The 127,535-nt window shown below is 40.3% G+C and overlaps 3 protein-coding genes and 1 long non-coding RNA gene across 6 annotated transcripts; 2 read left to right on the top strand and 2 right to left on the bottom strand.

The window, feature by feature from the left end:
* Positions 1 to 7,157: 7,157 nt before the first annotated feature.
* On the bottom strand, positions 7,158 to 13,736 carry ODAPH (odontogenesis associated phosphoprotein). The gene is made up of 2 exons (XM_032332048.1): positions 13,654 to 13,736; positions 7,158 to 7,771 (listed from the first exon to the last, which is right to left on the bottom strand). Exons 1-2 carry the CDS (start codon positions 13,718 to 13,720, stop codon positions 7,374 to 7,376), a joined length of 465 nt encoding a protein of 154 aa, XP_032187939.1. The 5' UTR covers positions 13,721 to 13,736; the 3' UTR covers positions 7,158 to 7,373.
* Positions 13,737 to 32,169: 18,433 nt separating this feature from the next.
* Positions 32,170 to 50,327, bottom strand: THAP6 (THAP domain containing 6). The gene is made up of 5 exons (XM_032334592.1): positions 50,139 to 50,327; positions 49,167 to 49,269; positions 47,776 to 47,983; positions 41,402 to 41,527; positions 32,170 to 34,932 (listed from the first exon to the last, which is right to left on the bottom strand). Exons 2-5 carry the CDS (start codon positions 49,244 to 49,246, stop codon positions 34,678 to 34,680), a joined length of 669 nt encoding a protein of 222 aa, XP_032190483.1. The 5' UTR covers positions 49,247 to 49,269; positions 50,139 to 50,327; the 3' UTR covers positions 32,170 to 34,677.
* On the top strand, positions 50,324 to 68,560 carry RCHY1 (ring finger and CHY zinc finger domain containing 1). Of its 3 annotated transcripts, XM_032334589.1 has the most exons (9): positions 50,324 to 50,469; positions 55,635 to 55,754; positions 55,981 to 56,096; positions 61,247 to 61,325; positions 63,528 to 63,572; positions 65,093 to 65,151; positions 65,241 to 65,267; positions 66,293 to 66,413; positions 67,891 to 68,560. In XM_032334589.1, the coding sequence occupies exons 1-9, from the start codon at positions 50,380 to 50,382 to the stop codon at positions 68,017 to 68,019; spliced, it is 786 nt and encodes a 261-aa protein (XP_032190480.1). In that variant the 5' UTR covers positions 50,324 to 50,379; the 3' UTR covers positions 68,020 to 68,560. The 3 variants fall into 3 exon arrangements, with proteins under 3 accessions (XP_032190480.1, XP_032190482.1, XP_032190481.1); XM_032334591.1 differs by lacking the exons at positions 55,635 to 55,754; positions 55,981 to 56,096 and having other exon boundaries at positions 50,374 to 50,469; XM_032334590.1 differs by lacking the exons at positions 50,324 to 50,469; positions 55,635 to 55,754 and having other exon boundaries at positions 55,985 to 56,092.
* A 39,175-nt stretch (positions 68,561 to 107,735) lies between these two features.
* LOC116584076 lies at positions 107,736 to 108,822 on the top strand. The gene is made up of 2 exons (XR_004283053.1): positions 107,736 to 108,018; positions 108,241 to 108,822. It is a non-coding gene; the product is annotated as an uncharacterized LOC116584076 (long non-coding RNA).
* The last annotated feature ends 18,713 nt before the right edge of the window (positions 108,823 to 127,535 follow it).

Below are 127,535 nucleotides of genomic sequence, written 5' to 3'. Positions count from 1 at the left end.
AGATTTTATTTATTTATTTGACAGACAGATCACAGGTAGGCAGAGAGACAGGCAGAGAGAGAGGGGGAAGCAGGTTCCCTGCTGAGCAGAGACCCTGAGATCATGACCTGAGCTGAAGGCAGAGCCACCCAGGCGCCCAAGGAACTTATTTTCTGATGAAAGACAAAAAATAAAAAAGATAACTAGGAAGGCATTAAGAGTAATGAATGTGACACATGCTAGGGCTAGAAACAGCTGGTACGGGGTGAGGAAGAGCATCTGGGCTGCGCATTTTGCTAGGATCTCCAGGGAGTGGAGAAGTGGCATTTTACGACTGTGCCGAGAGAAGTGAGGGAAGGACCAGGGGGAGCATGTGGGTTTCTGGGGCTGCGGAAGGAGGGGGGGCAAGGGTGCTGGGAGTCCTGGGGACGGAGCGGGCCTGGTGTGTTGAGGAACAGCCAGGGATGCAGTGGGTCTGAGTGCAGTGAGAGAGGAAGACAGTAGTAGGAGATGAGGTCAGAGAGAGAGGCTGGGGATGGGGAGGGGCGAGCCACGTCACGCAGGCCGCTCGGAGGCCCTGTCGTCTGTGTCAGGAGGTTTCAGATATCCTGCTTTGTCGTGGCCCCTTCTGTACAAATCACTGAACTGCTACTGTCGTAATAAGAACCCTTATCATACATTTCCGATGTCAAAATTGTGAGAGTTTCTGTTTGAAAGGTGTGTTAATCTCTTTGTGTGGTTCTTTGGTTCACCAACTGTATGAAACATACAGGGTTATATATATATATATATTTTAAAGATTTTATTTATTTGAGAGAGATCACAAGTAGGCAGAGAAGCAGGCAGAGAGAGAGGAGGAAGCAGGCTCCCCGCTGAGCAGAGAGCCCGATGCAGGGTCTCGATCCCAGGACCCTGGGATCATGACCTGAGCCGAAGGCAGAGGCTTTAACCCACTGAGCCACCCAGGCGCCCCCATACAGGGTTATATTTAAGGCTGTTCAAACTACTCTGTTTTAAATTTGCCTTAGCTGGGAAAGACAAACGCTTGTTGGTACAGACTAAAAAACATGCGGTCTTCTGCTTACTCTTACGACGTGATGATCCAGTGAAATATTGTTCCCCACAATTTATTGAAATACAGTTGACATCTATCATTGCGTAAGTTTAAGGTGTCCCACATGGTGCTTAGACATACTTCTATATTGCGGTATGATTACCACAAAGGTGTTAGCTAAACTCTCCATCCTGTCACATAAATACCAGTTCTGTTTTCATGGTGAGAATATTTAAGATATACTCTCTTAGCAACTTTCAATTCTCTGGTCCAGTATTATTAGGTGTAACCACCAAACTGTATGTTAGATGCTCAGCACGTGTTAATCTTTTTTTAAAAAATTAATTAATTATTTAGTTTATTTGACAGAGATCACAAGTAGGCAGAAAGGTAGGCAGGGGTGGAGGGTGGAAGCAGGCTCCCCACCAAACAGAGAGCCCGATGCGGGGCTCGATCCCAGAACCCTGGGATCATGACCTGAGCGGAAGGCAGAGGCCCAACCCACTGAGCCGTACCAGGAGTACCAGAACATATTAATCTTATGATAGGGAGTTTATGTTCTTTGACCAATATTTCCCCATTTTTTTGTGTTGCCTGTCAGCCCTGGTAACGACCATTCTACTTTCTGTGTCTTGGAGTTTAGCTTTTTTAGATTCCACATATATGTGATATTATACAGTATATATATTATATAGTTTGTCTTTTTGTTTTTTTTTATGATTTTTATTTATTTATTTGACAGAGAGAGCACAAACAGGAGCAACAGAGGGAGAAGAAGAAGCAGGCTTTCCACTGAGCAGGGAGCCCAATACAGGACTCGATCCCAGAACCCCGGGATTGTGACCTGAGCAGAAGGCAGCCGCTTAACTGACCAAGCCGCTCAGGTGCCCCAGTATTTGTCCTTCTTTGTCTGACTTACCAGTGAAGTATTACTTTACACAAGCTTGCCAACTACTGATCATAGAATATTTGAGTGCTTGCTTGATAAACCTACAATTATAGTTAGCATGTATTTACATATTTCCCATACACTGCAGCACTAAAGATTTTTAATCGATAATTTCATATAGTAAGCTATATAAACCCTAAGCATACAGCTTGGTGAGTGTTTATAAATGTACAGACCTGGATTATTTCCAGCTCCCAGCAGGCTCTCTTACCTTTCCTCAGCCAACTACCCATTAAAAGTCATCGTTCTTCTGACCTCTGTCACCATAGATTAGTTTTGCTTGTTCCTGAATTTCATATAAATGAAATTTATTCTTTTCCATTTGAATTCTTTTCATCAACATTAACTCGTGGGATTGATGAAGCCGTAATCCATGGTTCTGCCTTGCTGTGCAGTATTTGGGTATATGATACAGTAACGATTCGTTCATCAGTTCTACTGTGGATGGATGGACTTGGTGTCTCCAGTTTAGAGCTGTTTCATGATGACTCAGCGGTTTTACTTGGCACTGATCCTAGGAGTTGCTGCGGTATATGGAACCAATGGTCCAAGCACATTGTTTCAGTTGTGTCTATTCTTTCTTGGATCTTCCATCCTTGTTTTCTTTGTGTCTCTTTAGAACAAGCCTGGAGGTTCTACTGGGAACCTGATAGTTACTTACATTTTATTATAAAAACAAGTCAAATATGCTCTGTGCTTAAAACAGGAAAGTGCTGATTCTCTCTTTATTTCTTTTTTTTTTTTTTTTTTTTTTTTAATTTGTCAGAGAGAGAGAGAGCGTGAACACAGGCAGACAGAATGGCAGGCAGAGGCAGAGGGAGAAGCAGACTCCCTGCCGAGCAAGGAGCCAGATGTGGGACTCGATCCCAGGACGCTGGGATCATGACCTGAGCCGAAGGCAGCTGCTTAACCAACTGAGCCACCCAGGCGTCCCCTCTCTTTATTTCTTTATGTATGAAAGTACCTGAGCATTGTAATGCTCTTTTCTTTAGAATCAAAGCCAGCTTTCTCTAGATCATTTCTGGGAGTTTAGTTGCTAACTGTTATCAAAATTGGATACTTCCTGTTAGGGGCCAAATTTATCCCCCTACATTCATATGTCCAAGTGCTAACCCCCAGGACCTCAGAATGTGACTATATTTGGAGATAGGACCTTTAGAGAGGCGATTTAAGTTAAGATGAGGATTTTAGAGTGGTCCTTAAGCCAATCTGATTGGTATCCTTACTAAGAAGGGAAAATTTAGGGGCACCTGGGTGGCTCAGTCAGTTAAGCTCTGCCTTCAACTCAGGTCATGAACCCAGGGTCCTGGGATCAAGTCCCACATCAGGCTCCCTGCTCAGTGGGGAGTCTGCTTCTCCCTTTGCCTTTGCTACTCCCCCTGCTTATGTTCTTTCTCTCTCTCTCTCTGACAAATAAAAAAATAAAATCTTAACAAAATAGAGAAGAAAAAGTTTGCATATGCAGGAAAGACACTGGGCATACATGCCCAGAGGAAAGACCATGTAAAGAGACAGGAAGAGGGAGGGCAGCCATCTGCAAGTGGAGGAGAGAGGCCTCAGAGGAAAACTATCCTCTTGACATCTTGATTCTTGACTTTCAGCCTCCAGAACTGTGAGAAAGTAAATTCGGATTGTTTAAGCCACCCAGTATGTGGCATCTGGTGATAGAAGTGCCACCAAACTTACATACCTCCTAAATTAAGTTTCCAGGTGCCATAAGGTAATATTTATAAAATAATTCCACTCTTTCTGAATTTTTCATTTTTAATCAGGAGCTTAGCAAACCCTGGTGTTTTAATGCACCACAAACCAATCATTTAGTAGCAAACCCCATGCAGCCTGTGTGTCCTTCCTCTCCTGGCTTGGCTGCCTCCTGAATAATTTGAGATTTAGTTGTAGAAATCATAGTCAAATACTTCAAATACTTCATATTTTCAAATACTTCATATTTTTATGTAAGAATGTTCTCTTACATAATCATCAAATTCAGAAAATTTAACACTGACATTAAGACCTGAAACATGGTCCACATTAAAATTTTGCCAGCTGTCCCAATAATATCTTTTCTGGCAATCTCTCCTCTCTTTCCCACTTCTAGGACTATATGTTACATTTAGTTATCTTATCTCTTTAATTTTATGTATGTATGTAGGCAAGTAAGTAAGTAACGTCAACACCCACTGTGGGGCTTGAGCTCACTACCATGAGGTCCAGAGTCACACGCTTTTCCAGTTGAGCCAGCCAGGTGCTCCTCATGCCTCTTTAATCTCCTTTAGAACTTGTCTACCATGACATCTACACTTTTAAAGAGTACGTAGCGGGTGTTTTGTCAAAGATCCTCAGTCTGGGCTTGTCTGATGATTAGGTTCAGGTCACGCCTCTTTAGTGTGACTGGAACTTTAGACTTGCACAGGCTATTCACACCACAAAACAAAGATGCAGGCAAGAGTTATCACACCCTGCCATTGCTTCAAAAGCCACAAGTATCACCTGTATACTAAGAGGATATATATTTTTCACAGTTCTTTTATTTATTTGACAGAGAGAGAGAGAGAGAGAGCAAGCTTGCCTAAGCAGGGGGAGCAGCAGAGGGAGAGGGAGAAGTAGGCTCCCGCTGAATAGGGAGCCCAACATGGGGCTTGATCCCAGGACCCTGAGATCATAACCTGAGCTGAAGGCAGAGACTTAACCAACTGAGCCATTCCAGGTGCCCCTAAGAGGAACATATTTGATAAATAAATTCACTTTGAAGTATTAGCGATGAAGACTGTTCTCCTCCTGAGTCAACACACCTGCTAGGCTTCCCTGTATTTTTTTTTTTTATTTTTTAAGATTTGTTTATTTACTGGAAGGGGGAAGGATTGGGAGGGTAAGGGGAGGGGCAGAGGGAGAAGAGGAAATCCTAAATGGACTCTGCGTGGAGGGCAGAGCCCACACCCCAGCATTACTGTATTTTTTAAAAAAGATTTTATTTATTTATTTGAGAGAAAGAAAGAATGGGAGAGCAGGAGCAGGGGGAGGGTCAGAGGAGAGGGAGAAGCAGACTCCCCGCTGGGCAGGGAGCCCGATGTGGGGCCCAGTCCCATGACTCTGGGATCATGATCTGAGCTGAACGCAGAGGCTTAACCCACTGAGCCTCTCAGGTGCCTCATCACTGTATTTTTAAAGAACAATTTATTAGGCAAAAGGATGTAGTTTTTTAAAAAAATTCACGAAAGCATGTGCTTTCAATTACAGATGTAGGCTACTTCTCATATAGGCAACTGGACGCATGGTCGAGGGTGGGGAATGATGCAGTCATACCCGGACTTATTCTGAAAACAGTCCTTGCTGTGAAACACTACAGGTGTAGGCTGCCTTCTCTAACAGATGCAGTGAGAGAAGCCCTGAAGCTGGTGAGTTTGTCTCAGTTTCCTGAGGTTTATCTATCAAACCAGCCAGGTCTTCATGGACTAGGTTTCAGAACGGTTGAGTTTGGGATTGCAAAATTCTCATGTTTGGGGAGAGAAAGCCCAGTCCAAGCAAGTTCGTTTGGGCAACTTGTGGCCCTGTGAGCACATGCTGGAATAGAGGGGGTCCAGAAAGGGAGGTGAGAGTCCAACGCAAACCTTTTCCCTGTCTTCAAGTTTGCCCAAGGCTGGCCCTTTTCTTTCTTTTTTCTTCCTTCCTCCCTTCCTTCCTTCTTCCCTCCCTCTCTCTGTCTCCCTTTCTTTCTTTTTTAAAGATTTTATTTATTTCAGAGAGTGAGAGCAAGCACACGTGCACATGAGTGGGAGGAGGGGCAGAGGGCGAGGGAAAGAATCTTAAGCAGACTCCATACCGAGTGTGGAGCCTGACCTGGGGCTCGATCCCACAACCCTGAGATCATGACCTGAGCCAAAATCGAGTTAGATGCTTAACTGACTGAGCTGCCCAGGTGTCCCTATGTTGGCCCCTTTCTGGTTATGCCCCTCTAGTCAGAAAGAAAGCAAAAGATTGAGCAAATATATTACAAAAAATAAAGAGTTTCTTAGCGAGGATTTAAATATAGGTTTTATTTAAGCCCGTAATTTTGAAGCAAATATCTGTTATAAGAAAATTAGCTATGAAGTAAATGAAGGAAATGATTTTTTTTCTTTTTATCTTTTCATATGGTAGAACAGCGTGGTGGTTTTCTCGGTCTCTCCCTTTCCCCGGCAACACTCCCAGCGTCCTCAATCTTTAGGTTCCTTTCTTCCCTCTGTCGAAACAGTGGCGGCAGCAGCAACTTTTGCACATAGTTCTTGGGAGGAACAGGTGTAAACCACTGACCTCACATGCAAAAGCCAGGTTTCCATGTTCTAGGCAAGGTGAGCGGCACAATCAGGAGACGGTGTTTTATGGAATGACTAGAGCGATACCCGGTGAATGCAGTCAGCGGGACTTACTTCTCGGGCACTCTCAGGTACCTAGAGTTGAGTGAACTTAACGTCCATGGAGCTCTAGAGTCACCAGAACATCCACGTAAACTTTTAATCAGACGGTTGGGCCTAGACCCATGTCGAAAATTTTAGGGGAACTATACAATTTAAGCTAGTATCCGGACAAGATAATGTGAGAAACAGTGAGAGAGGAGGGGGTTGCTTAAACAGTCAACATTAAAGTAACTTTAGATATTACAGTTAAAAATAGTTTTTTAAGTTAGGTAGTTTAGTTTATGATATCTTCAAGGTATTACCTTAGACTCCCCGTAATTTGTTTTGTTTTAATTTTTATAATTCTTTTGTTGTTGTTGTTGATAGGAAACTGAGTGGATCTTGAAAGTTCTCACAAGAAAAAAATTGTTACTGTGTATGGTAATGGTTGCTAACAGGACTTACGGTATATTATTTTGCAATATATACAAATATGAAATGATCACATTGCATGTCTAAAACTAATATGAATATTATGTCAATAACACCTCAATAAAAAAATAAATGAATAACCCCTATCTACACCACTGCCAAACAGAGAATAAACTAAAACTCTCAGTTTTCTGCAATTTCCTTTAAAGTTCACTTTGTAAATACACCCTGCTCTGTAAATTTTCCAGTGAGTAGAAAAGGTGTCATTAATGTTTTCATTGGTTTATATCAGTTTATTTAAATGTTTTCACTTTAATTGAGAAGAGAGAGCTGATTCTTCTGTCATCTCAGTCTGTATAAGAATTCCCGGAACCACCTGCTGGAGGATTTTATTTGCATCAATATCCTGTGATCTTAACAGTCGGGGATAAAGTAAAGTAATGCAGTTACCGCTCCCATTAGCAAACCTGAATAACCTATAAACCAGTATCTTCCCTGCTGACAAGAAGAACAACTTCTAGTCTGTGGTGTTTAAGATACTTCAAGTCCAATTGGTTTCGTTTGGAAGAAGAAAGCAGAAATCGGTTTAGAGTCTTCTCTGCGCCAGTGGCTTCTTTTGCTTCCACATATTTGGGACTTCTCTTTTCCATCTGCTTTCCTCAGATGAGCTTCCTCTCCAGAGCCTTCCCCTGGGAATATACCTATAATGAGGAGTAAGGCGACCGTATGGCCAAAAAAATGGACGAAACGGAAACCGGCGGTTGCACCTCCAAGGAAAGAAAGGTCTGTGTGGAAACCTAATGGGGACTCTAGGTCCTTGCCATGGAAAAAAATGAAAGGGACACTTTGGTGTCCTTGTGACGGGCTGGATCCTTGTCACCGGATTCCTCCTGGGGGGTGGAGGGGTGAGAGTGAAGACCTCGCAGTCCGTAGGGCCTCCGTTATCTTGCAAGCCTGCAGGAGGGGTGGCTCCCTCTTTCTGTCCTGTGGAGAGGAGTAGGCAAGTCAGGAAACAGGCTTGATCACAGAAGCAGGAAGGAGATACTTTAGGTGGTAGCAGGGTGGAAAGATTGGGAGACAGAACGAGAGAAGGCTTCAAAGATATTTGACAAAACTGCAAAGGTCCAACAGAATGAGTCATGAACACACCTCATGACCCAGCAGTCCCACACTGGAGAATGTACCCAAGAGAAATGAGTGTGTGCATCTCCAAAAGACTACCTCGGGAATGTTCGTGGCAGCCTCATTCACACCAGCTTGAGCTGGGGAACAGGGCAAGTGTCCACCAATAGGAGAATGGCTAACCAAGCTGTGTGTGCACGATGAAAAGAAGCCACCAGAAGGAAGAGATACTACCACAACAGCATGGAGGCCTCCCATGGGTGTTACGTTGGACAAAAGGAGTTGGACATAAAAGTGTACATACTTATATAACTGATCTGTGGTTAAAAAATTTTCAAAAAGTGACTAATTTACACTTAGGGTATGTGTTATTTTGTGGAAAAAGTAGAATTCTTGAGATTGATCCAGGGGGTTGTCACATGGATGTGGAGGTACACACACACACACATTTACACACATGTTTACACATATAACACACATATACGTGTATATATAAAATGTGATCAGTCTGTGCATTTAAGATTTGTCTATGTTATTGTTCATAAATTATAACTGAATAAAGGAAGTTCAGTGGAGAAAAAGAATTAACATTAAGAAAATAAAAATAACCGCCCCTCCCAAAGGCTGTTAATCCAAGAGGTCTGCTTCACTTCCCCAGCAGCGAGGAAGGGGAACCAGCACTGAGAACCAGGATGAAATTAGTTTTTGAGAAGAAATTTGGATCGGACTCTGGTGTCCAGGTCTTCTCTACTTCTCTGTATCAGCCCACTGAACTGGCTATGAAGTAGTGAGCTTTCCTTCAGAAAATCATTCCTTCCCTTTCTTGGAGGCTTACAATACAGGCCTGAAATGGGCTGAGTGTGCATGATGGAAAAATAAAGTCCCCACAGGAGGCTGAGAGTGCTGATTGCTAACAAAGAGCTGGATTCCCCTTGCCTTTAGAACAACCTAGATCAGATTTCTTGGTCGGACAGGAAATGCCTATCGCCTGCCTGTGTTGGTAGCTCCTTCTGGAGATTCTGTTTTACCCACAACCCCTGGAAATCCCTACAGGTCCTTGGCGGAGGGACACTCAGCTCATGCATTGGCTGACCAATGACCAATCAGTTTCTCATTTGAGAATTTCAACAAAGAGACTCAGTTGGTGGAAGATGGTAGTAGAAAGTGTAGGGGAAGACAAGAGTGTTAGGTTTTGGCCAGTTGTAAGTAGGGAAGCCAGTCTTTCCACAGAAGCTATAGCACGGGAAGACCCAAAAAAAGAGAGACAAGAGACTATCTGGTAACAGTTTGGTGATGAGAGTGGCCTTGGTTCTTGACTTTCCAGGGCTGATCCTTCTGAAGCCTGGCTGTGCTCAAGGCTCATGGACATAGCCGTTAGTAATCACTCCACCTCCAACTCTACTCTTTTCTTGAGCTAATTTGAATGGGCGTCTATTCCTTGAATTAAATACTGACCCTTTCTTGCATACCCACCCAGGCTACTGAGTATTGAAATCCTATGACTAAAACTAGATTAAGTTGTTTCAAACCACAGAAGATGATTAAATCCCACATCACTCATTCTTTTCTCCTACACAGAACAGTTCTGAACCTTTGTAACATGAAAACTTTTCTGAGAATCCAGTCCCTAGCGGAGAAGCTAGCTTTGTTCTTAAGTTCCATCTTGACCCTTTTGTTATTAGATCAGACTTAGGTAGGCTCGAGCTCTGCTATTCAGTATGCTTGTATTCCAGCTGTTAAACCAACCCCCTGCCTCTCGTGTTCATCTCATTTCTTAAATCGGACACTACTCACGAAATCTCCCTGCTGACTGTGGGGTATTAGAGCCAGCTAGGCAACTTTTCTCTAATTCTGGGAGATCCAGCAGTGTTCAGGGCTCTTTTCTGGGTATTTCCAAGGTCTCCAGATCAAGATACAAGCTTGTCCCAGCAACCAACCCAAGAATGTGGCAGGACCACATAAAACTACATTCTTCTGGCAAACTAGATACATGATGACTATTTCAGGTCACTGGTCGGCCGGCACAAGTGTTCTGAAATGTGGGAACCACAGGGATTGATTTGGGAAACTGTCCCAGGGTAAGGCCACACATCTGAGTGAGGAGGTTGATGCCATTCATGGTCTCCAGCTCCGGCTGAGTTGACGCTGCTCATCCATTCTTCTGTTTCTCCTTGTTCTGCTCCATCCTGCTGTCTTCTAAACCTTTGACATTCTTCTCAAAGCCTCTTCAAAATTCTCATTCTTCTTCATTCCTTTGAAGAATTCTCTTCAAAAGTCTCTCTGTCTTTCTAAGTAGACTACCTTGCTTCGTATTTCAGAAAGGAAACGTCAGTGATCTGCCATGAACTTCTTTGGTTCCTATTTCTCTCACTTTAGAGAAAAGTCTACGTAGTTCCAGCTCAATTCCCACCCCTCCCCTCATATTTAATCTACTAGAATATGACTATGCTTTTCCTACTCCACAAAAGCTATTTTGGCAAAAACATCAATGGTCCCAAGCTTTTACCACGTTGGTTCCAGAGGTCTAGGCACCATTTCCTGTCCTTTTTGCCTGGATCACTCTTAAGCAGAGTTCATGCCTCATTCTCTCGGGGAGGTCTTTCCTACCCTGAGGCTGGCTTAAGGCCCTTGGCAGTATATTTCCACACCACCCTGGGAGTCCATTTTTGGAATACTCATCAGCCAGGTTATGACTATTCAGTGGTTATATTCCTCAACCACTGAAATGCCCACATGGCCATCCTGTAGACCAGTGTCTTCTCACCCCTAGCTCAGGGCCTGCAGTGGAATGCAACCGATCGAGAGAAATCTCTGTTCTGTAATTGCAAAAGTCACCATCTTTCCACCTCTCAGGGATAATGTGATCATTATAAATAAATGTTTTTTAATATGTAACATATTGACATGCCACCAAAGGCATTGAAGGTCACACATGAGAGCCCTTCTGTGACCTTAATCAGACCAAAGTAGGCCAACTATTTCAAAGCAGATTGAAAACGCTTTGAGCAGAAGAGCATAGTATGTAAAAGCACAGACTCTAGAACCAGGTTCCCAGCGTTCTCCCGTTTAGGAACCTTGACCGTTGACAGGTTCCTTAACTTTTCTGAGTCTCTTTTCTTTATTTCTAAAAAGGAGAGAATAATACTCACTGCTTTGTTGTATTATCTGAAATAAGATATGTAAAGAGCTCAGAACATGTCTGACCCACAGTACGCATTTACTAGGTGTTTTCTACTGTTATTATTCATCTTGAACGTTATGGAAAGATTCTATCAACACAAGCCCTATTTTCTTGGGCTCATGTGATCATACTTTACAGATTTATTTATTTATTTATTTGACAGACAGAGATCACAAGCAGACAGAGAGGCAGGCAGGGGCAGGGGGAAGCAGGCTCTCTGCTGAGCAGAGAGCCCGATGTGGGGCTCGATCCCAGGACCCTGAGATCATGACCTGAGCCAAAGGCAGAGGCTGAACTCACTGAGCCACCCAGGACATAGTCAAGAAGTTGGATGAAAGGCAGGCAGGTGCTGAAGGCTCTCTGTAGGTTTTTGTGAAGCTCAGTGAGTATTTAATTCCAGTCCCAGAAAATGTTCAATAATAACTTACATTTGAATTTAGAGCATAATAAAACATCAAGCCCAAATATTGCCTGAAGTTTGGATATCAACTTTAAGTGGATTTATTTTAGTCTAGACATGAAATGCATAGCATACCAACAACTATGACTTTTTTTGTTGTTGTTTAAAGGATGAGAAGTTCCTTTTCTTTAAAACGAAAAACAAACACACAATTACCTGCAGTCTGTGGTTATTTGGGCAGACAACAGCCGGTCTGTGATGAACAGTACTGATTTTTAAGAGAAGTAAGCTTTACGCATGGAGTTCAAGTGTGCTGTTCTTCCTTTATGCGGCTCGTGGAATCGTGGGTGCTTCCGGAGGTGAGCCAGAAAGGAACACGGGTCCTGTGATGAGTTCTCACACAATAACGGGCAACTGAGTTTATTTTGCAGACCTCAGCATGACCGGCTATTTTGGCAAATCTCTAGTTTTACAGAGAAAGAGCTTGGAGGCCAGCGAGTGTCACCAAGGCCTGTTTCCATTCCGTGCTCCCAACTAGCCCCTTCCCCGGCGCACAGGCTGCTGTGCCGGGTGCTGTGGCAAACGCGGGGATGCTAAAGACACAGGCCCGGGCCTGGAGGGGAGGGCAGGTGCTGCAAAGACACGGCTCTGGGACACCGAGCGGAATGCGGCCCGAGCCACGGCTGATGACGGTTCACAGACGTCAGCGACAGAGAGAGCCTGCGCTTTCCAGCTGGGTCGTAAGAAAGCCTTTGCGGGGCAATGCTGTCCTGACGGCGAGACAGAGCTGCAGGGGGGAGGTGAGAGCAGGAAGAGGGAGCAGCTACGCAGTGGGGGGAGGCCAGGGTGAGTCCTGACACCCACTGGGCCCTCGAGCCGCCCGCTGGAGCCCTGGCTGCCCCGACGGGAGAGAGCTGCACGGGAAGGATTTCCGAGCCGCCTCAGGGACGGCGGCGAAGCGTGAGCCAGATCCACAAGTCAAATCTGGCCATTTAATTAGTGGTTTTTGGATGTGAACAAACCTGCAATCTCATTATAACTCGTTCAGTTGCATATTTACAATGATTCCCCCTGAAGAGGCTTCACTTTCTGGAAAGATGTCAGGTGGCTAGTTCTGTTTTACAATGCCTTATTTTTCTATGTATCTATTACTTTTAAAAGATATTTATTTATTTATTTACTTATTTGACAGAGAGACACAGAGAGAGAGAGCGGGAACACAAGCAGGAGGACTGGGAGAGGGAGAAGCAGGCTCCCCACTGAGCAGGGAGCCCGCCCGATGCAGGACTTGATCCCGGGACCCTGGGATCATGACCTGAGTCATAGGCAGGCGCTTAACAACTGAGCCACCCAGGCGCCCCTACAATGCCTCTTTTAGATATCACCTTCCAGGTGAGGCTTGGGAGTCTGGTCTTGGGAACGGGGCTGGTGTTATTTGTAACATCTCCTCTCTCTCTGATCGAGAGAGTTCGGGCAGAGGTTGGGCAAGGTGACCTCTGGTGGTCCTCCCCAGCCGTGAGGTCTCGGTCCCTCTCCACGCTGTGTGAGCCTTGGGGGAGGGGAGCAAAGAATGTGTTGGGGGATGAGTCGGGTTTGGCCGAGCCTCTGCAGAGCCCGCAGGGACTTGGTTTGTTCCTGGGTCTCGTCTCCCTGAACAGTATCTGGTTCTGGAACTAAGGTGAACTGTGAAATAACTAGTTGCGATTAATTAAATCTATTAACAAAGAGAGACTAAGCAGCCTCAAAATTACTGTGCTGTTGGGGATAGTGAGAGGCGGACATTGCTGTAAGGGAGGAAATTGTTAGCTCTACGGCAGTCATGACTGGTTACAGTGTTAGAAGCTGGAAGAGCTTTTCTCGGGCGATCGCTCATTCGGTCCTCATAAACCCCATCATCACTACTCTTTCTGTCACTTCACGTGCAAGGGGACTGGTACCAGAAAGGTTAAGTACGTCTGACATCATGCAGTTAGAGGGCTGAGAGTAGGACCAAGGTCTTCAGACGGTAAATTTTAGCTTCTTTCTCCTTGATGCACACAAGCTGGTGGAAGCTGGCAAAATCACTTCCGATTGATGGATATCTACAGCTACGGAACCAAATCTTGTCTTTTCACAGAACTTATTAATTAGGGACCCACAGGAGAACTAACACAAAACCCTTACCTGCTGCCACAGCTGCCGCCGCCCAGCAGACCAACAGCCAGTAGGAGAAGCGGAGCCTGTGAGCCATGGTTCCCACGCTGAGCAGTCGCGGCCTCGAAGCCAAGGTTGCTTTAAAGGGGCCTGGGTGAGTCACGCAGCCTGATTCAGGTAATTTGCATTTGCACAGCGGACCACAGGGATCAGGGCCTGCGGTGTGAGGGTAAGAAGTCAGCGAGGAAATTCCAGACAGCATTTGTCAACCAGAAGCTTCTCGTCAGGACAAACCTCATTCCTCTGTCCTGAGGGTCAGATTGTGGACAACCGCGCCCTCACTACCCTTTAAATCCCCTCAAATCTTCTCTCCTGTTAGCGTCTTCTCTAGAAGAGAAAGAATCTCTCTGGAAGTACTCATCAGTGTTTCCCTCTGTGTGGTTTACTTAAAAAAAAAAAAAAAATTCCAAACAGGATGGGGAAGACGTTATCCAAAGGCTTCCTGACCCGGGTGGTTTGAAGACGCTGTTCACAGGCCTCGGATCAGAGTTTACGACTTTTTCTTCTCATTGCTTTTGTGGAGGAACCAAGGGCAGCAGCATCAGAAAGCTATGTGTCAAGTAGCTGTCATGGTCACGGTCTACACAAACAGGAATAGTTTTGGGAGAGTAATGGAGTGAGTTGTCCTTCCGGGGCTGCTTCTGTTTCATCACACGGCCCAGGGACGCGATACGCCAGTCCCTGGTTTGCTTCTTGAGAGAAGCACTCTGTTGAGAGGGAAGGGGAGGGGGTGGCCTCAGGTAAGGTAGAGCGTGGATCTTGGAGTTGGAAACACTGGTTCCAATTCTGATGCCTTATCTTCCTGTGTGGGTGACCAAGAGTGAGCCCCTGAGCTGAGTCCCTGAGACATGAAGGTGCCTCATCTGTAAAATGGGTATTTCCCGCAGAGGATTGTTGTGCTGAATAAAAGAAGTAATTGACCTTCAGCTCCTACCACAGTGCCTGGAAGGCAGAGGTGACGGTTGTGATTAACTTACAGTGAACTCCAGTTCTTAATTCGTTCTCTGAGGAGGTTATACTTGTCCAGTTGTTCAGTGTCTCAGAAGGCCTCACACTGAACAGAACGTTTTCCTGGGCGTTGCTGGAAGAGCCAAACAGAACCCAGTCCCCGGCTTCGAAGGGCTAACGCTCTAATTTGGGAAGACTGTCCGAACCGAGGACCAAAACGAGGAAGGAAGCAGAGTCACAAACTAGAAAGTGGCAAATCCCACTGGCCTGATGATGATCCCAGGCAAAATTCTAGGACGGATGGACGGGTCGTTGGCAGTTTGGGAAGGAAGCAGGGGTCATGGAGAACGAGCTCAGCTCCTTAGGCCAAGGCACTCGTTACCCACTGACGGGGTAGCTCTCTGCGGGCCACGTGTCACAAGCCAGACACCAGCCTCGGTGCCGTGGCTCAGAGATGGGAGATGGGGTTCTGCTCTCCTGAGGCTTATGGCCTGGCGGGGACATCAAATATTAACTAGGGAGTAACAATAAAGGGCTTCGGGGGTTAAGGGAGAGGAAGTAGAGCAGATGGAGGAGGCGAAGCAGAGAAACGTCTATAGTTTTCCGTCAGTGGGTGAGTATTACATACACCGACGAGGGACAGAAGCAGAAAGATGTTCATGTTCGGCGCAGAAGGCTGACCTACAGCCTGCATCGTTCTGATAAGGATCAAATACGTGCCAGCTGTTACATTCTTAAAGGGTCTCGTGACAGCAGGTACGTCCCACCAGTACTTACCACCCAGCTGAACGATAAGCTCCAGAGAAATCTTGCGGAAGTAGTTTCAGGAGTAGAAACTCGAAGAAGACATCTATGATCTAAACTCCCTGCATGTCCTCTCGCCCTTGAGCACGAAGCATGTAAGCACCAGCTTCACACAGCAGAAGTGTACCTCTTCCTGCCCACGGGGCCTGTCTCTGTGCTATAATAAAACCACCTTTTTTGCACCAGAAACTTCTCAAGAAATCTTTCTTGACCATTTGCTTGTAGGCCCATGTCATACACTACTTTGGACCCTGCGTTGGAAACACATTGCCTTGCCAACCAAATTCCTATTGCTTAGTGGTCCATTTTATGGATTTGTTGTAAATTATTTAATCAAAATTGTATTTATTTTTGAAAAAATATTTATTTGAGAGAGAGAGAGAGTGAAAGATAGCATGAGCAGGGGTTGGGGGGCAGAGGGAGAGGGAGAAGCGGGCTCCCCACTGATCAGGGAGCTTGACACAGGGCTCGATTCCAGGGCCCTGGGATCCTGACCTGAGCCCAAGGCAGACACTTAACTGAGCCACCCAGGTGCCCCTAATCAAACTTTTAATTGTTGGAGATTTGTGTTATTTCTTCGGATCCTCTTTCTTTTCTGTATTGGATATCTGATGAGCTTTCAATTTAAATGTTCATGAAAATAAATAACAAAAATAAAATGGTGTAATTTTTTCTCCCTGTTTGGATCTATTGTGCTGAAATTTTTAAAGTTATGAAGCTTCAAAAGGAACAAATTTTTTCCAAGTATATAACAAACAAAACCTTTGTTCTGTTGATAATATAAAAAGAAATGAGAGAAGTGGTGTGAGAGAAGATGCTGACGGGTAAATTAGTACATCACGTGATCAACGGGCGTCTCAGGTAGTGCCCTACACTCTAGATTTCTCTTCTCTTTGGATGAGTTTCCTGCCCATCAGGAGCATGCTGTGGAGAGGAGGACCTAGGCTGTTGACTCTGCCATCTTCTCTTTGAGAAAATATTAATTTTGAATGCGTGGCATCTAACCACCAGACCCCAAATTTGTTCTTTACGTTTCTGGGAGACTTAAAAAGTACTCCTGCCGTTGAGGCTAAGCTCCCCTGCCAGGTGTGCCCTGGGACTGGCCGAGCAGATTCCTTTGAATGTGTAAACCCTTGTGAAGAGGAAACAGGCACAGAAGGGTGTGGAATGTTCTAGAACCTGTGGTAAATAAGACTAAAACCCAAACACACTCAAGATGTACAAAGTGAAAATACTGTGAGAAGGTGACTAGCCTGCTAGGGGAGCCGCACACGGTGATGTGGTTATGGAAACCGAAGATCAGCTCAAAGCACAGGGAAGAGGTGGGCATGATGTGTCCTTAGAGCCTCGATGTCGGGGGCGGGGGGGCTGTCACTTCCTTCCCATCTTCGAGGCTTGATTTCACATGGTTACCGTCTCAGAGTTTTGTGATAGCGATTGTCTTTTCAACCTCTCACCCCAAGATCAAGAGAACGTTCTTTATGTGAAAATCTGATGATATCACTCTCTTTCTAAAGACTTTTTTTTTTTAAAGATTTTATTTATTTGACAGAGACACAGCAAAAAGGGGAACACGAGCAAGTGGAGTGGGAGAGGGAGAAGCAAGCCTCCTCTGAGCAGGGAACCTGATGCCGGGCTCCATCCCAGGACCTGGGCCAAAGGAGGATGCTGAATGACTGAGCCACACAGGTGCCCTGATACCGCTCTCTTTCTAAAAGTCCCCTAATGATACTCTGTTGCCAAAAAACAAAATCCATATTCCTTAGGTGAATATCCAAAATTGTATTATTGGTTTTTTTTTTTAATCAATGGCTTTATTTTATCTCCCATCAATGTCTAACTTAGATCCCAACCACAACTGTATCTTCTGCTTCTGATTCTCCACCTTGTCTTGCTCTTCCAAGGAATGAATGAAGATATCTATAGAGGTCATTGCTTCTCAGCTGGAGGGGATTTTGCTCCCTCTTCTCACGGAGGACATTTGGCAGTATTTAGAGACATTTTTTGTTGTCACGGTCCCCCACGACAAAGTTATCTCTGGCCCCAAGTGCCAGGTGCTGCTGTTAAAAAAAAAACTAATATATAGAGTAAAGTCATCTGAAGGGAGTTGGTCATTTCTTTGAGCCTTTAGAAAACTGCTATGAAGGAGAACCAAGTTTCAGTTTTAAGAGAACACCACAATGGAAACAGATTTATTAAGAGAAAGACTGTGCACCTGGTGTGATGAGATCAATTGTGAAGTCCATGGTACCCTTGCCAACCTGCAAAGCCAATTCTCTCCCTTGGATCAAAGTGAGTTTGAGATGTAGGAATGAACATATTCACAAGCAGCCAGGTCACCCTCTCCGCTCAACACAAGTAAGACTGCTCTCATTTAAAACACAGGTAGCTGACATGGGGTTGGAAAGTCTCACCAGTTTAATTTTCCAAACTTCCCTGCAGCCAGTGCTAAATAGAAATGCTTCCACAGAGACTAGGAGGATGGGTCCAGCCTCCAGTCCTCTTGCTTCCAGACCAAAACTACAAGGTCAGGAGACCAGATTAAGGACCTTAAGGAGATCTCTGGTAGTGCCCAACAGCTGGAGAGCAAAAGGAAGAGAAATTTTAAAAATTTCATCGAAACTCTTATTTGACAGAATTTTTTTTAAAAAAAGATTTTATTTCTTTATCTGAGAGTGAGCAGAGGGAGGAGCAGACTTCCCGCTGAGCAGGGACACCCGCCCCCCGATGCAGCCCTTGATGTGGGACCCTGGAATCATGACCAGAGCTGAAGGCAGAGGCCGTAACCCACTGAGCCACCCAGGCGTCCCATCTAACTTACTTCTTTGTTGGTGATGTATAGAGTTACTAAGTCTCGCCATCTTATTTATTTGGTGCTATGTATTGAGTGGACCCAAGTGTTCAGCAACACATCAAGTCAGTGAAGCTGTGGTGAGGTTAGATTAATTTGCAAAACATATTTCCTTTAAAAAAGGAAATATTTCTGAAAGCGTATTTCAAATGCAGGTATTTTGGTAAAAATATTTTCAGTCATATACCTTAAAAATCCTTAAATTGCCACTTTCTCATTTGGTTGAAGGCTAATCCGTGAGATTCTAATGTCCATATCTTCAGCATCAAGGGCTCCGGGTCACTGCTGTTGGCCCACCACTCGCACTCAGGTGTGTTTTTTCACTGACACCTGTACTAGTTTCTCCCTCCACGGCAAGTTCACGCGCTGCACGTAGACGCATTCCTTGGCCACCTTGCAAGAATTATTAACCTCGTCCTTTTGTTGTTTTCTTGGAAGTAAATTAAGGGACCAGGGATGGGATACGGGTTGATAAGGTCCATCTTGCAGATCCGATAGAGGGCAGGAGGTTAACAGGTGAGGAACTAGGACCCCTGGGTGGGGCCAGGATGCTGGGGACAGTGTGTAACCTGGAGAAGTTTCAAGATCTCCTCAAGAAGTTTGGAGGCCCATTCAGTTCCTGCCCTAACCACCGCATACTTGGCTAATCATACATAAACTGTTCCCAGGCCCAGCGGGGCACGGCAGACTTGGGACTGATTTCCCGCCTCCCTGTTGGGCTGCCCTTCTGGTAATAAAGCTTTCTGTGGATCCAACCTGCTGACTCAGAGATTGGCTCACTGCGTTTTGGGAACATGAGTCTGATTTCAGCCTTCCGTAACACACTGAGTTGAGGGGAAGGGCTCCTGTAGCTGGTTTGTGTTAGGTGTTGTTATTGATGTTGTTTTTTTCTCTGGTAATTTTATGAGGAGGTGATGTAGGACTCAAGAGGAGTTACATTTTTTTCTCATTGACTCAAAAATTTTGAGTGGTAAGGTTGAGATTCAGAACTGGGACTTTTCCCGACTTCAAAATTCATACTCTTTCTTCTAATTTAGTATACTTATGTTGCTTCAAAAATTCATTCATTTGCTTACTCACTGACTCGTTAGTGGGTTTATCTTCTCTTAATGGATACTTTTACTTTATATCCTTGGTTTAACAGTCTGTGAGGAAAGAGGCTCTTCCCTGATAGCACCGCTAAGAAACAACCCAGGGAAGAACTCTGGGTGGCCCAGCCTGGGGGTCAGGTGGCTGGGGAGGAGAAGGTGGGCACAATTACTAGAAGAAGAGAGGTGGGGGTCAAGGGGCCTGGGCCACTGGAGATGTTACTACCTTCATTTGTGCCTATTACCCCTGTGGGCCACATGGCCTTTTCACCCCACAATATTCCATAGGTGTCACTTAAACAGAATGTCTGTCAATAGATAGAGGCTAGTCAATGTTCCTGTGAAAAATAAGAGAACAACTTTCTATTAGTAAATGCCTGAGACTAGGACAAAGATAGTAATATTTATAATGCTTTTTTTTTGGGTCAGGAAATGGTTGTTGATGCCTGTAGGGTTGTGTGGTTTAGCGCATCTTTACACGTGAACTTGTCCCAGCCAAATGTCAACCAAGATGGAATTACTTGCATGTTTCATTCTGTCCACCATCTGTGTCCAGGTTGCCCTGATAAAAAGTTTTCATTATGCTGTTGTGACATGGATTGTCCCAGAAGGAGCACTAGTCTAAGAAGGCTTTGTGACATTTTTAGAGGAAAGTTGTTCATGACTTCCCCCTTACTGGTTTGGAGCCCAGAGAAGCTGGGCATTTGGAACTGGGGAGTGTTGCTTTGGGAGGCGCACATTGCTCTCATCATTCACTCAGTAACTATTTACTGGGTGTCTGGTATGTGCCAGACACCATTCCAGAGGCTTGGGTACATCTGTGAGCAGAACAGACAAAAATATCTGCCCCGCTTGAGTTAACATTCTATTAGGATGGAGACAGACGTAAACAACAAACAAAACAAAGGGTAAATTAAATAACATGTTGGAATATGTTAGAATGTTAGAAGATTCTGTAATATGTGGTACAGAAAAATAGAAAGATAGTGTAAGAAATGTTAGAGGGTGTTGCATTTTTAAGTAGAAGATGATGTTTGACCAAGGGCTTGATTGACCTAGGGAAATTACCTATGTAGCTATCTGCAGAAGAGTGTATCAGGCAGAGGGTACAGCCAGTGCAAAGGCCCTGAGACAGAAGTAGGCATGGCGTGTAACCTACAACAGCAAGGAGGTCATTGTCACTGGGGCAGACTAGGAGATGGGGTCAAGGAGTAATGGAGGCCAGATCATAACTCTGGGAGAAATGGGAAGCCATTGGAAGATTACAGAGAGGCATGACACGATCTTACGTACATTGTGAAAAGATGACTCTGGCCACTCTGTAGAGAAGACTGGGGGCCAGGGCAGAACTTAAAATAGCAGTAGTGTAGGGGTCAGATAATGGTGATACAGGCTGTGGTGGCGGCAGTGGAGTTGAACAAAACAGGGAGATTCTGGACGTATTTTGAAGGTAGACCTGATAGGAGTTCCTGGTGAATTGGAAGGAGGTTACGAGCGACATGGGAGTCCTAGACAACATTACACTTTTGGTCCGAGTGGTTGACTGCTGAGATTGGGTATGATCAGGTGGTGAGAATGTCGTTGAATTTTAAGAAGTTATTATAATACTGCTTCTTCCATAAAGAAAAATTGGGGCAGCAAAAATACATGAGTATCAAGTCATTAGTCTGTGAAGTGCTACCTCGAAACTGTAGGACTGGAGAAGTGAGATTTTCATATTTAGGTGGTAAGTAGGATCTGCTTGGAGCCGGACAGGTGGTGTGGCAGGAGGTAATTAGGTCCAAGGCAGCTCCGCCCCAAGGGAAGAGATGAGCACATGGGGGAGGGGCAGTGTCTGCACCCTTGTGGGTCTGGGTTCTCTGATGCCCTCTGTCACCACGGGTAACCCCCACACTGAAACTCTGCTTTGTGTCTCTCCTTTCCCTCTCTCTCTGGACTTTGAGACCCTTGATGGCAAGGACTCAGGCTTTTTTTTTTAAATTATGATAAAACAGACAACATAAAAATGACCATTTTAACAGTCTTAAGGATACAGAAGACCTGAGCTGTGATTGCACTTGGAGCCACAGCGCCTGGTGCACAGTGAGCACTCCGTAGTCCGTTTTGGAGTAAATGACAGAAAGATGGCATGCGGAGGGAGCGGGACAAGGGTCTCTGCTGGTGTACAGGTGTTCGAGCACCTCTCTGGCTGGCAAGCTCAGGTCAGGGAAGGGCGCGAGGGCAGAAAGGTGGCTTTGCCCAGGAGCTCGGGGAGGAGGGGATTAATCTCGTTTTTCTTCCCACTTGCACCCTGTAAGACTTATTTTGTGTGTCAACCTGGCAGGGACCTGGTGCTCAGAGGTTTGGTCAAATAATGATTCTGCGAGGATGTTTTGGGCTGAGATTAATATTTAAGTTGTTGGGTGTTGAGTAAAGCGGGTTGCCAGACCTACTGGTTGGGGGCCTCGTCCTATCAGCTGAACCCTGGAATAGCACAAGAGACAGACGTCCCCTGAACCGGAACAAGAGGGAGTCCTGCGGCACGTGGCCTGGGGACGTGAGCGCCGAGAGCATTGGCTCCTCCCTGGGGAGGTCTGGCCTGCCCCCGCCCCCCATCCACCAGCGGCAGATTCTGGTCTTGTGAGCCGGTTCCTCAAAACAAGTCCCCCTCTCTTTCTTCAGAGAACCCTGATGAATACACACCTGTAGTCTGTCTGTCTGTCTGTCTGTCTCTCTGTCTCACGTTCACATGTATTCCTGCTGCCCTGAAGGCTGAGGGCACACGTACAGGTGAAGAGACTTAAATCAAATGCTTCTAAAGGAGGACCTTGGTGTTGGTGGACAATGAAGGGCACAGCCAAGTGCTCCGTGACCAGAGATGTGGGGAGGACATGAGGAATTTCCGGCTGGTCTGTGAGCATCGCATGGCTTTTACCGTGTGTCCTTCAGAAAGGTGCCGGTGAGCAGAGCAGCCCCTCCCTGGCTCATGGCCTACTGTCTTTTGCCTGCAGGGGGACCTCTTTATTTTGGGGGAGAATCTCACAGGGGAGACCTCCCTGCTTTGCTCCCCTTCTGCGGTCTTCTTGGCTCTCCTACTTGGTGCTTTAAAAATGTGTTCAGAATTTCAAGGAGCTCCAACTCTGCAGATACTGGGTTTGGATACAATGAAAAAGGTTGTTGGTTTTAGAGTTTGGATGGAGACACCGTAAACCGGCCTTCTCTGTTCACTGGGATGGAAGCCTGAGGGGGACACACACGAACACACGCAACCCCCTCAGCAGCAGTGGGGGCCAGCGATGGCCAGAAGGCTGGATCGGTCCAGTCCATCTGCGTGTGGCTCTCCGGGCCACTCGATGGAGCCGCCGTTCACACCGCCGGGGGCCCAGCAGGATGTCCGCCTGAGGAGCGGGTCAGCAGCCTCTGCTCTCCCTGGTCTTTGCAGTCCCATTGGGCTGAAGGCCCTGCTTTGGGGCACAGACTCAGAAAAGCGAAGCCAAGTGGCAGTTGCGTCCCCCGAGGCTCATCTACGCTGCTGGAGGGGAGGCAGATGGAGAGGCGGAGAGAGTCCGAACAGATTCCATGCCCAGCACGGAACCTGATGCAGGGCTTGATCTCATGACCCTGAGATCATGTCCTGAGCTGAAATCAAGAATCAGACACTTAACTGACTGAGACACCCAGACACCCCGCACCCCCATCTTCAAGATGAGAAAACCGAGCCTCAGAGAGGTGGTCTTGTGGCTATTAAGTGACAGAGCCGTCCTAGAAACCCAGGCAGTTCAGCCGCAGAACTCTTGTTCTGATCACTGGGCCAGGTGTGCCCTGAGACCCTGGTTGTCAGCTTACTGACGGGAAAGCTCTGTGGCGGGATCCTTAAAATTCACCCAGGTAGTGTAAGACTAAAGACTTGATGAAACAATTGTTTTGTCTTTTTCCAGTTTTTGTTTAAACTCCATTTAGTTGACATCTAGTGTAATCTTAGTTTCAGGTGTAGAATTTTGCGATTCATCACGTCCCTACAACTCCTGGCGCTGGTCACAAGGGCCTTCCTTCATCCCTGTCACCGTTGGACCCACGCCCCCTTGGTAGCCACCGATTTGTTCTCTGTAGTTATGAGTCTGATTTCTGGTTCATCCCTCTTTAAAACAACTGTTTTCCAAAATAAATAAATAAAGAGGAAGAGGAGAATCTACGGGTTAAAAGATTTAAGTCAATTATAGTCTTTGGATTTTATTTCAAATAAATTAAAAGAACACAATTAGGGAAATGTGGACTGCATTTTTTAAAAAATTATTTTATTTATTTATTTGACAGAGATCGCAAGTAGGCAGAGAGACAGGCAGAGAGAGAGAGGAGGAAGCAGGCTCCCCGCTGAGCAGAGAGCCTGATTCAGGGCTCTATCCCAGGACCCTGGGATCATGACCTGACTGAGCCGAAGGCAGAGGCTTCAACCCACTGAGCCACCGAGGCGCCCCGTGAACTGCAATTCTGATGATATTAAAGGGTTATTGTAGGTGTAATAGTGATACATGGCTTTGTCCAAAAGAGAAAAAATAGAAGGCTTACCTTTTAGAGAGATAGATATTAAATTATTTACCAATTATATGCTGTCTGAGATTTGCTTCAAAATAATCAAGAGGATGGGAAGTGAGCGGGGATATAGATAGAACAAAATCACCCATGTTTGATAGTAGTTGCAGCTGGAGGACGAGTACATTTGAATTCATTACACTCTCAACTTCTGTTTGGAACTTTCCTTTATAGAAAGTTCAAACAATCACCCTGTTTGAGTTTTTGTTGTATTCTCTCAGAAGTGTTGAAAGTGCAGTGGACCTACTTCACGGGACTAGTGGGAAGAATGGCAGTCCCCAGGGAAAGAAGGGGCGGACCGCTGCTTTAGAAGAGTGTCGTTTATTTGAGGATGATCCCCGATGCTGTCCACGTGGCAGACACTTGGTAGGGTCTTCTGGACTGTGTGAATGCAGGAGCTTATGACTGAATGTGAGCGACTGGTGTCCAGTGAGTTAGAGAACGATTCTGTCCTGAGATCAGGAAGAGAATCTAGTTTTGGGGCCAAATAAAATGATAAAATGATTCTGTATGCTTCCTATTTAATGAAATTGTGTATTTAAGGGCAGCTTTATCTACCACAATCATAATCAGGACTAAAAATACTCCTCCACCAACCCCCTTTATCCTGGTAGGCAAATGCACATGGAGAGATTTATTTATTATTTATTTATTTATTTATTTATTTATTTATTTATTTATTGGACAGAGAGGGAGAGAGAGTGAGTACAGGTAAGCAGAGAGGCAGGCAGAGGAAGAGAGAGAAGCAGACTCTGCTGAGCAGAGAGCCCGATTCAGGGCTTGATCCCAGGACCCTGGAATCATGACCCGAGCCAAAGGCAGAAGCTTTAACCCACTGAGCTACCCAGGCACCCCATGGAGAGATTTATTAACACAAAAATCTTTATGTGGAAAAAAAAATCTTCATGTGGAGCAACGTCTCCATCAGCACACCCGTCAGAACTCATGCTCCGCTCTGAGCTCTGCTGCCGTGTCTCCCTTGCTCGTCCCAGAATCATCCCAGTTCTTCTGATTATCTAACCCTGAGTTCCCTCTGAGGAGCCGACGTTATTACTCTCCTGGCTCCGGGATTATCTGTAACCTGTGCCTGCCAATCCTAATGTAGCATTCCTACGGGCACAGCAATTGTTTCAGGATGGGCATTTGACTGACGCCAGGTCAACCAGTCCCAGTAAAAACGAATCCTGGGGCTTTCATATGAGTGACTGGAAAAGAGGCACACATCTTGCCTTTGAACTTGAAATTGGAAAGAGATATGCTGACCCGAAGGAAGGGCCTTTCTGATTAAGCAGAGTCGAGAGATATCAGATTATGACAATATCAGTTTGAACCCCTGGGTCCAGCTGTACCTGAAGCCATACAGTGGACTGCTTGAGCTTTGCTAAAACTCTGAAATATAACCAACACAATCTCATGGCAGCAAAGCACATATGGAATGAAGATTCTATGTTAGGCCTAGTGATGCTGGGAAAGAAGAAGCGTTAGCTTTTATTCTCTTATATTTATTTACAAACAATAGATGTGGACAGAATAGAAAATTGTCTCTGTTCCAGTGGTTGGGTAAGGCACTGCCAGAGATGAGGATCCATGTATTTATCATTCCACAGATTCTTCCCAAGCACTGAGAGCAACCAGGTGACCGGACAGACTCCCGAGCAGGTGAAACCCGTGGATACTTGAATGTCTTGCCCCTGTATGTGGTGAGGTGACCTCACCCTCAGTGCTCAGCTGCCTGATTTATGCTTGGTCGTAGCATCAGACAGATCCAGATTGTGGTGATGAGTAACTTTGAGCTTTCCCCAGCTTCAGACACAGGATGAGGTCACATTTTATCCTTCAGCCTCTAAACTCTCCAACTGGAGCATCTAAACGGAATGACTGAAGGCTAGGGTGTGGGTTCTATGAATGTTCAGTAGTAATTCAACATTTAGTGAATCCAAACCTTGGGGCTTGGTGTTACAGATTAGGGTTGACAATGTGTCTCTTTGTAAAATGATGAGAATATGTATCATTATGCCAGCTGTGAGACCTTGGACAAGTTACTGAACTTTTCTGTTTAATTTCCTCACCCTTTAAAAAATGAGAATAATAATAGTACCTACCTCATAGGGTTGTCGCGAGGTTGAATAAGTTAATAGCTTTTAAGAACTTTGAATAGACATTGGCACCTTGAAAAAACGAAACAAGATGGGATTGGGAGGGAGACAAACCGTAAGAGACTCTTAATCTCACAAAACAAACTGAGGGTTGCCAGGGGTAGGGGGTTAGGGAGAGGGTGGTGGGGTTATGGACATTGGGGAGGGTATGTGCTATGGTGAGTGCTGTGAAGTGTGTAAACCTGGCAATTCATAGACATGTACCCCTGGGGATAAAAATACATTATATGTTAATAAAAAAAAGAAATATAAATATTAAATATCATTATTCCTGAAAAATAATTCTTTTTTGCCTCAGACGGATATTTTCTCTTGAACCTGAAACAAGAAAAGAAAAGGCAAAAATATGGGGATTTATGAAAATTGTGAAATTCTCTGTGAGAGTTTGCAGCACTTCTCAGGTACTAGACTTTGAAGTCATGTGTTTTAGTTTTTTTGAGGTATTGAATCAGTTAGAAAGCTTGGCTGGAAGTTTCTTTCTTTCTTTCTTTTTTAATATTTTATTTATTTGAGAGAGAGAGAGAGAGAGAGCAGATTCCCCACTGAGCAGAGAGCCTGATGTGGGGCTTGATCCTAAGATTATGACCTGAGTCAAAGGCAGCGACTTAACCAACTGAGCCACCCAGGCGCCTCTTGTCTGGAAGTTTCTTAACACGGGATGAAGGTATTGGGTTTTTTTTTTTTTTTTTTTCTTTCCTGGGGTTCTGCTAGATGACCAATCACAGGCAAACTAACTACAATCTTTTAACCACACCTACCCAGACGGTGGTTTCTGTACATCCCAAGAGTTAAGCTGGTAGGGGTTTGAGATAGTGCTTTGAAATATCCAGGTGGCACAGGAAGTGGTAGTAATTCTAGACTTGGGTCCAACTTTAGCCAATGTCTCAAGGAGATGATGAGGGCTGCCTCTCTGCCTCCCTCTCTCCCTAAGGGGATAGCAAGCAACCCTTAGGTTTTCAGAGATGAAATGGTTTTGATTTACATTTGTAGAGCGCTATTATTATAATTTTTTCCCTCCCTTTTTTCCTTCCTCTTCTCCTTTTCTCTCTGTTTCACAGGAAGTATATGCTACCTTCTCCAGAAATAACCACTTTTACCAGTTTGACTATATCCTTTCACTCCTTTTTCTGTATGTTTGCACACACACTTAGAAACTGTTCTGTAGAAGCATTGTTTTTTAAAGATTTTATTTATTAAACACAGAGAGAGAGGGAGAGAGAGAGAGATATCACAAGTAGGCAGAGAGGCAGGCGGGGGCTGAGGGGGAAACAGTCTCCCTGTTGAGCAGAGAGCCCAATGCGGGGCTTGATCTCAAGACCCTGGGATCATGACCTGAGCCCAAGCAGAGGTTTAACCCACTGAGCCACCCAGGTGCCCCTTGTCGAAGCATTTTTTAAAATTTTATATAAATGGCATATTTTGAGTTGCTACATAAAATTATTTATTTATTTATTTTAAAGACCATTTATTTATTTTTAAAAATTATTTTAAAAAGATTATTTATTTATATTTTTAAAAAGATTTAAAAAATATTTTAAAAAGATTATTTATATTTATTTGAGAGAGATAGAGAGTGTGTGCAAGGAGGAGCAGAGGGAGAGGAAGAGGGACAAGCAGGCTCCACGCTGAGCATAGAGTCTCACGTGGGGCTCCATCCCAGGACCCTGAGACCATGACCTCAGCTGAAACCAAGAGCTGGATGCTTAAATGACTGAGCCGCTCAGGTGCCCCTAATTATTTCTTATCACATCAAATGCCTTTTCTTTCCATGCCAATACATATAGATTGATCACTTTCTTTTCAGTTGTTGCTTACTATTGCATTATCTGGGTACATCATAGTTTATCATCACTTGATAGAATTTGAATTGCTTTCCATTTTTTTGGTCTTGCAGTCTTTCCATAGCCCTCTTTCGACACAGTGGAACTTTTTTGCCAAAAGGCACATTTGAACAATGACTGGCTGAAACCATTTTTAGATTTAAATTGTAGAACGCATTTTCATTTCACTCTAAAATTTCCCAGTCCTTGTGGGGACTTGGTGAGTTTGAGCCTTTGGATAGCCTTATTTTATTGCTGGTTGAAACTGTTGCCCATGTTTTTGACTAAATATGTCCAGATCATGTTGATGGACAGAGAAAGATGAAACGTACATGTCAGTAAGACGTTCTCTACTCTTAAGACCAACCTACACGTGCGTGATAGTGAGAGCGGCAACCAAAACGTTTGTTGAAATCCTCAGGATTTCAGAAGTAATTTCCTTCAACTGTGAGTAGCCTGGCAGCATTTTGGACCATTATAAAATCAACCTCTTCTGTAAGCACTGGGACCATTCATTTTAAATTGTCTGGTGAGCACACTTTGCCAGCAAGTCTGTAGCTGAATGCCCGTCTCCACAAGGTGCTCATCATCGGTCTTGTGTGGTTAGTATCATGGACCGCCTGGACACTTGACTAGCTTTGCTTAATGAAACGCTTCTGTTGGAGACAACACGAGGCCAGATGTGCTGCGTCAGATGTGCTAGCTTTCAACTGCACAAGCTCCAACACGGGGATTTGGGAAGTTTTTATTCTCTGATATAAATCTGTCGGGACTCCTCTGCTGCTGACTACCACAAAGGAGCTAAGATCAGTTCAAAGACTGTTTGGTGACTTCTCTGAGACAGTGCTGCTCAAAGTAGCTACATGCAAACACTCTTTTACTGGTCTAGAATGAGATAACGTACTTGTACCAGAATGTAAACCATAATGCTGTTCCATTCATGGAAAAAGGTCCTGCTGTGAAAAAAAGTTAATTGAAGGGGAGTCTGGGCAGCTCCCTCTGTTAAGCCTCTGCCTTCAGTTCTATCACGGTCTCAGGGTCCTGGGATTGAGCCCCACATCAGGCTCTCTGTTCAGTGGGGAGCCTGCTTCTCCCTCTGTACTCTCGCTTCCTCTCAAATAAATATATGAAAGTCTTTAAAAAAGAAAGGTTAACTGAACTAAACTGTGCTTCGTGTCATGGCTGGGTTCCATTCTGGTGTGAGCGCCTTACTTGGTACACTGGTCTGTGAACCACATGCTGAGCAGCCGTAAGGTGCTTTATGAAAATGAGTGAACAAATGAACAAATGAGATCTATGTAATCTGGACTGAATGGCTTTTTCAGGGCTGAGGTGGGAGGATGGAGAGGAGAATGGTGATGACCGTGTTCTCTGTCAGAGGGATAGCGTTCCGTGCCTGCTTCTGAGCTACCCTGCAGAGCGAAGCTTACTGAAGGCCACTGTTGCCTGCACCACCCTCGGTTCACTATGAAATGCATTTCCCCTCTTTCTTCAGCCCTTCTTCCTGTTCAAATCTCCTTTTTCCATGCTTTTGGCATGGGGTTTAAAGAAAGTAAAGCAATATATGAAAGTTCATTGTATGTTGTATGTTTTACGTACAATTAAATACAATTCTCACAACTGGGTGGATTCCTACTTTGTAAATGCTCAGAGAGGCTTAGTAACTTGGTCCTACATGTAATAAAGCAGTAGGCTTGAACCTAGGTCCGTTTGGTTCTCTCCCAGATGGTTTGGTCTTCTACTCTCATATCCGAGGAGGTATGAAGGGAATCCAGGTCCAGGACGCCTGGGTGTCTCAGTCAGTTAAGCATCTACCTTTGGCTCATATCATGATCCTGAGGTCCTGGGATTGAGCCCCGCATCAGCCTCCCTGCTCAATGGGGAGCCTGCTTCTCCCTCTGCCCGAGGCTTCCCATGCTTGTGCTCTTGGTCTCTGACAATAAATAAAATCTAGGGAAAAAAAGTAATAAATAAAGGAATCCAGGTCCTGGGACAGAACTTGAAAAATGCCCACACTGACACACTGAGGTTCTATTTTGGAGCTTGGAGGTTCCATTAGTCTCCCAGTCCTGCCACCTTGTTTAATTGCCATGGTCCTGGCACATTGGCCACTTCTCTGCATTAATAAGATACTTGTGTGTCCATGTAGGTTGTAAATATCTTCATCTTATCATTTTTGTATCCTTCACAATAGGGTATGAGGCTTTAAAAGCCATGCATATGATGGGTTGTTGCTTTGAATTAGTCCATAAACTTCTCTATGTGCCAAAGACAAATATTAGATGATTGAGAATGAATGAGACCCCTAGACTGATGCTGTAAGATGTTGTGATGAGAAGCTGAGCATGTGCGTGGCCCCCCAAAGCAGTGCACACTGGGTAGGAAAGGCATCAGACAGCTCATTCTTCTCCTGGGATGTACTCCTTGCTGTCCCTGAATTATGGCGTTTGGAACTTGTTACTATCTGTAACCCTTTAGAGAATGGGAACTGGGTCTTTTCTTTGTTGTTTCTCCAGTGCCCAGCACAGTCCCTGACACACAGTTCCTGGCACTTGAAAAGTGTGTAGAATTACTGAATGTGCTCAGTTCTCAGCACTGGCTCTTAAACTGCTGGTGCTAGTGCTATTTGTTCCCATGTGGTTCTTCCATTACAAAGTGTAACTTCTTCTGCTCCCGGATTTCCTGGTCTTGATCCAACACCTTTTTCTTCTTTTTCTATCTCTGTCCACTCCGGCTTTGGGTCAGGCCCAATTCTATGACCAGAAGCAGCACAGCAGGGAGGAAGGTGAGAGATGTGACAATTATTAGAACTGTGGTGAAGTACGAGGCAGTGATATGAAAGAAAGACCATGAAACTTATGCAGAAGGCAGGCAATGGGTGCAGATAACTCATGCCCGCCCAGGCTTGCCTCCAGGAGCTGGAACCTGGCTCCTCTCAGACTACTGTATATCGCATTCCCATTACTCCAATGCAGGAGCCAATTATACCTTTGATCTTCCTACCGATAGAGCAGTTCTTTCTTTGGGCACAGAATCAGACCCTCAACAAGCACTGAATTGGACAACAGGTATGATATGTGGTCACCAGGGAAGCTCTTAAAGATTCAGTGTCTAAGGTTTTATTGGTGGCTGGTTATACAGGCAGGGCCTTGCTTGACACATTCCCAAATTCCAGACTCCCTGAAGGAAAGCAGGTGCTCAGTATAACCGTAGCATTTCTACCAACAATTTAGTCACACTAAATTTTTCATGACTTCAGAATGAGGTCATGTGAATCAGGTCATGGTCTCAGGTTTGGAAGAGTGGGAATCCTCTCAAAATCAAAGTCACTGAATGCCAGCCAAAAGCCAACCCCGTAGGCAGGCCTTTATAAGGACAGCGGTCTCAGGTCTGCTGTGTCAACTCCTTCACACCAGCACAGCTTCAGATTTTTCTGTGGGGTTGGCTAAGGTGCCACCTTCACAGCCCTACATACCAGATGCAGCAGTGGTAGTCTTCATGAGAGCTCTATTTATTCCACAGAATTTAGACAGAGCCTTCAGGGTGATAGCAGACTAAGGAAAATTCAACGAAGTAGGAGCCCTGACTACAGATGCTGTGCCAGATGTGACATCTCTGCTGGAACAGATTAACATGGCTATGGGTACATGGTATGTGGCTAACTGTTCAGTGGGCAATGTTTTTCCCTCCCTATTAAAACAGGATCACAAACAGTTCACCCTCACATGGAAAGAACAACAGGCCATGTAACTCTCTGGCTTCCATTAATATAATCAAAAGAGATGTAAACCAGGTAGACATTCTACAGAAAGTCATTTAGGTCACCAGACTGATGGATTATGTTAATCTAATAGCATGAGCAAGATGTGATTTGTACATGTGCTCTAGAGGGTGAGATAAAACCCATACCCCTCAGAGCCTACCATATCAGTAAAACTTGGGGAGAGGAGTGTCCAGGGAGCAGGGGTATGCTAGCACATCCCCTCTGAAGCAAAAGACAAATTATTATAACCTGCATCCCCCACTATGAAGAAGGAAGCCCATTTCACACTTAATACTCCTCCTCTCAGCTGTTACACTGAGTGACATGAAAGGCTGCCAGGTTTGAGTGAGGCCCAAGCAGGAAACATCCAAATTTTGGCAAAAGCCAGTCTGCCACTTGGGTCATCTAACGTAGCAGGCCCTATGATATCAGAGTTATTGGTGGAGGGAAAAATGCAGAAGAAATGAAAGCGAAACCACAGTACATATACTCTTTATTTTTCTCTGCTCATTTTATTGAGTAACTGTATAAAAACCACATACAATACGTTACCAGAGAAAATATTTTATTTTTCAAATGAATAATGGATTCTTCACTCCTCAATTATTTCTGTAATATTTTACCCTTTTTAAAAACTAAATATATATTTTAATACATTTCATCTTTTCTCAAAGACTGTGGTATAATTTTGATTATCTTTAGCAACCAAAGTCTATTTCCAGCGATTTGAACTTGATATGGAGAAAAATGCCATGTCAAGTCCTTTGTACCTGATTTGGTGTTGAGGTTGAACTGGTGTATTGGTTTGTTCCAGGATCCAGAGGCTATTCCAAACTTTAAAGCAAAATGAAACCTTAGGTTGGCCTCGGCTGCTTGAGGCCCCTCTAAATGGGGGTGACTGGTTGGCTCTGCACAGGACAGTTTCTCCCTGGTCTGGGCTGGAATATCTGGAACAGAGGACTGAGGTATTTACTGTGTCTATTTGTTTGGGGTGGCAGGTGAGGAGAACCCTACTTCTTATGTCATATTTCTATTGGTAATCATCTCTCCATTAGAATAAAGAGCAAATGGATAGCTCTGGGTCCTTAATGATACTGATATTTTGTTCTCAGTTACCTATCTCTCAGTAAAATACTAAGCTCAGTGACAAAGAAGAAAAGGGCTAAGTTCACTGTGAACACAAGTGGTAAAAGTGATTGTGGTGACTGTGATTGAGGCACAAATTGGGCTTTGACTCTTGGAGAGGTCTCCCAGGCTGGAGTCATTCTAAGCAGCCAGTAGAGAGCCAAATTTGGACATACTGTGTTTGGATTGATCCTACTTTTCTCCACTGTCCACTGACTTTAATTTTCATACATTTCTATCACAGTATCTCTATAAAACCTAAGATCATATCCAAACATCTCCTTCAAATGTTCATTATGAATTCAAAATTAAGTAACTAAAATAAATAATGGGGAGCTAAGGAGATTTTTTTTTCTAGGTAGTAAAAAGATATGACCTTGGTTTTCTTCTTAGCATAATGCTGACCTCTGAAATGTGGGAAGGTTCCCATTTAGATGGAATCCTACATAAAAATATAACATGCATTAACACACAGAAAATTCTTGGCTACAGAGAAAATTCAAGTGACCATATCCTTACTGATATTAATATAACACAAATAAAATTTCCATGAACATTTCAGCACAAAATGCAATTCATTTTTAGTTAACACAATGAAACAAATGATACTCAAATTCTAACTACTACAGCATAGACATCTGAATGAGGTTTGAATATGTACATGTGTTTCAAAGTAGAATTTGGCTTTGGGCTGGTAATTTTTAATCTAATCCACAGTATTTATGACTCTTAATTTCAGTTGTTCTTAATAAGAAATTAGGAGAAAAGCTAAATTTCTGATACTTGGATCAAAAAATAGCTAAGGGTTCTTCTTTTGTATAGTCAGTAAGAAACTACTCTAAAGCTGTTGCTTTACTTTCTTTCTTTAAATAAAAGTCTTTGGACAGTAGATTCTCCTAATTACAGGAAAATATTCTAACCCTTTCTCCAAATCCTATTGCAATTGGAAGAGCCACATCATTATTTTTTAATGATTTCATCTATATTTTGTATTTTAGAAATGTCAGCAATGTTACTTTCTGTAAAATACAAAGGAGCATTAAAAATATCCAGGTAGAGCTAGCATCTAGAGTTTGAAGACACTTCTTTATAATGAAACAAAATGTTCAGAACAACTGTCCACAACCAAACTTTAAAAATCAGATTTAGGATTCTTTTTTTGGCTTTTTAAACCTATGCACATTTGTATCAAGTTCTCCTTAGAGGGGAGGAATGACGTACCATACTGAAAAACTGAGACCTTATCAGAGGTCTTCTCAACCTGGCTCTGAACAACTTTAAAAGCCAACAGATCTGTACCATTGCTACTCTCAGGGTCAGGACTATGGGATGTTATGTTAAAAAAAAAAAAATCTTTTGGTATACTAATAACAAAAGCAACTTGGATCAGATCCAAGATAGCCTTGTGTTATAAATGAATTCTGCTTTATAGTAAAATACATTTAAAGTGTAATTCAACGTACTTACCATAAAGCATCTATAAGTCAAGGTATTCCTTTGAAGCCAAAAATCTGATGCTGTTGAAGCAGAGTCCAGTTCCTAATACCATGGCTGAATGTGGCTAACTTGATATAATTTCCTAAGTCCTGTGGAAACTTCTGGATCTCTTAACATCTTATGGTAGTGACCTGGCACTAGTTTAGGTCTATAAAAACATAATTGTCACAAATCATACAAAAACATGATAACTAGCACACATTTCTGTACGTCTTCAAAAAAACCTTTTGGATAACAACTAAATGCATTATGCTATGGGAGAGCCAAAGAATCACTCTAAATAATGGATAATATTTAATGATGGTAAATGAGAACTATTTTCTAAAAAGCTGTACCAATATTAATTTTAGGTAGAACAGAACATGGAATTATTTCATGAAATATAGTCTCTTTCTATGCTCTCCTGACAACACTCCCAACAGAAAGCTTCCAGTCTATTTGCTGTTTCTTGGCTGATGAGACATTCATCTTTTAATTCCCTGATTGTCTTCCTCAATGATTTTTGGAAACGTTTTTCTCGGTCTAAAACATTCCGCAGACTTTTCTTGGTATCCTCTAGCTCGCTGATCACATGATCTAATTTATGCTTAAGTTTCTTTGGACTGTCCATTACACTGTAGCTATGCTCCTAAAAACATAAACACCAAGTTATTAAACCAGAGAGACAAGTAGTTACGTATAAGCTTAGCTAGGTCTCAGCTGTTTTTCATTTACAATGCTTAGATATCGTTAAGTTGGTGATACTTAGTGGTTTAAAGAACAAAGGAAGAAGATGCGGATAGAAGCGGTATTTTGGGTGCCCAGAGCCGCCCTCCTTTACATGGGGATACAGAATCTATGCAGGGGAAGCACTGCTCATTGGGGGTAAGTATCTGCTATGAACATGACACTTGTAATGACTATCCAGATTTTGTTCCCTAGCTGTGGTGCTGCTATGTTTATGTTTTACCTACCAACAAATCTTCAACTCTTACACTTTTAACTATTTTATTTTATATTGATATTCATGTTAAAGGAAATGAGAGAAAAGGAGCAATGGAGCAGGTCCTCAGGCTGAGGGTTATATGTTTAGAGAGAACTCTGGTTTGGGGTTTTAAGAGAGAGAATTTAGGCTCTCTCAGTATTTATTATGGCTATGCTTATGTTTGCTGGGTATACTTTTTTTTTTTCATTTGAAAATAGGGAAAGTAACACTAACATATCTTAAAAAGGCACTATAAAATAATTTTGAAAAGTTTTTACTTAATATTAAAATTAGTAAAGAGGACTTTTGCTTCTAGCCAAGATGAAATAACAGACTGGATTGACTCCTATCTAAAAAACCCCACATATGGCTAAAAGGCATAAAAAATGTTACAAAGATAACTGACATCAGACAAGGAAGGCAGCAATCCTGGAGGGATGGGAAACTAAGAGGTGAGCCCTCTGGCTGACCACCCAAGTTTACTGCCTTGGGAGAGCATTAATGCCGTGGAGCTTGGGAGACTGAGAAGACTTTGCAAAGCATCCAGAAAGACCACAGGACAAAGTACTAGTGAGGAATGGGAACTCTGAAGATCCTTACAGGACCCCCTTCTAGTGTTCAGTGCATACAGGTAGAAAACTGCTCAAGGATGAGGAAAAAATGACCAGAAAGGACCCTGTGTTCAGAGGGCATTGCCGCTATTCCCACTCCTACCAGATTAGAAAATTTCGGGATGCATGGGGCACTGAGTAGAGTATACAGAAGGGTCTTGCTGCAGTGGTGGAGAACAAATAGCCCTAGATGGAACACTCTTCTAGTCCTGCCTAACAAACAAAACCTGAGAAGATCAAACTGTTTACAAATAACTTTGTGGTATCCCAGAACAAAGCTCAAGAACACAGGGCACAAAAATGTCCGGCATCCAGCAAAGTAAAATCCACAATGTGCAGCACAAAACATTTATCAGGTATGCATAGAAATAGGAAAACATGAGCCATAATAAGAAATAAACCAGTCAATGGAAACTAACCCAGAATTGCCACGATGTTGGAATTAGCAGATAAGGGAATTAAGAAAGTTATTAAAATTGTATTCTGTATATTCAAAAAGTTATTTTTGAGACACAAAAGATATGAAAAGGAATGAAATAGAACATCTAGAGATAAAATCAACAATGTGTGAGGTGAAAAATACATTGGAGGGAATTAAGGGCAGCTTAGTGAAGGTGAGGAGACAGCAATATGAACTATCCAGAATAGACTGCAGAGAGAAAAGAGAATACTGAAAAACAGAACCAGAAAAAAAAAATTTAGGACAGCATTAGTAAGTGGTAGTGTGACTCATATAGCCTAATATACATGCAGTCAGAATCCCTGAAGGACTGGAAAGGAAGGTTGAGGTAGAAGGAAATATCTGAAGAAATCTTGGCCAAAATTACTCTAAGTTTGATGAAAACTATAAACCCACAGATAAAGAAGCTCAAGCACATTTCTCATCCCAAGCATGAGAAATATGAAGAAAACTAAACTAAGGTACATCATAATCAAATTATTCAAACCACTGGGAAAGAAAAAAACCTTAAAAGCAAAGAAAAAAAACATTAGATATATAGAGGATAAAGATGACAGATTTTGCATTAAAAACAATGCTTGTGAGGATACAGTGGAGCAACATCTCTGAAGAACTAACAAACAAACAAAAGAATCTCCAAAACTATCAACCTAGGATTTTATACCTAATGAAAAGATCTTTCAAAAACAGACTAAATAATATTTTTTTTTCCAGAAATATAAAAGCTGAAAGAATTAATCACCAAATGTTAAAGTCCTTCAGACAGAATGGAACCACAGGGAAATATAGGAATGAAAAGCCCTGGCAATGGCCACTGCATGGGTAAGGTATAAGATTTTTTTCTTAATATTTTATATCTCTTTAAAAGATAATTTATTGTTAAAACAAAAATTAGAACAATGCAGTGTGGGGATTATAGTCTATGTAAAAGTGAAATGTATGATAGCAGTAACACAAAAAGTGGGAGAAGGGAAATGAAAGTAGACTATTTTAAGATTCTTATAATATGTGTTAAGTGAAATATCAGTTGGATATAGCCTTTGATAATTTAAAGATGAATGCTATAGACTCAAAAGCAACCACTAAAACAAAACAAAAAGTTACAGCTGATGAGTCAAAAAAAAAAAAAAAGAGAATATAAAATGGAACCAAAAAAATTCAATTAACCAAAAAAAAGGCTGAAAAAAAAAAAAAGAAAATAGGAACAAAGAGCAAATGGAACAAGTAAGAGACAAATAAGACAACAGATTTAATTGAACAAAATAATATCAATAAACATGTTAAGTGTAAATGGTCTAAATAACCCAAGTAAAAGGCTGAAATTATCAGATTAGAGTTAAAAAAAAAAAGACCCCAAAATATAACTTACCTAAAAAAGTATGCAGTCCAAACACACCAAATATGTTCAAAGTAAAAGAGCAGAAAAAGATACAGATCTACCTCCACTTATGGTGGGTTTCACAAGGCCTATTTTATAATAAAGTATAGAATATCTCATGTAACTTACTGAATACTGTTATTGGAAGTGAAAAGCAATGGTTGTATGGGCACAGAATGGTTCTAAGTGTATTGATTGTTCACCCCTGTAATCATGCAGCTGATTGGAAGCTGTGACTTGCTGCCATTGCCCAACATCATAAGAGTATATACCGCATATCACTGGCCCAGGAAAAGATGAAAATTAAAAACGTGAAATATTAAGTGTACTGTCAATATGAGAGACCCATATTCACTAGAGAATGTCATTTCATTAACCACAACGATGGATCATGGTGTAATTTGTTTCAATTGTTGCATAATTTAGATTTATATTTTGAAATAAATAAGATAATCTTTCACATATATTTTCTAAAGAATAGTTATTTACAATCCTTTTCTGGTAATAATATTCGAGTTAAGTTAAAAAGAACTTAATTAAATTATTTATTTAGCACCATTGAATATGAAATGATTCCTAACATCAAAATGTTTATAGTTTATTAAAGATACAATTATGAATCAATGTATGCTCTATATGAGGCAAGTAGTTATCTTTTCATTGTTCCTGAGTATTTCTTGTCTGACATTTTAAATACAAGCTAGTTAAATTGAAAAAAAAAAACTTGAAATATGGTTTCTATTGAATGTCTATTGATTTTGCATCATCGTAAAGTTGAAAAATCATGAGTCGAACCATCATAAGTTGGGAACAATCTGTATACTAATATATAACACTGATGATAAAGAAAACTAAAGTGGGTATACTGCTATCGGAGAAAATAGATTTCAGAGCAAAAGAACATTATCAGGGATAAAGAAGGTTATTTCCTAATAATAAAGGAGTTAAATTATCAAGACATAATAATCCTAAATATTTAGTACCCAATAACAGTGCTATAAAACATAACAAGTAAAAACTGACAACTTCAAGGAGAATTAGAACATTACCAGAAGATTACATTCCTCTCTCAAAAAGAGAACAAAAGGAAGTTTAGTAGGGATGAAAACTCTTGAATAACACTATAAACAGTTTGACTTAATGGACATTTCTAAAACATTTTGGCCAACATCAACAGAATGTACAATCTTTGCAAATGCACACAGAACATTTATCAAGACAGACCATATTCTAGAATATAAGTCTCAATAAATTTAAAAGTATTTTAAGACATACAACATATATTCTCTAACTAGAATAAAATTAAATTAGAAATTAATAGAAAGATATGTGGAAAATTCCCCAAGTTTTGGAAACCATATGGCACACACCTCTATATAATTCATGGGTCAAAGAACAAATCAAAATGGAATTTAGAAGTATTCTGAACTAAATGAAAATGAACACATTTAATTTCTGGAGGCTTTCTAAAGCAATACTTAGGAAGAAATTAATATCACTAAATGCCTCAAGTCAATGACCTTAGCTTTCATTTTAAGAAACTAGAAAAAGATGAACAAATTTTATGGAAGTAGAAAAAAGAAAATAATAAAGATGAATGGAAATCAGTGAAGTAAAAAACAAAATCAAAAAAGCAAGAATATTAATGAAACCTAGTTCTTTGACAAGATCAATAAAAAAGATTTTATTTTTAAAGATTTTAATTTATTTATTTGACAGAGAGAAAGACATTGAGAGAGGGAATACAAGCAGTGGGAGTCGGAGAGGGAGAAGCAGGCTTCCCGTTGAGCAGGGAGCCTGATGGCTGTGGGCTTTGATCCCAGGACCCTGGGATCATGACCTGAACCAAAGGCAGATGCTTAACTGAGCCAGCCAGGTGCCTCAGGACAATAAAACTGATAAATCTCTAGGCAGACTGATCAGCAATAAAAGAGAATAGAGACAAATTGTGAATATCAGAAATGGGACAGATAATATCACTACAGATTCTACATATGTTAAAAGGATAATAAGGAAATACTATGAACAATTTTAAAATAATAAACCTGAAAACTGAGATAAATGGACAAAGCCCTTGGAAGACACAAGCTACCAAAAAATTTTTCCCACTTCAGGCCTAGATAGTTTTACTAGGGTAGTCTGTCAAATACTTATGGAAGAAATAATAACAAATCTATACCAACTCATCTAGAAAAATCAAAAAAGCAGGCAATATTTTCTAACTTATTCACTGAGGTCAGCATTATTCTGATTCTAAAACCAGACAAAGACATTACATAGAAAGAAAACTACAGGCCAATATCCCGATTATACATACAAGGAAAGATTCTGAACAAATTTTTAACAAATCTAATCCAACAATATATAAAAGTGGTAACACACCATGAGGAAAGGTTTATTCTGAGGCTGGTTTAATATTCAAACATGAATTGATATAACTAATCATATTAAAAAACTACAAAAGAAAGCCACATAATCTAAATCGATATAGGAAAACCATCTGACAAAACTAATATTCACTTCTGATAAAAATTATCACCAAACTAGGAACAGAAAGGCACTTCCTCAGCCTGATAAAAGGCATTTATAAAAAACCTATAATTAACATCATATTTAGTGGCGAAAGACTGAATGCCTGCCTTCTAAAATCAGGGGCAAAGTCTGGAGAACAGCTCTCAATACTTCTATTCGGCATAGCCCTGGAAGTTCAAAGCAGTGCAATAAAGCAAGAAAAAGAAAAGACCGCTGTTTTGGAAAGGAGGAATTAAAACTTTAATGACAGACAATATGATTATGTAGAAAATCTAACAGCCTCTATAAAAAGGCTTTTATAATTAATATATGAGTTTAGCAAGTTTGCCAAATAGAAGATCCACATACAAAAATCAACTACCATACACTATCGTAAAAACAAAACAAAACAAAACACCATTTATAATAGCATCCAACTGCATAAACATTAGGGATAAATCTGATAAAGTGAAAGACAGGTACGCTGAAAATTATAAAATATTGCAGAGAGAAGTTAAAGACCTAAATAACTGTAGAGATACAATGAGTTCACAGATTCAAGGACTTAAAATAGTTTCATTAAGATGTCAATTCTTTCCAAATGGAATCCCAGTTAAAATTCCAGGAGAAATTTTTGTAGAACTCATTACAAAACGATTCTAAAATTCACATGAAAATGCAAAAGAACTAGAATATTCAAAACAACTTTGAAAAAATAACAAAGTTGGAAGACAAACACTGCCTGATTTAAAGAATTATTATAAAGTTACAGATCTGGGCTCTAGGTCTGGCTCTAACACGAATACTCAATGAGATGAATACTAATGCAAGCCTGAAAACTCTGTATGTGTATGACTGTTCTAAGAAAACCTAAAGAGGTCATTATATATTTCCATTTAGAAGGTACAGTACCTAAAGGGAGAAATTAATTATTGCATTTTTCTTGGTAAATAAATCTCTGTGAAGGCATTCTTTCAACTAAAGTGTAACCAAAGGATTAACTACTATATTACTGCATATGCAAAAATTATAATGGCTCTGAGAAGCAATATTATTTTTGGACATCATATCTGTATTTATATCTATATCTCAACACCTACATTTCTAATCTAATCCTAATGGAGAAGACACATTAAAAGTATCAGCATTAGGTCAGTAAGTAATTTTACTTACAAAAATGAACTGGTTTTGGAATTCTTCAGTACATGAGGAAGCACCAACAAGCTGGTGATTGTGGTCTGTGACTGGAAGGGTTTTGAGGGTGAAGTTTTTTCTACAATGAAGTTTTTCTCTTTTCTCCTGTTAAGTAGAGTTAATAAAAATCATTGTAGATACTTCTGCCCTTTTACAAATTTTTATTCCTTCTTAACTTTGTGTAGTGGAATACAGTATTTCTTTTCATGGAAATTGCTTGGAAAACTCAGTAAATTTTAAATTCCTTTGAGATTAGTTTTTTAAAAAAATACAAACTATTGTTTATTAAAAAATAATTTTCCATTCATACAATCCTCCAAATAACCTAGATAACCCCTCTCCCCAACCCCAGCCCCAGGTCAAGAGAGAGGCAGGTCACGGAGAGGCAGATTTGGTCTTAAGTGCTTAAATTCACTCTCAAATTTTATTTTAAATTGTTTTCTGATAGTATGCACTCAGCTTATAAAAAAGACAGCATTTTTAATATGAAATGGCTCTCATGTTTGCTTTAAGGATGTTACTGAAGTCTTGTCCACTATGTCAGGCAATGTCTCCTTTAAGAGGTCTCAAACATTCTTTTCATAGCTATTGCTGAAAAAAGTTTAGCTTCTCCTTAGCAGAGAGCATGAATTTTAAGAAAACATATTGACAGTGCAATCCTGGTGACCCAATGTATTCTATTCTTCTTATAGGCCACTAGGATACTAGAGCTGGTATTCTAGCATATGAACTAGGATGTATTATATGGTATTCTGTAGTGCACAGACCAATATTGCCTTTTAAAAAATATATATAAAATCTTTTTACAGGCAATACTGGTCTACATATAACACAGCAACAACAGTATGAGTTTAATCTCTGGGATTAGTTCAAAGGAACTTCCAGAAAATAACCCTGAAGTTCATCTAGAAACACAAATCTTCCTAAAAAAATAAGAGTGCTGTTGAGAAAGAATATGTCTTATCACTTCTTAAAGATATATTACTCATTAATAACAGTTAATACAGTGTGTACTCTCTCAAAGACAAGACAGAAAAATCTAGAAATAGATCAGGTGGGTAAAAGGTTTTAGGAAAAAAAAGGCAGTCTAAATAAGTGGAGAAAACCTGGGGCACCTGGGTGACTCAGTTGGTTAAGCATCCAACTTTTGGTTTTAGCTCAGGTCATGATCTCAGGGTTGTGAGATCACAACCTCTGAGTTGTGAGATTGAGAGCCTCTGGCTCTGTGCTCAGCAGGGAGTCTCCTTCTCTCTCTCTCTGCCCCTCTCCACCTCTCATGCATGTGCATGTGCACCCATTCTCTCTTCTCAAATAAAATCTTCAAAAAAAAAAAAAAAAAAAAAAGAAAAAGCGAAAAAAGGCTATCGGGGTGCCTGGGTGGCTCAGTTGCTTGTGTCTGCCTTTGGCTCACGTCATGATCTCGGTATCCGGGGATCAAGCCCTGCGTTGGGCTCTGTGCTTGGCAGGGAGTCTTCTTCTCCCTCTCTTTGTGTTCTCCCTCTTTCTCTCTCAAATAAATAAATAAAATCTTAAAAAAATACTAAAAAAAAGCTCTAAATCATGTGAAAATGACTAATTGAGAAAAAGTTATATCCTTTATATAAAATAAATCATGTTGAAATTCTAGCACTGAAAATTTATGTAAAAATGAAAATCCTTAGGCAGTAGAAAAAAATAGGGAATATTTATATTATCTTAAGGTGGGGAAGGCTAGAGGCTGATAATTCAATAGAAAATATAGAATTGACTATTTAAAAGAGACATCTGAATTTCAAACAAAACAAAAAACCCAAACCAACCTGATAATTGTACTAAAAACTAAAAACAACAAAAAGTAACTGCAACTCAGAGGTTAGTTAAATAATCTCTATCTTCAATATGTAGTGTTTTTACACGTAATTTAGAAAGATGAAAATAGAAAAGGTCCTCAATTAGTAACTCACAAAATAAAAAATACAAATGTCTAATAAATGCAGAGACCAATATCTCAAAATAAATTATAACAAAATGTCATTTTTGCCAATCAATTTTAACAAAGGTTAAAAACACAACTTACTCTGAGGACTAGGGTGGATGGATACTTTCATGCAAAGGTAATTAGGGAATAGATTGGTACAAGCTCTCTGGCGGGCCTGTGGGGATCTGTATCAAAAGCAAAGTGTTTAAAAATGTGTGTAATCTTTGATGCAAAATTTTATTTCTGGGAGTTTAGTTTGAGACAATAAGGATATGTACAAAGATTTGGCTAGAATAATGTTTATCACAGCACTGTTTAGAATAGTAAGTGATGATAGCCTATATACAACAGTAATTGGTTCCATAAACTATTGTTCATACATAAATCAATTGCCACATGGTCACTAAATATGTTTTGTAAAACTGATACCACCAGGTACTGACAGGGATATAGAAGCAGAGAACATTTATTTGCAGATGGTGAGACTACAAATAGGCAAAACCACTTTAGAAAACGATGGCAGTATCTGCTCGAGCTGAACATACACATCCCTAGGACCCAGCAGTTGCACTTCTAAGAAAAGTGCATGTACACTTTGCAGAAATGTGAACCTACATGTACCCAAGGGCATGGACAAAAACACTCATAGCTGCATCATTCATAACAGACCTAATGTTTATCAACAGTAGAAAGGCAGAATTATAGTTTATTTAGATAATAGAATACTATATGGCAAAAATATAAATGGCCTACTCTCACATACTAAACATGGATGAATCACACATACAAAATGTTGAGCTAAAGAAGTCAGAGGACATATTGACTCTATTTATATAACAGACAGTGATAAAAGTCAGGATAGTATTTACCTTTGGAGGTATAGTGACTGGAAAAGAGCACGAAGGAGGCTTCTGGGGTGATGGTTAATATTTTATATCTTGGTTTAAAGGGATTTAATTCACTTTATGACAACTTATTGCTAGGTACACTTATGATGTGTGCACTTTCCATATGTATATTTTAGTATAAAGTTTAGTTTAAAAAACTGATGTCTAGGGGCACCTGGGTGACTCAGTGGGTTAAAGCCTGCCTTCAGCTCCCAGGGCCCTGGAATCGAGTCCCACCTGGGGAGCCTGCCTCCCCCTTTCTCTCTGCCTGCCTCTCAGCCTACTTGTGATCTCAGTCAAGTAATAATAAAATCTTAAAAAACAAAACAAAAAACTCACGTCTGTATGTTTCTGTTAAAAATTATCATGTGTAGGGGCACCTGGGTGGCTCAGTGTGTTAAGCCACTGCCTTCAGCTCAGGTCATGATCTCAGGGTCCTGGGATCGAGTCCCGCATCGGGTTCTCTGCTCGGCAGGGAGCCTGCTTCCCTTCCTCTCTCTCTGCCTGCCTCTCTGCCTACTTGTGATCTCTCTCTGTCAAATAAATAAATAAAATCTTTAAAAAAAAATTATCATGTGTAGATGTGCAACACAATTGAGTGGGATGCTTGTTAAAATGCGCGGCTTTCTGGACGCTAGCCCAAAACTTAGTGAATCAGATTCTCTGGGGGAACAGGATTCTCCATTTTATTTTTTAAAGATTTATTTATTTTAGAGGGAGAGAGTGCGAGCAGGGGGAGTGGCAGAGGGAGAGAATCTTCAGGTAGACTCTTTGCTGAGCATGGAGCCCTACACAGGGCTCGATCTCATGACCTGAGCTAAATCCAGGAGTAGGTTGCTCAGTAGACTGAGCCATGCAGATGCCCCGGTTCCCCATTTTAAACAAGCTCCTTGGATAATTCTTATGTAGACTAAAGTTTGAAAGCCATTGTTATGGAAAAATATTTAGTATCATGGATAGCAGTAGTTTACAGTGGACTCTGGAGCCCAAATGACTGGGTTCTAATCCAGCCTCTGCCATTTAATAGCCGTGTGACCCTGGGGAAGGTATTTCAGCTCTCTGGACCTATGTGTCTTCAAGCAGTACAATGAGAATAATAACAGTATTTATTTCACATGGTTGTTAAGAAGACTAAATGAGTTTACATATAAGGTTCTTAGAATAGTGCTTGGCACATAGTAAACACTATATAAATGCTGGGATGAAAAAGAGAGAGAGAGAGAGAGACAGATGGAAGCAAATTAAGAAAAGGATATACAGTTGATTCTCGAACAATGCAGGGTTAACGGCACCAACTCCCCTGCACAGTCGAAAATCCGTGTATAACTTTTGACTCTCCCAAAACTTAACTACCTACTGTTTGTAGACTGGAAGCCTTACTGACAACACAAATAGCTGATTAACACATATTTTGCATATGTCTTCTATGCTGTATTCTTACCATAAAGTAAACTAGAGAAAATGTTATTAAAATCCTAAGGAAGAAAAAAATACATTTATAGTACTGTATTTATTGAAAAAAAAATCTGTGTATAAGGGGACCCATGCATTCCAACTCTGTTGTTCCAGGTTCAAATCTATAGTGTAATTTTATTTTTGTAAGAATATCTATAGATGAATTTATATACAAACATACACAAACAAATGACTGGAAAGAAAACACATTGAAGTGTTAAAAGTATTACCTCTGGATTATATGACCATTGTTAATTTTTTTATACTTTTTTTAAAACAGTAGGCTCCATGCCCAATATGGGCTTGAACTCAGGACCCTGAGATTAAGAGTCACATGTTCTACCAACTAAGCCCACAGGGTGCCCTGATGATTGTTAATTTCTATTGTCTTTTTGCTTGCATCATTTAATTTCCCATAATGAAAAACTTCGTTATAAGGATATAGTTTTTGGAAGTTAGTATTATGGTTTATTTGATTATGCATTTCTTAAGATTCTCAACATTAAAGCTAGAAAAGCAAGAAAAACCTTGCCAACAAATTGTACGCAAGATATTGTACAGGTGTCAACATGGGAGAGAGTGAGGCAGTCTCTACTTGATCATGCAGGCACTGGAAGATGACCCAGTAAGACAGGGGTATAGTGGTCAACACCATATAGAAGCAGGAACACTTGTACATTACAGATCTTCCTTACCTTATGATGGGGTTATGGAAATTTAAAATATTGTAAATTGAAAAGGCATTTGATACACCTAACCTACTGAATATAATAGTTAGCCTCGCTTACCATATATATATGCTCACAACACAGTACCCTACAGTTGAGCAGTGATCTAACACAAAGCCTCTTTTATTTTTTATGTTTTTTTAGAGAGAGAGAGCAAGAGTGAGAGCAAAGAGGGAAAGGGGAGAGGGAGGAGGAGACTCTTAAGCAGGTTCCACGCCCAGCATGGAGTCTAACACGGCTCGATCTCACAACCCTGAGATCATGACCCAAGCAGAAGAGTTGGACACTTAACCAACTGAGCCCCTAGGTGTTCCAAGCCTATTTTATAATGAAGTGTTGGTATCTCATGTGATTTACTGAATACGGTTACTGAAACTGAAAAACAGACTAGTTGTATGGGTACAGAACAGTTGTTAGTGTATTGGTTGTTTACCCTTGTGGCCATGTGGCTGCAGCTCAATCCCCCTGCCCAGCATCAGAGGAGTATGGTAGTGTATACTGTGTATCATTAGCCCGGAAAAAGATGAAAATTAAACATTCAAAGTATGGTTTCTACTGAATGGATACTGCTTTTGCACCATCATAAAGTGGAAAAATTGTAAGACAAAGACCATCTGTACTTCCTGTTTCCAGCTGTTGGAAGGAAGTAATTTCTTTGGAAGTTCATTGCTGTTGTTCCGGGACCCAGAGGCTCTCCCTGAATTTTCTACGCTGGAATCAGTTACTCTATGGTTTTTAGAACCACTTTACCACATATTAAGAGAGATACTGAAGGCCAGGCAGTCAATCTATAACACTGATACTACTGAGAAAAAACACAAAATTCAACTAGATTTTACTTATACAATCCTTTTATTTTCTTTTTCTTACCTTTTCTCTCCTTTCATTCTCCTGTTCTCATCTCTTTTGCTCTTCTTCTTTTTAGGTCTACCTAGGCTTTAAGCTTGAATGTATGTGGCTCTAAAAGTCTACTTTGGTCCTGTTAGTGGCTCTGCTTTTGACTTTTGCTCCAGTGTGAGGAGGACTGGAAACTTGGAACTTCAGTTCAACCCTCTTATTTTCCTCCACTGTTTAGAAACAAATCCTGAATTATGTTAACTCCTAAGTCAGTCTCCTTCACCAGATCTTAGGAACATACAAATATTTCTGAGTGGCTACTGGTAAAATATTCCTACTATATGTTATAAAAGCTGAAGCAGTAAAAACTCAAAAATGGACATCAGAGGAACAAGCAAACAATTAAAAATCTTAGCCTCAGTGGTAAAGGTTCTTCAATAGTACCATAAAAAATGAGTAATGATGGTAAGCAGTGTCTCATAAACAAACCTGTAAGTGAGACGGGGAATCAAAGATAGAAGGTATGACTCCAGGTTTCAGTTTAATATTTGGAGCACTTCTGTCAAAATCGGTCTTCTTGAAGTGCCTTGAACACAACACATCTCCTTTTTTAGGCTCCCAAATGCCTGCAGCATTTACATCAAGCCTTTTCATTGCTAATACCCATTTTCTTTTGACGTTTTCATCTGTGGGGAAGCTAGAAAAAAAATACAGAAAGTATTTTAAAATTGAACACTATTGATAGATACTTGAATTAAGGCTGTGACTAAATTGGCTCATTGAAGAGTTTGTTATTATTCTTGAGAAATGGAATATTCAGGAAGCCCTTATGACTCATGCTTTCAGAACTTTCAGTAATAGAGTTTTCTATTAATCATGCTGCAGACATATGGCCTCTATTTCAATTTTCTTCATACTATAAAGAAAAAAAGTTTCAATGAATATTTCAGTCTTATAGGAAGACCCACGACTGGAGGTTTTTCTTTATCTATACATGATAATATCACTTGTGCCTTTTCCTATGTGAAGTGATATCCAGAATTTATCCCAGATGAATAGAGTACCTTGTATTTTCATTCTTCTGTTAGCATCAGAAAGTTGTTCAGTATAGCATTTAATACACAACAGGTCTATCAACGCTTAGTGAATGAGGCAAAGAACTGTTGCCGTTTGGAATTCCAGAGATAAGAACTATTTTGAGAGATCTGGAAATCAATAGCCATATCTTTTCAGTTTTCCAAGCCAATTCAAATCTTTTTTAGAAAACGTAGGGTACACATACTCATTTTTTGTTTCTTCATACCTTGCAAAGTAGTTAACAGATATTTCTCTAGCACGTAGCACAGTGCCTCGCACAAAAGCAGCAAAATAAACCTTTAGCAAATGAGTAATTGTTAAACCTTATTATTCCTTTCCTTTGCTGTCAGAAGAATGGCTTAAAATAGAAAATCTGGATCATTTTGATTTATCTGTAGTACTGCTGAAGAACCCTTGGTCTGAGCTTGTAATTTATATTTTAGATCTACTTCTAAACAGAAAGGACAGGACATATTTGGGCAAAGCTCCTTTCTTCCTACAGACTGTACACCCTATGTAAACAAAATTGATTTTCTTTGAAGGTATGTTAAAATGCAAAGTAACAACATTAGCAAAAATGAGCTTGATTATTTTTGTTTACTAGCCTCTGATACCCTGGCAGGTATCTTAAACTTTTCAACTAAATTATAAAAATGTAAATAGATCCCTGTCACTTCAAATCTAGCTAAAAAAGCGATTTACAGATTTGGGAACTAAAGATCAAAGCTGAAGATTTAAGTGGAACTGTCACTGGCTTTTTATAACCGTCAGAAGTACTTTGCTTAACTACAGCAAAATCTTACACGTGAAATGTCAGTCCTTTTAACTTGGAATTGGGCAAACAGCGCGAAGCACATCCAATGGCCGAGCAACATTTCACCATGATTTTAGCAACTCATAACAGAACTGAAAGAAAATTAAAACGGTAAGAGTTAGTAACTTCAAAGCCAAGGGCAACATATTTACTTTTCCCAGCATGTGTTGGGTACCGTGAAATCTCGCTAGAAAGCCAAAGCCAAATATTTTCTGGCAGCTTTAAAAATTTTCCAGGGGCTTGGCTCTTTATAAGGCAAAGCGTATCACACTATGCACTCCGAGGGGTCTGAGTCTTTCCTGCGGTCTTGCACATTTCCCTTTCGCGGCTTCTTGCAGGCACCAGGTCACAGGGCCTTTGCACACTCACTCACTCCTCATCTTTTGGCTTCGTGCTGCTTCCCCAGGGAAGCCTGCCTTGACGCTCAGATGAAATCAGAGCCCATCTAGCACTAGCTCCCCTCGAACAAACACTTCTTCCCGGCACTTCTCAAAGTCGCAACCTTGCTACAGGGATTCTCTGATTCCTGTCTCTCTCCCTCACCAGCCCGTGAGTTCCAGGAAGGCGTGGTGGGACGTGTGTGTTTTCTCACTTTTTGGCCCCATGCTTAACTGGTAACTGGTAAACAGTAAACGTCAACGCTAGTTTGAAGGAATGAAGGACGAGTAAAAGCAGCAACAGGTCGAGGACCGGCGAGCAGGGCCAGCCCGCGCAGGTGCCCGCTCAGAGCCCCGGGGCCCGCGGAGCTCCGCCCCTTTCTCGAAGCCCCGGGCCGCCGCAGGGAGAAAGGGAGGGGCCGCCCTGTCACAGGTGCGGAGGCTGCGGAGCGCGTCCCTTCTTCAGGGGGCCACCGGCCGTCTCCGCGCCGCTACCGTCCACCTCGCCCCGAACCACGCCCAACGTCTGGGCGAGTAGCGATGGAGGGTGGGAGGGGGAGAAGAAGCAACCTAAGACTTATTACCGTTAGCGGCGAAGTCAGCGACTGACGTCGACGACAGAGATTGCACTTCTCTTCACTTCCGCCCCGTCGCCCCAGGAACCGGAAACCCGGCTGCCCCGGGTCACGTGCTCGGCCGCCATATCGGCTCGGCTGGCAGCGGCGGGCGGTAGGGGGCGGTGTGCTAGTGACGCTACTTCTCTGGGCGTGGTTTTCGTCCTGCGGGGGGGGGGGGGTTCGCGGAGTTTGAGGGGAGGTGGCAGAGATGGCGGCCTCGGCGCGGGAAGATGGCGCCCGCGGCCAAAAGCAAGGGCGGCGGGGCTGCGAGCACTATGACAGAGGCTGTCTCCTGAAGGTGACGACTTCAGTGGGCTCTTCCTTGACAAGCTTCCGCGGGGCCGGGTGGGCGGGGGCGGAGTGGGCAAGGCGGTTAGGCTTGGGCTTGCGTTAGAGGCTAAGCTGTTTGTCCGTCTGCCTTCTTCACCTCGAGTTGGGTTCTTGCTGTGGAGAACGTTTTGGCAAGACGACCTCCCCCACCTTTTCCCTGCTTTACACGTCGTGAGCAAAGCTCTCTGCTCGGGCAAGATCGTGGGCTTGCACATGGCTCACTTCATCGGTGCGTTTCTGTAGTCTTTCGCTACTGTAAGAAGACGGAGGCCGCCCCGGGCCTGGGCTGGCTTTCGGCCAGGGTGACTCTCAGGTGTGTGAGGAGATCATGGAAGACGGAGAAGTGAGTGGAGAATCGGAATGGGGTTTCAGCTCCTTAGTGAGTTGTACAGCTCGGCAGCTGCATTTTAGAGTCAGCGAGAATGTCGAAGCCTGCCGGGAGAATGTTTCTGTGGACGAGGAAGACAGCCATGGAATTGCCACTAGGTAGATTCTGTGGAGCCAAGTGCCCAGTATGCATGTATTGTTATTTTTGCTGTTTACTTTGAGGAAAATTGCTAGTCCGTCTAGAGCATTGTAACTTGGCACCCATCCAGTTAAAGTTTCCTGATTTTGTTGTGCTGCAAGAAGCCATTTAAAGATTTTACTTAGAAAGTTTGAGCTTTGGAGTCCCACAGCCGTACCCCCACATCTAGCTCTGACCCTTGATAGGTCAGTGCTTTTGAGCAAGTGCTCCATTTGTGAAATAGGGTGACAGTAGTTCCTGTTTCATTAAAAAAAAAAAAGAAAGAAAGAAAGAAAAACAAAAAAAGTATGAGGCCTGTAAGGACAACTTAGAGCCGCCTTTTTAGGCCAGCCTTGGTGAACATTCCTCCACTGCACTGGGTGAAGCTTTTTCAAAGTTAGGGGTTCACCGAGTGTTGTGTAAGCGAACTGAATGCTATCCTTACGATTCCATTTCCACTGGTATGTTTTGTTACTCTTTGAAACTCGATAACTGGAGCTGAATTCAACATGTTGGCGCTTTCCCCCAGGAAACCACATAAGTGTGTCTGTGTTTCATAGTGCTGAGGTATTTGACCCTGAGTATCAAATACTTTTTTGCCTTCTCCCTCCTTCTTCCTTGAATACCAGAAGCCAAATGAAGAGTTTTGAGGAGGAAGTAATCAACTAAATCAAATGCTGCTGTTGGAGTAAGATAAGAAGTGAAAATTGACCTTTAAATTTGACAAGGAGGTCACTGGTGATCTTGACAAGAGACGTTTCAGTGGAGCGATTGTGACAAAGCCTCATTGGAGTGGATTTGAGAGAGATTGAGAGTAGTGGAACTGGAAGTAGCCTTCATAGACAATTCGTGGAGTTTTGATGTAAATAAAAGGAGGAAAAAAAAAGTCTAGTTGCTGAGAGATGTGGGATCATGAGATTTTTTTCCCTTTAAAATTGGAGGTATTACGGCATGTTCGCATATTGGAAATAACCCAGTGAGAACTTTTTTTTGTTTTTTAAAGATTTTGTTTATTTGTAAGAGAGAGTGCGAGTGCACAAGCAGGAGGAGGTGCAGGCAGAGGAAGCAGCTTCCCGCTGAGCAAGGAGCCTTCTGCAGCACTCCATTGGAGGACCCTGGGATCATTGTCTGAGCCGAAGACAGGCACTTAACTGACTGAGCCACTCAGGTGTCCCATGAAGTGAGAACATTTTATAATGCAGGAGGGAAAGAAAAAGCTGTAGGAGCATTTACTGCTCTTAAGTAATCAAAGAAAAGATGGGATCCAGTGCACAAGTGGAGGAGTTGGCCTTAGAGAAAAATATGTAACAGAAAGGAAGATGGAGTATTAGGTACATTTGCAAGTAGGTTGATAGAGTTTGTGAGAAAATGTTTTCTTTGATTATTTCTGTCTAATAAGATAATGAGCAGAGTGTAAGGGTGGAGGAAAAGGTTTAAAGAGAGGAGATGTGAAATAATCATTTAGATTTTAGGTCCTAGACTAGAAAAATGAGGGAATCGACTAGGGCAATATAATAAAAACCCACTTTTTTTTTTTTTTAAAGATTTTTATTTATTTATTTGACAGAGATCACAAGTAGGCAGAGAGATAGGCAGAAAGGGGGAAGCAGACTCCTTGCCCAGTGGAGAGCCTGATGCAGGGCTCAATCCCAGGACCCTGAGATCATGACCTGAGCCGAAGGCAGAGGCATTAACCCACTGAGCTACCCAGGCACCCCAAAACCCACTTTATAATTAGTGATCATGACTGAAAAGTGAGACTAGTGTGAAAATTCTTACTCAGCTATGTCTGACTATTCCTATACAGGAGAGAATTGGATTTAACCAGACTTGGGGTTTTGGTTAGGAGAGTATGTAGAGGAAGAGAAAAGGAAAGAATTAGAATTTGTGCAAGGGAAGCATTGAAGTGAGTTGGAAAGAGAGGGGGTAGTGGTTAGAGGATTTCATACTTGAACTTACGATATAAACAAGATTTAGTTCTTGTTTTAGAGCATGGTTCTCAAAGTGTGATGAATGGACCCCCCTCCCCCTGCTCCGGTGATTTCTGAGGCACTTTCAGGGGATCCTTGGGGTCAAAACTACTTTCTAATACTAAGATTTTGTCTTTTTCAGTGTGTGCAAAAGCAGTTATTAAAACTGCTGGCATCTGACCTGTACTATACCTATAGTTTAAAAAAGAAGTTTGACTTAAGGCTGTCATTGATAAAACTAAAGCAATAAAGTTACTAATTTTATAAAAATCTCAGCTCTTGAATACATCTTTTTACATGTTTGATGAAATGGAATGTTTTCATCAAGCACTTCTGCATACTAAAATTAGATGGTTGTTGTGAGGAAAGTTCTTATGCAGTTGGATTATGAACTGAACTAGTTTCTCATGTAACAGTTTTTACTTGAAATCTTGTTATTTAGACTTGAGTATTTGGTGGGCACTTTCTTGAAAAGTGAACCACTGAAAAGAAACTGTCATTACAAAGAAAACAATTGACAGTGGTAAAATTCAACCTTTCACATAAAAATTAGAATTTTGAGACTTGTATAAGTTTCTGTGAGCTTAAAAGTGTCCCAATACCTAAAGACTTTGCTGATGAGATTGGTAGTGATGTTAACAAATAATGATTTTTTAAATATTGCATGGAGAATGTGTGAACATTTGGAAGAGCTGTAGAACTCAGTGCACTGATATTTTCCGAATGACTAATGCGTGGGTAAAAGGTTGATTCAAAGTGCAGGATAGATCAGAGGATTTTGATGCAACAGGGAGAAAAGTTCATCGATACAATTTCAGAGCCCATGTTACAACTGATCATTTATAAGACTTGTCAAGTTTTGGTGTAGTATCAGAGAAGAGTATCCATAATTCTCTGTAAAGTCTATTAAAATACTCCTCCCTTTCCCAGCTATATATTTGTGGGAGTCCAAAGTTTCTTCATATACTTCATCTAAACCGATTGAATATGGAAGTTGAAGCAGAAATGAAAATCCAGCTATTTTGGGGGAAACTAGTTATTTTTCATTAAAATATGTCATTTACATTAACATGTAATGGGTTTGTTACTATTTTTAAAAGAAGTGATATTTTAAAAACCTTTTCAGTTTTATAGTATGGTGTCAGTAGAGATAATTCACATAATCAGAAGGTCTTTGAGATCTTCAACAATTTTTTTTTTTAAATTTATTTGACAGACAGAGATCACAAGTAGGCAGAGAGGCAGGCAGAGAGAAAGAAAGCAGGCTCCCTACTGAACAGAGAGCCCGACACGGGGCTCTATCCCAGGACCCTGAGATCATGACTTGAGCCGAAGGCAGAGGCTTAACCCACTGAGCCACCCAGGCGCCCCTCTTCCACAATTTTCAAGAGTGAAAAGGGGTCCTGAGACCAAAACATTTGGGAACCCCTATTCTGTGGTATGACTGTGAGAATATTTGGCTGAGTAGGGTTGAAGGACGAGGACATTGGAAGTGAGAAAGTCAAGGAATTGAGGGTGGTTGTGCAGATCACTAACCAGATTTAGGATGAGAGTAGTTGTTGGGAGAGAAAGGGTACCAGTTGAGTGTTAAAATCTTTAAGGAGTGAACTCTGTTGTGGTAAATTATCATAAGAAATCTTCAGAAATGAGTGAATTTGGAAGGTCACAGTATCCTGGAAAGTACTGGGTTAGCTTACTGGCTTAGAAACTTCTTGAGGTACTAGTTAGAATAAAGTTAAGCTCCTAAGGGTAACAAAAAAACCAACAGTAATGTGGGTTAAAGAATTAAGAGTTTATTTTCTCCCACCTAACAGTTTCAAGGTGAATTATCCAGTTTGGCGATGAGACTGATCCACATGATCACTCCAGGGACAAGTTTTTCCCATTGTATTATTTTGCCATGTTTTAGGGCATACAGTCATCCGCTGGGTTGCTGTTATGTCCAGGTTTCATCTGATGGAAAAGGGAAAGGGAGCATGGAGGAGGAGGCGTGCCCAGTTTCTTAATACTCAGGCCCAGGAGTGGCACTGATTTCTTCTGCTCATTTCCTTTTGGTAAGAACTTAGTCATTTGGCCACAGCTGAAATCAAAAAAGTCTGGGAACTGTAGTATAGCTGGGCAATCATGTGTCCAGGAAGATGGAGAGAAAAGATTTTGGCAGTCTGCCACTCTTGAAAACAAGGGCTATCTCTTAAATTTATTCTGTCTTCTAAAATGTCAAGGATATAGTTGATGATTAATAAACACGAGTGAATTAAAATATAATCTTTATTATAGTTAATGTTTAAAGGTTGAAGTAAGTAAATGACTTTATCTGGAAATGTCTCAGAAGAAGTTTCCTGCCTGCCGTTTAGGCTGAGGATGAGTTTAGGGTGTTGTGTGATTAATTCTTCTGTCTGTGGGTGTCCATTCTTCATAATTCTTTAGTATTTGTATTTAAGGACCAGATTATGTTAAACTTGATGTAGGTAGACATAGATGTTGAGGGGGGAATAGTTAAAATATGCTAAGAAATAGTGAAAAGTTACGTTTAGGATCAGTTTACAAACGGATTGATTAGTTGTATTCTTTGACTTTCTTCCAGGAGGAGGAAGAAAAATTTTTTTCTGCATTATAAACTTATCTTTTCTTATACCTCTTTTTCCCTCTGGGCATTAGGCACCTTGCTGTGACAAACTTTATACTTGTCGGTTGTGTCATGATAGCAACGAAGATCATCAGCTAGATCGCTTTAAAGTAAAGGAAGTGCAGTGCATAAACTGTGAAAAAATTCAGCACGTAAGATTTTATCATATTTCTGTTTTCTTTTTAAAAAATGTTAAGATGATTTACAAAATTGATCAAGAGTATGCAAATAAGACTTCTTTAAGCAGTATCGTTGGTTTAAATGTTTAAAACCTTGTAAGATTCTGCGTATCTTGTAACAAATTGTGGATATTCAAATAATAATAGAAAATGTTTTGGTAAATTTAATTTAATTTTTAATTACATGTGTCTGTTTTAGGCCCAACAGACTTGCGAGGAATGTAGCACATTGTTTGGGGAATATTATTGCAGTATATGTCATCTCTTTGACAAAGACAAGAAACAGTATCATTGTGAAAGCTGTGGAATTTGTAGGTACTGTATGTAAAATGTTCTTTTATGATTATTTTTAATGTACCTGAACAATAATAGTTTTTAAAATCAGTTTTGTTGGGGTTAATTTGCATCTAATAAAATGAATTTATTTTAAGTTTTCAGTTCAGTAAGTGTGACAAATATATATAATCGTGTTACTACCAACACAATAAACATTAAAAACATTTCTGGTATTCTAAAAAAATTTTTCATGCCTCTTTTGTAGTAATAATTTAATTAGCCCACCAGTTATTGTGTGGCTTTTTAAAAATATAACTTTGGATATAAAACATGCTTTTATATGAAGTGTTTCGTAGGCAACTGAAGTAGAAAATTAGGGTGGACTTTATTTTTCTAAAAATCAGTTTTTAAAAGCATTTTCAAAGTATAGGCTGATTTTATAAAAATCGGAAAACATTAAAAAGTAGAAAGAACAAAAGAAACCTATAGTCCAGTCTCTCACTGATAAGCTACTACTGACATGCCGTATATAGGAGTTTTTCTTTTTAAAAACCCTGAAGTATTAGATATATACAAAAGCACATACGTAGTATAACATATGTTATAAAGTATACTGATACAGTAAGTCACTCATTTTAAGAAATAGAATGTTACCAATACCGTTGAAGCTCCAAGATTCCATTTATCCAATTAAAGATTGAGATGATTAGTCATATTCTATTTTGTTTTCCCTAACACTCTGGCTCCTAGCACATGGTTCCTCAGGGGGCTTGACTTAAAGCCAGGGTTGGTTACCAGGGCATCTCTGGTGGTGGGACCTGCTCTCCAGTTTTTTGCCTCCCTAGCAGAGAGATTGCCAGAGGGTTTACTTGGTTTCCTACGCCGTTACCTACTGCTTGCTGCTTGGCTCCTTAGCTTCTAATAGACTAGTGTGGACTCCAAGTTGCCTCAGGGTATTTCCCTGCTCCCTTAGTTGTTCTTTATTGCTGTTAAAGGGCTTGTTTTATTTGAATCTAGCCTCTGTAGTTGTCGGTGGGAGCTTTGGTCCTAAACAGGCCACTTTTATCTTTGTGGAGTGGAGGTTTACAATATATGTTCAGGTTTGCTTATTTTTAAACTCACATTCTATTTATTCTTCTGTGGCTTTTTTTTTTTTTTTTTTTTTAAACAAAACCTTGTTTCTAGGGTTCATCCTGTTTGATTCATGAGCTCCAGTTTATTTTTACTGTTATATTGAGTTATTTTGTATGTCAGATCTGCCCAGTTTTTAATTACCACTATTAAAACAAAGGAAATAAACACATTTTATGGTTAATTTATTGACTTTCAAGGTGTTGAGACTGCAGAATAGGTAGACATCTCATCTTACCCTATATATATTAAGCTTTATGAAATTAAGATGTTTTCAAATTCTAAATTCCTATACCTGGTAAATATTGAGATTCATGAGATCAAGGTATTTTCAAACTTTAAATTTGTATACCTGGGAGTGCCATGTATACAGTAGGTGCTTAGTAATGTGTAGGTTGTGTATCTTCGGCAAAATATTTTTACTGTTATGATTTCCGTCTGTATATGAGGAAAATTTGTCATCAACATTTAACATCTAAGTATATTTTTAAATCCTTTTACAAATAACAGAATATTTTTTATTGTTTGTATAATTTATATATTTATTATGAATGACAATAAAGTAGTGAAGAACAGCTTCATTAGAAATTTTAGTAAGAATTTAAATGTCGCAAATCTAAATTTTGATTCCATATTTTTCTAGTACTAAATTTGGCAATATCCTTCGAATGTAGCTATTTCCTGGTCATTTGTCATGCATAAATCTGACACACGTCCTTTTTGTAATAACTGAGTCTAGGTTTTAGATACAATTCTAGTAGGCTCTAGTTTGTAATTACTTTAATTTACAGGCCTGTAAATTTTTTCACGTCCTGCACGCATACCATCAAAAGATATTGATTGCAGATCTCAAGTACACTACTAATAGGTTCTGGCTTATCATTACTTCTGTTTATGCATTGTCAGATTCAATGTTTTTGAAGCCTTTGAGAGCTCATAATTGTATCTAAAGGTGACTATCCAGACTGGAATGAACTCATAGAGGTAGCATACTCATCACATTAAATAAAATGCTCCTGAATTAAAAAAAAAAAAAAAAAAGTTGACTCTCTTTTTAGTTTCAATATAACAAAATTTTATTTACTTTTAGATTTATAAACACCTTATTTAGGATGATCAGTCTTATAATTTTTTTCACTTTTTACATCATCTGTTTTCTTCAAGATACTTTTTTTTTTTTTTTAAAGATTTTTATTTGAGAGGGAAAGTAAGCGAGAGAGAGAGGGTGCACACATGGGGGGAGGGGCAATGGGAGAGGGAGAAGCTGATTCCTAGATGAGCCCGGAGCCCACTCAGGGGCTTGATCGGAGGATCCCAGGACCGTGACCTGAGCTGAAGGCAGGAGCTTAAAGGATGGCGCCACCCAGGCACCTCCCTTCCACATACTTTATACACATACTTCCCGTTCAACATTTCTCCATTTAGGAGCCATACCATGTAAATTTTGGTGTATAAACTTTATAAAAGATGGAAGAGTGCTGTTATAACCTTTTAGCAAAATGGGATGGTCTAGTTTCATGTAACAAAATACTGTGAATTGAAGTCCCTCCTAGTGAATGATCAGGTGAGGAATCCATTTTTCTTTTTTTTTAAAGGTAGTCTTGCTTTTTTTGTTTTTAAAGATTTTATTTATTTATTTGACAGACAGAGATCACAAATAGGTGGAGAGGCAAGCAGAGAGAGAGGAAGGGAAGCAGGTTCCTGGTGAGCAGAGAGCCCGATGCAGGGCTCGATCCCAGGACCCTGAGATCATGACCTGAGCCGAAGGCAGAGGCTTTAACCCACTGAGCCACCCAGGCGCCCCCATTTTTTTTTTCCCTTAGAAGTACATTGTTCAGGGGCACCTGGTTGGCTCAGTTGGTTGAACATTCAACTCTTGATTTTGGCTCAGGTCATGATTTCGGGGTCGTGAGATTGAGTCCTGCATCAGGCTCCATGCTCAGCAGGAGTCTGCTGGAGATTGTCTCTCTCCCTCTTCCTTTGCTTCTCCCCCATACTCAGTCACTTCTCGCGCTCTCTCTAAAATAAAAATAAATCTTAAAAACAAACAAACAAACAAACAAACATTGTTCATTCATTTTCTTGTGAGGCCTTCCATCTAGTGTGTGTTATAGACAGATGATTATGATCACTTCAGGTAGGGATTTTAGGTGGCATTGTGTCTATTGTCTTTGTTCAGAAATCCTTGGAACATCTTTGTACAGTTCTTTCAGAGTGCCTATGGCACACTGAAAATTCACTCCCCTTGTGGATTTTCAGAGGTATTCATTTATTATTATTTTTTTAAAGCTTGCTAAAAGATACTGGGGGTAGGGGTGCCTGGGTGGCTCGGTCGGTTAAGCATTCACCTCTTGATTTCAGCTCAGGTTGTGTTCTCAGGGCTATGAGATCAAGCCCTGTGTCGGGCTCCCTGCTGGGTGTGGAGCCTGCTTAAAATTCTCTTTCTCCTTCTGTCACTCCCCCGTTCCCTCTCCCTCTCTGAAAAAGATAATTGGGAGCAAAATCTATTAAATAAGATTGACAAACACTGTTTAGTCAGAAATGACATAGGCGTTAGAAAATGTTAATTTTTTTAAACAATAAAAATATCAAAAGACAATTCAAAGATGTTTCTGCAGTAACAGTGTCATTGGAAACTCTTTACCCTTTCATGACGACATTTAAAAAAAAATCACGTTATTTGAGTGTATGAATTAAAAAGTTTTGCTTAAATATCAGTCTTTTTATTTTGTAGTTGAACCTTCTTTGATACTCTTTTACAACGAGTCCCCTTTTGGATATTAATGACAACTTTTTTATCTTAAGTATATTATGAAACTTAGTTATTGCTTTTAGTCCATTTGAGAAATCTTCAAAGTAAAGGTGATCAGATTTCTCCTGCTGGTGCTTGGTACTTACAACACCTCTAAGCTTGACTTTGGTCTCTGGGCTTGAAAATATTGTCTTTAGGCAATAATCACTGAAGGAAATCCGCGTGTCTTACAGAGTTTAGTAATAATATTAATCCTGATTTTATATTTTAAATTAGCTCCATGATAGTTAGATAATCTTTTGACTGTGGCGGTTATTCTCTCAAAGAGTGACGTGCCCTAAAAACAGGGTTTCACTTTTTCCTTAATTAGAGGCAGACATCCAACACTGAATTTTTTGGCAATGGGTGCGTATATCCTTACTGAAGTGTGCTAGAATGAGCTTTTCTTCTTTTTTTTTTTTTAATGGTGAAATATAATTTCTTATTGTTATTAAATAAGCGCCAGGATACTTAACCATGAGAGTATGATACGGCAAATGTGGTTTTGGTGTTCTGATTTCTGCTCTTAAAAAATGTTTTAGCCCTTTGACTGTATAGTTTCAGTTTTAGAAATCTTATAAAAATTTTCAACAGATGACTAAATGATGTCTGTGTAAGCATATTGCTTGCTTGCTTGATTTTACTTTTATTTGTCAGAGAGAGAGAGAGCACAAGCAGGGGCAGAGGGAGAGGAAGAAGCAGGCTCCCTACTGGGCAGGGAGCCCGATGTGGGACTCAATCCCAGAATGCTGGGATCTTGACCTGAGCTGAAGGCAGACTTAACTGAGTGAGCCACCCAGGCTCACTGCATAAGCACATTTATTTTATGTCATTATATTATATTCAAGGTACTAAATTATATATGGGAATACTTTCACAAATTATGATTTATCCATACCATGTAATACTGTGTAATTCTGAAGAGGAATGAAGTGGTCTAGACAGAATAATCTTTAGGATATGTTCAGTGAAAAAAGTCGCAGAACAGAATGTATAGAAAGAATCCATTTATGTAAAAAATAAAACCCAAAGGGTGTGTGTGTGTGTATGTGTTGTGTATTCACTTTTATAGAAAAAACCCAAGTAGATACCATTGTGTTTATAGTGCTTACATTTGGGGAGTGATTTTGGGGAGGTGGGCTTTACCCCATGTTCTTCATTGTGAATTGAACTAACTTTACAGTGAAATTAAACTTATGTTAAAATGAGTAAATTACCATTGTAGTAAAAATGAACCTAATTTTTTTGGCTTTTACATAATTTTTAGGATTGGTCCAAAGGAAGACTTTTTCCACTGTTTGAAATGTAACTTATGCCTAGCTATGAATCTCCAAGGAAAGCACAAGGTATATACTTAAGTTTGCATAATTTAAAAAGTATTATATTGTGTTTGAAAACGAGCTTAAATCCTAATATGTTTGGAAGCATGCTAATTTTCAGATATTACCAAGTACAACTATGGTGCTTTTTATTTTTGAGCATTATTAAGTAGGTGTTCTAAGATCTATGCCTCAGAATATCTGAGCTACAATTCTTTTTCTTCTGTATTGTGTGTGTGTGTGTGTGTGTGTGTGTGTGTCTGTGTGTATATATGTATGTATGATCTATTTATTTAAGAGAGCACACAAGTGAGGGAGAGGTAGAGGGAGGGGGAAGAATCTCAAGTAGACTCTGTGCTAAGCACAGGGCCCGACGTGGGGCTCAATTCCAGGCATGATCCCAGAACCCTGAGATCATGACCTGAACGAAAATCAGGAGTTGGATGCTTAAGTGAGCCACCCAGGCTCCCTATAGTGTGTAAGAATACTTTTATCAGTTACTGGTGTAATGTTGACAACTTCTAAGTAAGTTTATGGATTTATCTCGTTGGTACTGGTGTTAAGAATAAGTAAAAATGAGGGGCGCCTGGGTGGCTCAGTGGGTTAAAGCCTCTGCCTTCAGCTCAGGTCATGATGCCAAGGTCCTGGGATCGAGCCCCGCATCGGGCTCTCTGCTCGGCAGGGAACCTGCTTTCCTCTCTCTCTCTGCCTGCCTCTTTGCCTACTTGTGATCTCTGTCAAATAAATAAATAAAATCTTAAAAAAAAAAAAAAAAAGAGGCGCCTGGGTGGCTCATTTGGTTAAGCATCCGCCTTCAGCTCAGGTCATCATCCCAGGGTCCTGGGATCAAGCACTGCCTCGGTCTCCTTGCTCAGCGGGGAGACTGCTTCTCCCTCTCCTTCTGCCGCTCCCCCTGCTTGTGCTCTTTTGCTCTCTGTCAAATAAATAAGAAATCTTAAAAAAAAAGAATAACTAAAATTGCATAGTAAAGAAGCAATAACAGTGTAACAGCATTTCAAGAAAATTCAGAAAATACTTTTGTATTTCCTTTCGTAGTTAGAAATATTTTTAATTTTGGATCTATTAATTATACCATGATACCAGGCCCTTTAAAATTATTTTTCATTATTTAGAAAAAATCTTAAAAAAATCAGATTAGAGAGACTAATGAGGATTTTTTTCCATTAAGTTTTTTATTTTAATTTGATATAGTTAACATTAATGAGGATTTTTAAATAAATGCTGGCCTCAAATTGTCAGGTGTTAAGAGAAGTTGAAATGAATAATGAGCATTTGAGATGTGGTGACAAGGTATAAGGGAAAAAGAATGGGGCTGAGTAAAGATGACTCTTGTTTTAATGTATTTGATTAATAGACTGTGAATTTGCTGGAATTAAAAGATTGAGTTTGGTTTTACAGACTTGAGTTGGGGCATGGTAGCTGTGTGGTCTTTCAAAAACTATATGTATGTTTTCTCTTACGGTATCTTCTTTGTCAGTTATTTTTTTATTGTCTGTATTTTAGTAAATGGTCCTGTCATATACTCAAGTGCTCACTTTAAAAAGCTGGGCATCTTCCGTGGGGCGGTGCTTCCCCTTACCTTCCCGCCTTTATTTGTCCTGTCTTACTAAGTGAAGAGCTCTGGTACGGGCCAAGCCTGTTGGAGCTCAAATGCACTTCCACCTCTTATTAGTATGTGACTTTGGAAGTTACTGAGCCTTCTCTAGGCCTCACATACCTCATCTGTAAAACGGGGTAATAATTGTGCCTGCATTTATAGCAGGTACACTGTGAGACATGGTTGAGCTGATACAGGTAGTGTACTTAATAGATGGCATGTGGTAAATTTAAGTAATGTGAACTGTTATCATTGTCAGTACTCTTAAGTAGCTTTGGAAATATATGTAAAGTAGAGTCCAGACATAATCTCTCTGTATCTTTGGTAAATCTTGATTCACTGATTTTCTTTATTTGTAAAATGAAGATAATTTGAACAATTAAGATGTATTGAGTAATTTCATTGTTTTAGGTAATATGCAAAGCCTGAAATAGCTGTATGAATTAACTGTTCAGTTCTTGTCTGACATTGAAGAGACATGCGTTAATATTAATTATTAGCTTTAATAAGTTAGTATCATTGTTTTCTTTATCATTAGTTTTTATTAATATGTATACTTGTCATTTCCATCTAGTTAAGCTTTTAGTAATTTGAGTTTCTCTTTTAAACAGTGTATTGAAAATGTTTCCAGGCAGAATTGTCCAATATGTTTGGAGGTAAGCATAAAATATTACTTGCTTTGGAAATATTCCCTCTTTTTTTTTTTTTTTTTTTTTTTAAATTACATTCAATGTACTCTCCAGAAAACATCTAAAGAGAGAGAAATAATATTCTCTTAACAAATGTCATGTTGAATTTGTAATAAAGTGGTGCCTGGCTGGCTCAGTCTGTGGAGATGCAAGTCTTGATATCAGCATCATGAGCGTAAGCCCCATGTTGGGCGTGGAGCCTCCATAAAAAAATTACAGTAAATTCGGGAATAGCAAATTTGTGAGGTGTTATTAACTTTAAAAGATACTCCAATTTTTTAAAAATTTATTTTCAGCGTAACAGTATTCAGTATTTTTTCACCACCCCCAGTGCTCCATGCAGTCCGTGCCCTCTCTAATACCCACCACCTGGTTCCCCCAACCTCCCACCCCCCGCCCCTTCAAACCCCTCAGATTGTTTTTCAGAGTCCATAGTCTCTCATGGTTCACCTCCCCTTCCAGTTTCCCCCAACTCCCTTCTCCTCTCTAACTCCCCATGTCCTCCATGCTATTTGTTATGCTCCACAAATAAGTGAAACCGTATGATAATTGACTCTCTCTGCTTGACTTATTTCACTCAGCATAATCTCTTCCAGTCCCGTCCATGTTGCTACAAAAGTTGGGTATTCGTCCTTTCTGATGGAGGCATAGTACTCCACAGTGTATATGGACCACATTTTCCTTATCCATTTGTCCGTTGAGGGACATCTTGGTTCTTTCCACAGTTTGGCGACCGTGGCCATTGCTTCTATAAACATTGGGGTATAGATGGGCCTTCTTTTCATGATGTCTGTATTTTTGGGGGTAAATACCCAGGAGTGCAATTGCAGAGTCATAGGGAAGTTCTATTTTTAATTTCTTGAGGAATCTCCACACTGTTCTCCAAAGAGGCTGCACCAACTAGCATTCCCACCAACAGTGTAAGAGGGTTCCCCTTTCTCCACATCCTCTCCAACACATGTTGTTTCCTGTCTTGTTAATTTTGGCCATTCTAACTGGTATAAGGTGATATTTTTTTTTAAATTTAAATTCAATTAATTAACTTACAGTGTATTTTTTGTTTTGGGGTACAGGTCTGTGATTCATCTTATATAATACCTGGTACTCATTACATCACATACCCGCCCCAATGTTCATCACCCAGTTACCCCGTCTCTCCACCCTTCTGCCCTCCACCAACCTTCTGTTTCCTATGATTGAATTTTTTATGGTTTGTCTCCCTCTCTGGTTTCATCTTGTTTCATTGTTTTCGTCTTTTCCCCTATGATCCTCTGCCTTGTTTCTTAAATTTCAGGAATCAGTGAGATCATATGATAGTTGTCTTTCTGGTTGACTTACTTTGCTTGGCATAATACCCTCTGGTTCCATCCACATTATTGCAAATGACAAGGTTTCATTTTTTTCGCAAATAGTCCCTCTTGAATTTAAAGTACTTGGGTATTTATACTGTCTTCATGCAAACACACTAACATTTATTTCCTTTATAGGACATTCACACATCCCGTGTTGTTGCTCATGTCTTGCCATGTGGACATCTTTTACATAGGTAGAATCATTTTTTTTGCCTCAGAAAATGTTTGAAAATAGTGGAGATGCTTTTTGCTTTACTAAAATAGTGTCTTTTTTTTTTTTCAGAACGTGTTATGAAGAAATGTTGAAAGAGTGAGTGTTTGATGGGATTTTTAGAAGTTGTAATTGTAAGATGTCTGATTTTTTTTTTTTTTTAACTTGTGCTGGGATGTGGAAATGGGCAAATGTTGCTGATATTTACACCTTATTGGCTTGGGAGATATCTTGAGATGGACAGGGTAAATCAATAGTGTTAAATTGGACAAAGCATCTTATGGATATAGGAGTACATCTTTGTCCCCATGCTTGTGTTATGCCTTATCTCATTCTGCAACTTGCAAGAGCTACTTACTCTTTTCTGAGGGGGCACAGGCTCTGCCAAAGGCAATCCATAGAACTGTAAAAATGCTGAGGTATGTCGTTCAAAATTCTGTTAAGTCATTATGTTGGCCCAGGATAATCATCTGCAAAGAAAGCTGGTAACAAGATTATCTAAAATGTATTGTGGGGGAAGGATGTTAAAATGAAGTGAGAACAGTTAGGAGAGAAGAGACTGTGAATGTATTTTGGTTCTGCAAATTCATAAGCAGAACTTGTATATTAAGAGCCAGGTGGAAGTGAATTCTTCAGAATTTTTAGAAAGAATATGATACAATCTGAATATATTAAGAAATTGAGGTTATTTAGCCAAAAAAAGCAGCTGAACAGGTTTTTAAAAATGTGTTAAATATAGGAGTGCCTGGTTCACTCATTTGGAAGAGCATATGACTCTTGGTCTTGGGTTGTGAGCTCGAGCTCCATGTTGAGTGTAGACATTACTTAAATAAAAAGCTCTCTATAAAAAATGTATTAAATATATTCTACAGAGAATACGGACTAATTCCTTCCCACTTTAGAGAACTGAGGATAAAGAAGGAGGTTTAAAAAATACCATAGGTTACAGGATTTAATTAAAAACAATAGCAAAAAGTTCCCAGGTTTGTAACAGGTGATCTTGAAATACAGAATAGTGCTCTGTTTGGATGGTTTATGTACCAGTTGGCATGCGTCTACTTGTATAGCCGAGTTGATATAGTCCTTGTTTAATGTTTGGAAAATAACCTTTCTTTCTCTTCTAGAGGCTACAGATGTCCATTATGTATGCACTCTGCTTTAGATATGACTCGGTACTGGAGACAGCTGGATGATGAGGTAGCACAGACTCCTATGCCATCAGAATACCAGAACATGACTGTGGATGTGAGTAGAATCAGTGCTTAGAACTTTTGAGATTCCTGGTTGATGTTGTGTTTTTTTTGCCGTTTTGCTCAAATCTGTCTCAAAAATTCTGCTTTGGCATAGACACCAATGTGATGAAAGGACCAAATAATAGATTTTAGTTACTTTGAATTCAAAAGACCAGACCAAAAAAATACTAAGAATACCTTTATGCAGTTCTTCCCGACACTAGATGGCAGACAAAAGCTTTATTCTGAATTATTTACATTTTACTCGTTAGAATCAGTCAGTAATGTAACTGAGTAGAGGTGAATTACTGGTCTTATGTTTTATTTTAATGATGTTTTATTTGTAATTATTTAAAATTTTATTTCAGGCATACAAATCTGTTGATTTTTGAAGATTACTTTTGTTTTCTAATGTTCATTACCCTTTTTATTCATGTGGATAATTGAATTGCTAGTAAGGTCAATGAAGGATCACTTTTAAAATCTAACAAATTATGTGATGTTTTACTGCAGGTTTCAGAGTGCTATGTTCCATGTAGGTCATTTTTTCAAATAACAGCTTTATTGAGATATACGTGCCATATAACTCGTCCATTTAAAGTGTGCAATTTAGCACTATTTAGTATATTCTTGGAGTTGTGCAAGCATCATCATCATCAATTTTAGGATCTTTTTATTGCCCCCAAAAGAAATCCCATATCCATTAGCAGCCAGTACCCAGTCCCCTAGTTCTAAGGCATCACTAATCTTTCTACATTCAGATTATATTCTTAATTATTTTCCAGGTTACTATTTTGAGCAAATTTGGAAGTTTTCTATTTATTATGGTATGACTGTTCTAAAGCTAATGCTTTTCTCACATAGTAATGCAGTGATCTATTCTCAGGTTAACACCTTTTTTATTTTTGGGGATCTCAGTAGTAGAAGAGATTACTTCCCAAGTGACATCTTATTGTCATTTTAGGGATATGTCAAAAGCTGCTTTTTATTAAATTAGGAACGATTTTTTTAGACTTTAATTCATTCTTGGGGCATTAGGAACTTAGTATATTAAACCTAAAGAATAAGCAAAAATACTAAAATTTTGTAAAGATTAGTTTTACTAACAAAGATAATTTTACAGGTGTCAAGGAAAAATAAATCATGTATGTTATTTTGAATTCTAAGTGTAGGTGTCAGTCAGATGATGCCTGTGTTAGATTTTTTAGACTAACTGTTCCCAAATTTAGACTGTTTGGGAACAGTTTTAAAATAAGTCTTCTTGACTCAAACCTACACTTCCATTTCTGAATTTAGAACTACCTTAATAGCCTCTTAGAGTTTTCAGGAAACAAATAAAAGGCATTTCTATTTAGGAAAATGTTTAGACTTAGGTATATGTGTTTCAGTTCGTTGGTATGATTTTTGAGGAATTGTTTTGAGCAGACAGTGCCATTTTCTATCTGTAAAGTTTAATATACTTAATTTGAATTCATTTCTTCACTTTTCAGATTCTCTGCAATGATTGCAATGGGAGATCTACAGTCCAGTTCCATATATTAGGCATGAAATGTAATATTTGTGAATCCTACAATACTGCTCAAGCTGGAGGATGTAGAATTTCACTAGATCAGCAATGACCAGTGTATGCTGCATTGGAAAACTCAGCATTTTCTGATTAGAAAAAGGCTATCTTTAGTATTCTGTTGTCATAATGTGTCTATGCATTAGAGTTGATGTGTTTTGTACTAGTGTCACAGCATAAAATCATATTACATGGACTTAAGGATTCAGGGTCTCTTTATAGAATTATCATAGCTTTATATTGGATGAAAGCCACTGTGCTTGTCTTTTGATTGGAGATTCCTTTAGTGTCAGTTGTTTGGAAGCCAATGATGTTTGCCACTGAAATTTATATCCATAGAAGTATATCATACTTCCATGGAACTTTGCTTTAAGTGACACTATGCACGAAGAGTTCATTTCTAGTTCTTCATAGAACTGCACTTATTTCTCAGTATTATTCTTGACTTTTTAAGGGCTGTGCTATAATGAGAAGATGTTCTTTCTTACTGTTGAAATCTTATTACATATACTTTAGAATTTTCTAAGGCAGTCCTTGGGATCCTGTAAATGTGAATTTTGATGTAATAACTGCTAATAAAATTATATTGAAACTGTTTTATGGAAAGTTTTTTCCAAGGTTACCTATTTTTGGCTCAACCTGGGCAATATAGTCATATGTATTTCTCTCTGTAAATACAAATATGCATACATATATATGTGTGTATATTTCTATGGAGAAACCTCTTTTTTTTTTTTTTTTTCTTTTGAGGTATTCTTCCATTAGAGTAGTTGGGAAATAAAATAATAGAACTTTCCCAAGCCTTAGGAAAAACCATCAACACTGAAAATAATTTTGTTTCAGTTTCCCAAAGTTATTCCTAAAATTATTCCTTGAAGGAATAATTCATTCGGTCAGCAAGTATTTAGTGAGTAACTACCATGTGCTGGGTAAGGTTCTAGATAGCTGTGGAGACAACAGTGAACAATATAGATAAAAGTCCCTGGCCTCGTGGTCTTGCCTCATTCCTCATATGCCTCATGACTAGCCTTTTCCTGGCCTTTTTTATGCACGAAATGGTTGTCTTTGGTGTGAGTGCGTGGATTCATTTTCCCCCATAGTGCTTGAGAGTAGGCATGGATGAGTGGAAGGGGCATGGAATATTCCTGGTAAGATCTCTGATTTTATAATACTTTTTTGGGCTCATGTAATAGAGTTAAATACACCTCTTAATTCAGGAACAAAATACACAAAAATACTTTGATGGTGCTACAGCTTTTACAGTAGTAATCCAGTATCCAACTTAGCCTGTTTTATAAAGAGCTTTAGGTAAGGAAGTAAAATGTGTAGATATCAGTTGATGGGTATTTACTGAACACCATTTTTGTAATTTTGAGCTAGTTGATTTTCCTGCAAGGAAGAAAGTTAGTCTTAGAACTAGAAATCCTAACGTTTCTGGTACATTTATTTCTTCTTTCGAAGTCTCTTTTCCTGGATAAAGGCAATAGTATTGATTTACAGTTTTGGGCCCAGATCTTTATTCTCTTCCGCCTTCCTGTCTTCTGTCTTCTCCTCTTATGTTCTCTCCCTGTGTTGGTTTCCTTGGCATAAGCAGAGCAGCAGTGCTGATCTTGATTTGGGGAAGGAATGTTCTTATCTTGTCAGGTGGTACCAATCTGTAAACAGTTAAGGAAAGACTAATTTTCTAGTTGTACGGACTTCTTATTTCCATTATCTCACCATGTTAAACTCTTTTAAATCCTGTTGCTTTTAATCACAGAATCACTGGATCTTGAGTAGGAGTGAGTGTATAAAAGTAACAAAGCTTCATGTTTTGAGTATCTGCTGTGTGCCAGGCTTATGCATTAGTATTAAGCATCATGATAATTCTGTAGGGTAAGTGTTGTCTTCAGTTCATAGATGAGAAAGCGGAGGTTCATAGGTTAAATGACCTGCTTGAGTAAATGATAGTTATTAAATGTTGGGAGCTGGGAATCACATTAGTTCTGTGACCCTGAACACTGTAGCACACTGCCTTTCACTCAGACTACCATTTTGTTCAACTACCTGTGTAATAGCTAAGTCCTCTACATAGAGGAGCTCATGATTTGATAGACTGTCCATTTTTAGATACTTTAATTTGAAATCTAATTACTTAGCTCTTCAACTCAGAATCCAAGTTTGTCTAAAATAATGGAGAATTTATATATAATTGCTTGTTTACATCCAGTCATGCGCTTGAAGCAGTTTTCAGATGGATAATCTTAATATTTTTTGGCTTTTTCTGATTTCCAAAAGATCTATTGTAGGAAATACGTTAAAAATGATGAAAAACTCACAATCTCATCTTCCAGAGGTAAATACTGTTAACATTTTAATGTTTAACTTCATTGTTTTTTCTTTTTCTATTTAGAGACTTTAAAAAAGCAAAGAGAAATGTTAAACCCTTACTCTGATTTTAAGTGTGGTAGAATTATCTGTGAAATAAGGTATAGCAGACTTGTCTCTGAAATAAGTCAGGTTGCCCTGCCACAGAATTTGTATGTATCTAGTGTGTACTTATTTTAAAAGCCATAATTCAATATGTTTATGAATTTCTTGGTGTACAGAAACTCATTTGGTTCCTTTTATCTTTCAAGAGTGTATATGAAGTTGTTTTTATCTCTTGTAGCTTTTAGAGTCTTCTTAACTAGTGCAGGGAGCTCTGGTACTAATGAGGGCATATTTGAAGTATGTTTATGGCATCATAGATTTTAAAACCAAACTTTTTTCCACTAAAACATTTTTTATAATGTATACATGTTTAATTTTCTTTTAATTTCTTCCAAGTTTTAGTCATGAATAAAAATGAATGTGAGTACTGTGGAGCCAAGATCCTGTTTTTTAAGTGCCTGGCACTTAATAGATGGTCAGCAGTGAATAAATTAAATTGAAATCAATTAATTAATTTGAAATCATGGTTGTTCATTCTTTTTTTAAAAGATTTTATTTATTTATTTATTTGACACAGAGAGAGATCACAAGTAGGCAGAGAGGCAGGCAGAGAGGGAGGAGGAGGCAGGCTCTCTGCCAAGCAGAAAGCCCGATGTGGGACTTGATCCCAGGACCCTGAGATCATGACCTTAGCTGAAGGCAGAGGCTTAACCCACTGAGCCACCCAGGTGCCTGGTTGTTCATTTTTTATTCCATTTCTTTAATCATCTCTGCTTAAATTCCCTTAAAACTTTTTGCTATTTGCCTTATATTCACTGAATTTATTTCTTACTAAGTGGACTTGTTTCTTTTTTTTCTTTATTAACATAGAATCTATTATTTGCCCCAGGTGTACATGTCTGTGAATCAGTCAGGCTTACACATTTCATAGCACTCACCATAGCACATACCCTCCCCAATGTCCATAACCCAGCCACTCTTCCCCGCCCCTCCCCACCAGCAACCTTCAGTTTGTTCCGTGAGATTAAGAGTCTCTTATGGTTTATCTCCCTCCTCAGTCCCATTTTGTTTCATTTTTTTCTCTTCCTACCCCCCCACAGCTCCCCGTCCTGCCTCTCAAATTCCTCATATCAGAGAGATAATACGATCATTGTCTTTCTCTGATTGACTTTCGCTTAGCATAATACCTTTTAGTTCCATCTACCTTGTTGCAAATGGCAAGATTTCATTTTTGATGGCTGCGTAGTATTCCATTGTGTGTATTTACCACATCTTCTTTATCCATTCATCTGTTGATGGATATCGAGTTTCTTTCCATAGTTTGGCTCTTGTTTGACATTCGGGTGCGTGTGCCTCTTCAGATAACTATATTTTTATCTTTAGGGTAAATACCCAGTAGTGTGATTGCTGGGTCAAAGGCAGCTGTATTTTCAACTTTCTGAGGAACCTCCGTACTGTTTTGCAGTATGGCTACACCAGTTTGCATTCCCAGCAGTATAGGAGGGTTCCCCTTTCTCTGCATCCTCACTAAGACCTCGTTGTTTCCTGACTGGTTAATTTTAGCCATTCTGACTGTTGTGAGATGGTATCTCATTGTGGTTTTGATTTGTATTTCCCTGATGCGAGTGATGTTGAACTCTTTTTCATGTGTCTTTTGCCCATTTGGATGTCTTCATTGCAGAAATGTCTGTTCATGCCTTCTGCCCATTTCTTGATTGTATTATTCTTTGGGTGTTGAGTTTGATAAGTTCTTTATAGATTTTGGGTACTAACCCTTTATCTGATATGTCATTTACAAATATCTTCTCTCATTCTGTCAGTTGTCTTTTGGTTTTGTTGACTGTTTCCTTTGTTGTGCAAAACCTTTTTATCTCAGTGAAGTCCTAATAGTTCATTTTTGCCTTTTCTTCCCTTTCCTTGGGCGATGTTTCCAGGAAGAAGTTGCTGCAGCTGAGGTCAAAGAGGTTGCTGCCTGTGTTGTCCTTGAGGATTCTGATGGATTCCTGTCTCACTTTGAGGTCTTTCATCCATTTTGAGTCTATTTTTGTGTGTAATGTGAGGAGTTTCATTCTTCTGCATGTGGCTGTCCAATTTTTCCAACACCATTTGTTGAAGAGACTGTCTTTTTTCCACTGGACATTCTTTCCTGCTTTTTCGAAGAATTGTTGACCATAGAGTTAAGGGTCCATTTCTGGGCTCTCTATTTTGTCCCATTGATCTATGTGTCTGATTTTGTGCCAATACCATACTGTCTTATTGATGACAGCTTTGTAATAGAGCCCGAAGTCTGGAATTGTGATGGCATCAACTTTGGTTATCTTTTTCAACATTGGTGTGGCTATTCTAGGTCTTTTCTGGTTCCATATAAATTTTAGGATTATTTGTTCCATTTCTTTTAAAAAAAATTGATGGTATTTTGATAGGAATTGCGTTAAATATGTAGATTGCTTTAGGTAGCATAGACATTTTCACAATATTTGTTCTTCCAGTCCATGAGCATGGAATGTTTTTCCATTTCTTTGTGTCTTTCTTAATTTCTTTCATGAGTATTCTGTAGTTTTTTGAGTAGATTCTTTGCCTCTTTGGTTAGGTTTATTCCTAGGTATCTTATGGTTTTGGGTGCAGTTGTACATGGGATCGACTCCTTAATTTCTCATTCTTCTGTCTTGCTGTTGGTATATAGAAATGCAACTGATTTCTGTGCATTGATTTTTATATCCTGACACTTTACTGAATTCCTGTATGAGTTCTAGCATTTTTGAGTGGGGTCTTTTGGGTTTTCCACATAAAGTATCATATCATCTGCAAATAGTGAGAGTTTGACTTCTTTTCTGATTTGGATGCCTTTTATTTATTTTTGTTGTCTAATTGCCAAGGCTAGGACTTCTAGTACTATGTTGAATAGCAGTGGTGATAGTGCACATCCCTACCGTGTTCCTGACCTTAGGAGAAAAGCTCTCAGTTTTTCCCCATTGAGAATGATATTCACTGTGGGTTTTTCATAGATGGCTTTGATGATATTGAGGTATGTACCCTCTATCCCTACACTGTGAAGAGTTTTGATCAAAAAAGGATGCTGTACTTTGTCAAATGTTTTTTCAATATCGGTTGAGAGTATCATATCATTCTTGTTCTTTCTTTTATTAATGTATTGTATCACATTGATTTGCGGGTGTTGAACCAACTTTGTAGCCCAGGAATAAATCCCACTTGCTTGTGGTGAATAATCCTTTCAATGTATTGTTGGATCCTATTGGCTAGTATTTTGGTAAGAATTTTTGCGTCTGTGTTCATTAGGGATATTGGTCTATAATTCATCTTTTTCATGGGGTCTTTGTATGGTTTTGGGATCAAGGTAATGCTGGCCTCGTAAAATGAGTTTGGAAGTTTTCCTTCCATTTCTATTTTTTGGAATAGTTTCAGGAGAACGGTATTAATTCTTCTTTAAAAGTTTGGTATAATTCCTCTGGGAAGCTGTCTGGCCTTGGGCTCTTGTTTGTTGGGAGATTTTCAATTATCGCTTCAATCTCCTTACTGGTTATGGGTCTGTTTAGGTTTTCTATTTCTTCCTCCTTCAGTTTTGATAGTTTATATGTCTCTAGGATCCATTTTTTCCAGATTGTCAAATTACTGGTGTATAGTTGCTCATAATATGTTCTTATAATTGTTTGTATTTCTTTGGTGTTGGTTGTGATTTCTCCTCTTTCATTCATGATTTTATTAATTTGGGTCCTTTCTCTTTTCTTTTTGATAAGTCTGGCTAGGGTTTTATCAATCTATTAATTCTTTCAAAGAACTAGCTCCTAGTTTTGTTGATTTGTTCCTCTGTTCTTTTGGTTTCTATTTCATTGATTTCTGCTCTAATCTTTATGATTTCTCTTCTGCCAAGTTTAGGCTTTCTTTGCTGTTCTTTCTCCAGCTCCTTTAGGTGTAGGCTTAGGTTGTATACTTGAGGCCTTTCTTGTTTCTTGAGAAAGGTTTGTATTTCTATATACGTTCCTCTCAGGACTGCCTTCACTGTGTCACAATTTTTTTTTAATGGTTGACCCATTCATTTTTTACTAGGATTCTCTTTAGCCTCTATGTATTTGAGTTCTTTCCAACTTTCCTCTTGTGATTGAGTTCTAGTTTCAAAGTGTTTTGGTCTGGAAATATGCAGGGAATGATCCTAATCTTTAGGTATGGGTTGAGAACTGATTTGTTACCCTGGTTGTAATTTATTCTCGAGAATGTTCCATGTGCACTAGAGAAGAATGTGCATTCTATTGCTTTGGGATGGAATATTCTGAATATATCTGTGATGTCCCTTTGGTCCAGTGTGTCTTTTTTTTTTTTTTTGGTCCAGTGTGTCATTTAAAGCCTTTATTTCCTTGTTGGTCTTTTGCTTAGATGATCTGTCCATTTCAGTGAGGGGGGTGTCAAAGTCCCCTACTATTATTGTGTTATTGTCGATATGTTTCTTTGGTTTTATTATTACTTGGCTTATATAATTGGCTGCTCCCATGTTAGGGGCATAGATAATTACAATTGTTAGATCTTCTTGTTGGACAGACACTTTAAGTATGATATAGTGTCCTTCCTCATCTCTTCTTACAGTCTTTGGCTTAAAATCTAATTTGTCTGATATAAGGATTGCCACCCCAGCTTTCTTTTGATGTTCATTAGTATGGTAAATTGTTTTCCATGCCCTCACTTTAAATCTGGAGGTGTCTTTGGGTCTAAAATGAGTTTCTTGTAGACAGCCTATTGATGGGTTTTGTTTTTTATCCATTCTGATAAAGACCCTTTGTCTTTTGAGTGGGACATTTAGTGCATTTACATTCAGGGTAACTATTGAGAGATATGAATTTAGTGCCATTGTATTGCCTGTAAGGTGACTGTTGCTGTGTATTTTTTCTGTTCCTTTCTGGTCTGTTATTTTGAGGCTCTCTCTTTGCTTAGAGAACCTCTTTCAAAATTTCCTGTAGGTTTGGTTTGGTGTTTGCAGATTCTTTTAATTTCTGTTTGTCCTTGAAGCTTTTTTTTTTTTTTTAAGATTATTTATTGATTTATTTGACAGAGAAAGGAGCTGGAGAGGGAACACAAGCAGGGGGAGTGGGAGAGGGAGAAGCAGGCTTCCTGTTGAACAGAGAGCCAAATGTGGGGCTTGATCCCAGGACCACAGGATCATGACCCAAGCTGAGGCAGACACCTAACAACTGAGCCACCCAGGTGCCCCGTCCTTGAAGCTTTTTATCTGTCCTTCTATTTTCAATGACAGCCTACTGGATATAGTATTTTTGGCTGCATATTTTTCTCATTTAGTGCTCTGAATATATCATGCCAGTCCTTTGTGGCCTGCCAGGTATCTGTGGATAGGTCTGTTGCCAATCTCATATTTTTACTGTTGTATGTTACAGACCTCTTGTTCCGAGCTGCTTTCAGGATTTTCTCTTTGCCACTGAGACTAGAAAGTTTTACTCTTAGATGATGGAGCGTGGACCTGTTTTTATTGATTTTTTGAGGGGGTTCTCTGTGCCTTTTGATGCTTGTTCCCTTTGCCAAGTTAGGGAAATTCTCTGCTATAATTTAATATACTCTCTGCCCCACTCTTTCCTCTTCTTCTGAGATCCCAATTATTCTAATATTGTTTTGTCTTATGGTATCACTTATCTCTTGAATTCTCCCCTCACGGTCAAGTAGTGGTTTGTCTCTCTTGCTCAGCTTCTTTATTCTCTTATCATTTGGTCTTTTGTATCACTACTTCTCTCTTCTGCCTCATTTATCCTAGCAGTAAGAGCCTCCATTTTTTACTGTACCTCATTAATGGTTTTTTTTATTTCAACTTGTTTAGATTTTAGTTTTTATTTCTCCAGAAAGGGATTCTCTAATATCCGCTATGCTTTTTTGAGCCCAGATAGCACCTTGATTATCGTCATTCTGAACTCTAGTTCCCTAATGTCCATGTTGATTAGGTCCTTAGCTGTCAGTACTCCCTTTTGTTCTTTTTTTTGTGGTGAGTTTTTCCACCTTATCATTTTATCCAGGTAAGAATAGATGAATGAGAGAACAAAATACTAAAAGGGTAGCAATGACCCCAGAAAAATATCCATTAACCAAATCAGAAGAGACCTGAAACCAGGGAGAGAAGAAAGGGGCAAAAAAAGAAAAAAAAGTATATATATTCAACTGGCGAATAGAACAGAGCCACACACTTGATTTTTGGTGTGTTTTGGTCTGTAGAAGAAATTATCTCCCAAAATTTTAAAGAAAGAAAAACATATATATATATATATATATATATATACACACACACAAAATAAGGGTAAACACGATGAAGGGATGGAGTATGACTGTAAAGATGAAAATTAAAAAAGATTCTAAAACAGGAATTGATAAGTTGGTTGAAAAAATGAAAGAAGAAAGAATGTGATCAGGCTGGAGTCTAGAATGAAGCTATGTGCTAGATATAGGGTATATATTGATTAGAAGAAACTTTATCCCAAAATTTTAAAGAAAAAAATTTCTTGTATATAAGAAATAGGGTTAAATACAATGAAGGCATAAAATATGACTATTACAATGAAAATTTTAAAAGATTTTTATAAGAAGGTATTGATTAGATAAAATAGTTAAAAAATGTTAAAATAGGAAAGAGGAAAAATTTAAAAAAAGAATAAGAAAAAAATAAAAATAACTTTGAGGGGCTCCTGGGTGGCTCAGTCAGTTGAGTGTCTGCCTTTGGCTCAGGTCGTGATCCCAGGGTCCTGGGATTGAGTCCGCATCAGGCTTCTGGCTCAGTGGGGAGTCTGCTTCTCCCTCTCCCCTTACTCATGGTCTCTCAGATAAATAAAATCTTTGGAAAAAAAATTAACTTTGAAAGACTAAAGGATCTTGGGGGAAAAGCCATGAATTCTATGTGTTGCTTTTCCCTTGCTCTGGAGCTCTGCAGTTCTCATTGATTGGTGAACTTGGTCTTGGCTGGATGTTTTGCTGATGTTCTGGGGGGAGAGGCCTGTTGCAGTGATTCTCAAATGTCTTTGCCTGAGGCGGAATTGCACTGCCCTTGCCAGGGGTCAGCCTAAGTAATCTGCTCAGTTTTGAGCAGCTTTTATTTTCTGAACACTTTATGTACAGCTTTGGAGGATGGGAATGAAAATTGTGGCCTCCCAATCTCCGGCCCTGTAGGAACTGAGAGCTCAGGACCCGACTCCTCAGTGTGCCCTCAGAGAAAAGCACTCAGTCCCTCTTGTCCCTCTGGTCTCCAGCCGTTCTACATGCTGACCTGGCCTCTGACCGAGTGTTTCTATCTCTGGTACATGGCCCTGTTTGGAAGCTCCAAACCCAGTAGGTTCCTGCTGCGTGCTCCTGCACCCCTCCTCCTATAGGAGGAAGGTGAGTCTCCCCAGATCGGCCACTTGTGGGGTCCCTGCCCAAAGAACAGTGGACTAACTGTGCCTTGGATCCTGGTTTTAGGTAATGCTGAGCTGAGAGCACAGTCCTCGAGTCTGCCATCTTGCTCCTTCAGTGGACTTGTTTCTTACTGTCATTTTCATGTGGATTCTTTCCCTTGTATTTGTCCAGTTAATCCTTTAGATTATATGCCACCTTTGGGCAGGCCTTTTTAAATTTATTCTAACACACCCTTTTCATTCCCGTAATAGTCTTACACATACCTGGTTATCTTACATCTGATTTCACTTTGTTTCCCCTTATTTATTCATCTTGCCAGGTTTTTTTTTCTGAACTTAGACTTTTTTATTCATTTGGTTAAGCCCAGATTCTTTACTTTGAGATCATTACAATATTGTTCCAGTTTTATCTTTTCAGTTTTATTTTTCATTATTTATTTATATATATATATTTAAAACACATGGCTTCTGAATTTTTGCTCTCTTTGCATACAGTTCCTGCTCGGAACAGTCATTCTTAGAAAGATGTAGTTGTCAAAGGCCTGCTGCTGCTTCATAGTCTAGCTCAAAGTTTACCTTTTCCATGAATGCAAATTAATATCCAGAATTCTTTTGTAATCTCTCTTCTAAATGATAAGCACTCTTACCAGTTTTAAAGTACTTAGCATTTCCTTTATTATAGTTCAATTTTTGCTTTTCCCCTCATTTCAACATTGTTTATGAAACAGTTTATAAAGCTTCTTGTAGAGAAAGCTGGGTCTGGGTCAGGGTACAAATAAAGCTACTAAAAGTGTTCTAGTAGTTGACTCCTGCGGGACAAAACAGGAAGCAATGAACTGGTTAGGGTGAGAGAGAGTATTACATTCTGAAAGGACAGTGATGGAGTTCTCTTCTCATATCTTGCTCATAAGAATTTGTTGAAGTTCTAGTGAGGTTAAAATCTTGTTCCTAAGTTTTCATCATACATAAGAATCTGATAGAAGTGTGTGTGTGTGTGTGTGTGTGTGTGTGTGTGTATGTAAATTGGTTGAGACTTCCCCACACCCCAAGTGTTTAACACTCAGACATAGTGACTGAAGTGTGATGGTATCATACCTTTCTCAAACTAGAAGACAGAAATCAAGTCATGCTGGAATCTGGTTGTTAGGTCCATCTGTTCATTTATCTCATTTAACAAAAGTTATTTTGCACTGGTTATGTGCCAGACACAGTATGTAGAGCCTAGTTATTAAAAAAAAATGAGCAAGACAGTAAATGACCTCAAACTGTTCCTGGCCTGGGGGAGATGAATGTGTGACTGACAGAACGTGCTGCAGGAGTGCCTTGGCTGAATTCTAACCTTAGTGTTAATAAATGGCTCAATAAGGAGGGAGTCCTGAGAATCAGCCGTTTCAGGATAACTTCTTGGCTTGGTTCTGCCACATAGGGATCCACAAAAATAGGATCCTTGGGAGGTGCGTAAGCCTGTGACTTGTATGCCTTCTATTTTAGAATAGGCATTTAAACTTAGGTTCGTATGGATGTCAATTAACAGAGGCTCAGTCTGTGATATATGATACCCTGGGTCCCTGGTGGGGCACCTGCCATTCCTCAGTTCATTAAGGATTGCCCTGGCCCGGAGGATGTTTCTTAGGCATGCCAAGTGTCTATTCTTGTAAACCTCTGATCAAGATCAAAGCTTCAGGCTGGTTGCAGTTTCTTTCCTCTAGACACAAACAACATATATTCAAATTGGAGTCAAACTTCTTATTCACCAACCTGCTTCCAACTTCTGTCCCATTTTTACTCTTTGTCCTTTTCCTCATCTCATGCCATGTGTTCTGTTTTCTTGAGTCAGAATTCAGAATGAGCTAAGTATGGTAAACAGCTCTTTTGCCTGTTTAGAGGCTCCTGGAACTGCAGCCGTTGCCAGTAGAGTGGATTTAGGTGGAGCGTGGCCATTGGCTCCTCGTCATCAAGTGTGTAGGGACCCTGAGGAACTAAGCCTGCCTGCTGGGGCCTGGAGAACTCTGAAGAGCAGGGATGGTTCTGGGTCTTCTCCCAGGGCCTGGTTACAACATCCATCAAAGGAATTTTAGAAACGCAGCCCTGAATGCCCTGGGCTGTTGTCTCGCTCCCTTCTCCCCACCTCCCACGTGGCATCACAACAACAGTTGCTTGAAATCTCTGGTTGGCTTTCTTTACAGTCTGCCTTGAGTTCTGAATCAAGTTTTAAATCAATTGACAAGTAAATATGGGAGTCAGATATTGGTGCTAAACCTGGAAAGGGGATTATGGCTTAAAACCAGGTCAGATTGAGCTGGCTCTTCCTTATTCTCAGTTGAGTTTACCCATTTGGTCGCAGGCTACAGGTGTCCCTCTATAGGGGAGGCTCTGTCCTGGGGAGAGGAGCACTGAATTCTAAATATTGCAAGAATATAGAGAAATCCTCCTTCGAAGACCCTGAGGCAACCCTACTTCCTGGCAATCTTTGGATAGAAGATAATCTGGATCTAGGTAACCCCTGTGGGCTGAATGTAATTTGTAGAGGATGAGATGAATAACCTCTGTCAGGTACAGACTGTAAAATTGGCCTGACCTTCAGGGATGGTGTGAGCTGTGGCACGAGCAAGATCCACCTTCCACTCTGTCATTTTGAGAGGGAAGCAGTGCTAGCTGGTGTTAAGTCTGTGTACTTTTTTTTTTTTTTTAATTAAATCATGTTGTCCTAGGTGAAGTGCAGTATTAGAATTAATCTATCCCTTTCTTTTGGCCCTTTTCTTTGTAAGTTGATATATTTCTTTAGGGCCATTTCCTTGTGAAGATTAACAGATTTGTTTAAAATAATGGAATTACAGACTTTGAAGCTAGAAGACCATATAGTCCAACCCATTCTGGTTTTGCTTGTTCAAACTGAAGCCCAGAAAACTTAAATTTCCTTACCCAGGCTTTCTGTGAAGGCTTGCAAAGGAAGACTTTCTCTTGATTTTCTGCACCATTATTTCCCGAGGCTCAGCAAATATATGTTGAGGATAAAATAAATAGGGTTGTCCCTTTTGACAAATACCAAAGACCTAAAGATCCAGAGAGATGACCTGGGTTGGGGGAAGGGAGACATGAGGGCTATGGGGGAAGGAGGAAAAACCTGGAGGAGTAAATAGAAGAGGTACCTCCTCCAAACCCTACTTCCCAGTGTCATAGCTGGGCATTGCAATCACGTGTATTTGTAGATCCAAACATTTGGGCTTCTGGTCCAGTCTAAAATGTCAGGAGAGGGCCATTCAGAGTTTGTTTTTTTTGTTGTTTTTTGTTTTTTTTAAAATTCTTTATTTCTTTTCAGCGTAATAGTATTCATTGTTTTTGCACCACACCCAATGCTGCATGCAATCCGTGCCCTAATACCCACCACCTGGTTCCCCCAACCTCACACCCCCCTGCCCCTTCAAAACCCTCAGATTGTTTTTCAGAGTCCATAGTCTCTCATGGCTCACCTCCCCTTCCAATTTCCCTCAACTCCCTTCTCCTCTCCATCTCCCCTTGTCCTCCATGCTATTTGTTATGCTCCACAAATAAGTGAAACCATATGATAATTGACTCTCTCTGCTTGACTTATTTCACTCAGCAGAATCTCTTCCAGTCCCATCCATGTTGCTACAAAAGTTGGGTATTCGTCCTTTCTGATGGAGGCATCATACTCCATAGTGTATATGGACCACATCTTCCTTATCCATTCGTCCGTTGAAGGGCATCTTGGTTCTTTCCACAGTTTGGCGACTGTGGGCCATTCAGAGTTACTCAATGTTATGAATTGTTTGTTGCATGAACTGCTTGATGTAATAGAAGTAGCTTGGGATTTTGGAGGCAGAGAGACAGAAGTACAAATTCTTTCAGTCTGACATCACATAGTGTCTTATGACCTTGGGTCAGTTCTTAACTATCCAGACTTTTTACTCTCTAAAATAGGGGTAGTAGTAACAATTGTGTAAGATTAGTGTTGTGAGGTATAAGATAAAGCACTAGATAGTGCCTGATGCACGTTGAGTGCTCGGTGGACATTGGGCTCCTTGTCTTCATGCCTGCAGCATCTCAGTGGTCTGCAGCATGTGTTCCCAGCATATGTACCAGTGTCCCCATCTCCAAGATTGGAACAGAGTCTAGGCTCTACCATTATCATCTGGGTGCTGACTAAAGGGGGCTTGGGAGTCAACCCAGGGACTCATGGCCTTGCTGCTTGCTCTGTCTAGAGGGCCTCGGGCTGTGAGGTTCTTCCAGCACCATACTAGGAATTTGGTCCTGTTCTGTTCAGCCTGCAGCCCAGAGCTCTCCAACCCCCTGGATTAATACTTTTCATCCTAGTCCAGATTTGTTGGACTCACTTTTTCCTGGAGGAGGATAGGAACGCATTGTTCTGTCCTTTATGAAGAAAGGCTTTTTCTCTCCTGCCTCCATACAGGTTTCACTTGGCAAGTGAACCAGGCATTGGATCTGAGTGACTATCTGCTCAGCTGACTGGTTGGGTGGTGGATGAATCAGTCCAGTTGTGTAAGCCGTGAGCTCGTTGTGGGAGGAATCCATACTCTGTGTGAAAGCAGCTGGCAATCTTTCGTGAGGTCGTGATGAGGGACATTACCTTGGGGGTCATGGTAATACATTTTGCTCAAAGTTTAGCATGGGGGAAGATTATCTTCATTATCTCAGCCAGCTCAGGAACCTGTCCCCTTACTCAGCTGGATGGTTCTATAGGGTGTCACGACTTTGTCTGATTCCCCAGTGGATGCATCTGGGAATTTATAAATCATTTCTGTCCAGAATTGCAAGACTGTCTTTTTCTTTGGGATTACATTTAATCTTTTCTATACAGTTTGCCTTTCTGAGAGAATGTTCTCAGGAATGAGTAACTTCGGTAATACATTTGTTCTTTTAAGAAAAGAACAAACTTGCTCGTATATTTAAAAGGGAAAGGAACCTTCCAAACTTTAGAACAGCTTGTGAATGGGAGACTTGGATTACCTCCTAATTTCTCTCCTTAGTATGAAGCAAGTAATTTTCCTGGCAATCAGTTTTCTTTTAGGTAAGAACAATAATAGCTAATAATAATTCTTGATACATTTAAAGAAGTCCCTCCCCATTAATAATCATCCTTGTTTATTAGGCAGTAGAGAAGAGTGGTTAAGGTCACATGCTCTGGAGACAGATTGCTGGGGTTTGTATCTTGGCTCCACCATTGACTTGCTGCATGACCTCGGGCAACTTATTTAACCTTTCTGTGTTTCATGGGTAATTTGTCAAGATTAATTTATGTAAAAGGTTTAGACAAAGATAGCTATATTGTGATGTCTATGATATCTGCTACCTCTTGAGATTCTCTACCTAGCTGTTCTCTTACTTATTACCATTAAACTACACACACTGATTAGATTTTCATTCTTTACTATCTTGCCTGAATTAAGCCCCATAATTCCCCGCTGCCTCTGATTTATGCTTTTACATCTGGATAAGATGATTAACAGCCTGTGGTTAAAGGACGCTGGAGAATCCTTCAGGGAAAATGAACCTCAGTTACCTTTAAACTTTGCCGACAGCAGAGGGTGCCACAATGTTTCTTGTAAAAGGAATCTTCTGTGCAGAATGATTTTTTTTTTTCAACCTGGTACTTAAAAGTAAGAGCTTTTGTAGGATTATTGACATTGAGGAGTTTTATTATCCATTATATAATAATGACACAAACATGTCATTGAATAGTTTTAAAACTTAATTAAGCATGCCTATCACCACCATATTTCATATCTGTCTGTTCGTATTTCTTGGATCAGGTTTGCAAAGGTGAAGTCTTTTCTAGAATGTGTGAGCAGTGTTCCATGTGAGCAGTATTATATGTTAATGTTATGTCCTTACATATTTTGTATATGTGCTGCCAAAGCGAGCACTGTCCTTATATATTTTGAAATGGGCTGGAGATGAGGGAGGCATGGTGAGGGGTAAAGGGTAGAGCCAGAAGTCTGGGAGCAGGCAGCACCGGTGCTGGAATGATTTGCCATGGGGAATCTGCAAGCTGAGCAGGCCAGATGGATGATAGTTCTAAGTGGGAAAGTGCACTTTGGCTTGCTGATAATTGTAAATTGGTCAGCACCAGAGTGGGGAAAAATGTATACACCAAGGGGAATCTGAAGTATGGCTGACTTAATTTTCTAAGATGGCTGCAACAAGATGTCCATTTTACATGCACATATTCTAATATTTTACACTTCTACCAGCAAGAGGTAGGATGTATTTTTCTCCCCCTGAATGTGGGTGTCTGTTGGCTATGGTTGGAGTCATTTCCTAAACTTGGTCATAAAGCATATAGACTTCCTACCTGGGATACTGTGGGGTTGCTGGCTCTTGGAACCTTGCCACCATGCTATGAGGAAAGCCAGGTCGCATGTGGCATGTCAGTGTGCTGGCTAACAGCTTCAGCTGACACCCTAACCAACAGCCAACATTTCAGATGGCCCCAGGCTCCCTCACCTCCTAACTGTAGCCATGGGATAGAATGAGAACTTGCCAGCTCAATCTGTTCAATCCATGAGAGATAATGAGAAAATGATTGTTGTTGTTTTAACCCAACAAGTTTTGGGGTGATTAGTACACAGCAATAGTCACTGAATTACAAAATTAAGGTCCATCATCAAGAGGATCTGGGATAAGAGAGTTAAGTCAAGGACACATTTTCAAAGTAAGAGCTAAACAGCAGAAAGGAGTTTGAGTATAAAAGGAGGACTTGAGATCAGGCATAGGGTGCCACTAAGGAAATCTCTAACGAAGCATGACTGGTTGGGTTTCTGTGACATGGCACACTACTTGCTATCTTGCTCTTCTTTTTATTTGTTTGTTTGTTTAAAATTCAATTAGCGAACATATAGTACATCATTACTTTTAGATGTAGTGTTCAGTGATTCATCAGTTGTGTGTAATACCCAGTTGTGTGTAATACCCACAGCACATGCCCTCCTTAATGCCCGTCACCAAGTAACCCCGCCCCCACCACCTTATCTTGTTCTTCTTAAAAGTAAGCTCACGGTTGTAGCTCCACCCTGACGTTGGCCACTTCTAACTTTTTGTATCATAGAAAATGTCAAACATACGCAAAAGTGGTGAGACTAATGTGCTGAACTCCATATTCACTGCCTAGTTTCAACATGATCAACTCAAAGTCAGACTTATATATCTATACCTTTACTCACTTCCCCCCTTCACATTGCTTTGAAGCAAATCCCAGTCATAAAATAATAAGGTCCCTACATATTTCAGATCTAGATCAACAGAAAAGGACTATTAAAAAAAAACCCAACATAACCACAATACTATTTTCACACCTAAAGCAATGACCAAATGAACAATTATAAATTTATATAACAACTTTCATGTTTAAGTCAGAATCTGCATAATATCAATAATGTAGACTATCTTAGAAATATAATGTAATCAATATATGAATTTCTAATGATAATTTAAAAAATAAAAGAAATGAAATATCTTACTTAATCTGTCAAAAATATCATTTAATGTTTATCAGTATAAAATATTTTAATCAGATATTATACATTCTTTTCACATTAAGTATTTGAAATCTGGCATGTATCTTACACACTTCAATTTTTTGTTGTTGAAGTATAATTGACATGCAATATCATATTAGTTTCAGGTGTACATAGTGATTTGATATTTTTATATTATAGTATTTGTTGATCCTCATAGTTACCATTTGTTACCACACAGTCAAATACAATATTATTGACTATATTCCATATGCTATAAATTAATATCTCATGATTTATTTTATTACTGTTTTAAAAATATTTTATTTATTTATTTGATAGAAACACTGCGAGAAAGGGGGCACAAGCAGGGGGGAGAGGGAGAGGGAGAAGCAGGCTTCCCACTGAGCAAGGAGCCTGATGTGGGGCTCTATCCCAGGACCCTGGGATCACGACCTGAGCAGAAGGTAGATGCTTGGACTGAGTCACCCAGATGCCCCAACCTCATGACTTACTTATTTTATAACTGAAAGTTTGTACTTCATAATGCCCTTTCATCTATTTTGCCCATTTCCCTAAGTCCTCTCTGTTCTGGTAACCAACAGTTGGTTTCCTGTATCTGAATCACTGTTTTGTTTTTTGGACTCCACATATAAATGAAATAATATGGGATTTGTCTTTCTCTTTCTGACTTATTTCACTTACCATAACAGCCTCTAGGTCCATCCATATTGTCCCAAATGGCAAAATTTCATTCTTTTTTGTGTCTAAGCAATATTTCATATATATAATATATCTATCTATCTATCTATATCTCACATTTTCTTTATCCATTCATCTATTGATAAACACTTAGGTTGCTTCTGTATCTTGGCTATTGTGAATAATGCTGCAATAAACATAAGAGTGCATGTATAGGAGTGTTTTTGTTTTCTTACACCCAGAAGGAAAATTGCTGGATTATATGATAGTTCTGTTTTTTTTTTTTTTTTTTTGAGAAACCTCCAGACTGTTTTCCACAGTCGATACCAGTGGACCAGTAGTGGCTACACCAGTTTGTATTCTCACTAACAGTGCACAAGAGTTCCTTTTTCTCCACATCTTTGCCAACGCTTGTTATTTTTGGTCATTTTGATAATAGTCAATCTGACTAGTGTGAGGTGGCTTTGCATTGTGGTTTTGATTCGCATTTCCTGATGTTGAACCTCTTTTCATGTGTCTATTGCCAGTCTGTATGTCTTCTTTGGAAAATGTCTATTTAAGTACTCTGCCCATTTTTAAATTGGGTTTAAAAAATATTAATTGTGTAAGTTAGTATTTTGGATGTTAATGTCTTATTGGATATATGGTTTTCAAATATCTTCTCCCATTCAGGAGGTTGTCCTTTTATTGATGGCTTCCTTTGTTCTTGTTGATGGCTGTGCAAGGCCTTTTTAGTTTGATGTAATCTCATTTATTTAGTTTTTGTTACTTTTACTTGTGGAGGTTTGTTCAAAAAAATATTGCCAAGACTGATATTAAAGTGCTTACTGCTAATGTTTTCTTCTAGATGTTTTATGGTTTTGGGTCTTTATTCATGTCTTTAATCCATTATGAATTTATTTTTGTATATGATGGAAAATAGTGGTCCAGTTTCATTCCTTTATATGTAGCAATCTGGTTATCCCAATATCATGTATTGAAGAGACCATCTTTTCTCCATTGCATATACTTGCCTCCTTCGTCATAGGTTAATTGACCATATGCATGGGCTTCTTTCTTTCTTTCTCTTATTTTTTAATTTAAATTTTACTTAGTTAATATATAGTACAATATTGGTTTCTGGAAGACATCCAAATGGCCAACAGACACATGAAAAAGTGCTCAACATCACTCGGCATCAGGGAAATACAAATCAAAAGCACAGTGAGATACAACCTCATGCCAGTCGGAATGGCTAAAATTAACTAGTCAGGAAATGACAGGTGTTAGTGAGGATGTGGAGAAAGGGGAACCCTCCTACACTGTTGGTTGGAATGCAAGCTGGTGCAGCTACTCTGGAAAACAGCATGAAGTTTCCTTAAAAAGTTGAAAATAGAGCTATCTTACAACCCAGCAATCAAACTACTGGTATTTACCCTAAAGATAAAAATGTAGTGATCTGAAGGCGCATGTGCACCTGAATGTTTATAGCACCAATGTCCACAATAGCCAAACTATGGAAGGAACCTCGATGTCCATCAACAGATGAATGGATAAAGAAGATATTGTGTGTATACACACACACACACACACAATAGAATATTATGCAGCCATCAACCCCCCTGAAATCTTGCCATTTGCAACAACATGGATGGAACTAGAGGGTATTATGCTAAGTGAAATAAATCAATCAGAGAAAGAAAATTATCATATGATCTCTCTGATATGAGGAATTTGAGAGGCAGGGCGAGGAGTTGTGGGGGTAGGGAGGGAAAAAAATGAAACAAGATGGGACTGAGAAGGGAGACAAACCATAAGAGACTCTTAATCTCAGGAAACAAACTGAGGGTTGCTGGGCGGTGGGGGTGGGTGGGGATAGGGTGGGTGGGTTATGGACATTGGGGAAGGTATGTGCTATGGAGAGTGGTGTGAATTGTTTAAGATGATGATTCACAGACCTGTACCCCCGAATCAAATAATCCATTACATGTTAATAAAAGAATATTGGTTTCTGGAGTAGAATTCAGTGATTCATCACTTACATACAATATCCAGTGCTCGACACAACAAGTGCCCTCTTTAATGCCCATCACCCATCTAGCCCATCTTCCTGCCCACCTCCCTCCATCAATCCTCAGTTTGCTCTCTGTCATTGAGAGTCTCTTATGGTTTGTTTCCCTCTCTCCCCACCCCTTCCCATATGTTCATCTGTTTTGTTTCTTAAATTCCACATATGAGTGAGAGCATATGGTATTTGTCTTTCTCTGACTGACTTATTTCACTTAGCATAATATACTCTAGCTCCATCCATTTTGCTGCAAATGCCAAGATCTCATTCTTTTTTTTTTTTAAGATTTTATTTAATTTATTTTGAAAGAGAGAGCATGAGTGAGGGGGAGGGGTAGAAGAAGAGGGAGAAACAGATGCCCTGCTGAGAAGGGATTCTGATGTGGGATTCAATATCAGGACCCTGGGATTATGATCTGAGCTGAAGTCAGATGCTTAACCAACTGAGCCACCCAGGTGCCCCATGATTTCATTCTTCTTCTTCTTCTTCTTTTTTTTTTTTAAAGATTTTATTTTTATTTATTTGACACACAGAGAGAGAGATCACAAGTAGGCAGAGAGGCAGGCAGAGAGAGAGAGAGAGAGAGAGAGAGGGAGAGAAGCAGGCTCCCTGCTGAGCAGAGAGCCTGATGCAGGGCTCAATCCCAGGACCCTGGGATCATGACCTGAGCCGAAGGCAGAGGCTTTAACCCACTGAGCCACTCAGGTGCCCCGATTTCATTCTTTTTGATAGCTAAGTATATTCTAGTGGGGTGTGTGTGTGTGTGTGTGTGTATACACCACATCTTTATCCATTCATTAGTCAATGGACATTTGGGTTCTCTCCATAGTTTGACTATTGTTGATAATGCTGCTATAAACATTAGGGTGTATTTACACCTTCAAATCTGTATTTTTATAACGTTTGGGTACATACCTAGTAGTGCAATTGCTGGATTGCAGGGTAGTTCTATTTTTAACTTTTTGAGGAACCTCCATACTGGTCTCCAGCATAGCTGCACCAGTTTGCATTCCCACCAACAGTGCAAGAGGGTTCCCCTCTTTCTGCATCCTCACCAATATCTATTGTTTCTTATGTTGTTAATTTTAGCCATTCTGACAGGTATGAGGTGATATCTCATTGTGGTGAGTGATGTTGAGCATCTCTTCATGTGTTTATTAGCCACCTGGATGCCTTCTTTGGAAAATGTCTATTCATGTCTTCTGCCCATTTCTTAACTGGATTATCTGTTTTTTTTTTTTTTTTTTTTAAGATTTTATTTATTTATTTGACAGAGAGAAATCACAAGTAGGCAGAGAGGCAGGCAGAGAGAGAGGAAGGGAAGCAGGCCCCCTGCTGAGCAGAGAGCCCGATGTGGGACTTGATCCCAGGACCCTGGAATCATGACCTGAGCCGAAGGCAGCGGCTTAACCCACTGAGCCACCCAGGCGTCCCGGATTATCTGGTTTTTGAGTGTTGAGCTTGGTAAGTTCTTTATAGATTTTAGACACTAACGTTTTATCCAATATTTCATTTGAAAATGTTTTCTCCCATTCCTTAGACTGCGTTTTAGTTTTGTTAATTGTTTCCTTCACTGTGCAGCTGCTTTTTATTTTGACAAAGTCCCAATAGTTCATTTTTTTAAAAAATTTTTTATTTTTTATAAACATATATTTTTATCCCCAGGGGTACAGGTCTGTGAATCACCAGGTTTACACACTTCACAGCACTCACCAAAGCACATACCCTCCCCAATGTTCATAATCCCACCCCCTTCTCCCAAACCCCCTCCCCCCAGCAACCCTCAGTTTGTTTTGTGAGATTAAGAGTCACTTATGGTTTGTCTCCCTCCCAATCCCATCTTGTTTCATTGATTCTTCTCCTACCCACTTAAGCCCCCATGTTGCATCACAACTTCCTCATATCAGGGAGATCATATGATAGTTGTCTTTCTCTGCTTGACTTATTTCACTAAGCATGATATGCTCTAGTTCCATCCATGTTGTTGCAAATGGCAAGATTTCATTTCTTTTGATGGCTGCATAGTATTCCATTGTGTATATATACCACATCTTCTTGATCATTCATCTGTTGATGGACATCTAGGTTCTTTCCATAGTTTGGCTATTGTGGACATTGCTGCCATAAACATTCGGGTGCATGTGCCCCTTTGGATCACTACGTTTGTATCTTTAGGGTAAATACCCAATAGTGCAATTGCTGGGTCACAGGGCAGTTCTATTTTCAACATTTTGAGGAACCTCCATGCTGTTTTCCAGAGTGGCTGCACCAGCTTGCATTCCCACCAACAGTGTAGGAGGGTTCCCCTTTCTCCGCATGCTCGCCAGCATCTGTCATTTCCTGACTTGTTTATTTTAGCCATTCTGACTGGTGTGAGGTGATATCTCACTGTGGTTTTGATTTGTATTTCCCCGATGCCGAGTGATATGGAGCACTTTTTCATGTGTCTGTTGGCCATCTGGATGTCTTCTTTGCAGAAATGTCTGTTCATGTCCTCTGCCCATTTCTTGATTGGATTATTTGTTCTTTGGGTGTTGAGTTTGCTGAGTTCTTTATAGATTCTGGACACTAGTCCTTTATCTGATATGTCGTTTGCAAATATCTTCTCCCATTCTGTCAGTTGTCTTTTGATTTTGTTAACTGTTTCCTTTGCTGTGCAAAAGCTTTTGATCTTGATGAAGTCCCAATAGTTCATTTTTGCCCTTGCTTCCCTTGCCTTTGGTGTTGTTCCTAGGAAGATGTTGCTGCGGCTGAGGTCGAAGAGGTTGCTGCCTGTGTTCTCCTCAAGGATTTTGATGGATTCCTTTCTCACATTGAGGTCCTTCATCCATTTTGAGTCTATTTTTGTGTGTGGTGTAAGGAAATGGTCCAATTTCATTTTTCTGCATGTGGCTGTCCAATTTTCCCAGCACCATTTATTGAAGAGGCTGTCTTTTTTCCATTGGACATTCTTTCCTGCTTTGTCGAAGATTAGTTGACTGTAGAGTTGAGGGTCTATTTCTGGGCTCTCTGTTCTGTTCCATTGATCTATGTGTCTGTTTTTGTGCCAGTACCATGCTGTCTTGATGATGACAGCTTTGTAATAGAGCTTGAAGTCCGGAATTGTGATGCCACCAACGTTGGCTTTCTTTTTCAATATCCCTTTGGCTATTCGAGGTCTTTTCTGGTTCCATATAAATTTTAGAATTATTTGTTCCATTTCTTTGAAAAAGATGGATGGTACTTTGATAGGAATTGCATTAAATGTGTAGATTGCTTTAGGTAGCATAGACATTTTCACAATATTTATTCTTCCAATCCAGGAGCATGGAACATTTTTCCATTTCTTTGTGTCTTCCTCAATTTCTTTCATGAGTACTTTATAGTTTTCTGAGTATAGATTCTGTGCCTCTTTGGTTAGGTTTATTCCTAGGTATCTTATGGTTTTGGGTGCAATTGTAAATGGGATTGACTCCTTAATTTCTCTTTCTTCTGTCTTGCTGTTGGTGTAGAGAAATGCAACTGATTTCTGTGCATTGATTTTATATCCTGACACTTTACTGAATTCCTGTATAAGTTCTAGCAGTTTTGGAGTGGAGTCTTTTGGGTTTTCCACATATAGTATCATATCATCTGCGAAGAGTGATAATTTGACTTCTTCTTTGCCGATTTGGATGCCTTTAATTTCCTTTTGTTGTCTGATTGCTGAGGCTAGGACCTCTAGTACTATGTTGAATAGCAGTGGTGATAATGGATATCCCTGCCATGTTCTTGACCTTAGCGGAAAAGCTTTCAGTTTTTCTCCATTGAGAATGATATTTGCGGTGGGTTTTTCATAGATGGCTTTGATGATATTGAGGTATGTGCCCTCTATCCCTACACTTTGAAGAGTTTTGATCAGGAAGGGATGCTGTACTTTGTCAAATACTTTTTCAGCATCTATTGAGAGTATCATATGGTTCTTGTTCTTTCTTTTATTGATGTGTTGTATCACATTGACTGATTTGCGGATGTTGAACCAACCTTGCAGCCCTGGAATAAATCCCACTTGGTCGTGGTGAATAATCCTTTTAATGTACTGTTGAATCCTATTGGCTAGTATTTTGTTGAGTATTTTCGCATCTGTGTTCATCAAGGATATTGGTCTATAGCTCTCTTTTTTGATGGGATCCTTGTCTGGTTTTGGGATCAAGGTGATGCTGGCCTCATAAAATGAGTTTGGAAGTTTTCCTTCCATTTCTATTTTTTGGAACAGTTTCAGGAGAATAGGAATTAGTTCTTCTTTAAATGTTTGGTAGAATTCCCCCGGGAAGCCGTCTGGCCCTGGGCTTTTGTTTGTTTGGAGATTTTTAATGACTGTTTCAATCTCCTTACTGGTTATGGGTCTGTTCAGGCTTTCTACTTCTTCCTGGTTCAGTTGTGGTAGTTTATATGTTTCTAGGAATGCATCCATTTCTTCCAGATTGTCAAATTTGTTGGCGTAGAGTTGCTCATAGTATGTTCTTATAATAGTTTGTATTTCTTTGGTGTTAGTTGTGATCTCTCCTCTTTCATTCATGATTTTATTTATTTGGGTCTTTTCTCTTTTCTTTTTGATAAGTCTGGCCAGGGGTTTATCAATTTTATTAATTCTTTCAAAGAACCAGCTCCTAGTTTCGTTGATTTGCTCTATTGTCTTTTTGGTTTCTATTTCATTGATTTCTGCTCTGATCTTTATGATTTCTCTTCTCCTGCTTGGCTTAGGGTTTCTTTCTTGTTCTTTCTCCAGCTCCTTTAGGTGTAGGATTAGGTTGTGTACCTGAGACCTTTCTTGTTTCTTGAGAAAGGCTTGTACCGCTATATATTTTCCTCTCAGGACTGCCTTTGTTGTGTCCCACAGATTTTGAACCGTTGTATTTTCATTATCATTTGTTTCCATGATTTTTTTCAATTCATCTTTAATTTGCCGGTTGACCCATTCATTCTTTAGAAGGATGCTGTTTAGTCTCCATGTATTTGGGTTCTTTCCAAACTTCCTTTTGTGGTTGAGTTCTAGCTTTAGAGCATTGTGGTCTGAAAATATGTAGGGAATGATCCCAATCTTTTGATACCGATTGAGTCCTGATTTAGGACCGAGGATGTGATCTATTCTGGAGAATGTTCCATGTGCACTAGAGAAGAATGTGTATTCTGTTGCTTTGGGATGAAATGTTCTGAATATATCTGTGATGTCCATCTGGTCCAGTGTGTCGTTTAAGGCCTTTATTTCCTTGCTGATCTTTTGCTTGGATGATCTGTCCATTTCAGTGAGGGGAGTGTTAAAGTCCCCTACTATTATTGTATTATTGTTGATGTGTTTCTTTGATTTTGTTATTAATTGGTTTATATAGTTGGCTGCTCCCACGTTGGGGGCATAGATATTTAAAATTGTTAGATCTTCTTGTTGGACAGACCCTTTGAGTATGATATAGTGTCCTTCCTCATCTCTTATTATAGTCTTTGGCTTAAAATCTAATTGATCTGATATAAGGATTGCCACTCCTGCTTTCTTCTGATGTCCATTAGCATGGTAAATTCTTTTCCACCCCCTCACTTTAAATCTGGAGGTGTCTTCGGGCTTAAAATGAGTTTCTTGGAGGCAACATATAGATGGGTTTTGTTTTTTTATCCATTCTGATACCCTGTGTCTTTTGACAGGGGCATTTAGCCCATTAACATTCAGGGTAACTATTGAGAGATATGAATTTAGTGCCATTGTATTGCCTGTAAGGTGACTGTTACTGTATATGGTCTCTGTTCCTTTCTGATCTACCACTTGTAGGCTCTCTCTTTGCTTAGAGGACCCCTTTCAATATTTCTTGTAGAGCTGGTTTGGTGTTTGCAAATTCTTTCAGTTTTTGTTTGTCCTGGAAGCTTTTAATCTCTCCTTCTATTTTCAATGATAGCCTAGCTGGATATAGTATTCTTGGCTGCATGTTTTTCTCATTTAGTGCTCTGAAAATATCATGCCAGCTCTTTCTGGCCTGCCAGGTCTCTGTGGATAAGTCAGCTGCCAATCTAATATTTTTACCATTGTATGTTACAGACTTCTTTTCCCGGGCTGCTTTCAGGATTTTCTCTTTGTCCCTGAGACTTGTAAATTTTACTATTAGGTGACGGGGTGTGGGCCTATTCTTATTGATTTTGAGGGGCGTTCTCTGAACCTCCTGAATTTTGATGCTCATTCCCTTTGCCATATTGGGGAAATTCTCCCCAATAATTCTCTCCAGTATACCTTCTGCTCCCCTCTCTCTTTCTTCTTCTTCTGGAATCCCAATTATTCTAATGTTGTTTCGTCTTATGGTGTCACTTATCTCTCGAATTCTCCCCTCGTGGTCCAGTAGCTGTTTGTCCCTCTTTTGCTCAGCTTCTTTATTCTCTGTCATTTGGTCTTCTATATCACTAATTCTTTCTTCTGCCTCATTTATCCTAGCAGTGAGAGCCTCCATTTTTGATTGCACCTCATTAATAGCTTTTTTGATTTCAACTTCGTTAGATTTTAGTTCTTTTATTTCTCCAGAAAGGGCTTTTATATCTCTCGAGAGGGTTTCTCTAATATCTTCCATGCCTTTTTCGAGCCCGGCTAGAACCTTGAGAATTGTCATTCTGAACTCTTGATCTGACATATTACCAATGTCTGTATTGATTAGGTCCCTAGCTTTCGGTACTGCCTCTTGTTCTTTTTTTTGTGTTGAATTTTTCCGTCTTGTCATTTTGTCCAGATAAGAGTATATGAAGTTGCAAGTAAAATACTAAAAGGGTGGCAACAACCCCAGGAAAATATGCTTTAACCAAATTAGAAGAGATCCCAAATCATGAGGGGGTAGAAAGGGGATAAAAAGAGGTTCAAAAAGGAAGAAAGAAAAAAAAAGAAAAAAGAAAAAAAAAGAAAAGAAAAGAATTAAAAAAAGAAAACAAATAAGAAAAATATAAAAAAGAAAAAAATATATATATTGGATAAACTAGTTAAAAAATGTTAAAAAAGAAAAAGGTAAAAGTTAAAAAAAAATTACCAGAAGGCGAGAAAAAAAAACAAAAAATGAAAAAGAAAAAAATCAAATTAACTGCAAGACTATAAAAATTCACAGGGAAAAAGCCATGAGTTCCGTGCTTTGCTTTCTCCTCCTCTGGAATTCTGCTGCTCTCCTTGGTATTGAAACCGCACTCCTTGGTAGGTGAACTTGGTCTTGGCTGGATTTCTTGTTGATCTTCTGGGGGAGGGGCCTGGTGTAGTGATTCTCAAGTGTCTTTGCCCCAGGCGGAGTTGCACCGCCCTTAACAGGGGCCGGGGTGAGTAATCCGCTCGGGTTTGCTTTTAGGAGCTTTTGTTCCCTGAGCGCTTTCCGTAGAGTTACGGAGGACGGGAATAGAAATGGCGGCCTCCTGGTTGCCGGCCCGGAGGAGCCGAGAGCCCAGGGCCCCACTCCTCAGTGTGCCCTCAGAGAACAGCGCCCAGTTACTCCCGTCTGCCTGACCTCCAGCCGTGCTCCGAGCTCACCGAGCCTGTGACCGGTTCAAGGTAACCCCGAGCTGTGAGCTTACTGTCGGCTCTGTCTCTGTAGCCGGCTTTCCCGTTCCAATACCCGCAAGCTCTGCGACACTCAGACACCCCTGATCCTTCTGTGACCCTGCGGGACCTGAGGCCACGCTGACCCCGCGTGGGCTTCGACCCGGTTTAGCCTCTGGAGCGATGTCCCTCAGCGGAACAGACTTTTAAAAGTCCTGATTTTGTGCGCCGTTGCTCCGCCGCTTGCCGGGAGCTGGCCACTCCCCCGGGGGTCTATCTTCCCGTCGCTTTGGATTCACTTCTCCGCCGGTCCTACCTTTCAGAAAGTGGTTGTTTTTCTGTTTCCAGAATTGCTGTTCTTCTTCTCTTCGATCTGCCGATGGATTTTCAGGTGTTTGCAATCTTTAGATAAGCTATCTAGCTGATCTCCGGCTAGCTGAAGCAGTCTCAGCCTGCTACTTCTCCGCCATCTTGACTCCACCCCCCCAATAGTTCATTTTTGAACGTGTTTCCCTTGCCTCTGGGATGTGTCTTATAAGAGGTTGTTTGGCCAAGATCAAAGACGTTGCTGCCTGTGTTCTCCTCTAGGATTTTAGTGATTTCTTGTCTCACATTTAGGTCTTCCATCCATTTTAATTTATTTTTGTGTATGGTGTAAGAAAGTGGTCCAGTTTCATTCTGCATGTTGCTGTCCATTTTTCCGAACACCATTTTTTGAAGAGGCTGTCTTTTTTCTATTGAATGTTTTTTCCCAGTTTGCTGAAGATGAGTTGGCCATAGAGTTGAGGGTCCATTTCTAGGTTCTCTATTCTCTTTTTTCTATTGAATGTTTTTTCCCGGTTTGCTGAAGATGAGTTGGCCATAGAGTTGAGGGTCCATTTCTAGGTTCTCTATTCTGTTCCATTGATTTATGTGCCTGTTTTTGAGCTGGTGCCATAGTGTCTTGATGACTACAGCTTTGTAATATAGCTTGACATCTGGAATCGTGATGCCTCCAGTTTTGTTTTGCTTTTTTGAGATTTCTATTTAGCTAGTCAGGGTCTTTTGTAGTTCCATAGAAACTGTAAGATTGTTTGTCCTAGTTCTGTGAAAAATTCTTCTGGTGTTTTGATAGGGACTGCATTAAATGTGTAGATTGCTTTGTGTAGTATAGGCATTTTAATGATATTTGTTCTTGGAATCCATGAGCATGAAATTGTTTTCCATTTCTTTGTGTCCTTTTCAATTTCTTTCATACGTGTTCTATAGTTTTGAGAGTACAGATCTTTTACCTCTTTGGTTAGGTTTATTCCTGGGTGTCTTATTGGTTTTGATGCAAATGCAAATGGGATTGATTTCTTGATTTCTCTTTCTGCTGCTTCATTATTGGTGTATAAATACATAACTGATTGGGTGCCCGGGTGGTACATTCAGTTAAGTGCCCAACTCTTGGTTCAGCTCAGGTCATGATCTCAGGGTTATGAGCTTGAACCCTGTGTTGGGCTTCATACTCAGCATGCTTGAAATCCTCTTGAAACTCTCTCTCCCTCTCTCCCCATCTGCACTCTCTTTCCAAAGAAAGTAAATAAATAAATAAACACAACGCTGTTCATCGTCATTAGCCATCAGGGAGATTAAAATCAAAACCACATTGAGATACCACCTTACACCAGTTAGAGTGGCCAAAATCAAGACGGTAAACAACTTGTGTTGGAAAGGATGTGGAGAAAGGGGAACCCTCTTACACTGTTGGTGGGAATGCAAGTTGGTGCAGCCACTTTGGAAAACACTGTGGAGATTCCTCAAGAAATTAAAATAGAGCTACCCTATGACCCTGCAATTGCACTACTGGGTATTTACCCCAAAGATACAGATGTAGTGAAAAGAGGGGCCATGTGTACCCCAATGTTCATAACAGCAATGGCCACAGTCACCAAACTGTGGAAAGAACCAAGATGCCCTTCAGTGGATGAATGGATAAGGGAGATGTGGTCCATATATACAATGAGTATTATGCCTCCATCAGAAAGGATGAATATCCAACTTTTGTGTCAACATGGATGAGACTGAAAGAGATTATACTGAGTGAAATAAGTCAAGCAGAGAGAGTCAATTATCATATGGTTTCACTTACTTGTGGAGCATAAGGAATTACACGGAGGATGTTGGGGGATAGAGAAGAAAAGTGAGTTGGGGGAAATCGGAAGGGGAGACAAACCATGAGAGACTGTGGACTCTGAGAAACAAACAGAGGGTTTGGAGGGGAGAAGGGTAGGGAGTTGGGTGAGCCTGGTAGTGGGTATTATGGAGGGCATGTATTGCATGGAGCATTGGGTGTGGTGCCTAAACGTTGAATTCTGGAACACTGAAAAGAAATAAATAAAACTAAAAAAAAAAACAACTAAATAACTAAATAAACAAATCTTTTAAAAAATCCAACAGGGGTGCCTGGGTGTCTCAGTTGGTTATGCGACTGCCTTCGGCTCAGGTTATGATTCCAGAATCCTGGGATCGAGTCCCGCATCAGGCTTCCAGCTCCATGGGGAGTCTGCTTTTCCCTCTGACCTTCCCTCTCATTCTCTCTCTCTCTCTCAAATAAATAAAGTCTTAAAAATGCAACAGATTTAGCAGTGTTTTGGTAGATTTTTTTAGTCTTTTGGGTTTTCTACATAGAGTATCATACCTGCATATAGGGAAAATTTGAGATTTTCCTTGCTGATTTGGATGCCTTTTATTTCTTTTTGTTGACTGATTGCTGAGGCTAAGACTTCTAGTACTACGTTAAATAGTAATAGTGAGAGTGGACATCCTTGTCATGTTCCTGACTAGAGGAGAAAGGGTCTCAGTCTTTCCCCATTGAGGATGATATTAGCTGTGGGTCTTTTGTATATGGCTATTATGATGTTGAATTATGTTCCTTTTTTTTTTTTTAAATCAAGAATGGATGCTGTATTCTGTGCTCAGTGAGAGTCTGCTTGAGATTCTCTCTCTCTAAAATAAATAAATGAGGGACACCTGGGTGGCTCAGTTGGATAAGTGGCTGCCTTTGAATCAGGTCATAATCCTAGGGTTCTGGGATCGAGTCTTGTGTAGGGCTTCTTGCTCAGCGGGGGAGCCTACTTCTCCTTCTACCTGCTGCTCCCCTTGCTTATGCTCATTCTCTCTCTAATTTAAGAAAAATAATTAAAAAATAAATAACTCTTTAAAAAAAAACAATAGATGCTGTATTTTCTTAAATGCTTTTTCTACATATATTGATGGGATCATATTGCTCTTTCCCCTTCTTTTATTATTGTGGTGTATCATGTAGATTGATTCATGAGTACTGACTACCCCTGCGTGCATGGGCTTTTTTCTGAGTTTTCTATTCCATTGATCTATGTGTCTGTTTTGTTGCCAGTACCGTAATGCTTTGATTATTATAGCTTTGTTACGTAGTTTGAAACTGGGGAGTTATACACTTCAGTTTGGACTGGCCACAAATGGCAAGAGACTGACTATCAAACTGGACAGTGGAGATCTATTTGCTACAATTGGTTGATATGTCTCTTATGTTACTTTTAATCTATAGGAGCCTTCCCCCACCTCCCTATTCATTTTATTCCTTTATGTTTTGTGTGTGTGTGTGTGTGTGCGCGCGCACGCGCGCGCATGCACGCATGCAAAAAATATGCCTTTATTAAAGCATGGGGACAGGACCCATGGGCAGAAAGAGCTGCCTCATTTTATTCCTTTATTTGTTATTTATTACTTTATTGGGGCTGAAGATTATTTTATTATTAGGGGCTGAAGATTATTTTATTAATTCATCTTTTGTTTATTGCAGGAACATTCCATAAAGAGAAAACTCCCTTAATCGACTTGGTAATGTAAATAATAATTGTGGTCTGATGCTTTTATTTTGTAAATTATTGCTTCTTTTAAAAGATTTTTAAAATTTATTTGAGACAGTGAGCGAGAGAGTATGAGCACAAGTGGGGGCTGGGAGTGGAGGGCAGGGGCAGAGGGGAGAAGCAGGCTCCCGGCTGAGCAAGGAGCCCGATGCTGACTTGATCCCAGGACCCTGGAATCATGATCTGAGCCAAAGGCAGACACTTAATCAACTGAGCCTCTGAGGTGCCCAGTAAATACTGCCTTAGAATTACATAAAAATCAGAAAAAAACCAATTTCTAAGTTATGGTGAGAGTACTATGCAAATTATAGTTAGTTTTTCTTAATAAAGTTAGTTTTGCTTATCATTAGAGTAACACATGTTCATGATAGAAAATGTGGAAAAGTAGAGAGAAGAAGAGAGAAAAACAGGGACTCTTAATTGTACCACCCAAAGACAACCTTGTAAATATTTTAGTTTGCTTCTTCACAACCTCTTCTTTAAGCATTAAAAAAACCCACATTTGTGATCATAATTAACACTCACATATTTGTGTCTTATTCTTTTTCATATAGTAGAGCAAACACATCCCTGTACAATACAATCTCTATGTAAACACTGTTTACCTGTCTTGCATAATATTTAAATTACAGATACTAAGTATTTAGAATGTTACCGATAGCTTTTCATCTGTAAATGTACTGTAATGAAGAGTGACGTATTTCACTCTTGCATTTCAGAGGCAATCCTTAGGAAATGCACCTTATTTTAAAAAGGTATGAAAGATTAGTACACAAATGTACACATAATGTAGTGGAACAAAATGAAGTACGAACTCTACAATCGAGAGACTGTTCATTCAATTACCAAATATTTATTGAATTTCTGCTATGACTTTTTTCTAGGCACGGTGGATACAGTGGTAAAAAAATAGACAGGGTCTCTTCCCTCATGGGGCTTATATTTTAGTGTGTGTATGGGAAGTCAGACAATAAACAGGTAAACAAGATTATTTCAGACAGTGATAGATACTGCAAAGAACATGCAGCAGCTACTTAGAAAAAGTAGTTCTTTGTGGGGGTCTCTGACTAGATACTATATTTGGATTAGTTGCCAGTATGGGGAGAGGGGTGAAAAAGGCAGAAAGTAGGACACCAAAGCAGATGAACATTTCACTGGTAAAAGAAAGAGAGAACAAACATTTTAGAATTAAAAGAGGTGTTCCAGAGAGAATCCTCAAGTGAGAGAGCCTGCAGGTTTAAATCTGGGGGCCACACAAACAAGGTTCATGACATCAATAACTATCAGAGACATGAGAAGCAAAACCACAGTGCGATACCACTTCACACCCACTAGAATGGCTATGAACAAAAGACAGATAATAACAAGTGTTGGTAAGCATGGGAAGATATTAGAACACTCACACACTGATGGTAGGAATACTTATGGTGTCACTTTGGAAAACCATGTGGCAATTCCTGAAAAGGTTGAGCACAGAGTTACTATACTAAGCAGCAATTCCACTCTTAGGTATTTACCCAACAGAAATGGAAACACAGATCCACATAAAAACTTGAACAAGAGTGTTCACAGCATCATTCTTACATTGGCCAAAAAGTGAAAACATCTTAAACGTCTATCAACTGATGAAAGGATAAACCAAATTACGGTGTGACTCTAGAATGGAATATTATACAGCCATAAAAGGGAATGGAGTACTAATCTGGAACAACATGGCTAAACCTTAAAAACCTTCTGCTAGCTGAAAAAAGCCAGTCACAGGGAACCACGTGTTGTGTGATTCCATTTATATGAAATATCTAGAACACGCAAATCCAAAGAGACTGATGTCTGCCAGAGGCTGGGGGAGGGGAGAGGGAGGATGGGCAGTGACTGCTAATGGGTATGGGGCTTCTTTTTGGAGTGAGGAAAGTGCTTTGGAATTGGTTGTGGTAATTATCGTTCAATGTCGTGAATATACTAAAAACCATTGAATTGTATACTTAAAATGAGTAAATTTATGGTGTGTGAGTTATATCTCAATAAAGCTGTTATTAAAAGAGATCTGCTAGCACTTCCCTCAGGAAATCATTCCACTTAGATGGGATGCTATGACGCCTGGAATTTGCTTCAGAATAATCCATTAATAAGGTTCTAGATGAAATAAGACTGGAAATGATTTGCTAATTGTGGAAGTGGAGAAATGGGTACAAGGGGGTTCATTATTCTATTTACTTTTTTATATATATGATGTTTCCCATAATAAACATTAACAACGCATTTTTTTATCAAAAGACCTTTGGTTCTGGCACAATTATTAGCAAGTCGTAACCGTGAGAGTCAGACTGACTTGGTTAATAGCCTGGCCTCTGGAAGCATTCTATGTATATTGTATGATCCTGGGGAAGCCACAGAACTTCTTCATACCTCAGTTTTCTCATCTATAAAATGGAGGCACAGAGTACCTATTTCATAAGGATGTGGCAAGGATTCAGTGAGTTCATGTGGTTGGAATGCTATCTGATACTTTGTAAATTATGTGTGTTCACCTGTTCCTTTAAAAAACCAGGAAGTGTGGGAGGGAAAGAGGGAGAAACCCTGACACCAGACTACCTTTTCGCAAAAGGGAGGATTCTGAGTCTAAGCAATCTGAACTCATAAGATCTTGAGGAAACTCCTACCCCATTAATTTTGGGGAAGCAAGAAGGGGACACAATCATCACAGATGAAAAGGCCAGCTTTTTTCAGCTGTATTCTTGCTGCATTCGTGAGCAGAGAAAGAAGCCTTAAGCTATAAATGCGGATATTTTTGCACTTAATATTTTTTAATCCATGGTGTTTGTGACCTTGGCATCCCTGCCATAGCAGAGCACTCTGTCGCCAGACCCTTCGACCGTTTATGCTGTTTCTCACACTTCCTCAAGTTCTGCTTTCCGTGTAAATCCTTATTAACTGAGATGCATGGGTAGCCCACAGATCCCAGCAGCTGACCCAAAGAGGGTATTCTGGGGAATGTGGACCTGCCTTGATTTCCTCCAGGACACAGGTAGGAGACACAGGGATCAACTGGGAAACTTTCAAATATGTGTTTTTGTTTCGTTTTTTAAAAGTTTTTTTTTGCCATGGGGGTCTGCAGTCACTTGGGGTGATTTAACCATCTTTGTCCTCCCGGACCATGGCATCTGAGGTTCGGTGACCTGCAACCACTCGGCGGGCAGTGCACCTGACCTCACAATCCGGTGTGCGTCTGTACGAAGGGAAAATACTGTCGAGACGCAACACCCTGCGCGGGCCGGCTGCACCCACGTGTCTTCACTTTTCCTTACGGCCCTGAAAACCGCGGGCGCGACCCACTGAGTTGATTCCTGGACGAGGAATTCAGTCTTGGTGACATCGCTGCCGTCGTGGAGCCCGGACCCTGTCCCTCAGGGGAGCCCCGTGCGCTGGAACACCCCCAGCTGACCCCCGAATGCCTTCCTCCCCATCTTCACGGCAAGAATCTTAGCTTCCCTCGGCCCCCTCCCTTTTGAATTGAGAACAGCCTTTTGCTTTTTAAGCATCCGCACTTGCCTTTCACGCAGGGCCAGTCAAGCGCGGTTGACGCGCCCAGGGAGGTGCTGCTCCCGCGCTCGAGCTCCGGCAGCCCAGGAAGCGACAGGCGACAGGCGTGGGTCCTCCTCAGTCCTCCTCAGCCGGCGGCCCGCGCGCGCTCGGCCTCACCCAGCGGGCGCTCCGGGAGGGCGCCCCTGCGGCGGCTGTGGAAACAGGCGGGCTCCCTCCGCGGCCGCTGTGGAAACAGGCGGGCTCCCTCCGCGGCCGCTGTGGAAACAGGCGGGCTCCCTCCGCGGCCGCTGTGGAAACAGGCGGGGAAACAGGCGGACTCCCTCCGCGGCGGCTCGACGCCGCCAGACGCTTCCGCCGGCGCCGGCGCCATGTTGCTGCTCGCAGGGCAGTGGCGGGAGCGGGAGACGGTTGCGGGGCTCAGCCCTCGCCGCGTTCGGTGTTGCGCTCCGGTGCGCGGGCGGCGGGCAGCAGCTGCAGGCAGAGGCGCGGTGTTCCCTGTGCGTCGCCGGGGCACGTGTGGGGCCGCACGGATCCCGTCGGGAAAACCTTCCACCGCCCCTTCCTCTGTGGCCGAAGCGGGGTTCTCGGTTCTGACTCGGGCCTCAGCTGGGTCCCTGGGCGACCTCCGGGGAGACATTTGGACTCTTCAGAAGGAGGCAGCCGTGGCTCCGCGCCATCCGCGACTCACGCCTCACCCACTTCCGAGCCCACGAAGCCGGGACCTCCTGGGCTCCCGTGGCTGCGGGTAGGCGCCGGCCGACGAGCTGCCGCGGGCGCAAGGCTGTTCGCAGGCCCGCGGGGACCGTAGGCAAATCGGGGAAGGCGGGAAGGCAGGACCGCAGGTGGCTCTGGGCCTTGCGGAAAGCCAGGATGTCGTTGAGAGCCGTGATGGAGATGTAAAACTCCCAGAGCCAGCTAGCAGTGTCGCAGGACACTTCATGCGTGCAGTAGCTTCTGTCCTGCGTTGTAGTTTCCCACGTGCGACAGACACTTTCCTGTCCTTGATTCTAATTCTCTTTATTTGAATCCTCCCCTAAAGAAGCGGACTCGTTATTTGGAAGATCCTTTATCTTTCACCCACCCTGACACGTGCCTGCGAGCTTCCTTCCCTCCTTCTTTGTATTTCCGTTGTGGGAAAGATTTGATCCCAGCCATTCATGTCCTCACGGTCACTCTCGAAGGTCTGTCCGACCAGCGCTACTTCACGCGGCTCCCAGCTGCATCCTAGCGGGAGGGAGGGAAGTGGGAGCCTGAGGACAAGGAGCGAGGCCAGATGATGGAGCACTGGGTTGGCACAAGTTAGAATTTTGTCTAGAAAGTAACAGGTAATCGATCCCATATTTATTGGGTATTTACAATGGGCAGACACTGTTCTGGGCACGAAGAACATAGCAGTCAGAGGTGGTCCCTGCTTTTAAGAGGCTTGTAGTCTATGGGGGAAGATAAGTAATAAATACAGAAGTAGGTGGTGATAAGTGTTAGAAAGATACAACCTGTTGGGACGCCAGGGTGGCTCAGTCGGTTAAGTGTCTTCTTTCGGCTCAGGTCATGAACCCAGAGTCCTGGGATCCAGTCGACAGCAGGCTCCTTGCTCAGCGGGAAGTCTGCTTCTCCCTCTGCCTGCTGCTCCCCCTGCTTGTGCTCTCTCTGTCTCTCTCTCTCTCTGACAAATGAGTGAATATATCTTAAAAAAAAAAAAAAGATAAAACAGTGTTCGGAAGGACAGTGCCTGAGGTTCTAACTCTGTGGTCAGCTCAGGTCTTTCTGAGGTAGCGAAACTTGAGGTGAGAACTGAGAAACAGGGAGGAGGAAACACATTGCAAGCAGGAGGAATGGCAGATGCAAAGGGTAAGAGACAAAAGCAAGTCTGGCATCTTCAGTGAGAGAGAAAGGTTGCAGTGCTTCAAGGATGGTAGCGACGGGTACAAGCAGAGGGACACGTGTCAGAGAGTTTCAAGGGTGGTCTTGAACGCTGTGGTCAGAAATGCAGATTTTTTCTGGTTCAGTGGGAGACTTTGGGGAGTTTCAAGTAAGAGAGTTCATCTAATTTATACTTTTAAAGAATATTCTCATAGTTGTGTGGAGGATAAACTGTAATACAGCAAGACACAGAGGGACCAGGAGAGAGGCTGTTGCAGGGATGACATTAGAGCTGTGGAGGCCAAGAAAAACAAGGCTGTACCCACCTTGCGTCTAGTCCTGACGTAAGTAGAGCCATCTTGACAAAGCAAAAGCTGGCACTTCACACCCCCTCTCCACCCGCTCCCCTCCCCATGGTAGTATGTGTGAACAAATAGTTAACTTGTAGAAATCACAGTCCTGCAAGACAGGAGTCTCCCTCTGTTTATAAATGTCCCGGTGCTAAATCTCACTAACAAGGATGCTTGATAGGAGGAATGTGACATTCCACCAGGAAACTCCCAACTGTCTTCATGTTAGTGCCTCACTAGAGGGAAAAATGGCCTTGGCTTGATAGTAACCGGGCCTCCAATACACTGACAGTCTTCTTTTACCCTGATAGCCCTTCTGAATATCGCCTTTGTCCTCACCCACCACCAAGTCCACCCCTACTCTGCCTTTAAAAACTCTGGCTGTAATCTGGTTCGGGATCCAAGTCCCTACTCTGCTCCGTTGCGTATACTTGGGCCCAAGCTTAAGCATGTCACCTCAGGGTCCAAGTCCCTACTCCGCTGTGTCGGGTATACTTGGGCCCAAGCTTAAGCTTGTCAAATAAACCCTCATGTGATTGCATCGGTGTTAGCTCCTTGGTGGTCTCTCAGACGTGAAAACTCGGGCACAACAAGAGCGACTTGAATGGGGATCCTGGAGAGGAGCCCATGGCCAGTTTTTTGTTGGTGGAGATTTGTTTATGGCTTCCCCATTCCCCCTCAGTCTGGGGCAGCAAACTGAAGCCATGTGGGAACTCGGACGGATGATGGAGAAAAGCAAGGTTTACTTTTTATCTGAGAGGTGCTGCTGGTATTTGGAGACTAACTCTCATTTTATTCAGTTTCCTATTTCATTTCTTTTGACTCTCATTTCTGAGACTTTAACTCATGATGGTGTGAGTTCATTATAAGAAATTTGGAAAGCTCTAGGGAATGTTTATTTTCCAGGAAAATAAAAATAATCAAGACTGAACAGAGAACACCTGGAAAACTACTATTGATGAGAAGGGAAAGGTGGTGGCAGATCTATTCAGGCCACTCAGGGAACAGATGGGTTCAGGACACTGATCTAGTCTTCCAAAAAGGAATAATTTTATTGTTTTTCAAATGAGTCCAGGCCATGTAAAATGAGAGATATGTCCCAAGATCATTTTATGAGATTATCATAACTTTAATACTGAGACCCAAGAAAGGGGAAAATATAGACAAATCTCATTTATGAATATAGATGCCAAAATTATAAAGTATTAGCAAAAATAATCTGGCAATGAATCAAAAGAATAATAAATTTGATCAAGTATTTTTATTTTAGAAATTTAAGGATAATGAATGATAAGAAATGTAGCAATCTACTTTATTATTTCAGCAAATCATATGATCATTTCAATAGATATGGAAGAATATTTGATAAAAGTTCACATCCATTCCTAACTAAACTATAAGTAACACAGGAACAGAAGGGAATCATTAGGGGTGATACACTTTAGGTGAGAACCATTATTTGTCCCATTACTTTAAAAATTAAGTTTTCTTACTTGTATGATAGCATCAATATTCCCAACTTGCTAACCAGCTGCCTGTAAGCAACTGGGCAGTTAACCCATACATTTCCAGAGAACTAGCTAGCCATACAAGTTTTCCTTTTTAATTTAATCACCAAACTCCTTTATGTTACAAAATGCTCATGATGTTCTCCTAATCCTGTTATATGAGCTGTTTCCAGAGCTGGGTTGTTTACCTGACAGTAGAAACCTGTGCAAGGTCAAGGGGATGAAGGCAGCTTAACCTGATGACTGACTCGCCCCTGGAGGCCTGCCTTTGTTTTCATGCGAATCACCAGTGAGGCTAGTTATTTCCAGTTCTACTACAGAATTAATTGGAATGAAGACTAGGTACCAAAGCAGTAAATATTATTCTAAAATCCTCAAGTTGGGAACTAATCAGGAATGTCTACTATCACCATTATTATGTAACACTGGTGGTATTAGTGAAGTAGTGAAGCAATAAAACAGTGATTAATATAAATATTGGAAAAGAAGAATGAAAATGATTACTTTTTGCTGATGATATGGTTTCATATTTAGAAAATATGAAATATTTTCATATTTAGAAAACCTAAGATACCTGTAAATAAAAGTCCATAAGAATTAATAAGAAAATTTGGTTAGGCAACTGCTATAAGATTCTTGTGCAAGAATCAGTCATTTCCTCTATTTTAATAATAGGCCCTGAGTAGAAGTAGCATTTACATACATGACAAACATTTTAAAGTACAGTACTTAGAAATGCATTTTATTTACTCTTCTAAAGATTATTTATTTGGGGGGGGAGAGAGAAAGAGCGTGTACGCACAGACGGTGGGGTGGTGGGCTGAGGGAGAAGCAGGATCCCTGCTGATCAAGGAACCTGGGATCATGACCTGAGCCAAAGGCAGATGCTTAACCAACTGAGGTTGGTTATTTTGAAATAAGTTTTAAAAGAAAAAGCACAGAGGTGCCTGGGTGGCTCAGTGGGTTAAAGCCTCTGCCTTCAGCTCGGGTCATGATCTTGGGATCCTGGGATCGAGCCCCGCATCGGGCTCTCTCTGCTTGGCAGGGAGACTGCTTCCCTCTCTCTCTCTGCCTGCCTCTCTGCCTACTTATGATCTCTGTCAAATAAATAAATGAAATCTTAAAGAAAAAAAAAAAAGAAAAGCCCAGAACTATATGAAGAAAACCACAAATCTTACTGTATGACATAAAACAAGATTTAAAAAATGGAAGAAAATGTTTTAAATAAGAAGACACTATAATAAAAATGTTAGTTTCCCCTAAATAAATATAATTTGGTGAAATTTAGATCAGAACACCAACAGGGCATTTAAAAAAATATCTCTTTGGGATGGGGTGAAATTATTTTAAAGTTTAAGAATAAGAATAGGTACCTAATAGGGGCGCCTGGGTGGCTCAGTGGGTTAAGCCGCTGCCTTCGGCTCAGGTCATGATCTCAGGGTCCTGGGATCGAGTCCTGCATCGGGCTGTCTGCTCGGCAGGGAGCCTGCTTCCTTCCCTTCCTCTCTCTCTGCCTGCCTCTCTGCCTACTTGTGATCTCTCGCTGTCAAATAAATAAATAAAATCTTAAAAAAAAAAAAAAAAAGAATAGGTACCTAATAATAGTCAAGAGAAGTTTGAAAACATAAACTAGCAAAGGAGGGACTTTCTTATCAGTTATTAGAATAAACTGCAAAGCGATTCAAGTCAAAACAATATGACATGGCATAGGAATAGAGAAATAAACACATAGGTCAAAGGGAGTGCAGAAATTGATCTTAGCATATAAAAGAATTTAAAATGCAAGAAACTGGGATTTCTATGCTGGGAGAAGTTAGAATTATTTAATAAATACAGAATCTATAAAATATCTGGAAGTAATATTTGGGTCCTGTATTATACCATACACAAATATAATTTTAAGATTGTTTAATAATATAAATGAAGAAAAGAAACCATCATGAAAAATCTGCAAGAAAATAATCTCCAATCTAGGGATGGAAAATATCTCAAGTAGGACTGGAAATCCAAAAACTATATTGTGTATGTGTGTGTGTATGTGTATTTTTTCCTCAAATAGCAATGATCCTAATGAAAGACGGATGAACTCACAAGCAGTCAGGAAATGCAAATTACAGTAACACTGAAATAACACTTAGTATCTATCATACTGCAAAAAAAAAAAAAAAAAAAAGAAAAACAAAATAAATAACACCTATTTGTTGACAGAGATCCAGGGAAATAAGTAGTCTTACATACTATTTATTTCTGAGAAATAAGGAAATTCTCCAACATACACACAACAAAACTCTCCAGTATTTGAAAATAACACTGCTATACTACTACTCTTCAGTTCAGACTCCTTTCAAGTCTCACAAACTATTCTAATAATGTTCTTTTTTCTCTTTTTTTATTAGTTATTTTTATTAACATATAACATATTATTTGTCCCAGGGGTACTGGTTTGTGAATAGTCAGGCTTACACACTTACTTACTTATATATTTTAAAAGATTGATTGATTGATTGATTGATTTGAGAGAGAAAGAGTGAGAGAGAAAAGTGGGGAGGGGCAGAGGGAGAGAGAGAATCTTAAGCAGATTCTGCACTGAATGTGGAGTTGCACAAAGGACTTGCTCTCATGACCCTAAGATCATGACCTGAGCTGAAACCAAGAGACCCACTCTCAACCGACTGCACTCCCAGAAACCTCCCAGTGATGTTCTTTGTAATAAAATGGGTCCTGTATATGTTGCATTCAGTGGTCATGTCTCTTTACAGTTGACCTTAAACAACACAGGGGTTAGGCACACTGATGCCAGTGCTGCTGAAAATCCATGTACAGCTTTGGACTCCCCCCAGACTTAGCTCTTTTTTTTTTTTTTTTTAAAGATTTTATTTATTTATTTGACAGAGAGAGATTACAAGTAGGCAGAGAGGCAGGCAAAGAGAGAGAGGAGGAAGCAGGCTCCCCGTTGAGCAGAGAGCCCAATGCGGGACTCGATCCCAGGACCCTGAGATCATGACCTGAGCCGAAGGCAGCGGCTTAACCCACTGAGCCACCCAGGCGCCCCAGACTTAGCTCTTAATAGTGGACTGTTGACTGGGAGACTTACCAATAACATAAACAGTTGATTAGCGTGTTTTCTATGTCCTATGTATTATATACTGTATTCTTAAAATAAACTAGAGTAAAGAAGATGTTACCAAGCAAATCATAAGGAATATACATTTATAGTACTATGCTGTGTTTATTGAAAAAAAAAAAATCCATGTGTAACTGGACCAGCACAGTTTAAATCTGTGTTGCTCAAGGGTCTACTATATTCTTGATTGGTTCTTTAGTTTTTCCTTGACTTTCATATTCTTGGTAATTTTGAGGACTATGGCCAGGTGTTTTCTTTGTTGTTGTTGTTGTTGTTGTTTGTTTGTTCCTGTAGACCATCCTTCAGTTGGGATTTTTCTGATGTTTCTTCATGATTTCATTTGGGTACTGCCCCTTTGATGGGAACAACACTGAATTGGTGGTGCGTTCATTCTCTTGGTGCGTTCGTTCTCTTTAGGGTCCTGCCTGGTCCTACCTGATACCTGATACTTGTCCTGTTACTAATTTTGTAAACTTTGATTGTGTGATTGATGTGGTCTCTGCCTCACTTGTTCACTGTGAGGTTTTTCTTTCTCCCTTTTTATTTGTTAAATATTTTTGGGAGATAATTTGAAGCTATACAAACAGTCCATTTCTGCTCAAACTTTCAATTTATTTATTTGTTACACTGTATGGAGACATGTTGCTTATTTATTAAGTGAGATATAATTTTCTCTATCATCAGTTATTTCAATGTTTTTCCAGTTGGTCAGTGGAAGCCTTCTCAAGATAACTTATGTGTTTTTTCAACACGTTCCCATCATTCTTTGAACCTTACTTACTCTCTGGCACAACAATGTGATGTAAGGTCAACTTTGTATTTACCTTGTCCCAGCCTGAATTAGCCATTGCTCCAAAAAGATCTGGTTCCTTCTACTTGAGAATGGTATTATCTGAATTCTACGTGTGCCCATTGATTTTGGGGTAACACTGCTTCTTGCCCAGTTAATGGACACTTTAGGGGACATTTGTGTTTCCTGGTCTTACTCGCTTTCTCTCACACTCATGGTCACACTCAGAGTCACTGGAAACCATGATTTTGCACCAATATCTTCATTTCCAATCTAACCTTACAGGTATAGTCTAGTTTTTTCCCCCTTTCCATCATCATTTGAAAGTTTAATTGTTTAAATTTCTTTTACACTTGTTTATTTTTGTGAATTTTGAATAATACATTTAAAATTTTATCCTGTTTCCGTCAACATTTCCTCTCTTCAATCAGAGAGATTGAAACAAAATTTTAAATTAAGTATTTATTTATTTATTTCTAAAGATTTTATTTATTTATTTGATAGAGAGATAGAAAGCACAAGTAGGCAGAGTGATAGGCAGAGGGAGGAGGAGGAGCAGACTCTCCACTAAGCGGGGAGCCCAACAGGAAGCTCAATCCCCGGACCCTGGGATTGTGACCTGAGCCAAAGGCTGATGCTTAATGACTGAGCCACCCAGGTGCCCCTAAATTAAGTATTTATCACCTAAAGTATACAAATCTAAATAAGTATAGAAGAAATTTTAATACTCAATATTCAAATTAATTTGTTATGTTGGTAGAATTTATGATTCTGAAGTCATTACAGCTTAAAATTACGTGAAGACTTTTGGGACACCCTTTATTTACTTATTTGATTAATCCCCTGTATATAATTGGTTTCCCATCTCTGCCACCATCCCCTCCCCTGCGTGGGCCTCACTGTACCCATTCTTTCAAACTCCTATGCTAGCTCTCTCTTCCACAGGGATGACTTGCTCACCCTGCTAGGGCTCTGACTCCCCCAGCTTGGCTAAGCTGGGGCCACTCCCATGTGTGGACGCCCTTCTTAACCTTTCTGCTCTAAGCTCTTGGCTGCCCTGGTTTACTGTCTCCCCATTCCTATGGCGTGGATGCCTACGTATCTTAGAAGTGGGCTCTACTGATATATTTAGGATTGAATTATTCAGGAAGGGAAGGTAGGACAAAGAATGGGAGGGAAAGGAAGAGAAATAGTTAATTTGTTTTTATCTTCTTTCTATATATTCAAAGATACAAATTTCCCTCTAAGTATTATTTAGGTGCATCTCACAGATTTTAACATATAGTATTTTCTTTTTCTTTTTTTTTTTTTTTTAAAGATTTTATTTATTTATTTGACAGAGATCACAAGTAGGCAGAGAGGCAGGCAGAGAGAGAGAGGAGGAAGCAGGCTCCCTGCTGAGAAGAGAGCCCGATGCGGGACTCGATCCCAGGACCCTGAGATCATGACCTGAGCCGAAGGCAGCGGCTTAACCCACTGAGCCACCCAGGCGCCCCTCCCTCATGATTTTCTATTTAACCCAAGCATTATTCATTTATTTAAATAAGACAAGGGTTTCAATCAAACTCTAAAACGGAAATCTAAAAGCCATTTTACTTGTTTTCTCTAGGCATTTTAAGTGCTGATGATCTCTTTCTGGCTTAACAAAGAAAGTCAACAAGTATATCTTTAAGATGCCATATTAAATATTATCACCAGGGTAACACATTGTAAAACAGCCAATCAGCATTGTAAGTCTCTTAGAGATGAGGAACTATTTCCCCAGGATATAACAACAGTTTCTGAAATCTGGATGTCTTACAAATTTAAAGTTGTCAAGTCAGTTTTATGATGCAGAGTATTCTGTGCTTTTCTGGCAGCTTCAGGGGGAAGTGGAGATATTTGCTTCTTATCTTGCAAAGACTTTTCACCAGAGTTAGAAGAGTCTCTAGGTTTTCAAGGCTAAATGTTAAAATGTATGAAAAGAAAAAGTGGCAGCTATGAAAAGACCCAAATTCAGTTTGGAATGGGTTATATATATTTTGTATGTATTTTTAGTAATGTGTTTTTCAGTTTGAGTTTGGGAATTAAATGTGCTACCCTTTTCTCTTTCTTTTCCTACTTAGGTTATCAGTTTCTGAAAATGGTAACTTAAAAATTTCTGAGTAAGGATTATTTTATTGTTCTGTCAGCTATTCATATATTTTAAAGCCCATGTTATTAAATATATCTATATATCTATGTATTCATGATCATTATATCTTCATTTCTTGTTCCTAATGCCAATATCATACCCCTCTTTACCTCATATGATGTTTTTCATTTTATATATCCTTCCTTAGTCTAGTTTTAAGATTGGTATACCGACTTCTTCAGGTTTATATCTTGTTTGTCTTTTTACATCCCTTTAAAAAGATAGATTTAAAAAAGTATTTTTTAACTCACCACCTAACTCAGGAATTCAAACAGTAACAATTTATCTACCTATGTGCTTCTGTTCACCATCCCTCCCCCACCATTTGCCTGTTTTTCTCAAAGGTAAGAGCTATTCTAAATTTTGTGTTTATCATTGCCTTGCTTTAACAAATTGTTAGATTTGTTAAATTTATATACACACATACACACACACACACATATATAAGTATAAATTTGTATATATGGTAAAATTGTTTTACCATATATATATATATATCATATATATTGCATATATATAATTGTTTTACCATATATATATGTATATATACACACACACATACATGCACACACATATATAGGATCAATTATATGTAGACAAAATATTGTTTTGGTTTAAAATTTTTAAAGAGTGTCTGTGCTGTGTGTAAGTCTTTATGGACTTGCTTTTATTGCTTAACATTATGCTACTTGTATTCACTCATGTTCTGTGTTATTGCAGTTCATTCATATTTACCTCTGCAAAGTTATTTCATGATACTAATACAGCATTCTATCAAAGGATTTTAACTTTCTTGCTGTTACAAACGGTACTGCCATGAACATGCTTGACCATCTCCTAGTGCTCATGGGCAAGATCTTCTTTTGGGCATACACTTATGAGTGGAATTGCTAAAGCATAGGCTATGCAGACATTCAACTTGACAAGCAAATTTTATTTTATTCTTTATTATCTATCTATCTATCTACCTGTTATCTTTTTTTTTTTAAAGATTTTATTTATTTATTTGTCAGAGAGAGAGCGAGCACAGGCAGACAGAGTGGAAGGCAGAGTCAGAGGGAGAAGCAGGCTCCTTGCGGAGCAAGGAGCCCGATGTGGGACTCAATCCCAGGACGCCGAGACCATGACCTGAGCCGAAGGCAGCCGCCCAACCAACTGAGCCACCCAGGCGTCCCTATCTACCTGTTATCTATATGCATAAAAAAGGTTATATATGATCCCTTTATTTTCAGTCATTCCACATAATTTTAAGGGTAACTCTTCTAAGCAACAATTATTGGATTTTTTTGTTTGTTTGTTTTCATCATCCAAACCAAGAGTTTAATTTACCTGTTATAATTATAATTACTATTGTTTAGAATTTGTTCTTACTATTTTATTTCATATTTTCACTATTTATAACTTTTTTCTTTTTGATAAGTACATAAGGATAGCTAATTATGGTTTCAGTTTATATTTTCTTAATGGTGAATTAAATATTTTAATTAGTTAATGGTGCAATATTGGTTTCTGGAGTAGAATTCAATAATTCATCACTTATATGCAACACCTAGTACTCATCATGACAAGTGCACTCCTTAATACCTGTCCCATCCCCCACCCACCTCCCTCCATCAACTCACTTTGTTGTCCAAATGCAAACTACAGGACTCCTCACAAATTACTGGCATCGTGGTTAAAAAATAAAAAAAAAAAGATATTTAAAAAAACCCTTGTAATATCACAGATTATCAAAATATTAGTTTGCCCTAACATAGAGCAGCCTTCCAAGCTGCTGCAAAATGATCCAAAAATCACTAGCAGAAAGAAATAGTTCAAGAATAAAAGTCTGTTGAGTCTCTTATAGATTGTTTCCCTCTCTACTTTCCCCCCTTCTCTTATGTCCATTTGTTTTCTTTCTTAAATTCCTCATGTGAGTGAGATCATATGATATTTGTCTTTCTCTGACTGACTTATTTCACTTAGCATAGTATACTCTAGCTCTATCCACATTGTTGGAAATGGCAAGAGTTCATTCCTTTGGATGGCTGAGTAATATTCCATTGTATTTATATATATACCACATCTTTATCCATACATCAGTCAGTGCACATGGGCTCTCCCCATAGTTTGGCTATTGTTGATAATGCTGTTAAAAACATGGGGTGCATGTACCCCTTCAAATCTGTACTTTTGAATCCTGGGTAAATACTTAGAGTGTGATTGCTGGATCATAGGGTCGTTCTATTTTTAACTATTGAGGAACCTCCATACTGTTCTCCAGCGTGACTGCACTAGTTTGCATTCCCACCAACAGTGCAAGAGGATTCCTCTCTCTCCTCATCCTCACCAACACTTATTGTCTCTTATGTTGTTAATTTTAGCCATTCTGACAGGTGTGAGGTGATATCTTATTGTAGTGAGTGATGTTGAGCATCTCTTCATGTGTCTGTTAGCCATCTGGATGTCTTCTTTGGAAAATGTCTATTCATGTCTTCTGCCCATTTCTTAACTGGATTATTTGTTTTTTGAGTGTTGAGTCTGATAATTTCTTTATAGGTTTTAGACACTAACCTTTTATCCAATACTTCATTTGAAAATATCTTCTCCCAATCCATAGACTGCTTTAATTTCACTGATTGTTTCCTTCACCATGCAGCTGCTTTTTATCTTGATGAAGTCCCAATAGTTCATTTTTGAACTATTCATTTTGTTTCTCTTGCCTCCGGGGATGTGTCTTGTAAGAAGTTGCCGTGGCCAAGATCAAAGAGGTTGCTGCCTGTGTTCTCCTCTAGGATTTTAGTGATTTCCTGTTTCACATTTAGGTCTTCATCCATTTTGAATTTATTTTTGTGTATGGTGTAAGAAAGTGGTCCAGTTTCACTTTTCTGTATGTTTCTGTCCAGTTTTCCCAGTACCATTTGTTGGAGAGTCTGTATTTTTTTCCATTGGATACTCTTTCCTGCTTTGCTGAAGATTAGTTGACCATGTAGTTGTGATCCAATTATGGATTCTCTGTTCTCAGACACATTGATCTATGTGTCTGTTTTTGTGCCAGTACCATGCTCTCTCGATGACCACAGCTTTGTAATATGGCTTGAAATCTGGAATTGTGATGCCTTCAATTGTGATGCCTTCAATCTTTTCAAGATTGCTTTGCTATTCGGAGTTTTTTGTAGTTCCATACAAAATTTAGTATTGTTTGTTCTGGCTCTTGAAAAATGCTGGTGGTATTTTTTTTTTTAAAGATTTTATTTATTTATTTGGGAGAGACAGAGTGAGAAGGAAAGCATGAGTGTTGAGGGGCAAGACAGAGCAGGGAGCTGAATATCGGGCTCAATTCCAGGACCGTGAGATCATGAGCTGGGCTGAAGGCAGATGCTTAACTAACTGAGGCACACAGGTGCCCTGCTGGTGGTATTTTGATGGTGATGCATTAAATGTGTAGATTGTTTTGGGTACTACAGACATTTAACAATATTTGTTCTTCCAATCTATGAGCATGGGATGCTTTTCCATTTATTTGTGCCATCTTCAATTTCTTTCATAAGTGTTCTATAGTTTTCAGAATACAGATCTCTGATCTCTTTAGTTAGGTTCATTCCTAGGTATCTTATTGTTTTTGGTGCAACTGAAAATGGGATTGATTCCTTGATTTCTTTTTCTGCTGGTTTGTTATTGGTGTATAGACATGCAACAGGTTTCTGTACATTATTTTTCTATATGTTGATTTTATATCCTGCAACTTTGTTGAATTCATGTATGAGTTCTAGCAAATTTTTGGTGGAGTCTTTCAGGTTTTCTGCATAGAATATCATGTCATCTGTGAATAGAGATAGTTTGGTTTCTTCGTTGCTGATTTGGGTGCCTTTAATTTCTTTTCCTTTATTTCTCTTCTATTCTGAATGACAGCCTTGCTGTATAAAGTATTCTTGGCTGTTTATTTTTCCCATTCAGCACATGGAATATATCCAGCACTTTGAATGTACCCTGCCATGTATTCAAGTTTCTGTGGACAGATCTGCTGTGAACCTCATCTGTCTGCCCTTGTAAGTCAAGGACTTTTTTCCCTTGCTGCTTTCAGGATTCTTTTCGTGTCTGTGTATTTTGTGAACTTAACTGTGATATGCCTTGGCGAGGGTCAGCTTTTGTTAAATTTAGTGGGAGTTCTCTGTTATTCTTGGATTTTGATGTCTGTCCTTTCCCAGATTAGGAAAGTTTCAGCTGTAATTTGCTCAAATAAACCTTCTGTGCCCTTTTTCTCTCTTCATCTGGGAATCCTCTGATATGAATGTTACTTCATTTTAATAAGTCACTGAGTTCCCTAAGTCTACCTTCATCATTTACTACCTTGTTTCCCTCTTCTTTTAAGCTTCATTATTTTCCATAATTTTATCTTCTGTATGGCTGAGTCATTACTGTGCTTCATCCATCCTCTTTTTATGGCATCCAGTTGGGTTGCATATTGGTAATAGCATTTTAAAGTTTCATTCTGAGTAGACTTTAGTTTTTTTTATCTCTGCAGTAAGGGATTATCTAGTGTCTTCTAAGTGTTTTTTAAGCCCAGCTAGTATCTTTATAATTGTTTTAAGTTCTAGTTCAGAGATCTTACTTAAATCTGTATTGATTAAATCTCTGACTGTCATCTCTTCTTGTTCTTTCTTTTGAGGTCTTTTTGAGGTCTTGAAATTTTGGAGGGGAAAAAAAGCAAAATAAAATAAATAAAAAATAAAAAAATGTAAAATAAAAATTTTAAATAAACATAAAAAAATAAAAATTCTTAAAATTTTAATTAATTAATTAATTAATTTTTAAAAAAAGATTTTATTTATTTATTTGACAGACAGAGATCACAAGTAGGCAGAGAGGCAGGCGGGGGTGGGGGGTGGGGGGGTCGGGGGGTGGGGGGAAGCAGGCTCCCTGCTGAGCAGAGAGCCTGACATGGGGCTCGATCCCAGGACCCTGGGAGCATGACCCAAGCCGAAGGCAGAGGCTTTAACCCACTGAGCCATCCAGGTTCCCCCCAAATTTTTAAAATTTTAAAAATAAATTAAATTAAAAGAAAAATAAATAAAGGAAGGTAGATCCTAGGTGTGTTTTGGTCATTTGTTATGAGAAACTTAATAGAAAAACTGTAGAAAGAACATTTTAAAAGTAAAAAAAAAATTAAAAATAGAATAACAAAATTAAAAATTGTTCTTTCTGGCAGTGCCTGGATGGCTTAATTGGTTAAACTCAGGTCATGATCCTAGGGTCCTGGGATGGAGCCCTGTGTGGGAAATCCCTGCTCAGTAGGGATCCTGATTCTTCTCCTTCTTCTGCTTCCCCTGCCTGTGATCTCTGACAGACACTCTCTGTCTCTGTCAAATAAATACATAAAAATATTTTTTAATTGCTCTTTTTGTATTCCACCCCAAAAAACAAAAACAAAAACAAAACAAAGAAACAAAAAAATCCAAAGGATGCCAGAGCCTGTTTTCCCTACCGCGGAAGCCCTGTAGCACTCTCTACTCAGTAGACTTGGTGTGGCCAAAGGGTTTGAGGGGGTCTTCTGCGGGAGGGCCCTGCTGCTGAGCTCTCAGGTGGAATCCCCTGGTGGAGATAAGCCCGCAGGGTGCCGCGGGCGGGGCGTGGTGTAGTGGTTCTGTTCTCCACTTGGTGGTGCTGTTTAGCTCACTGAGGTGGATCAAGCTGTTGGTGGGAGAGAAAATGGCTTCACCCCTTCTCTTGCCTTGGAATGGGAAATGTGTGTCTCTTGCTTTAGTAAGCTCTCACGGACCCGCGAACAATGATCTCCCGTGCCCCTGGTTGCCACCCGATCCCTGCCGTCACTGTGTCCGAACTGTGCACCTGTCCAGTGGCAGGACCCTCGTGTGTTCTATCTCAGGTGCAGCTGTGTTGCAAAGCCCCCCACTTGGAGGCCTCAGAGGCACAGACCCGCGCTGATCTTCTGGAGGAGGGTGTTGCTGTGCTGTGGCCGGTGCTGGCTTGTCCCAGAACATAGCTGCGGATCACAGAGCGGGAGTTCATGGTGAATCACAACGCACAGCCGGCGCCAGGGTTTGCTGTCCTCAGCCTTTATTCCCATGGTAGTAGGTAGGACTACTCCGTGGTGCCCGTAGGGGCCTCTGCCTGTGGAGAGGCCATATCACCTCTCCCAAATGCACTCCAATCTGTGGCCAGCGTGGACTTGTCTCAGAGAACAGTTGCACAACGAAATAGTGGTTCGGAGTTTATGGTAAATTACAACACAGCGTGCCAGGGATTGCTCCTGTCCGCTCCTTTGTTCCTATGCGGGTGAGTAGGAGAGCTCCAGGGTGCCCGCAGGGTCCTTTGTGTGCAGAGAGGCCATATCATCTCTACCAAATGCACTCCGAGCAGGGGAGCCACTTTGTGCCCGGTGAGTCTGGGGATCCTCAGGCTGCCCTCCACGCTACTCCCCAGTGCAGCACGGTGCACCTCCCCACGCATGACCTCTGAAACCTGAGACTCTGTGCTTCTCTGTTTGTTAAAAAATGGTGGTATTGTAAACTTCTCCTTTTTCCCTGTCCGTGGTTTTGGGGGGATAGTTTTCTTGTGCAGTCTTATTCTCTCTTTCCCCCCCATGCTTTCTCTCTCTCTTTCCTCCTCTCCAGCTTCTCCCTCTGAGATCAGGGCTCCCTCTCTTGGGGAGCGACCGTGGGCCTTTTCTCCCATGAACCAGCTCTCAGCACTTCCTACCTTCCCCCGGTCATCTTTCCAGTTTGTAGACATGCAGCTTTGTTCTCTAAGACTTTCCATCGATTTCTTGGGCGTTCAGAATGATTTGATATTTATCTGTCTGTGTTTGAGGGAGGAGGCAGACTTAGGGTTGCCCTACTCCTCCACTCTCTTACCTCTATCTTCTGGCTAATGATACCGAACATCTTTTCATTTGTTCGTTTGCCATTTGTTTATCTTCTTTGTTAAAACATCTCTTCATGCCTTTTTCTCATGTTCCAACTGGATAGTTTTTTTTTTTTTTATTGCTAAGTTTCATGTGTTCTTTTTATATCCTAGGCACTTGTCCTCTGTCAGATACGTGATTTTCAAATATTTTCTCCCGATTTGTAACTTATCTTTTTTATCTTCTTTACTGGGTCTTTCACAGAAGAAAATTTTTAAACTTTGATGAAGTACAATTTATCAATTTTTTTTCTCTTATGGAGTGTGCTTTTGGTGGTGAGTCTAAGAATTTGTTGCCTAATCCTAGATTCCAAGGATTTCTTCTATTCTTTTCCTGTAAGTTATAGTTTCTTTTTTTTTGCTCTTTTCTTTTCTTTTCTTTGTTTTCCCCTCCCTCCCTTCCTTTCTTTTTTTCTCCCTCCTTTTCTTTTCTCCTGATGTCCTTCCTTCCTTCCTAGTATTCACTTATTTATTTGTGAGGGACAGAGAGCATGGTGAAGAGGCGCAGAGGGAGAGGGAAAGAAGAATCTCAAGCAGACTCCCTGATGAGCATGGATCCCGAAACAGGGCTCCATCCCACAACCCTGGGATTGGACCTGAGTCGAAACCAAGAATAGGAAGCTATAATTAACTGTGTCACCCAGGCCCCCGTTTTTGTTTTTGTTTTTAAATAGACTTTATTTATTTAAAAATTGACTTTATTTTTAAGAGCAGTATTGCATTCATAGAAATATTGTACATAAGATATAGAGATTTCTCCCTTCCAAGTACTAACCAGGCCCGACAAGCTACAGAGATTTCTCATATATTCGCTGCCTCACCTAGGCATAGCCTCCCCCATTATCCGCATGCCCCCCCACGCTAGTAGTACGTTTGTTACAATTAATCAAGCTGCATTGACACATCATTATCATTCAGAACTCACAGTAGGGTTCATTCATGTGTTGTACATTCTGTGGGTTTGGAAAAATTTATAATGATGTATATCCCCAGTTACAGTATCAATCAGAATAGTTTCATTGCCCTAAAGTTCTCCACCCACCCACCCCCTCCAGGACACTCCTGCATCTCTTCCAGCATTTACTCAGTACATAATGTCACAGAACTAACTCTGGTGGTTCTTTCTTTTTTTTAATTGACAAATTCATTTTATATTATTTTTTATATTTAATACTTTGTTAAACTTTTTCAAAATTCCAGTATGGTTAACACACAGTGATACGTTAGTTTCAGGTGTACAGTACAGTGATTCAGCAGTTCTGTACATTACTCGGTGCTCCTCATAAGTGTACTCTTAATCCCCTTCACCTATTTCACTCAGCCCCCAACCCCCTCCCCTCTGGTGACCCTTCATTTCCTGTAGTGAGGAGTCTTTTTCTTGGTTTGTCTTTCTCTATTTTTTCTTTGCTCATTTGTTTTGTTTCTTAAATTCTGTATATGAATGAAATCATATGATATTTGTCTTTCTCTGACTTATTTCACTTTCCATTATACTCCCTAGCTCCACCCATGTTGTTGCAAATGGCAAGATTTCATTCCTTTTTATGGCTGAGTAGTATTCCATTGTTATACATAGAAAACATCTTCTGTATCCTTTCCTGTATTGATGGGCGCTTGGGCTGCTTCCATACTTTGGCTATTGTAAACGATGCTGCAATAAATGCAGGGGGTGCATGTACCTTTTTGAATTAGTGTTTTTCTTTTCTTTTCTTTTTTTTTTTGTAAATGTCCGGCAGTCATTGCCCTAAAAATCTTATGCGCTGCACTTACTCATTCTTCCTTCTTCCTTAACTCCTGACACCCATTGATCTTTTTACTGTCTCCATAGTTTTGCTTTTTCCAGAATGTCATCTAGTTGGACAGTTACAGTATGTAGAGTTTTCAGACTGGCTTATTTTAGATCGGCTTTTAGTATACATTTAAATTTCCTCCATGTCTTTTCCTGACTTGATAGCTCATTTCTTTTTAGCACTAAGTGATATTCCATTGTCTGAATGTATCACAGTTTATCCACTCACCTACTGAAGGGTATCTTGCTTGCTTTCAAATACTGGCAATTATGAATAATGCTGCTGTAAATATCTGTGTGCAGGTTTTTCGTGGACACGTTTTCAGCTCCTTTTTGATAAATACCAAGGAATATGATTTCTGGATCATATGGTTAGAATATGTTTAGTTTTGTAAGGAACCACAAGACTTTTCTGAAGTGGTGATATTTCTTCCTGGTTTTCTTTGGAAGCACTTCTTTAATAAATCACTTACTCACAAGTCCTCATCTCAAGGTCTGCATCTGGGAAAGCTGACTAAGACATCCATCAAAGAAGTTCAGAGGTGGACAGTTACCTATCTGGAACTTGAGGATGTGTAGCATTGTTACTGTGGTCACTGCTGGGGTAGAAGAGGGAGGAGTCATGGCTAAGTTGCCATGATCTTGTCGTTATGGAGACAGACGTGCCGGGCTTCATCACAAGGCTGCTTCCCTCCAGGTATGATGTTGCTGTGGAAACACAGAGCCTGAAGCCTCAAAGAACACTCTGTTCTAATCCCAGCTGCTTTATCCATCTGCTTTGTGTCTCATTAGAGAAGGAGCCTAGCAAGACAGGAGGCTTTGACCACATCTCTGTTCAGTCCAGTTCTCTAGAGAAGGGCCCCACCCCTGGACTTTTTCCTGGGTGAGTGGGAATTTTGGGGTATTTTTAGGTGAGGTTTGCTAAATTAGATAGTAACAAAATCTTCTTGTGCTGCATGGTTTTCAAAATGACTGCTGGGAATTGCACTTACCACATACTTATTTCAATTAAGATCAAGCAGGTCCACCTTAACTTCAGCTTTATTTTGAAACTATAGATTCTTTCAGCATTTACCTCTGTGTTTCCAGAAATGGGAACAAATATGTTAACTCATGGTTAATGTCTTCTGTGGTCAAGGAAGCAAGATTTTAAGTGGAGTTGCTATAGGACATGGTATCTCTCCATGGTGATGGCACTGCTGCTGGAGACTGAGTGTAGGTATTCAAGTGTCCTGAGGTTCTCTCCCCAGTGGCTGACAGTGATTCTTGGTTACATGCTATGTAGTAGACACACTTTCTTGGTTAAGATCATGGGCTTTAGCATTATATGTTGTCTTAGTGTAAGGATCTATAATGAAATACTGTAGACTGGGTGGCTTAAATAACAAACATTTATTTCTCACAGTTCTGGATGCTAACAAGTCCAACATCGAGGTGTTGGCAGATCCGGGGTCTGGGGAGAGCTCTCTTCTTGGTTTGCAGATTGGCCACCTTCTTGCTCTATTCTCACTTGGCAGAGACTGAGTGAACTCTGATCTCTTCTTCTTATAAGTCCCATCATGAGGTGACTTTACCTCATTACCTTTTCTAAGCCTAATTGCCCCCAAAGGTCTCACCTTTAAGTACCATAATATTGAGGATTAGGACTTCATTATATAATTTTTTTTTTTTTTTTTTTTGTGGGGGGAAATAAACAAGTCTGTCCGTACCAGGTGGTTTTAGGTTGAGGTGTTTTTTAGTTCCCAGGCTTCCAGCCCTTGTGATGTAAAGGAGAACAGAGAAGGGGATGGGAGAGTGTGCAGGGCCCGTCGACGATATCTGGTTGTCATTCATTTTATATGCCCAGGCCCCAGCATCCTACTTTTATTTCAGAGCACGTATAATTATGAATTGAATTGTGATGTTTGCAAACCAGATATTTCTAACTAGTCTGTTGTAATTACGCTTTTGCCCTCGTGTGGCTGTATACATTGAATAGGGAAACTTCATGATTATATGTACAATAGATTATTTGATTTCAGGTCAACTGAAAGTCAGCATGTATTTAGTGAAAGCCGAGGACCTGAGACCCAGTGATTACAATGCTGTTAACTTGCTGGGATGGTAGAATAACAATAGCAATAGTGATGATGATGATGATGATAAAAATGATGGTGATGATAATGATATGTGGTAGATACCATCACTCTCCTTGGGTTACAGATGAAGGCAACGTAGAATCAGTTGGTTAAAGAACTTTCCCAATTTCATACAGCTTGAAAGTGAGAGAATCTGGGATTTGAATCTCAAACTAGCTCTTATGCACTACAAAATACACAGAAATTCTATATTCATAGGTTACTTTACGCTAAGTGATTTTACTGAATGCCACCAAAGTATGAATCTTCTCTGATTCTCCCTTCCGTTTAGCCATGTATCTTGTGATAAAATCAGTGGTTAAAATTTGAGAGATTTCTCTGTGGCAGATACGATGCTAAGGGATTTGTAAGGAATGTGTCATTTACTAATAATAAGCAAAACAACTTCACGAGGTCTGGGCAAGTTAAGTACTCTATCCAGTGTCACACAGTAAGGAAGTGGCAGGGCCTGGATTTAATCTGTAGAGCTGCACTGGCCAATATGGTAGCTATAAGCCCAATGTCATGACGGAGCACTTGGAATGTGGCTGGTTGGAATTATGATGTGAGATGCACATTGGATTTCAAAAACTTTTTGCACTGTGATGCATCTGGGAGGTGCTGTGGCATGAAGGAAGACAGCTACGCTTCCAGTCTTGATCTCCTAGGAGTTCATCTAAAGGGTATAGAGGCATGAAGACTTTACTGAGGGCAAGGGGACCTGTGTAGGGGTGGAGTTGGTTTGGGGGGTGGGACTCTGGATGGATAGTAGAAATTTACATTTCTTAGAAATGCCAGTGACATTTTGAGGTTAGTGAACGGTCAGTCTTGCTAGAGGGGTGTGTTGTAGTCAGAGATTCTTTGTTACAAATCTCTCACTCTGGTTTAAGCTCAAAGGGGGAATTTTCTGGTTGGATGCAAGGCTATCTCCTACAACACAGGCAGTTGGTTCACTCGGGTCTTGGGTGGGACTGGAACCGGGGCTTTGAAACTAGCCAGGAACAGCGGAGTCCCCTCTTCCTCTTTGCCTGGAGCTCCTAGTCTAACACCTCAGTTTCTCTCTTTGCTTCATTGTCCTCTTTCTAGGTTAACTGGCTTATTCTGCTTCTCTAAGCTTATGGTGGGTCCTCCATGAAATTGCTGGGTCCTCATTTGAAATTCCCTCCTTCGAAATTGCTGGGTCCTCATTTGAAATTCCCTGGGGAGGAACCTGATTGGTTGGGCTTTGGTCAAATATTCTCCCCTATTTCAATTGATGAGTCAAAATATGCACTTGAAATAATATGACAGCTACAGAAGTAAGTGCTTCTGTATTTTTTATCCACTCTTCCATCACACATGGGGAAGTTCCTCAACTCTTTTGCCTTTCAGAATAATTTTAAGAATTCCTTTACTATTCCATTATCATGTTCCAGCCCTTAACCTACTAAAGCAATATTTAGCTATTTTATTTAGGAATGTTCCCAATCACGGTGTTCTGAGAAGTGTTCTTGGGTTTGGCCAGTGCGTGTACCTTCTATTGTTCCCATCTTTTATGTATAAAACTCGATTAGACTCAGTAGCTTTGTTCTTTCTATTTCCCCAGTACTCCTACCTTCTATTTATATAGATAGTTTTATATTTTATCAATTTGTCTTGAGACAGAGTGGACCATGCTGTTCTGGAAGACAAGAACTATGTTTTGCTTATCTTTTATCTTCCTAATGCTGGTGCCTGATACACTTTCCATAAACATGTGTTGAATGAAAGAATGAATAACACTGTATTTTCTATACAAAAAAATTAAGGTTTTGCACCTTTTTTTTCAAGATTTTAAAAAAATATTTATTTGACAGACAGAGACCACAGGTAGAGAGAGAGGAAGGGAAACAGGCTCCCCGCTGAGCAGAGAGCCCAATGCGGGGCTTGACCCCAGGACCCTGGGATCAGGACCTGAGCCAAAGGCAGAGGGCTTTAACCCACTGAGCCACCCAGGTGTCCCTAAGGTTTTGTACTTTTATAACCTGCTATCTATCACCTGTTTCCTGATCCTTTCTAACCTACCAGTATTGCTTTTAAAATATGTTGTGCTTAGAACTGCCTTTCTTAGATGGGGAAGATAGTCACTGAAGATGATTTTTAAATACCCAAAACTCATTCACGTGAGTGATGAGACTTGGCAGTTGAACTGCACATTTCCTCTGGAAGGACTTTTCTCAGTAGGGATCACCCTACAGAAATGCTTTACAAATGGTTTCTCTGAAGGGAGCCTCTAAACTAGAGAATGCTGATTCAGTCCCCTGTAGATCTTCGTCTTGTGAAGGTTTCTGAACTGAATTATGCAGCCATCTCTCACTGGCTCATCTGGCTACTCTGAGCCTTCTCAGCCACGTTCCTGGGCATGAAAATTACCCAGAAAAATTCAGAATGAAGTGGCCAGTTCGAAGTCTGCTGCCATTGGGTTAGCTACAGAAGTGGCTGTTTTTGGACTATTTAACTGTCTACAAGCTCAGATTTCCTGGACAGCTGCCAAATCTGCTCCATATTATACTATGGAACTAAAACTCAAAAGTAAAATAACACCCCTGCCAATTTTAGAGCTTTGAAACCTTGACAGTAATTATTAAAAACTGTTAACAGTCCAAATTCTCTAGCAGTTTAATGCCATAAAAATTAAGCCAAACCTTCAATCAAGAGTTTCTAATATAAATTTCTCTGTGCTAGCTTTGTTAGTGAAGAATGAGTTTAACTGGTTCACATATTACGTATGAATTAACCAGGAGGGGATTGCCATAGTATTATGAGAAACTGGCTTATTTTATCCTTAAAACGGGGACATTTCCATCTAGACCAGTAAACTGAATTATTTTCCTGGTTTACACCAAACATACAATACTGATAACGACCAGTATTCATTTTACGCTGACAGATACGGCTCAATTATTTATGGGGTGAAAGTGGATGGAGTTAACACGGGTCAAATGCTTCCTAGGAGCCAGGAGCTTTACATCCGTCATCCTGTTTAACATCTAGCCTCTCACAATAAGATCATCCCACTTTACAGGTGAGGAAACGGGTATGTTTGTAGGTAGCACACCGGGTACTTGAACTTTCATCTGTATGACGTGAAAGTGTCTGCTGCTTCTCATTCCCCAATTTAGCCCCTTTCCTGTTCATCATCAGGCCCTTTGCTTTTTAAATTCTTTAAGTATTAAAATATATAGTTTGAATATATTTATGTATATGACAAGTCTAAGAGTAGTTTTCTTTGGATATGATGAAGATAATAATGCATTTCCCAAATTTAACTCAAATTACAGTGATAGGGGTCTCCCTTGGCTTTTTGACCAAGACCATGGTATTCCCACTCTAGTTCTGAGTGCCCTGGGGCTGCCTCGTGTGTCCCCAGGAAAAAAGAAGGGCCCACAGGTGCTTCTGCCCTGCTCCTGTCAGGACCCTATACTGAGTCTCTACTATCTCTGAGGGTCTCCCTCTCTCCACACTGGGCCCTGACTTCAGCCCAGGACATTTTTGAGGTTGTGTCTTCAGTTTTCTTTGTGGCTCTGTTACCCCAACAGCTCTGGTTTTCAGCACAGACTGCAGGATTTAGGGTCTTTTTAAACTCTGCAAGGGAGACTTTATGACTTTCACAGTGTGCCTTGAATTGCTAGTTAGCTAACCTGAGCCTGTCTTTTGTCAAGGTTTCTAAATCTATTACATGAGACCGGACAGCTTCACAATCATTAGAATTAACATACTGGACTACTGTTCAAGTCACATACTTCAATGCTCCACTTTCTTTTACTCCTTTCTATAACCCACCATGGGAATATCTTGGTGTTTGTGATGCCGCTGCATGCCCGGAGTCATCTCCTCCTGAAGTACCAACACCTAAGTGGTCCTGATCTCTGTCTGACCACAAGAGATTCAGATCCAGAATCCCATTTAGAAGGTCAGCTTTCTAGGGACAATTTTGGTGGCAGCTATTCTGACCTGAGTTCTTCCCCGAAA

This window comes from Mustela erminea, chromosome 2 (genome assembly GCF_009829155.1).
Source record: "Mustela erminea isolate mMusErm1 chromosome 2, mMusErm1.Pri, whole genome shotgun sequence".
Taxonomy (NCBI): Eukaryota; Metazoa; Chordata; class Mammalia; order Carnivora; family Mustelidae; genus Mustela; species Mustela erminea.
This window is presented reverse-complemented; position numbering and strand designations above follow the sequence as displayed.

Bases quoted from the DNA above. Each gene is read 5' to 3' on its own strand.
- ODAPH (XM_032332048.1), bottom strand. From the start codon at position 13,720: ATGGCTCACAGGCTCCGCTTCTCCTACTGGCTGTTGGTCTGCTGGGCG. The intron at 7,772-13,653 runs GTAAGGGTTTTG...TCCTCTCCACAG, and splicing joins GGCGGCAGCTGTGGCAGCAG to GACAGAAAGAGGGAGCCACC.
- THAP6 (XM_032334592.1), bottom strand. From the start codon at position 49,246: ATGGTGAAATGTTGCTCGGCCATTGGATGTGCTTCGCGCTGTTTGCCC. The intron at 47,984-49,166 runs GTAAGATTTTGC...TTTTTTTTCTAG, and splicing joins AAAGGACTGACATTTCACGT to CTTCCCCACAGATGAAAACG. The intron at 41,528-47,775 runs GTTTGTTTATGA...TCTACTTAACAG, and splicing joins ATTCCCCGTCTCACTTACAG to GAGAAAAGAGAAAAACTTCA.
- RCHY1 (XM_032334589.1), top strand. From the start codon at position 50,380: ATGGCGGCCTCGGCGCGGGAAGATGGCGCCCGCGGCCAAAAGCAAGGG. The intron at 55,755-55,980 runs GTAAGATTTTAT...TGTCTGTTTTAG, and splicing joins ACTGTGAAAAAATTCAGCAC to GCCCAACAGACTTGCGAGGA. The intron at 56,097-61,246 runs GTACTGTATGTA...CATAATTTTTAG, and splicing joins GAAAGCTGTGGAATTTGTAG to GATTGGTCCAAAGGAAGACT.